The sequence below is a fragment of the Eretmochelys imbricata genome, chromosome 9, assembly GCF_965152235.1.
Source record: "Eretmochelys imbricata isolate rEreImb1 chromosome 9, rEreImb1.hap1, whole genome shotgun sequence".
Taxonomy (NCBI): domain Eukaryota; kingdom Metazoa; phylum Chordata; order Testudines; family Cheloniidae; genus Eretmochelys; species Eretmochelys imbricata.
The window spans coordinates 76,688,649-76,819,964 of record NC_135580.1 but is presented as its reverse complement, the minus strand read 5'-3'; the positions used below and the strand labels follow the sequence as shown (position 1 = coordinate 76,819,964).

The following is a 131,316-nucleotide window of genomic DNA, read 5'->3' as shown; positions in this document are numbered from 1 at the left end:
CATCAAGTGATCATCCCCTGTCGCCCATTCCCAGCTTCTGGCAAATATGCTAGAAAATAGGCAAAAGTATCATAAAATGCAACAGACAACAGTGATTAATGAAATTCTAAAAGAGGAATAGGGCAAAGGTTAAATATGGACCAGCCAAGGGCAATTAATAAGCATTCACTTGAAAAATTAGAAAATAGGCAAAAAGTGATTTTTTAAAAAATGTATTCCTATCAGCAAGGGCAGTTCAGAAAATTAAAACAAAAAAAAACAATCAAGGTAACATGACATGTCTGTCACCGCTCTGATCACTCTGTGTGTATGGTGTATCTCTACCCTTTGCCTTTTGGCTTTCTCTTTATAGGTCCAAATCTTGCAACTAGATGTGCGTGGGCTTGTGTGGATTCACTTACCTTAGGTACTGATCCACCAAATACTTATAGATATGCATAAGTTTTTGCACGAGGGTAGTCTTGTTGATTTCAGTGGAACCACTAACACATGCAAAGTTAAGCATATGTTTGCAGGATTGAGAATGTTTAGGACACTTAAACATTTTTGCTTTTGTGCATGATTCAGTAGGAACTATGGACCAAGTTTCACCATCATCTTGAGGGGCTTACCAACAGAGCCTCTCTGGAGGCATGGGGGATGAATGGGACCATGTGGACTTTGTCCTCCTGTCTCCACATTACTGTTGAAAGAATGAGGGAAGGGGAAAATCATTGTGTGGAGCTCAGAGGGGAAGTGATTTGGGGGGGGGTGGGGTTGCAACTTCTCGAAGTCACTGTCAAGAGGCAGTGCAATTTAGGGCAGGACCATCTGTGGAATAAGTGTGATCCATGATCAGTATGGGCTGTTGTGGAGCCATCCATTCAAGGTGGTGTGGTGATGGGCTGCCCCGGGACAATTTAGGGGCTTGTGGTCACTGTGGGGCAAACTCCATTAACCTCTCTATCTACGTTCCAGAACCCTGACACCAGCATTACTATGAAAGGATTCGCAAAAAGAAAAGGAGTCCTTGTGGCATCTTAGAGACTAACCAATTTATTTGAGCATGAGCTTTCGTGAGCTACAGCTCACTTCATCAGAAAGGATTGCAAGCTGGAAGAACATTGCGCAAACAAGCACAGAATTACTTATGTTTTTAAAATCACGTTGTTATTCTGCGGAAGCAGGGAGAGGCTTGTAGAAGATAGTAGGCAGAGCGGCTGCCTTCCTTTCAGGCTAAATGTGGGAACAATTAAATACTCTTTAGTTTAGAGATAGTTGAAACAATAGTTGCCACTGCCCAAAGCACAGGCTGCATTTAAAGCCATTCAGGAATCTGAACCATGTGGACAGAGGAGTTTCACTAGGGGCTGAATGTAAGTACAGGGCAGGGGATTGAATTGATTGCAGCTGTGTGTTTGTGTGTGTGTGTGAAAGAAGGCAGAAGCACCACAGGAGCATGCAGAGAAGTAGCAAAGAAGCCTCAGACAAAAGAGAAGCCCTCATAGCATGACCCTGACAAAAGCCTAGAGAGGGAGTTTTTAGGTGGAGTGCTGGCTGGAAAGAGGCTTGGAACTGTGAAACTATCTCCTGACATTTGATTTCTACTGTGGTCAGGGAAACAACAACATATGTGACATTATCATCAGTTTCTCCTAATGGCAACAACCCACTTAACCCCAATTTTAGTTAACCACAGAGGTCAAAAGGGGTAGCAATATTGCCCTACAAAACTATTTGGATTTGAGGCTCCAAACTTTTCCGAGTTGACAACATGGCCAGAAAACAAAGCCCACACCTAATATGCAGACAATAGAGAAGACTGCCACCCTCTTCTCTTGCTATGGAGTCAGGCTCTGTGAAGATGACGAATCCTAGCATGCAGGGTTCCATTATTAACTCTGTGGATTTAAGCGGACCAGGCAGCTCTCTATATTAAAGATGAGGGGTGCCATGCACGCCATTGTGGCGCTCTGTACAGCAGCCCCTTAGTTGTATTAGTTAATTTCTCATATATTAATTTAACAAGAAAGAAAGCAAGAACCACCATGGAAGAAATGAGCCAAAACTGTTTTATTTATCTTCTAATTTTCCATGAAAGTCACCTTTACCACTTACTTACATTATGTACCAGCTGTGGAAAATAATGTGAGTGGTACAAAAAGAGAGGCTGTATCCTGGAGACAGCATGAATATTGTATAATGTAGCTCTTGCTGTCTGTTCATTTATATACTAAAGCAAACAAGCATGTGAAATTTCAGCACAAGTTGAAGCCACAGTCTCCTGGGAAGCACAGATAATGATTCTGAACAGGAAGAAGGGTTGGGGACATATTTCCCCTAAATGGAGTGCATTTTTCCCCATAGATCAGCCCTTCTCAGCTTGCTTTTTTCTTTACTTTGAGGAAGACGTTTTCCTATTAACAACTGGCTGGATGTCTCATTTCTGTACTCTCTTAGGTACTTATTTGACCTCATTACTGTAGCATTTGAGCAACTCACAACATCCCTATAAGGTAGGGAAGTACTATTATCCCCATATCTGGGGAATAACTGGCTAGGCAGAAATAGTGCAGAAAAGGATCTGGGGGTTAGAGTGGATCACAAATGGATTATGAGACTACCATGTGATGCAGCTACGAAAAAGGCTAGTATCATTTTGGGCTATATTAACAGGCATATGGTATGATCCGTTCAGCATTGGCGAGGCCTCAGCTGAAATACTGTCTCCCGTTCTGGGCACCATACTTTAGGCAACATGTGGCCAAATTGGAGAGAGCCCGGGGAGAGCAACAAAAATGATAAAAGAGCGAGGAGGAACCTGTTAATAATCTTCACCTATGTTAAGGGCTGTTGTAAAGAGGACGGTGATCAATTGTTCTCCACAGCACTGAATGCAGAACAAACAGTAATCAGTTTAATCTGCAGTGAAGTAGATTTAGGTTAGATGTTAGGAAAAACTTTCTAACTGTAATGATAGTTAAGTACTGGAATAGGCTTCTGAGGGAGGTTGTTGAATCCCTGTGATGAGGTTTTTAAGAACAAGTTAGACAAACAGCTGTCTGGGAAAGTCTAGGTTTACTCTGCTGTATCTCAGCACAGGAGCTGGATTAATTGACCTCACAAGGTCCCTTCTTCCAGCCTTATGATTCTTACGGAGGGGACTGAGGCACAGAGAGACTAGTTAACTAGCCTGAGGTCACACAGGCCAGCCTGTGGCAGGCAAGGACTTGAACACAGCAGGTCTCCAATGTTCCAGGTGAGCACATTAACTACTGGATCACTTGTGACAGGTTTCAGAGTGGTAGCCATGTTAGTCTGTATCAGCAAAAACAACAAGGAGTACTTGTGGCACCTTAGAGAAAACACATTTATTTGGGCATAAGCTTTTGTGGGCTAAAACCCACTTCAGAGGCATGGAGTGGAAAACACAGTAGGAAGCTATATATAACAGTACATGAAAAGATGGGAGTTGTCTTACCAAGTGGGGGGGTCAGTTCTAATGAGACAATTTAATTAAAATGGGCTATTATCAACAGGACAGAAAATCACTTTTGTAGTGGTAATCAGGGTGGCTCATTTCAAACAGTTGACAAGAAGGTGTGAGTAACAGTAGGGGGAAATTAGCATGGGGAAATTAGTTTTTAGTTTTTGTAGTGACCCATCCACTTGTCTTCTCTTGTCTTCACTGTGTTACAGAAGTACATGATATGTCATTACTAATAATGGCAACAGCTGTAAATGTTGAAATTAAATGTTGAGGGGTGTTTTTTGTAACAGCTATACAGGAGAAAAATACAACTGTACTTAAGGCATTACATTTTTGTGTTCGTAATCTCATGAAGAGCATTAGCAGCAAAAGCCACATCATGATCTTATTGCTGTTACCCTCTTTTTCCCCTCCCACCCAGTGTTTGAAACCATCAACTCTCATTGATGTCAATGTAGCAACTCCCAATTATTTCAGTGGAAGTAGAATGAAGCCCATAGTTCCTGATCTTGCAAACCAATCTGCAGTTAGATCCCTGTGCCCTGGGCTCACATCATTTCATCCCCTGCACTAGATGAAAGGATACTGGCACTCACAGCCTTCCGATGTTCTGCCTTGATGACAGGTTTTTTGCTATGGAATGTATTCTTGACATTGAAAACCAAGTTAAAGCAAGGAACTGAACTTCAGAGAATGTGGATTAGCATGTACGTTGCTTGGAAGGTAGGTAGGAAGGAATTTAAGTTAACACCGAGAGTCAAAACACTCACATGTGGCCATCATTTTAATTTCACTGCAAAATTAATGTTCTCGTATGTGATAATGATGTGTGACATTTCAAAGCATGGAAACAACCACCTGATGAGCAACCACACAAGTGCAGCTCTATTAGCCATCTGGCTCTCATACTGCATCTGTTCTCTCCCATCACCTCCTTAACCCCATACAGACACTCCTCCACTGGAGCTCCAAGTAGAGAGAGCAGCTTTGGGTGCTCCATGCCCAGATTTCTGCATGGAAATCAGCATGGGAGATGGTACAACTGGGAGTTGTTGTTTTTAAGTTTGTCAATGAAAATGTCTATCAATATCTGTCCTTTGCATCAGTGGTGCAAGTAGAAATAATTTCTTGATGATACTGCACTCATGGGAGGGACACGAGGGAGGGGACGTGACCTCCCCACATGACCCTTCATGTGACTCCACCCCACCCTGCTCCCCCAGCCCGGGGCCCCCACACTCTCCCCATCCCCTCCGACACCTCTCTTTGTATATACAAACATCAACATGCTTAACTGCTTACTTTCCCCCACATATGTAGTATTCAGTCTGTTTATATGGAATATGGGAGTTGGATGAGGAGCCATTTCAGCATACGTATGATTTATTAAAAGACAAATTGTAAGTAGAACTGTATCCTAAACTGCTTTATCGCATTGTACCCAAACATTTCATTTCAATGGGGGATTTAACTTCCTTTATAAGGATAGACCCCTGAAACTCTTACCAGTCCACAAAAGTGGTCCATAGTTATGCAAATAGTTCCATTGTCTTCAATGGGATTGATCAAATGATTAAGGATTTGCAGGATTAGGTTCCAAATTTGGAAATTGTTCTGGGTGAAACTGACAATGCCTGAGCGGTCAGATCAGAAGGAGCTCATTCGAATAAAGGTGGGCAGATGTGCGATAAGTCCTAGCTCCATTGCTAAGATGAGGAACATATTTTCAGCAAAGTTCTTGGCATCAGTGTCCAGCATTATAATCTTTACTTATAGTTCTCTCACCCACAAAGCTGGAAAATGAGGCATTTATTTTCTATGTTTTGCTGCTCCAGTTCCAGTTAACAAAATGCATGTTAGACTAGTTTGGCTGCAAAGAAGAATTCTGTGTACACTGGGGACAACACCTGATTCCTGTCAGGCTGCAGAATTGGGCTGACATCAGAATCCAAACATCCTCTGCTCAGTGCAAGCAGGGGCATTCCTCTAATGATTTGGACTTGATGTGATGCAGTATGAATATCATGGATAATTCAGACAAATGGGGCGAAACAGAATCAAAAACACTTTTTAAACACCTTCTGTTCCACCCCAACGGCCCCCCCCCCCCCGGACTCTTGACCAACATAACAGCACAATACATATGCTAACAAACTTAAACAAAGCCTTTGTTTAAGTTTGTTAGCATGTGCATTGTGCTGTTAAAGCCATTTAAAGGATGAATGCCCTCCCTAGCCGCGTTCTTCTCCTTTAAGGAGCAGAGCACAGACCCAACTCCTCTCTGGGGGAGGCTAGCCCCAACTCTTTCCGGTACCCTGTACCCACTAAAAATCTCTTGGCGGTACTGCGTACTGGAGGGTACCACCCTACATGCACTCCTGCCTCTGCTTGTCCCATAGGGGCAAGGGCACTGCAGTCTAGTCTCATGTGGGGATCCACGAAGCTCCAGGGCCAGCCCTGTATCCAATACATGCCAGCATTAGTTCTGTATGAACAGAAAATGCAGCTGCTGAGATTCTTTGGGTTGCTGCATTATTTCACTGTAGTCCAAGAAATTTAAATTTCACGCATCTTAGTATATTACACAAAAACATCTTGCTAGGATGGGAGGAAAGACAACAAAGGCTATAGACAACAAAACAAAATTCAGCAAAGACAAATGTAAGGTGTTACACTTAGGGAAGAAGAAACAAATGCACAAATACATATTGGGGGATAACTGGCTGCTGAGAAGGGTCTAGGAATTGTGGTGGATCACAACCTCAACATGAGTCAGCAATGCGAAGGTGTTGCCAAAAAAGCAAATGCAATTTTAGGTTGCATTAACAGAGGCATAGCATGCAAGTCATGGAAGATGACAGTACCACTGTACACGTTGTTGATTAGGCCTCAGCTGGAGTACTGTGTCCAGTTTTGGTCACAAATATATAGAAAAGATGTGGAGAAACTGGAAAGGATGATCAAAAGGATGATCGTAAGGCAAACCATATGAACAAAGGCTGAAGGAACTGAGTATGTTTAGTTTGGAAAAGAGGAGTTTAAGGGGGGACATGATAGTGATCTTCAAGTACTTGAAAGACTGCCATAAAAAAGATGGAGAAAAGTTGTTCTCTCTTGCCACAAGCGGCAGGACAAGAGGCAATGGATTCAAACTACAACACAGCAGATTTAGATTAAATCTCAGGCAAAACTTCTTAACTGTAAGAACAATAAGACAATGGAACAGACTGATAAGGGAGGTCATGGAAATGCCTTCACTGGAGGCTTTCAAAAGGAGGCTGGATAGCCATCTGTCTTGGATGGTTTAGATCAGAGGTGGCCAGCTTGAGCCTGAGAAGGAGCCAGAATTTACCAATGTACATTGCCAAAGAGCCACAGTAATACGTCAGCAGCCCGCCATCTGCTCCCCCATCCCGCTCCCAGTGCCTCCTGCCCACTGGCAGCCCCACCAATCAGCACCTCTCCTCCCTCCCTGCACCTCCCCATCAGCTGTTTTGTGGCATGTAGGAAGCTGGGGGGTAGGGGGGGAGGAGCAAAGGCATGGCAGGCTCAGGAAGGGGTGGAGTGCGGGCAGGGCCTGGGGTTGAGCAGTGAGCACCCCCTGGCACATTGGAAAGTTGGCACCTGTAGCTCCAGCCCCGGAGTTGGTGCCTATACAAGGAGCCACATATTAACTTCAGAAGAGCTGCATGTGGCTCCGGAGTTGTATGTTAGACACAACAAATCCTGCATCTTGGTAGGGGGTTAGACTAGATGATCCTTGTTGTTCCTTCTGACCCTATGATTCTAAAGATTAATACCAGACACTGAACTAAAACCAGCATGTTTCTGGCAGGAAAGGGGGATCTATTCCACCAAAAACTGAGCAAAGTTTTTATACAGGCTCAGCCAATGGATTAAATCAAAAGCAGACAAAATCAGGACATCTGTCATGTTGCCATTCACTCCTGCCATACTGTATAAGAAGGAAATACATTGCTGACAGCTTATGAACAAGGACTGATAGCATGCATCTTGTACTGGTGAAAGGGGCTACATTAACAACCCTGAAAACTGAAGTCCTCTGTTTATCCACAGACAGTGGGAGGGCAATCCTGTTTTGGAAAAACCATTTTTAAGCATGCGCAATTAGTTCACTTTTCCATCAGCCTAGTTCCTCTCTGTGGAGACTAACAGGGACAGAGTTTGGGAATGTTTTTCACAATGGCCCACTGGGACAGAGACCACAAACTCCTTTTACATAAGCAACTAAGCATCCTTCAGATGATACCTTTTGATTCCTAAGGCTTGATGTGGATTCAGACTGACTGCCTAGACAGGAAGGGTGAAGAGTAGCCATTACCCACCCAGTCCTCCTGATAGTTCTATAAATGAATGTTTGGCTAACTTGGAGGTGCTGTAAGTTTTGGAAGAAGAGAGGAACATTCACAGTGCATAGCGCTGATCAGGTAGTGAACACTGTCAAGGCAGCACAACTCTACAGTCAAAAGATCACTTTTTGGAACATAAGTTGTTTCTTGTCCAATAATGACAGGTTTCAGAGTAACAGCCGTGTTAGTCTGTATTCGCAAAAAGAAAAGGAGTACTTGTGGCACCTTAGAGACTAACAATTTATTTGAGCATGAGCTTTCGTGAGCTACAGCTCACTTCATCGGATGCATACCGTGGAAACTGCTCTTAGCAGTGTTGATAATGATGCCTCCTGCAGGATTTAGGGTGGCTTATTTTTAGAACTCCTATTCACATGAGTGTTGTACATGCAGCCCAAGAAGTGAGGGCTTTGGGGACAGATTTTTAAAGGCATTTAGATGCCTAAAGGTGCAGAAAACCTAGTAGGATTTTCAGTAGTGCCCTGTCTAATGCCCTTTGATTTAAAAGGACATTTGGTGCCTAGACTCAGCTCCTCAAAACTATTTAGGCATCTAACTGTCGTTGAAAGCAGTGGAAGTGAGGTGCCTATCCTCATTTTTGAAAATCCCATGAGTTGCCTATATGCATCTTTAGGCACCTAAATGCCTTTAACAATCTGGCCCTTTATGCCTATTCCTGTTGAAGTCACACTGGAATGCTTCACTGTAAGCAAACCCACAGCTCTGGAGTTTAAGGAATTAGCTGTGCTGGACATGCACTTTTCACCCCAAATACTGAACTACTGTACAGTACATTTCAACAGCACACCTTGAATAGGCTTTATGATGAGAACAAATCAAAAACAGTATAACTGAAGAAAATGAACATAACAGACTTCTCTTCTGGGATCCCTGTTTCCCTGCTCTCCGATCTTGAATTTACAGGGAATATACAAGTTCCCTCAGATTACTCAGTGAAGCACCCTGTTTTCATATGGAGAGTACTATAGCTCTGATATTTAGCATAATGGCTCTCTTCTAGCTGTGAAGAATGAAACCGCTTTAAAAGTTTCCCTGAGTCAGCCACTAATGGCTTCCTTTATGTTTTGTACAGTACCAACACCCCCACCCCCCAATCATTTAGTAAATAATTACTGATCCTTTCTGAAGTTAAAAGTAAATCAAAGTGACACGGTCTCATTTTTTAAACTGATGTCCAAACAAACATGTTTCCACCTAACTTGATTATCTTATTAAGACACGTTCAGTCCAGACCTCTCACCCTGCAGCATATGTTATGGAGGAGATGTAGGGGAAAAGGCACTAAATAAACACAGCAGTCCTATGTACAGGCCAATGGAAAAATTACATAATTATCCTGAGTGTTCATTAAGTTTCCAGTATCAAAGAGCTTTTTAATCTCTCTGTTAGCTGTGACTACTTTCCACAAGTTAGGCTTCACTCTATTTTTCTCCCTAAGTATTTAATGATGTATCATTAACTGTATGTAGATGGAAGAGGAGGAAGCTAGATTATTATGAAAGTCTGTGTAATGTCCGTGCTCCACAGGAAGTGCACTAAAAGATCAAAGTACCTACCCCAAATGCTTTCTTCGGAAATTGTGACACGTCAGAAGTCTACACTTGGCTGGGGACATGCTAGTACAAAGAACATATTTAGCACAGATTCTGCGTCAAGTTGATGTTCCATGTTGCAAGTGAAGCGTACCTTCTCTCTGCCTAGAGCAAAGACAACCTGTAAATCCAACTGCTTTGGAAGATTCTTTAGAAAGGAGTGCTTCTTTGTCAAGAAAGGGTCTGAACTTTTGTAACTTGCAAATTCTTAAAATATGGCAAACTTTCGCAGAGGTAAACAGTGATTTTCTCAGTCCATGTCTCTCTGCCTGTTAAAATGGATTGTATCTATTTGCATCCACATTGGCTCCATCTTCATCTCTCAAGAAATACCCCTGGTGGACTTGTCAAGATACAAACGCTATTTTGAAGCAGTGTAAAGCAAACAGTAAAAATGTACATTTTCAATTTTTTTTTTTAATTCCCAAATGTTTGGTATAGTAAGCAATAGCCTCTCTCTTGCAACAGACCAGTGGCTATTTCCATATTTAGTTATATCCAACCAATATTTTGAAGATAATTATTTTGAGTTTTTGTTTCAAAATTGATCTTTAAAGGAGATGACACGCCTGATATCACTCTCATGATAGCAAATGATCTGCAGCTAACCCTACCATTTCTTTTGAGACCCGACATGGATTCCTTCTCAAATTACAGCTATTTCCAAAATGACACAGACTACTATGAAGAGCAGTCTTTTTCTTTATTTGACATTCATATCCTGGTGCCTGTGACTATAATTTCCAGCATCTTGTTTTTCTTGGGTATTGCTGGGAATTTGCTAACACTATTAATTTTCAAAAGATACAAGGAAATGAGGACTACAGTTAACATGTATTTATCCAGCATGGCGTTGTCAGACATTCTGATTTTCCTTGGTCTGCCTTCTGATTTGTACAGGATTTGGAAATACAAACCATACATATTTGGGGACTTTCTCTGCAAATTTTTATTTTACCTCAGTGAAACCTGCACATACTGTACCATCTTGCACATCACCACTGTGAGTATTGAGCGGTATTTTGCAATATGCTTTCCCTTGAAAGCCAAAACCACCATCACTAAATGCAGGGTGAAAAGGGTCATCCTTTCTTTATGGGCGTGGGCTCTCCTGACAGCCAGCCCAATTCTGTTCCTGTTTGGCGTGGAACACCGCAATGGAAGCCTGCCTGATGAAGCCAAGGAGTGCAATTACATAGAACACTCAGCCCGCACAGGGCTTTTAGAAACAATGACTTGGGTCTCAACCATGTATTTCTTCCTACCGGTGCTTTGCCTGACTCTGCTGTATGGACTCATCTGTGGAAAGCTTTGGCGAACCAGACACAAGCTGAGAGGACCTCAGGCCGCAAGCAGAGAAAAATACCACAAACAAACAGTCAAAATGCTAGGTAAGGATCTGGCTTGAGACCAGGCTAAACATCTGCATTTATATAACACTAGGCCAGACAGAAATTAAAGGTAGAAAGGGGGAGGTGAGACAAAAAGAAAGGAAAGGCCCTTACAGATTTAAGGTTAGTACATTGTACTTCATTTAGTCATGTTCCTGGGTTTTACTGAGATACGGGGCCCCAATTTGAAGTGTGTGCAGGTTGGTCGTAGGAACAGTTGAGCTCATCGTTTGCTCTGGACTGATGCAAACTCAGAATAGCAGCAGAAAGAAACGTAGGATGTGGCTGAGACTTTTATTATTTTTTTTAAGGCAAATCTGATCAACCTTGATTTGTGTGCGTCAAGAGGGGCCTGTGCTCAGCAGTCATGGTCTGACTGGTAGTTTTTCAAGCCAGCCACTCTCACGTCTCCCATGGAAAGTTTAATGTGTTTTAGCAATTAAACTTTGGGCCACAATCTAAGCAAAATCATGTGTCCAGGCCTAGTTAAACATTGGTTTTATTTCCACTTAAATCATGTTTAACATTTTAGTAGACTCATTACAGAACCCACTGGTCAGCATGTGGTGTGTTACCCTCTGTGGCTCAGGGACAGGGGCTAAGCATCTGAACCCACAGCAGCATTTGCTACTTTAGTTCCGGCTGTAGTGACTCATTCTTGAAGCTCTGAAGGTCTTTGGTTCAATCCCCAGTCACAACAAGCAGTTATCACGATTTGATAAAACAAAGGATTTATTTGGGTTAACATTTAATGCTTCACTGAGCCTGTTCATTCATCTCAGGTGAGCAAAATAGCCGCCGCTTGTTGCTGTCAGCAAAATTCAGTGGGTGCAGATACCAACTCTCTGTGCTCACAGTGGAGGCAAAAGCACTGATGGCCCTGGCCTCAGTCTGTTCACAGATCCTCTATCATCCCCCAGTAGCTGTGAATGGCCCCAAAATTGCCTCCTTTTCCAGAGCTCAAAGTGGAATCTTGCCTCTTTTCAGCTCCCCCACTTTCTGCAGGAAACACACAGGGAAATGCAGGACCATGGATCCATGCAGTAAAATGTACTAACTTCAGAGCTGTGCATTTTCCCCTTCCATCAACTGTTATTGTCCCCAACTTTTGTTTCCCATTATTATGGCTTCTAATAATTTGTCCTCTTTTTCAGTGTTTTCCTTCCCCGTCTTTCCCTCTCCCCACTTCTTCCTCTGCATCTTTTCTATTGTTCCATTCATCTCCCAGATTTCTTTCACTCCTCTTTTCCATCTCCTCACCATCCCCTTCTATTTGGGCCCACCCAGACACTTTGTTCCTCTTCTGATCCCACTCACTTCCCAACTGCCGACCCTGCCCCACTCCCCTGGTAAATATTTCACTGACAAGTGAGGCAGATTTCAGGATAACAATGTAACAGCAAGAAATAATGCTGAAGTACCGATGCTGCTGTAACCTAGCCTGGTTTTGTTCCTTTGTCACTGTACTACATATATTTAAAGGGTCTTTTACCTGAACACTGCAGCAGGCAAACAAATCCCCAATGCTTATATCTACCTGCCAACATGAAGCAAAAACGGCTGCACAAGTCAGGTGGTAGCATGTTACAGTACATGCCGTATTCAGCGTAGTTGTCTGAGGTCTCAGCCACAATATAGTTTAAAGAGACAGAACAAACAGTGCTTCAAAATTACTGTACTAAAATATATTCCCTTCCTTTTCAGCAGTAGTGGTCCTGGCCTTCGTGCTGTGCTGGCTACCATTCCACATCGGCCGAATCCTCTTTTCCCAGACCAAAACCATCCTGTATGACATCACTCAGTACTTCAATCTCATCGCCATGCTTCTCTTTTACCTTGGAGCATCTATAAACCCAATACTTTACAATGTCATGTCACAAAAATACAGAAAAGCAATGAGCAGAATCCTGAACTACAGTCAAGTCTGGCAATCCAGAAACTTGACAAGGAGTGAAAGGACTTCTCTTGAAGGTACAGAAGTCAGTTCTGTCATGTAAACAGTTCAGCACTGACTTAAATACAGTGTCCTGTACAGCTAGATTACAGCCGTCCACTGTGCTTGTGAACTGTGTGTTAATACCAAGCCATGACACATGGGCATGTTGTGAGTGAAGGGGGGATTTTAATCTCTCAGGATGGAAAAAGTTTGCTGCTTCCATCTGTGTGCACAAAATTCTCCCTTAACCATTGTCACTCCTTCTGCTTCAGGGTGATGTCACTAGTATTTCCTGCAACGTTTATGAAGTTTTAGCAGCGTCAGGATCAAGTCAAAACTATATGCAGAAGCCAGTAGTGACTCAACACTCTGAGTGCCAATGGCTTCAATCAATTGCCTTGCAATGTATCTCTGTGCACTTCCAACAAGCCACAAAGTAGTCATCTGCCAGTGGATTTGTCCCAAGCCCTACAAGATCACAGCTTTTGCTTATGGTTGATACAGAATCTATTCAATACCCTCATTCAAGTTCTTAGTATTTGTTTGATGTATGAAAACTAAATCAAAACAGACCAGTGGATTGAATGAAACTACCTTTGTTCTCTTCATTTTAATATATTTAATAACTGGGAAAAACTTAAAGGGAAAGAAAATATGAAGCTGTTGTGATTGTGAAAGGTGCATGTCCATTACAAAGGCTGACAAAGGGAAGCAAGAAAGTAAGCTACAGATTGGGGAAGGGGGGAGAGAGAGAAAGTTACTTGCTCAACTTCCACAAGAAGTTTGTGACAGATAGGGATGGAACCCAAGTCTCGCACCAGTTCCTTAACCTCAAGGCCATCCTCAAGTGGGGGCTAATGAAATTATACTGTTTGGACAGCCAAATTACTGCACTTGCATTAAAGGCAAAGGACTTTGATGGGTAGAGAGAGGATGGAGTCTATTTCAAGCATCGTTTTCCCTGGTGGAAATCAGGGTTATGTCAAAGCAATCAAGCAATCCTGCCTTTGTTGCTCTGTCACCATTTCACGAGAAGTTGTTTGTGTTGTTGTGACACAGAGCACAACAACCTACCAGGGAAAAACAGGCCGTGTCACTTCACACACCACGGGAATTGTGCTAGATCACATCGCTCAATGCCGCTTTCCTTTTCAAAATGTTGATTTCAATAAGACCATTTTCAATCACCACTGTCAGTCATACATGCTTCTTGTCATCTGAATAACTAGAAATGGCGTTATGAAGACTAGTACACAGTGGTTCCAAAGGATGGTCTCCATTGGCTTATAGCAAACAGAACAGCATCCCCGAGTTCACTCATTTCATTAATAGATTGTAAGGTTTATTTTTTGTCCTTCATGCATGTCCTGTAACCTTGCGTAGGAAAACGGGTGGAGGGCTAATTCTTTAAGGCTGTATTCTCCACTGGATGGAACACTGAAATCAAAGCAGTGGAAATTCCATTGCAATTGGGCCAAAAATAGTTTGAGGGAAAGGAAGTGAGGCAATCTGCTATAATCCAGTCTCCCTTCCTGGACATATCGTGGCTGGGCAGAGCCAGGGAACAGCTGATCTACACGATTTCAGTGAGTTTCCTTTAGATGATTCCCTGGAGTAAACGAACCGATTGGAATTAACTACTGGAGTCCCGCTCTTTCCACTGCACTGGAAGAAGGGAGGGGAACAAATGGCAGCACAATCCCTACTAGAGCAATAGAGGAGGGCATGGCGAGCAGCACAGAAGGACTGGTTGTTGCCTATGGAACTTGCAAAATCTGTGCTGTGGGAGAACTACATCCCCTCCACAAACCTCCTCCCACATGGAAATAGCACCTTTGGAAGCACACAAGTTTCATCTTGGAACTTCCTGAGCACCTTTCTCATCTGTAGGTTTAAGATGAGATAGCCTCACTAATGCTATAAAGCAACCTAATTCCGTGTTGCTGTTTCCTTCATCCTAAACTACATGGATGACAGGATTGTCCCAGAAGGAAGTTATTTTCTTCTTCACAAACACACAAATACATATAATCAAATTTGAAAATTTGTATTTTTATTGGCTGTATTAAATATATTATCTATTTCATAGTTACAATTTAGTAATACAATGCAGCTTTAACATAAGTTTGAAATATCTCAAAATTACAATGCAAGAAAAATGAAGATACCTAATCTGTTAATGCCACTAGGGTACATCAATCTGGAATGTATAACCGTCAATATAAAATCTACATTACACTATACTTTCCAGTATATTTCCTGGAAATATGAACATTTTGTGGCAATTCAGAAGCATTTTATTTTAATTTTCTAGGAAATCATGATTTCGGTTAATATTTATTCTGAAAGCCTACTTTATTATTTTAAAAATATATCAGAAATGCTATTGCCAAATAAATCACTAAATGATTTGCTCTGTTTGTCTAAGAGTTAAAGAAAAAATCCCTTGGCAAAAGAAATTTGCTGAAGGCAGTCTATTGTTTTCTAAAAGTAAAATATGAAAGGAAATGAAGGCATATTTGTAAACTTCGGCAAACTAAAGACACTAATATCTGTATAAAACTCTTTCCAACACTGAAGAGAGACTTCCATGATATAAATGATTAAGTTAAAGTTCTGCTACAAGTAGAACAATACATTCAGACATACATTTTCCAGGATTTTTTTAATCAAAATAAATAGAGTACAAAATGAAGAGTACATTTTTGAAAAGGTTAATTTCAGATTGCACCATAGACCTACTTTTAAGAATATTAACTGATACTATGTCATAATTTAGGATTTCCACATTTGAAATGCAACACAATGCCTCAAACTAACTTATTAACAGCCATAGGAGAAACATCCTTAAGATGTTTTATTCTTTGAAAGAATTAGCTTGTACCCAACAGTACTATCCCACATGCAAGTGCACTGCCCCGACATACATGAAATGTAGCTGTAGCATTTGCAAAGTATGTTAAATCTGTAACATTCTATGGCATGTTCTTTTAATGCCAAAATTATTAAGACGACCCATTCTGAAACAAATGTCTAAATTTGTGGCTTCCAGCTTGCAAAACAGTTGATGTAAAGAAAATAGCTGTCAGACTTCTCTTCAGATACCTAAAGAATATGTTTGACAAGGAACAGTCATATGTAGTGCATAGTAACCACCAAAAATATTCCTCAAAACAGTGTCAAGACATGCATGACAAGTTTTGGAAAAGTTTCATAGCAAACTGAAAATTCTCATCACCACCACAATGGAATGTGAACTGCCACCACTGTGATAGCAATTAATTTAAAACATTGTATAAATGTTGCCTAAAAATATTTCATATATAGTTTGATAATTCAGATAAGGATAGAAGAGCATCCAAAAGCAGTCTGAACTTTTTTATTTTTAGGTTAAGAATAGTACAAAAACATTTGCTCAGTTTGAGCCAATAGTGAAACATTTATCATAAATGCACTCTTTCTCCTTAAAGACAAAATCTGTGCCTTCTCTGAAAATGCTGAAAAAATTTAATCAGACGCACAGGAATTACTGTTCTCTCAGGCACTGAGAATGAAAATGTGGATTGGGCCAACAGTTGTTTACCAACTGCTGAAAGCATTTCATTCAGAAACATAAAGTACAAAAGAGGACCAATTTGCAATATTACATACAAATACATTCAGTCACTCTGTATGTACATTACATCCCTCTAGCATTTTTAATTACAATTCTCAAAATGCTGGCACCTCCTACTTTAACGCTTGAAATATTAATTCTTGAACCCCAAACATTAAAATAACTGTAAAGTAGTAATATCATATTTTGTTTTCCTTCTACAGTATATTAAATGTGGTTTGCTCTAGCAATGTTCTGCAGTACAGTACTGTTCTAAGCGCAAGCATTTTTGCTGCTGTATTTCATGTATACCAAACTATAACAATACTCGATTAAAAGTTGCTGATCCACTACCACTTGCTTAGTTGCACTTCAAAAGATTTTATATAATGCCTTTTCTCTAACTGGCGAAAGGGCCTATGCTTTGATAGTGAGAGACAGTGTGGTAAGGCAGTTTTTTGCTGTTTTATTAACAGCTAACCCTGATTACAGAGGACCCAGGAGTACCCCTTCTATGGCAGTTGTGTGTTCTTTATTTGGAAAGGTTCTGCCAACCCAGTCTCAATGTCAGTCAGCAGCAAAGATGGAAACGTGTGTATGTCTTATACAATCATTTCCAGCTAGGATGTTATTTAGAATTAACCAACATAAATACCCAGAATAACTGTCATAAAAAGCTGAACAATGACTAGGCTTTAAACAATCTACTTGATTACAAAGTACTGAATAACAAAAGCAAACAAAATAGCAACCATTGCAAATCCCACAAGAAGAAGAAAAGCAAACTGCTCATCACTTAATGTCTTCTTAATCTTTGCAAATTTAGCTGTCGAATCAGTACACTGGGGAACCAACTCTTGTTTTTGAGATGAGAATACTGTACTGGGACTATAAGGTCCATACAGTTCTTGTATTCCAGTAGAATCTTGATACTGGCGTCCAGCACAGACTCTGAACCGATATTCACAGTTTGTCTGAAAGTTTGTGAAACGGAATGAAGTCTCTGATCCTTTGTATACCTAAATAATAAAGAGAGCAAACAAATTGCTCATCTATTTCACTTTCCCAGTATCTAGCAATAGACACAATATTCAGTGCAACCAGAGCAGGCCTGCAAGGGTCTGGGAAGCCCTCCCCACGCATCCAATTTGAGGGCTTCAGAAATAAAAGAATCTCTGCTTTTATTTCTAAACTGTTTCCTAGCAAACAGTCTTTAAAATGTGAGAAAGAACTAGGAGTGAAAACTTGCCACCGATGTTCCCCTGAAGATGACAAATTATTTGCTGTCCCTGCAAGCCTGGCCTCTGAAAAAACTACCACCATAGGTTTGTGCCGACAGTGCGCTAGGACCATCCTAAACGAAGACAGCACCTGTCCCAGAGTTTACAATTTACAATGAAGTGCTGGGGATAGGTAGGGGGATAAAACATAGTTATCCCTCTCCCACATAAACATCAAATCCCCAACTGTTCTTCAACCTTGCCTCTACTATTTGACTCATTTCATGGTACAAGTGGGGTTTGGGAGGAGATTATGGCAGTGGCTTTACAAATCAGTGCTGACAGAGTGCTCCTACCTAAGGGATAGAGTACAAGAAAGCACAAAGTTGTTTGCAGAAAAAGTGGACAGACGGGTAAGGAGTGAGAGCCAGCCGGTTTATACTGGGATAAGGAGGGGGGCCAGATTTGTGAAGGGCCTGTTAAGATTGGCACGTATGCTAAAGAATCTCATTAACCTTACCCCAAATAATGATGAGGCTGCTCCTGTGCATGGTGGTACACTCAGGTCAATAGGAGGTTCTTTATATGCGAGATGGAGCAGAAACAATTCTAGCTTTTTGAAAATTACCCTGTTCAAAACCTATTTGAGGTTTTCAGTGACATAAGGCATTCAACATGTACAATGGTGTCACTACTATCATCATAAAGCTTTGTGCATGACAGTGATACATGAAGATATGCATAAAAATTGGAAAGATCCTTTTGAGGCCGAGCTGCCCCAGTTGTAATCGTTAAAACTGTTCACAACAGTTTAATAGTTTGAGGAAGTTTGTTTAAAAATAAAATGGCAACACAGACTTTTCCAGGTTAAAAATCCATACTGAGGGAGGGAGGATGATTTATAGAGCCTGGTTTTAGTAGTGGTCAAGAAAGAGTACACAAGAGGGTTGGGCAAGTCTAAAAACCAAGAGTCTTGAGTTTGTCATTTCAGAATTGGTACTTACGAACCACTATGTTCACAACTGTGTAAACAGAGCTCGCCATGTTCCACCCCCTCCCTCTGGGAAAAAAACCCGTATCATTTCTGTCTAACCTCCTAGGTTAATACACTGCTTTGATTCTGTGCCTCTTATGGTCTCAGTAAAAATTTACAAATTAGAGTAAGGCATTCAAATTTATTACTTTGAGTGCATTCAATTTGAAGAAAGCTGGGCAAAGGCAGTATGAATTAGAACAATTTAAAATCTAATCAGCCTAAGGCCATGTCTACACTACTTCTTATGTCGGCAAAACTTGGGTGTGGATTTTTTCGCACCCCGAGCGTCCTGAGTGACCTACATTTCGCTGGCACAAGTGGTAGTGTGCACAGCGCTATGTGAGTGGGAAGCTGCTACCGTCACTCACTGAGATGGGTTTATGAGGTCAGCATAGAGCAGCCACGTGAGCGATCTTACAGCAGCACAGCTGCACTGATGTCCTGCAAGCTCGCTAGCGTAGACATGGCTTTAGTAACGTTCAGAGACTTGATGTAAAAAAAAAAATTCCTTACAATAATTTTTTTTTAAAATAGCAAATGAAATTTTAAAGTTACCTGATCAACCTCTCTTCCACTGGCAAGTTGAAGAATGTAAACAATGGAATCTCCTTTCATTGACTGTAGAGGCTCCCATGTGATTTCACAGATGTTTTCTCTCACCTGATTTACTTTGGGTGCTGGGGAAGAAACAAAAAAAGAATCCACCCACGCGCTTTCAAATTTTTTGTTAGAAAAACTTTTTTCATGGTTAACCTGAAACCACTGTAATCCCTTTTTTACACGACTAAGGACATGGCTTTAGTAACCCAGCCACACCACTAATGAAGAAGTGATTCTCAATGGGGCTGTTAAACAGGCTCAGTACCACAAAACTGAATATCCGTCCTATCTTAAAGTGTCTTAGAAAGATTTAATATGGAAGCCCATTATGCTTTGTGTCAATTTTTCCACATACAACTTGCTTACAATTTGGTAGTGAATGTTTTGGTTTTTTTTTTTTAAACTGTTAGCCCCAAAACTGAGGCTGAGGTCAGGATTCTTTCCATTTTGCATATCTCAACAATGAAAGGTTTTGCAGGCCAAATTATGCTCTCAGACACTCTGCAACTCTCTTGCAAAACTTAAGGGGGATGCAAAGGTGCTTCTGAAAACATAATTTGGCTTGAACAATCTTTAATCATCAGTGATGTGCCAGATGAAACAAACGGCCTCTAGACCAGCATTTAAAAGTGTGACGTTACCTTGTGTTAGCAAAAATACTCCAACATACACATTTCAAAAGTCTAGTGTAGATCAGACAGTGTACTTTTCAGTGGTGTTAACATGTATTTGCTAATGCGTTAATAGGTGTGAAGTTATCCTAGGCATCATCTACATGGGAAAGTTGCACCTGTCTAACTTAGATCTTTTGTAAAACTGTTTTAAACTGCTGCAAACACCTGTGCAGACACACTTACTTTATTTTAAAATGGCTTCCTTTGGTTTACTTTCAACTGATTTTATATAATGTTTAACCTAAATCAAAATAAGCCTAATGTAAAATGAAATAATTGTCCACACAAGTTTGTGTCAGTTAAAAAAAAAAAAATCACATCTTTAGTCACATTGCAACTCTCACATTAATATGGACAAAGCTTTGGGAAGAGGGTGAGTTTGTAGAACTAGCACTTTAAAAAAACTTTACTGGCAAACTGATTGTATTAGTACCTTTGGGAATAGAGAACTATTCAATAACGTTCTTGCTTTTGAGTGATATCCAGTTAGGATGGACGCGAGTGCCTTGTAAACCTGAGTCATTGTAATTTACATACTTAGGAATTTCTAAGTAAGCAGCCTCTGAACCATTTAAACAAGTGGGTACCTAGTGTCTTTCAGGCAGAACTCAGGCAACTGCTTTACTTTCCAACTAAAAATGCATTCTCCTTTTCAAATGTACTCTTGATACCTCTTAAAAGTCACAAGAGTTAGTCAAAGCAATCTAGAGGCTATAGGTCCTCGTATCTTATGATTTGTTCATATTTTTTTCACTAGGAGTATGTCTACACATAAAATGTGACAGGGGTACAGCTGTAGCGCTTCAGTGTAGACACTCACTACTGCAAGAGGGGTTCTCATTGCTGGAATTAATCCACCTTCCCAAGAGATGGTAGCTAGGTTGACAGAAGCACTAGTACTGTCTACACCAGGGTTTAGGTTGGCATAGATAGTTTTCACACCCCTGAGTTTTCGCACCCCTGAGACAAACAGCTATGCCAATGTAAGTTTTCAGTGTAAACTAGCCCTAAATCAGATGACACTTACTTTTATGTGCAAAGTGGTTATAAGATTCTACTTTTCTAGAGTTTTGTTTATGTCAAATATTCTCTTCTCCTTTAGGTTATATTTCTGTAACCAGATCTGAGAAGGACTTCAAAATTGCTTGTTATGCTGAGATGGTGGATTCTCAAACTAATGCCCGTCTAGTCAGAGAATTATTTAGTAATTACCTTCAAGTAACTAGGGAGGAACAGTGTGTAGGTCCTTGTATCTCCCAGTTGGGAGTGATATATGTCATACAAATCTTCATAATTGTATTCTTTCCTATAAGATAGGTAATATTCTGACTGTCAGACTGAGCTGCTTTTATGTGGCCCTTTAAAGTTCTCATTTAGAGTGAAGAATATTTGATGTGTTTATTTTCTCTTCTCACTTGCCAACAGGCCACTCTAACCTATATCAGCTGGCAATGGTCCCCAGGAGACTATATACCAGGAGAGAATTGGAGGAGCACGTCCTCAATGCCAGGGCTGGGAGAATAGTGGTGCAGGAGCTGGCCACACTGGTTTTATACCTGCAGAATGCTTCGTCCCAGTAGGGGAATTCTTAGCTGGCCAGATACAGTCACAGTATCCAGCCCATCTGTACTGCCTGTGTTTGACAAAGAGGCTAGATAGAGGAAAGAATCTGTTTTTAATATCAAATATAAGAAGGACCCTATTGGGTGAGACAAAAGGTCCATATAGCCCAGTATCCTGTCTTCTGACAGAAGTGCTTCAGAGGGAACAAACAGAACAGGTATGCTACTGTTGATTTTTACACACTAGAACAACAACTCCTCTTAGAATGCTGTATGCTCACCTTTAAGAGATGCTGGTGGAGATTTGGTTGTAGTGAAATCATAAACTTCAGAAAACTCCCCTTCTCCAGCATCATTGTATGCCTGGATTTTAAAATAGTATGTAGTGGATTCACTGAGTCGCTGCACCTTGTACGTATGACAAGGTCCACTATAAACAGTAACAAATCTAAAAAAAAAAATATTTTTTTACAAATAAGTACACGTTAGAATTACACAAACTAATTTATGTTAATGTTTAACACTGAAAAGTGTGTGATGGGTGAAAGACTTTTGTAAAATTTTATTACAAAAATGGTAACTTTTACCTTAAGTTTGTTACACAAGTGTTAGACCAAAAACACCTCTTTTATTCCAATAAACAGTTATGTGTATTAGTGTCATTCACAACAACAACACTGAGTTGTCAGCACCAGGGAGTGCCAATACCTTTTCCCCCCACTCATTTTAGGGGATCTATCATTAAATCTAGATTTGCACTAGGCTGGAATGTTACACAGGAAGTTTGTTACACATGGTTAGTCATGCACTTTGTTTCCCAACCTCTCAAATTTTTAAGTTAGAGGAACTGAGAACTTCTGGGGGGTGGAGGGGGGTGGGGGGGAAGGTTCATACGCTTTTATAATAGGACAAAAAAGAATTGTTCACCCTATTTGTCGATTACACACACTAAACCTTTAATATTAGAGCAGATATTTTTTAAATACAGAAAACTGACAGTACACTTATAGGTTAATGCATTATGTTATTACAATGTAACAATTCATTACTTTCTTGAATGGGGTTCTCAAACTGGTAGAGGGACCCCTCAGGGGGTCACGAGGTTATTACGTGGGGCGGGGGGGGGTCGCGCACTGTTGGCCTCCACCCAAACTTTGCTTTGCCTCCAGGCTTTATAATGGTGTTAAATATATTTTTAAAGTGTTTTTAATTTGGGGGGGGGGGGGGGGAAATGATGTCACTATATAGAGGCTTGCTATATGAAAGGGGTTACCAGTACAAAAGTTTGAGAACCACTGTTCTTGAATAAAGATGTGACGCAAATGCTAAGTATTAATTTCTCACGTCATACAATGAATCAGATACACCCAAATTAGCTTTTCCACTGGAAAATGAAACTGAATATCCGATTCCACCATAAGAGTTCTAAGGAAACATACAAATGCAATTTATACAGCATGTGGGCTTAACACTGACAGTCTTGATTATCTTTCCATTTTTTGTCATCCAGTAAACTATATCCACTAACAGAACTGAGGAAATGAATAGTTTTATGATATACATCCTAATAAGATTACCTGATTTCATACCCATTAACTTGATAAGATCACAGTGGACTACAAAACAGGACATGAAGCTGTAAAACATTAGCAGGCTTCTGAATGTTCCAAATTGTAGAGTAATGATCTCACCTGCCAAACCTATCCTCCATCTGCAAGTTGAACTGTGTAGGATTGGTAATTAAAGCTCTACCAGGACCTTCACCCCATTTCAGTTTAAGACTCTGGTAGCTGAAGACCACACATTCAAGATGAGGCGGGTCAGGAGGTAGTGGTTTTGTTTTGGCTTTAATGGAATGATTGAAAGGACCAACTCCAAAGTTGTTTATGGCCTGTATTCTAATTCTTCAAGTGAGAGAGGAGGAAAAAAGGTTTGTTGTTAGTTTACAACTACTAGGTTAAATAATATACTAAAATACACTGTTTTACTGATTGTAAATTTCAATTACTGATGTACTAAAATAATCTTATACAAGCCCCTGATAATATTTTGCAATGAAGCAAAATGTCAATTGTCATCTGCAAAGAACCAAATACCACAAAAGTTATAAAGCTACAGTTAGAGATTTCAGAGTTGATTTTTGGGAAAAAAAAGTTTAAGAGTTAAGATCTCTTTCAAGTTGAGGTAATATTTGGAATACAAGTGAGACAAATACCACAAGGTTTTCGGTGGGATTTTGCATAAAATAATGCTGAATAATGCATAAAAATAACATTAAGTAGTGCAGAATGGAAGCACAGTTGCTGCTGTTCATGAAGGTAAAGCATGCAAGTTACAATATTTTTAAGAGTTCAGAGTTAAAGCAGGTTATGATGTAAGCTTAAAACAAAAAGAAGGAAATTTGCCTTAATTCACCCTATTTCAGTTCAGCTGGTAATTCTCCTTCCCTCTCTAGTAAAGCATCTAAAACTGTAAAACACAGGCACAACGTGATGACTAAGGACAGAATGATAGCTGTGACTATGATAGTCCCTCTCCTCCCCCATTTGAGTTTTACAGGTTAACCTACAGATGTGATATTTTAACCTTTATTAGCCTATTAATTTTTAAAATAGATTGAAGGGCAGTTACATATAGATGTGTATTTAACAAAACTAAAAAAAACCAGAATTTACATTTACAATGTACAAAGTATACAGAATTTAATTTTATCCCTTCATATAGAATCATAGAAGTGTATGGCTGGAAGAGACCCCAAGAGATTCTAAGTCCAGCCCCTGAGACCATCCCTGAGAGGTGTTTATCTAACCTCTTCTTAAAAGGTTTCAGAGTAACAGCCGTGTTAGTCTGTATTCGCAAAAAGAAAAGGAGTCCTTGTGGCACCTTAGAGACTAACCAATTTATTTGAGCATAAGCTTTCGTGAGCTACAGCTCACTTCATCGGATGCATATGGATGGTTAGTCTCTAAGGTGCCACAAGTACTCCTTTTCTTTCTGTTCTTAAAACGCTCCAATGACAAGAATTCCACAACCTCCTTTGGAAGCCTATTTCAGTACTTAACTATCCTTATAGTTAGAAAGTATTTCCAAATATTAAACCTAAATCTCCCTTGCTGCAGATTAAGACCATTACTTCTTGTGCTACCTTCAGTAGGACATGGAGAACAATTGATCACTGTCCTATTTATAATAGCCCTTAACATTTGAGGACTGTCATCAGGTCCGTCCCCCAGTGCTAAGTAGAACAGAACAATTACCTCCTGTGTCTTACATATGACACTCCTGTTAATGCATTCCAGGATATCAGCTTTTTTGCAATTGCATCACATTGTTGGCTCACACTCAGTTTGTGATCTGTTATAATCCCGATTCTTCTCAGCAGTGCTACTACCATAGCCACTTATTCCCTGTTTTGTAGGTGTGCATTTGATTTTTCCTTCCTAAGTGAAGCACTCTGCACCTGTGTTTACTGAATATCATCTTGCTGATTTCAGATCAGCTCTTCAATTTGTCAAGGTCATTTTGAATTCTAATCTTGTCCTTAAACCCCTCCTGCTTGGTGTCACCAGCAAATTTAAAAAGCATACTCTCCACTCCATTATTCAAGTCATTAATGAAAATATTGAAAGGTATCGGACATAGGAGCGACCCGTTGGGACCCAACTAGATACACCCTCCCACTTTGACAGCAAACCATTGATAACTACTCTGAGTACAGTCTTTCAATTAGTTGTGCACACACTTTATTGTAATTTCATCTAGGCCACATTTCCCTAATTTGCTTATGAGAATGTCACATGGAAGTGTCTCAAAAGCCTACTAAAAATCAAGATATATCACGTCTGCTGTCGTCTCCCCCCGGCCCATCTACTAGGTTAGTAATCCTGTCAAAGAAGGAAATTAGTTTGGTTTGGCATAATTTATTCTTGAGATGTTGCTTGTCTTCTTTGATTGTGAGCTCTTTGTGGCAGAGATTTACTGCTTATATGTGGATATTTCTTAGCATTCCGTGGAAGCTTCTAGTAAAAACACAGATATTTTGTGACTAATAAAGCCACAGTTATGAAAGATCAGTTCCAGAATTTGAAGTGTTGTTTGTTTTATTGTTAGGACAGAAGTCCATAATTATACAGGCAAAACAAAAAAGGAAACACCTTGGTTTTTAAGGTGTCCAACCTTTTCAGGCCAAGGTCCATGACCAGTGTTGTAGAAGCACCAACCATACTTCTTTCAGAGTAGCAGCCGTGTTAGTCTGTATTCGCAAAAAGAAAAGGAGGACTTGTGGCACCTTTATTTGAGCATAAGCTTTGGTGAGCTACAGCTCACTTCATCGGATGCATCCGATGAAGTGAGCTGTAGCTCACCAAAGCTTATGCTCAAATAAACTGGTTAGTCTCTAAGGTGCCACAAGTCCTCCTTTTCTTTTCACCATACTTCTGGCATTCTGGAAACACTACCAAGAATAGAAAAACTATATAGCCAATCAATGATATTTTGCACTATAATTGAAGTTGGACTTAAATATTTTAATATAGATTTTCAATGCATTCTACACCAAGAAGGAAAAACTAATTTATAAAAAAAATAAAACCAGCTAACTGAAACCACAAAGGGTTATTTAACACACTTCAAGCCTGAAAGGAAGAATTTGAACTAGTGGTAGACTTTGGTGGACTTCACTGCAACCTCTATCGAAAGCTATCTGATATCCTATGGACAGCTCAGCGAAGCCTCTGCAGCTTGTCTCCTGGCAACCAAAAAAGTAAACGAAGGATACACAAGGAATGGGACAAAAAAGATGACAATACTGCGATACCTTTGTGAAGTCGGTGGTATGCCTTCACCTAGAATGCCCTGTTCAGCTCTATTATTTGTATTGTAGCACTTAGGATCCCCAGTTCTACACACCTACCTCAAAAAGACAGTAGAAATAAAGCTCAGGGAAGGGTGACGAAAAGATTATGGGCATGGAAAGACTTTCATATTAAGAGAACTTGAACAGACTGGTACTGTTTAGAAATGACAGACTGGACGTGACAGATGAACACACAAATAATAGTATAGAGAAATCACTCAGTTGCTCCTGTTCACTATTTCAGAACAGAAGAGGCAACTGATTTAAAGCTGATTTGAAGGAAATCCAAATTAGCTTTTAAAATTCACTGTTACCAAATATCATGAATCCTAAAATGCTTAGTCAGATTCAAAAGAGGGTTTTTTGTTTTTAAAGATGTTTTAGGGCACAAATCAAAACACTACACTCATGGAGTTAGGAAGAAACTCCACCATCGGCAGGAAATTCCATAATTGTCCACCTTCCTCTGAAACATTTGCTACTGGCTGCTGTCAGAAGCCAAACAGGGCTAGATGGGGACTACTAGTTTGATCAAGGATCCATACTGTTTCTTTAATACCCAGAGTACAGTTTGCACTTGGTAGCATTCCAGATACCAGGAAATGTTAATGGCCAAATTAAATTAAAGTTCAATTAAAGCAATGTTACCATACTGCCCACTATCACAGCTCTGATATTTTTTAAAAGTTATTCAGCACTGTAAGGATTGGGAGGGGGTGGGGGGGAGGAAATCAGTAAACTGAAAAACAGACCACACTCAGTGTGAGAATTCAGCTCAGTCTTGCAACTGAATAAGACAAAATGGCTGGGTTGTAGCAGTAAGTAAGAATGTAGGCCAATCTCACTAGCTTCCAGTTCTCCAGGTGCAGGTAGTGGATCTTATGAGGAGGGGACTGCAATGGGCTGCCACTGCCTGCTTGAGGATTCCATGGCAACTGGGCACACAGGCCATCTTCACTGACTAGCTGATCATCACAGTGGCAATCAGACCAAAGATGGCTTTTTGCCCTCCCAGGAGCTTAAAGAGTTCTCAGGATCCATCTGACTGTAGCTGCAGCTGGTATGTAGGTAATAGAGATGAATGACAGAACAGCTGGATGCAGTGTTGCTGTAGCCATGTCAGTCCCAGGATATAAGAGAGACAAGGGAGGCCATATGTTTTATTGGACCAACTTCTGTTGGCGAGAGACAAGCTTTCAAGCTACACAGAGCTCTTCAGGTCTGTGAAATGTACTAGCTTAACGAGTAATTAGTCTGCAATTCATGACATGCTGGTGAGACCCATCGGTATATTCCTCACAAGTTCAAGATCCATCCCTGCAGACCGAAAGGGAAGACAGCACGCAGTACAAAAAATGTTGAAAGATGGCACCAAATGTGGATGGAAGCACAGGGATTGCTGGGATGCAAAGCGATGCATCTGCAGGACTCAGAATGCACTGCACTCCACACCCCCTTCCCACAAACCACAGCGCCAGAATGGGAAGAGGTGCTCTGTGAGATAGCTGCCCATAATGCACTGCTCCCAATGCTGCTGCAAATGTGGCCACGTCAGTGCGCTTGCAGCTGACAGGCAGCGCTTTCCCTGCTGCGGTCTCCGAGGGCTGGTTTAACTCTCAGCGCTCTACATCTGCAAGTGTAGCCATGCCCTAGGAGTGTCACAGCTAAACAGAAGGTGGAAAAGGCTTGTTTAGCATAAGTAGTTAACTTTGAATGGTCCCCTGCAATATGTGTTAAGTGGCCCGTTAATACCCCTCCAGTCACTGGGGAGCTGGAGGAAGGGCAGGAGAGAAGGGAGCTAGGAGGGGTTATTAATGGGTTATGGATTGTTATAAGACAAATCCAGGTTCTCTATTCAGTCCATGATTATTAGTGTCTATCAAAGTTATGAATTTAAGCTTCACTTCTGTATTTGCATGTTGGGTTCAACCCGCAATCATGTTCCATTTGTTCCTTCCCTGATTTTCTGTGAAGTTTTTTCTTTCTGCAATTGTATTGTCAACTTCTGAGGGCAGGGAGGTGTGAGCTGGTGGAGGAGGGTGGCATTAGTGTGACAAGACGGGAGTTAAGGGGACAAATATATGAAAATTAGACAGTTATTCAAATCTGGTGTTTGGAGATACTCCAACCGATTTCCAAATAATTAACCACAGGGCTCTGCTAGACACAGGAGGATGCTCCTCTTGGAGCAAAAGAGGAAATCACTTACACACTGGTTTCCTTAAAACCAGTGGACCTGGAGACCTCTTCAATTGTCCTGATTTAGTTTGTTGGGGTAGAGTCCCAGGATCCCCCATAACATTAGGGAAAGTAGCTAGGATGGATTCCATCACAGGAGGGAATAGGTTAAAAAGACTAACTTGTCAGGCTGCTGCATTTTGTGTTTACTAATAAAGTTGTAGACAAATAGAGAAAAATCCAGATATTTGCCTGTCTCTTTTCATTCTGCTGTGATCTCAGCAACATACCGATACAATGTATGCTGTATTTTAGGGTTCCCGGACTCAGTGTCTTCACTTTCTGTTTTTTTTTTTCTCTAAAGAAGTCAACCACTCTAAAGACAACCCATTACATAAATGCACACTCTGGCTTACAGCATGTTCACCTTAATGAAGTGGACTAGGAGACCAAAAAACCTGGAGGGAAAAAAACAGTCCTGAACATTGTATGTTAAAATAACTACAAGACTGGTTTCAGAATAAAATAAGGAATAATCACCTGTACAAAGTGTCAGGGTGCAGATTCTCCAGAATATGGCTTGTAACTCTACCAACAGTTACAAGTTGCTTTTCCCCATATTCTATATTATATCCAATGACATCTGACCCATGGCAACATGGTTCCTCCCACTGAATGGCAAGGCACGTTGACAAGGGACAAGGATTTTCCATCTGATCTTCTTCAAGCAGATGAAGTAGAGACACTGCTGCAGGCACCGACGCTGGTGTTGTTACCACACCAATATCTCCAAACAATCCAACTCCAGCTATATTCACAGCCTGAAAGAGAGATTCTATTGTGTTCAAGGAGGCCACATTTTTCTATCTTGTCTTTGAGAAACTGCTTTGATTTTGTGCTTCTTTAAAGAAATTTGCAAGAGGATGGCATTTTCCTAAACATAATGAAAACTTATCAGTCCAGAACTAAAGGCAAAATTCCACTTTAGTACATGCAGCTCACATGGAGGTTGAGAGAAATGAGAACAGCAGCAGAATGTCCTTAACCATTCTGTCTTTCATGATAACTCAGATTAATCTGTTCTGAAACACTTTTTGTTGTGTTCCTTAAAAATACAGTAAGCAATAGCTTGCAGATCTTGAGCACCTTCCAATAAGGACATCTGGCATACGGGTGTAACAGGCCTGGACATGTTCCCAAGATGGCTGGCCACAACCATCTGGGACTTTGAAGAGATGCAGAAGACATTAGTCTAGTGTTTAATCGAACACTATCCTATTCCTAGGTGTACACACTTTGGTTGGAGTGACAGAAGATGCTCTCCAAATCCTTTTCCTCGTCCAGTGCATCTGTACAAGTTGGACCAGAACTTTGTCCTTAGTTTCTAGATGAAGTACTTATTCAGATGCTAATTATCTTTAGGTTTTGATTTTTAAAGTGACATACAAAAGGAAGCCTCTCATACCTGTACTCTGCAATAATATGTGGTTGCAGGTGTAAGACCTTTCACTTCATAGCTCAGACAAGGGCCAGTGTATATGATACGCATTGATCCTTCCATTTGTCCCCAGTCCAGCCTATATTCACAAATTTCAGCACCATTGCATGCAGGACTCTGGGAAATTCAAGTCAGTGAAAGATTAGCTTTCAGATAGCTCATGATTTGTAATTATAAATATATATTTAAGATTATATCAACGGGGAATGGGTAGCGAAGAGTGTGGATTCAGTAAATTTATCAGTGAAATGAGTTGGCTGGTTTCTACCTACTCCTAAAAGGGTATATGTCCTCCTCAAACCACTACACAAATGACGCTCCTGGCTACAGGGAATACAAGTATTGAACAGGAGTAATTTGACAAAAAACTGCATTGAGAAGTTTGCACATATCTACCCTATAGCACACCTGATTTTGGTCAGTAGTGCTTTTTCACACAAGGCACTACTGTTGAAATTATGCTAGTAAACAATGGTGTCAGAACACTTTTATTAATAGTACAGTCCTAGCATGCAAAATGGAGGTTTTTCAGTTTGAAAACCGTTCCATAAGTAACACTCAGACCTTCCAGGTAGTCAACAGCATGGCTATAAGTACACCATTTGACTGAAACAGGAACATTCTTCACAAAGATTGCAATTCCCATCTGGTCCCATAATTTTCCAGTAACTAGTTGTAACAGTGGTGTGCACACTACTTAAGGAAAATGTGCTAACAGCAAATAGTCACCCACAACATGAGAAGGGCTTAAATATCACTCCATTTTCTCAATACAAGAACAAAATCTGTAGCTGAGAACATTTACAAAACAAAATTATTCAAAGCTGACTTCTGCCTGAGTACTGGTAAAATGGGGGAAGCATTTGAAATATTCCATCAATATACTCAATTCTTCTCTTTGTGAATTTACTTATGTGCTACATATGATGCATGAAATTCTAAAGCTTTAATAATAAAAATTTTAAAAACCTACCTCCCAAGTGACCACTACACAGGTGGCAGCCTTACAGGTTAACAAAGGTGTACTACACTGATCAGGAGGGCCTGCAGCTGTAGAAATCTCTGCTTTTTCAGAGAGAGGGCCAAACTAGAAGGAAATACAATTGCAAGAGTATAGCAATGACAGAAAAATAGGACAAATGCACATTTGCACAGGTTGGAGAAAATAAAAGATGCCATTTTATTTTGATAGTTACTAAGATTTTGCATCACAATACTTAACTTCATAACTCCTACTGGAGCTTTTTGGGCACCTGCTACACATAACTGGTTTTGTGCACACAGAACCTCCAAAAAGCTCCCACTCAGAGGATTCTGCACAGTGGTAAGCCTCTCAATTTTGTGTGTATGCATGGCTCCCCCAATCTTCCTTTCCTTGCAGTCACATCTTGCTTCCAAAAGCAAGTGGCATTGCTCTAAAGGGACTCTTCTGTGATGAACATTGCTCCAATCCCTTGTTCCAACCCAGTATAGCTTGGAGGTATCCTCTCTGCCCAACACTACCACTACCCTACCTATCACATACTGTAAATTTAAAGTGATCTGCAACATCTAGATGGGACATAACAGAAATGGGGTCACGGGGACAAAACTCCAACTGCAAAATCAGGGGAAACTTTTGGAAGGCATAAAGGACAGTTGGGCTCCTAACTATTCTTTGAGCCACTTATGATCTTGCACATAAATTTCACTGTCTTCTCTTTGCCAGAAGGGCTTTTGCAAACTGGTCCTTCAATGGGACTAATATGGAAAGCCACAGAGATGCTGCAAACACCACCACCAGGATGCTAATATATAGCTATCTTACTAGTGGTAGTACCTGTATAGTTACTTGCAAAACAAAAACTGATTATATAAAGAGATTGATTACCCCAGCTTTATTTCCTGCTCTTATCCAGAAGCAGTACATTCTCCCAGGAAGTAGACTGTTCACTGTGCATTCTGTCATCTGACCCTGATACACTTGTCTGTGTTCATCTTGTTCAGAGTTTGCCATTTCTACAACATATTCTATTACTTCTGAGCCCCCATCTGTGGAAGGGGGATCTATGAAATATAAAGTTGCATTAATACAAAACCCAACAGCTCTTATTTTAATAACAGTTTCAAGGTGGTCTGTATGAAACCATAAGTTAGACTAATTCTAAAAATACATTTGCAGATGTTTGGTTTCAGCATCTATCTGAGCTGCAACAATTCACAAGCCTCTAACCCTTTTAAAAAACAGCTGTCAGTTAGTAAAAGATTCATATCAATCTTTTTGATCGGGCATTTATACATATTATCTCTTACTTCTCCCCTTTACAGGGCTAAAAATAAAAAAGCAACAACTTATTTTTGCTTTCAATTGCCAGTTACAAACAGATAAAGGGTAAAGACTAACCATAGCATACTGTTCCTTAACTTCTGTGCTCGCTGCTCCTTAAAGTTCTGTTAGTAATATACCAACTGCCCCACAAGCTATACGAAGTATAACTGAAGAGCTGTGCATTACAGTTTTTCCTTTTGACTGAGTTTAATTATATAAGCTTTCAAGTTTTTGAATGAGTGTCCTGATATTTCAATTTTAGTTTTGTGGGATCATTTTTGTTTTTAGCCTTCTATTTTTATAATGTTCAAAACTTGGAAAATGTTTATCTACAGAAACACTGGTCCTTACCCCATTGTAGAGTTATTTCTCTGGGCTTAGCTTTGCTAATCAGGCATGGAGCATGGCAAGGTCCAGGAGGAACAGCTGATGTTTGTACAGTCAGAACATCAGAAGCCTAGCAAAAGTGTACATATATTATATTACAGTTACAGTTGTGAAACACTGCACAATGTTATTTTACTAAAGGAGAAATAAAACTACTTTCAAGGCCTAATGTGTTTATTCTTTTCAAGTGACTTCTTGGCTCACCAGGCTTTCACCTCCCTTACTGACACAGTAAACTCTCAGTTTGTATGAAGTACCAGGCTTGAGATGATCACACACATGTTCTCTCATGGAACCACTATACACTACTTCCCATTTAGTTCCTGCGGGAAAAGGAAAGAATATCAATTTGCAATCCATGGGGAAGGTTTTGTTACATTAAAACATTAAACTTTTCCCCATATTCATTAATTTAAGGCACACACATCACAGAACAAAAACTGAATCCTGAATTGGTTCAATTATGCATACAAACAGCATTTACTGTAATTAACTACTACTCCTATCTATAACAAAATGAACATTCTAATTGCTACAGTAATCACAATACATACTTACATGTGAATAGAAGTGAACAATAAATTGAATTAGGCCTTTTCAATGATTGCTTACCAATTAAAGTTTCTGAAATTTCTAGGAAGTACTTAGAAATGTCTGATCCTCCATTATCCTTTGGTGGATCTGAAAGACAGTTACATTTTAGTTACAATGAATTTCAAAAGTTTAGAAAAAACCATGAGGTTCATGTACCATCTTGTAATCAACTATTCAGAACAGTATTTTTCATTGTGGAATATACTCATATGGGAAGTTAAACTGGAATTGCAATAATACTGCAATAAAAGATGAAATATGAAAGTTTCATGTTCAGACAGAGCATAAAACATAAGGATTCTATCAGAATCCGTTTTTATGAAATATTATACACATTTTAAGACATCAGTAGGGTGGGTTGGGCTCCCAGTAAGAGTATGAGGAGAGAGAGGCCAGCTACTAAAGTTCTGCTACTCTTTTCTGAATGAAATAAATATTTTTGCTACTTATATATTATATGAAGACTAAGTTTTAATGTGTAAACTGCAACTTTTCTTGGAAGCCACACTCAAAGTTAAGAGTAGGGTAATCAAATAATCTCTCGGTTGGTAAATATATTCTGAAGGAATAGCTGGTCATTAGTGCATCTTGAAAAGAGATGGAATTGGGAGAAAGATTTGTATTTTTAAGGAGATTACATTTAGGCTAGAAGTTTCTCTGAAGAAAAGAACTGCATGGAGACAGACTATAGTCTATTTTTAGACCAGTTCTCTATGCTATTTTAAATTTGTTTTACTGATACCTTATAGCAGGGGTGGGCAAACTTTTTGGCCCAAGGGCCACATCTGTGTATGGAAATTGTATGGCGGGCCATGAATGCTAATGAAATTGGGGTTTGGGGTGGGGGGGGGGAGGTCTCTGCTGGAGGTGCAGGCTCTAGGGGGGGCCAGAGATGAGGAAGGCTCCAGCTGGGGGTGTGGGCTGTGGAGTGGAGCTGGGGATAAGGTGTTGGGGGTGCAGGAGGTTGCTCCAGGCTGGGGCAGGGAGTTGGGGTACGGTAGGAGGTCAGGGGTGCTGGCTCCGGGCAGCGCTTACCTCAAGCAGCTCCCAGAAGCAATGGCATGCCCCCCTCCCCCCGGCTCCTACGTGGAGGCACAGCCAGGCGGCTCTGCAGGCTGCCTGTCCATAGGCGCCACCCCTGCAGCTCCCATTGGTCAAGGTTCCCGGCCAATGGGAGCTGCAGGGTCAGCACTTGGGGTGGGGGCAGCGTGCAAAATCCCCTGGCTGACCCTACATGTAGGAGCCAGAGGGGGGATGTGCCGTTGCTTCTGGGAGCCGTGTGGAGCAGGACAAATCCCCGATCCCACTCCCCGGATGGAGCACTGGAGCGGGACAAGCCCTGGACCCCGCTCCCCAGCAGGAGCTCGAGAGCCGGATTAAAACGTCTGGAGGGCCAGATGTGGCCCCCAGGCCGTAGTTTGTCCACCCCTGCCTTATAGGCTCATTTCTCTTCCGAGGAGCAAGGGAAGACAAAACTAACACAAGCTGACTTACCCCATGTAACTTTCACATTGTGTGAATGGATCTTTCCCTTTACACTTGGTTTACTTGGTGGTCCAGGTTTATCAGGAATTGTGCTGTATTCTACTACCTCACTTGGGATACTTTTCCCTTCATTGTTACAGGCACAGAGCTGTTAAGAATGAATATAATATATTGATTGCTATGGACAATATCAGACTAATTTGCAAACAAAGATCAAAGAGAAAGGCAATTATTTTTAAAACATCTCTGACACCATAATAAAATAAAAATGTAATCCCACTGAAAAATTACTACTGCTAGGTTAGCCTGCTATTGTATATGGTTAGGAAACACCAAACAAGTGCTACGAGCAAATAGCTTCAGAAATACAATATTGGTCAATAAAAATAAAAGGAAATCAAATACGTAATTTAGCACATACCCTAAACTTATGAGAAGTACTCCTCCTTAGATTTTGTAAAGTGCATGAGAGTTCTTCTCCATTATATTTTGGCTGAAAACCATAACCCTGTAAAGCACAGAAATTAAGAACAGGCATACAGTCACTAACAACTCTCCTGGTAAAAAACAAGAGCAGCAATTGGTCCCCACAATTTCTCAAGCATTAAACCGTTTGAATTTCCCTGGGACACTTCTAACCAAGTCTATATGGTTCCATACTATATAAAGTGTCTCTAATAAGGTGAATTACTTCATAAACAGAAGAGGATGGCAACTTCAGCAATTATGCTTAATTATTTTTTTATCATTAGATAGTGTAGGCCTTTACATAGTTCAGCATTTCCACTTTATGAAAGGCTGTTTTATTAATTATACCGTGTTTATGAACTGTTAATTGTAGTGCAATGTTTCGTATTATTACACTTGGGATAATCTTAATGAGTTACATTTACACTTAAAATTACAGACTACTCATCAAAACATTAAGAAAACCCAACTTACAGAATCATCTTCTTCCATATCTAAAGTATAAGTCAGAGAGTCATCTGAAGACATGCCATTAGGTGGGCTCCATTTTAATGATAACCATGTTACTCCTGCTTCAGTTAACTCAGGGGGCAGTGGTGGTGAAGGGACGATTCCTGCTGTATAATATATCACTGTCTCACTAAACCCACTGAAAAGTTAAATTTAAAGGTTAGTAACATTATTAGCTTGGGCTGTTGAGAAATTAAAATGAGAAACCACCACCACATTTTACCTCATTCCGATGTCATTTTTAGCTGCTAGTCTGAGCAAGTATTTTGTAGAAGGAGAAAGTTTGGTTAGTTTGTATTGCTTTAGATTCCCATAGTAGCATTCTTTGAAGGCTCCACTCTTTCCCTTTAAACAAATAAAATAAAGACAGACTTAAGTAACTTTTACATAGGGACTATTTTTAAGGTTAAATTTAATCTCCTCCGCTCTCCACCTTCCTGTTACTCCACTAATTCAAAATTTTAATAAAAGCATTAAACCTAAATATTACATGTGGGCAGGTTGTGATCTGTTTATTTTTTATATTAGACCACTTTTCAAATCAGAAGGCCAGTGGCCTGACATTTTCAACGATGGATACCAGCCAAACATGGAAACAAATGACTTACAACTGAGGATACGTCACTAATGGGGAAAGGAGGGGAGACAGACTACAATATAGCAGAATTCCTGGAGTGGAAAGATGGTCATTAGAGCTAGAAAGACCAAGGCCTACTGGTAAGAGGGTTTGGAATGTAGAGGAAAATAACCTAAAGGATTACAGGAAGGGCTACTCAAAAATTTGAGACTTAGAACTGGTCTATGCTACACAGTTAGGTCGACATAAGTTGCCTTACACTGACCTAATTATGTCAGTGTCTACACTGCAGCCTTCCTCCTGTTGATGTAAGTGCCCTACTACACTGACATAATAACTCCACCTCCACCAGAGGCGTAAGGCTTATGTCAGTGTAGTTAGGGTGATGCAGTATGTCTGCGTTACTTACGCTGGCTGATGGCTGTCTTGTCAATTACACAGCAGGAACTGTTTCTAGCCTAGACATAACCTTAGTTAAGGTAGCAATAAGCATCCAAACTTCCTTGGATACCTACACAAACTAAGATGTTAATCCTTTGATGTTTTGTCCAATCATTACAGAACACATTTTTAGTAAGAACTTCTCAAAATTTTAAGTGACGTTTATGATTGCCTTTATGAAATGGACCCATAATGCTCTCTTCACTAATAATGGATATATTATGAACATTACTTAGGATGGCAAAAAAAATCAAATAAATCAAACAGTTTACAATTTAACACTGTATTCTCAGAGTAATTTAATGGAATCTCTGTTTGAAATAGCTGTAGCACTATAGACTGGCCCAAGTTTTGTTTGTTATTTTAAAGTTGGCTAGCCACAAAAAAATATATTGATTGGCACAATAAAAAAGCGTGTATCTACTTAAGCAATATACATATTCACTCATATCTGCAAAGCATTCATATTTGCAAGCAAACTTTTCCATCATAAAAATAAAGGGCTTACCTCATCCCATTCTAAGAGAAAATTAGTTATTTTGGAACCATTATCATTTGAAGACTGAAATAAAGAAACAAAAGAGAAGATCAAAGGTTTAAAAGTAGAGTTTCATTTTACACAGACACTTGGATGTTGAAAGGAAAGATTTTAATACCAAGGATAGGGTTTCCAACTGTGTTACTTAGACATAACTAAGTGAAGACGATGCAAACTAATTTTAACTATACAGTCCACACTATATCTCATCTTTTTCTCGCAATACACTTATATTTAAGCACCCTTTCAGTGATCATTTCAGACCTTATTGTGACAGTTTGGGAATGTATGTGAATTTATGAATTCCAGTTTGATTTATGAACTCTGTTTATATACTTTTGGATGTCTTTCACTATCTACTTGCATCATACCTTTTGTGTTATGGAGAGGGGTACTGGCATTTGGTTTCTGCCATTCAATGTGACAAATATTAATGCCCACATGAATTGATGAAATTTGCACTAGCAGGACAATGGAGCCTCCCTGGAAGGACTACTGCTCTGCTAATGACTCCTATCACACCACTACCTCCTCTGAGACATGAATGTAGCAACACTGGGGCACAAGGTCTCATGCTGGAACTCATGACCAAAACTGTGCTTATAAGCTGGAGGACTTTTGTGCATGCATAGAGAGACCAAAACCAGAAGACAAGACTGGGCAGAAGGAGGAATGGTGCAGAAGAATCCTGACTTCCCTGGAAAACACTAAGACCCAAAGGACTTTCAGAAGGGTGAGTAAACTGAGGCAGGGTGTTGCATGCAAAGGTATATGTTACTTTTCTATAGATCTCGTGTGTGTCGGTTTAGAAATTCTTTTGCAGAGTCTACGTTATTGTGTTACATCATGTACTTTCCAAAGAGAGTAACGGTAAACCAGAAAGTCCACAGCTTTGGTGGAACTCTGGATCACCCAACAGCTACTGGGGAAGCTCTGGAGAGCACAGGCCCTAATGCAATTGGTCTATAGGGTCCCCACCGCCAAAAGGAATATCTGACTTTGGGTCTACACTTGGAGAGTGGGCCTAGATGCCCAGAGCCAGAGAGACACTGCATCACTTCTGTCCAGCCCCAGGAAGCCAAGAGCATGAGGGACCAAAGGTTCTGTTTGGGTCTTGTGTAATGGCTTGGAGCATCTAGGAGAGGGAACTCATCTAGAGTTGTGACACTGATTTTCTGATTTTTACTTGCCTACTTTACACACATTACCACAATTGTGCTCACAAACTGGGCATTTGCTCATGTGATGACAGCATGTGTAACTGTAATAGAGTTATGCACTTACTTGTATGTATTTTTGAAAATCAGGTTGACAATGTATGTTTATTGAGCGTGAATCTACATTAATCGAGAGCCATATGTAATTGCAAAGACATTCTTCAGTCAAGTACATGAACAGGGATAGCCTTACAAAACTCAACAGCCTAACAAACACACAATGTATTATAACATTTCTGTATAGAATACATTGCATGGTCTATTCAAGAGTTAGCCTTGGAGGTGGAGGGGGGGAGAGCATGATGCATAAACCAGGCTAAAATAATAGAATTCGGCTTCAGAGATATCTTCGACATTCTGTGATATTTAATCTACCACACCGGGACCTAAGCATTAGAAGTGTTGATGCTCCCCTCTCTCACATGCAATCATTTCAGTATTTTTCCAAATATTCTAGGTCATACACGTCTTTTGTCAGTGCAAAAATACATGTATTTTATGCTGAAAAAAAGCATTCTACCAACTCACATATTAATGGGATACAAAGGATATTGAATAAGTAACAGAAGAAAACAGGATGACCTGGAGATGGAGAAGTGATATGATTTCAGCTATACTGTAGAGAAAATCTTCACTGAGGAACTTAAAATCCAACTTTAAAAAAGAGAAATAGTATGTTTTGCTTTTTCAAGATTTTAAATATCCCTGCCAAGTTATTTACCTTCCAATGTAAACTCAAGCTGTTTTTCGTTCTGTTGATTAGTTTAGGTGCAGTTGGAGGGTCTGGTTCACAGCTTTCTGTAGTAAAACTCACCAATTCGGAAACAGATTCTTTTATGGAACTGCTTGTTGCTGAAACTCTGAATGACAAAAGGCAATTAATGAAGTGTCCCAAGATCATCATCACATGAATATCCTAAAATTTAGAACATGGAGAATCACTTTAAGAAATGCACTTAATCAGAGGCAGAAGGTAGAGAAAGGAGAGTAGATGGCTTGTTGTATTAGAAGTGTAATACAGAGTCTTTCTTCCCTAAACCACTGGTTAAAGAATAGCTCACACTGTTAGCATTGTAATTGTCCAAGAGAGGGCTAATGAAGTGAGTTTATGATCTCATTCCAGTTCCTAGTGGACTGGTATTCATGTCTCAAAAATCACCACCACAAATGCCACTGTCGTTGGCAGTGTAAGGGAGATAAAGGCACGTTGGAAAAGCAACATGGAAATGCTCACAATGCAGTTTCTTTGGATTTAACCATTTTGTGGACAGAGGAACTCAGTCTTGAGGGCTGTCAATCTGGCACTGTTCATGAGCTCTACATTTATATTTTTAAATATGAAAAGCATTGAAGAATCAATTCTAACTGTTGATGTTCCTCTGAATCAAACAATTCAGCATCTCTGAGGCTTACAGTTAACAAGCTTCATCTTTAAAGCTAGAAGCAAAAGTCAATTTTAAACCTGCTATAGACCTTTGAGAAAAGTAAACAACTTCATGTTAAACCATTTTCAAATGAATTCCTTTTTTCAAGGAGCACATTTAACACGAGCCCAGTTGGCAGACTGTCAAGATGTCACCACTATGACAAAGTAAACGATGGAACGCATATCGGATTCATGATCAAAACTATATTAAAGAATGTTACCGGATGGATGAGACCGCAGAAGAGGATTACTTTATATTCAAATATGCTAGAAGGCCTTGAGACTCAAGGGTATAGAAAATGAATAAATTAAATGAAACTTTCAAATTATTCAGGTACAAGTCTTCCAGGTAAATTTGTATTATATATATCGCACAAACTACTAACTTAAATGGAGGTTAACTGCTACTACTTCTTTCGTATGGCTTGGGTAGGTAGCAACAACTACAAATTTATATCTAAGTTTGATAGCCAGCACATTGCCACAGCAGTGAGCTGGTGAATGTCCTTCTAGCTCCCAGCAAAAGATCAAAGGGAACATTCATTCATATATGTGCTTTACAGTTTGTGCCTGGTGACCACAGTTGCATACAGGTGTTTGCCTCATTTTCCATTTAGGGTTTGTCCATATCTTCCATGAGATGTCCTGATGCGATTCAATCTGCACCAGTCTTTCCGACAAATCAAAACCCAGTGGTTCCTCAACAGGATCAACGATGAGCTGTCTGTTTTGAGTGGTTAAAATGCTCCATGTGATTCTCCATTGAGGCTCAGGATCAAAGTTGGGTGTAAGGGTCTTGATACAGTTCCATAGAGGGTTGTGGGATTTTAATCTTGTCTTTGGCAGGTTCTGCAGGTCATGGTGCAGTGGGATCCCCGTATTTGCATTGACACGATTAAGAAAGCGAGATGTCTGAGCAGATAGTCTAATCTGTGGAGGCTGGATGTGTGATAGGACTGGGAGCCAGTCAACTGGAGTAGATTTGAGTGTCACCAACACTATGCGCATAGCATTACTGAATTGAGTGTCAAGGAGTTGTGGGTGACTGCCGACCTCCCAGTGAACGTAAGAACGATCATACTTCCTCAAACCGCCCTTTCCAGGACCAAAAAAGAACAGTTGGGCCAGTCCTCTGAGTATACCAACTTAATGTAGAAGGGATGTCCAGGGAAAAACTGGATTACCTCTCAAGAACCCTCAAAGACTATCACAGTGGTTTCTTGGAGGGCCACAATGTCACACATGAAAGAAGAAGATAAAGCTGCCAGACTTAAAATCATGGCTATACTAAAATCGCTGCTGTTAACCATCCAAAACATGGTGGGGGAGGGAGGTTAACTAACCAATATATTTAGAACTGCAAGTGAAATAATTCAAGAACACTGTCTTTCTGATTTTCAGATGAGCTACAAAACATTCCAAGATAACACTACTCTTGAACAAGACTAGAAATTAAGTAAATGCAGAACGAAGGTCCCAGACCTACTTGTCTTCCACCATGTATGCATGTTTCATATTGCTTAGATTGGAGGTGGCCCTCGTGATCTATGCAGCACATTAGACCTAAACTATGCAGCAAGACTGCACTGAATTATGCAGCACACTGAAAAACATTCTGCAAATTATAGGAGTGGCGTTTCTCTTGCAGTAGGATTTAAGAGTTGTCTTCTCCTGTATCCAACAAATATTGGAGTAGAGCCCTGCATGGGACTATTTTTAATCCCTCTCCTGTCCTGCTCCTGCTATTATGGGCCTCCCTTCTGCTGTTGGATGCCCCCAAACTCACTACTCCGGCCAGTCTCCTTTCTTGCATAATTAGGCACTGCAGGGGCAAGGATTTGTTTGCTCTGATGGGCCTTAAGAGCTCTGGATGGCAGCTGCTGATTCTTGCAAGCCTCTTCTTCTCTCCACAAATACTCCATTCTGCCACTGAGGGGTCTGCTCCCCCACTACTCCAACCAGCTTCAGTTTCCCCTCCTCTAGTACTATTAAGGTTCATAGGAGAGCAGTTTGGAAGCCTCCTCTCACCTTAACACAGATTAGCTCAGAGACTTCTTCTGCTCCCCCTAGACATGTGAAAAGATCCAGGAGGGCTGATGATTATTCTTTTCTTTGTTGCTGTCCTTAGTCTAGAAGAATCTCCCTCTTGCTGACTCCTGCTCTACCCTTTAGAGCAGTAGCATGGAACTTCAGGAAATCCACTTAACTCCTCCTTTTTTGCTGAGAGGAGACAGGCAGAGGGACAACGGTAGGCAAAAATGCTAACCAGCAAAGGCAGGATATTTATCAATTTAGGCATTACAAATAGGACAATATTAGTACACAAGCGGCAACAATAACAGTGCATGGACAGGTTTCAGAGCAACAGCCGTGTTAGTCTGTATTCGCAAAAAGAAAAGGAGTACTTGTGGCACCTTAGAGACTAACCAATTTATCTGAGCATAAGCTTTCGTGAGCTGAAGCTCACGAAAGCTTATGTTCAAATAAATTGGTTAGTCTCTAAGGTGCCACAAGTACTCCTTTTCTTAGTGCATGGACACAATCACATTTTACATAGAACCCTGGTAAATAGTTCATAATCCCATCCATCTCAAGAAGGAAGAAATCAAATAATAATTCTAATTTATAACGGTAATGGGTATTCCTACACAGTTAGTGAAATTTCCAGTACATACCTGATATGGTAATCTGTTGCTGGTCTGAGTTCAGGAAGAGTAATTGTTGTTTCTTCTCCTCTGTAGGAACAAAAGAGTGATAGCTCTCCCATGTACTTCAAAACACAGGCTTATTGCAAAATAAAACTATATAATGTACTTTTAGTGTCAAAGTGCCCAATATCCCCTTTATACATAAGGCCTATTGATATTACTTAAAATGATTTGCATGTGAAAAAAGGTCTTCAAGACAACATACACCTGATAAAAACATTGCTGATATATGTCATTGTATTTGAACATATGTATTGTGCTTAAATTAAGAAACCAGACTTACATATAGACAGATTTAAATTTTCCATTTTTACCGCTGTTGGATACTGCTACTTCAAATATAAATGTTGCTGGAGTGAGACTATGACTTTCTCCATTCTGTGAACTAACTGGGAGATTCCAGGACAGAACTGCTGATCTTGCTTGTATATCAGAAACCTTTTAAAACCACAAATAACGCAAATAGGTTTGCTTGCTATAATAAAGATATATTAGTCATTAACATGGTACTTGCTCATTTCTCACTGGAGGAATTCTTTACTTTTAGTTAGTAGAAGTGCTGAGTCTTTTTTAAGTTAGGACTTTACTGAGCTTTAATTTCAATTTTAACTATTAATCATTCTAGGGTGCTCATATCAAGGGCACTATATAAACAGACCAGGGGCATATTTAAATGGTCTTGAGGTGTGAAGTGAAGTTTCTATTTCATTTGCAGTGTTTGCATTAAGTACTTAAGCCAAAGTTTTCAGATTTGGAACCCTAAAAAAAACCAAACAAAAAAACACACCCAGGCAGCCAGATGTGTGTTTACGCACGGACAAATGGCTCAATTTTCTAGCTGAGTACCCACAGTTCCCACTGACTACAGCACCTCTGAAAATTTGGCCACTTGTTTAAATTTCTCAGTACAGATTTTTTTAAGGTGCTCAAATCTAAAAGATTTGGTCCAAATACTAAAAAGCCTTTTTTGCCATTTGGTTTTAGTTCTTCACAGCACTCTGAATTTCCTCCAAAATAAGGTTTGCACAGTTTTTTCTGGCACTAAACCCACAGGGAATCAGTAGCAACAGCAACGTTACCATAACATAATGAACGGTGGGAAAGCTGGAGCAAAACAATGCAGATTACACTCTGTATAATTAATGCACAGAAGAAGGAGTTACATGTACTAGACTGCAATTTTAATCTATAATCTATTTAAAATATCGCCATAAGATTCCAAGGTCCCAAACAGTCTGAAAATACTCAAATCTATGCTCCAATTTGATTTTAAATAAAACAGAAAATGATACACTACTTTTTGCAAGTACCTCTATATTCTTAAATACTTTGCACTCAACTGAGCTCAGTCCAAAACCCAGTGAAGTCAATGGACAGTCTGCATCAGACCCAGAGTGCCTTTCATCACAGGATCTCAAAGCATTTACAAAGATTAAATAATCTCAGAGGCAGGTATTATCCCCATTTTACAGACTGGGAAATTGAGGCATCCAGAGATTAAGTAAGTTGCTCCAGATGTCTCAGCAAGTGAATGGCAGAGCTGGGCATGGAAAACAGAGCTCCTGATGCTTGGCCTCAAGCTCCAACCACTAAAGCATGTACTCTCAATTTAAAACAATGAAAGCATTTCAAATAAAAGATCATTGAAGAAAATGCTTTAATACTGTTTTTAATATTTGTTATTTATCAAGAGAAAGTATACAATCAGAGGATTATACATAACATTTCAAAGACCATACTTACTACAGGTTTACCAATGCTTAAGTGGAGATTGTACAACTCTTTGGATTCTGTGTCAGACTCTGAAAAGCCAAACGTAAAAGTTCATTACAGTTAAAAAAAATAAAAATAAAAAACAACCCCAAATCAGCAGATAAGAAATGATTATCTAAATGCAACCACAAGATGGAGTTAGCTTCACTAAGAGATTAACAAAAGTATATATTATGTAAAGTTCATTTCCCATATTTGTTTTGGCTGTGTGACTTGCAGAATTGTCCAAAACTAACAGCTTTACACAAACCCCGTTTAGTACATCCTGCACAGTGTGAACAAAGGATACATTTCCCTAATCTGAGCATATCTTGGTTTACTTTGAACAAAAATCTTTATATAAAAATAAAAGATGTTAAAATTGACAATATGATTTTGTCTTGGCTGCAGTATGTGCTGGTGATATAGTTAATGCTGCATTTCCTTTGTAAACCAAAATTTCTCCATGGATATAAATTTGGAAGATGCGTTTGAGATTTTTAAATTACATAGTAAAAATACATAGAGCAGAACACATTTCCACCCAGAGTTGTTCTAGTCAGTCATATGCTTGTGAAAAATATTTCATTTAAAACATTGTATTTAATCGAAGCCTGTACATTCAAGAGTTCAGGCTGAAATTGCACCCTTAAAGGAAAACTGAAATGTTTTTAAAAGATAAAAATCTAACAACTTTTTGCAAGGCCAAATCTTTAACAAAACATATGTTTAGATATACCAGTAAAAGTTAGTTGCTCCTTTACTTATCTGCTAAGACGCAAATTCTGAGATCTGTTTTACTCCACTATTGAAGTCTAAGTTTGTCAACTACAGCAGAAAAACAAACCTCTGAGTATTGCAATTTGAAACCTAATAGATCAAGTCTTTCACTTCGCCTTTAAAAAACCTGGGTATTTTTACAACAAGCCTACACATGCACATACATCCACATCCTTTAATGAACTGGGATCAAATAATTTACATTTCATTCCTTCCTTCAAACCAGTGTGATACACCGAGATACAGTAGTATCTCAAGTGCTCAGGAAAGCTGGTTTTTCAGTTGCATAATTAATTTTTGAAAAATTATTGGCACTTAGTCCATCACTGTGCTCAAAGGAATATTTGAAAACATTTAAAGAGACTGAGTAATTTCATTTTAAAATGCTGTTTACTGCTCAGACTAAAACTTTTCAATTGAAATTTCATGAAGATTTATAATAACTGAGACTCACATGAAACATTAGAATGAGAGAGATTCCTGATGCTGTTATACACATTTATGGTACACCCCAACATGGAACACTGTTTTGAGATCTGGTAACACTATCTCAGGAAAGATATGGCAGTAATAGAAGAAAGTTCGGTGAAGGGAGATAAAATAGAGGCACTTCCATATAAAAAAACTGAAAAGAGTGAGACTGTTTAGTTTAGATGAGATGAGACAATATGGTAGAGGAATAAATCTATTGACTGGTATGCAAAAGATAAGTAAAACACTCACGTTTATCTTCTCTCATAATAAAAGAGCAAGGGGACATTCAATTAAATTGAAAGGCAACAAATGAGAAGAAGGAACACTTTACACAATGAACAATTAAGCTGTGAAACTCTGTCACAAGATGAAGGACAAGAGTTTAGCAGATTCCAAACGAGAATTAGAATTTATCCACTTTTACAGAAAACAATTTTAAAAGTTAGGGAAAAAGAAATCCCCATGTTTCAAGGCATTAACAAACCAGTAGCTGGAGGGTTTGAACAAACTTTTTCTATGGGTAAGTCATTCTGTAAATGAACTATGCAGTTCTGAGTACCTTTCTCTGAAGTGTCTAGTATTGGTAGTATGCCAGACTAGATGAGCCACTGGTCTGATCTGGTATGGCAGTTCTATGTTGCTATTCAAAGGAGCAAGATTAATAACTGAGAAACAATACAGCCTATCATGAAACTAGCCCACAAATTAGAAGCTTGAAAACAGTCAAATACCCTGCAGAAGCAAGCACCCCTAAATAGTAGTAACAGGAATTTTCCAAATACATGGCTAAGAGATGCACATTCTAAATCAGCAATCATGGCAAGCGATAAAGAGTGAATTTCTCACAACACACTTCAAAAATTATGTAAATCAAATGGTTAATTTTTTTCAAACCTATGTATAAACTCTGAAGGGATAGCTATAGCGAAAGTGATGAGAAAAACATTAGGAAAAAAGTTTGAACTTGACGAGTTTGTTTCTTTGATGTATAAAGCCTGAAAGGATTTTTGTTTTCAAGCAAAAAAATGATTTTCTTGGTTTATATTAGAAACTGAGATCTTGTCTGCTCTGGAAGACAATTAAGATGTATGGAAAACTAGCAAAAAATCACATCAGTCTCTCTCAAAGTTGAGCAACTGACAAAACAGATTTTTACTCAGAGGTGCATAAACTGTTTAATACCACTTGAATTTCAATGACTAACTGAAATTTTGGAGAAAGGATCTTTGTGCAAGATTCAACACCTTCCACTTCAATTAAGTAATTTGAGGTTATAATAAACATGCTTCCAGATTCTCCCAAGAGGTACTTCAGCGAAAAAACCAGGGAACACCAGACTTGACATTTCCAATCTCTCTAAGCTAAAAAAAAAATCAACTAAAACAATTGAAAACATTTCAGGCTTTCTCTATAAATCCCAAAAAAGGCAAAGAAATTTAAATCTTTTTATTTTATTTTTTAAGTAACTGCAAGAGACCTTACTCCTGGGGGAATTCTGCACCAAAAAATCAAAGATTCTGCATATTTTATTTGTCAAAACAACAATATAATCATGCCAGTTTCAATTATTTTGATAAATTTATTTCAAAATACCATCAGCAAGTACGTCTGTAATGATACAGACGCCAACAAAAAGATTCAGGAATTATTAATTTTTTTTGACAAACAGATTTCTTACTAGACATTTTGATACAGAACTCTGAGTAATAATTCATTTAAACTACAATACAGAAATGTATTTCTTGCACCCCTCAGAAGTGGAGGGGGATTGAGGGGTAACAGAGAAACTGAGGGAGAAGGAATAATTGTTGGGCAGGAGCCTGTGTAAGAACTAGGAGTTCTGTTGGGTGGGGGTGGGAAAAGTATGGAACAGGGTTTTTTGGAGGGGGGAGGAGGAGGAGGAGAAGGGGAAGGGAGGGAGGGATTGTTAGGAAGCCACCCCCATGCAGACCTTGGCTGACCTCTAGTCTCTCCCATTCAGTCAGGCACATCTGCCCCATCCCCGTGTGTCCCTGCACTCCTCCCCTACATCCCTGCTCAGCCACCTCTCCTCCCCCGTTCCCATGTGTCCCTGCACCTCACTTTTTCCCAGACTCTGCACTACCATTCAGCCACCCTCCTTCCCCCTGTTCCCATGTGTCCCTGCACCCCCATTCCCATTCAGCCACTGGTTCACCCCACTAGCTCTGTGCCCCTGCCCCATTATGTCCCTCTTACTAACCTCTCTGAACACCAGACTCCTTGACTTCCCAGCAGCCCTGTGTGCCCTACTCTGTCCTCTCATATCCCATGCCTCCTCACCTGGCCCTGCGAGCAGGGAACTGTGAGGAAGACAGCCCCTCCCAGGCCCTCTGTTTGGCACCACAGCAACCCCTGGTGGGTGAAAGGTGTAATTGCAGTGCCTTCCTGACAATGTATTTTCTTTGGGTAAAAAAAAAATTCTGCGGGGGACATGAATTCTGTGCATGTGCAGTGGCACAAAATTCCCCCCCAGCCCCCAGGAGTAAGACCTGTAAGATACTTTAGGTATTTCTATCAAAAAGCCTACATGACAAAAGTGACAAGCTATTACTTACCTCCCATCTCTGAATCTGCTGGTGGGCTTGCTCTTGTTTTTCCTATTTGTTTTTGCTTTATTACCCCACATGCTGCTTGCTGTCCCTTTCCATTTCCATATCCATTCTGAACATTTGTACTGGAAGAATTGTGAACTTTATGCGGTGAAGAAGGAGGGCTGTTAAGTTTATTATTAGTATGACCACTAGCTTGTCTCTCCTTAAGTCTTTTCTTCAGATGTTCTTGCATTTTGACAGTCCTTTCATCTCGCTGAATAAAATTTGTCCTTCCATGGGAACGAGATTCTAAAAGACAACATTTGTATGTTTTATTATTCAGTAGAATTTGCTTAGCTAGCAATTGAGAAACACTCCAGAAGTTAGAAAAGTAACTGCAACATAGCCAGGAGTTGAAAAACCTTGCCAATTCAAAGTAAGTGCAATGCTATCTGACTGAGTCTGTAGGACAGATCTGGTGCTGCTCATAGCTGTGACAAACCGCACTCAAGTGAAGACCAAAGTCTTGACAATTTTCACACCTTTACTCAGATGGGTGTGGGCACCAGTGGAACGGCTAAGAATTTCATGCTGCTGATTGGCAGGGGCTTCCTATAGGTCCAGGCAATACACTCAGAATTTTAGGATCAATGGTGTCTAAATAAGAGAGGTAGCGGTAAAAGTAGACAGCTCCAAGTTTATTTTTGTTTTATACTACAGAAGAACCTCAGAGTTATGAACACCTCAGGAATGGAGATAGTTTGTAACTCTGAAATGTTCGCAACTCTGAACAAAATGTTATGGTTGTTCTGTCAAAAGTTCATATCTGAACACTGACTTAATACAGCTTTGAAACTTTACTAGGCTGAAGAAAAATGCTGCTTTACCTTTATTTTTTTGGTAGTTTACGTTTAACACAATATGTACTGTATTTGCCTTTTGGGGGTCTCTGCTGCCGCCTAATTCTGTATTTCTGGTTCCAAATGAAGTGTGTGGTTGACTGGCAAGTTCGTAACTTTGGTGTTCATAACTCTGAGGTTCTACTGTATTGCTAATTTTGCTCGTATTTGTTTTAAATGTAGCCCTTGCCTTTAATTTATGCCCATTTCCTTTTTTTTGTTGTATTTAATCCATACCCAGTGAGTTAGTTCTGAACTGTAACTTTTACTATTTTTAAATCCTCTCATTAGCTCTTTTTAAAACTTTTCCTATTTTCTCTGTTTTTAGTCCTTCATATTCTCAATAGTTAAATCTTTCCTTTTTGCTAGTCTTCACCTAATATCCCCCACCTCCAAAACTATGCCTCTTGATTAGATCCTAAGAGACTTAGGATCCTTAATCATTTTGGAAAATCAGATTTAAGTGCTTTTTTAAAATTTTCCCTAAGCTTTTCTCCCCAAGAAGTTGCCACCATTACTATCATTGATCAAGCTCCCCACACAGTATGACATAGCCCCATCTTGCATAGCCCCATCTTGTTAAATATCCTCTTTTCTATTATTGCTCATAAAAGGAGAACTATGTAGGCCTGCTATGTTACAAAAGGTTACATCAGCAGGCTCTTTAACTGAGAGTGTTCACATACGTATAGCTTTCAATATGTATAGCTACTCCTGCCACCCTCAACCTGAAGGACCAGTTGTGTGTGCCAAGGTTTGTGTTTTTTTAAATTTAAGCCATACCTGACTTTGTTAGAAAAAACAAACCCTGAATAAAATCTCCCCATAAGATAAAAGCAGTTGAAAATTTCCTAAAACTTCCCAAAAAATTCACCTTTGGGTTGAGACCAAGTATGAAGAGTATCAACATCAGCAGAAACTTTTTCAGAAAGTTAGAAGCAATTTCTAAAATGGGATCATTATTGAATCTGCATTGCAAAGACTAAGATTTAAAGATATTAAATCTAAAATATAAGGTATTAGAAAAATTCTAAGGTAAGTAAAATTTCTACATTTCTACTATATCCACCCGAAAGACCGAATTAAAATAAATTTAGTTTACTCTATGAGCCTGCACATCTGTAACACCTTTCATTTGAGGATTTCTAAACACTTTAACGAATTTAGGCATACAACATCCCTCTAAGGCAAATATTTCCCCCACTTACAAATAGAGAAACTAAGATTTGAAGAGGCTATGGCCCGCACCCACAAAGCCTGAGTTAGGCACCTAGGTTCCCTATACTATGAAGGGGGAAGAGACAGGCACCTAAGAATGGGATCCACAAAAGCCAGCACGCTAGACAGAGTAACCTAAGCTAGTCATTCAGAAATTCTTACCAAGAGGGATGTTTCTTAAGTACTGCCCTCCCATGGAGTTCAGTACCCTTAGCCTAGGCTGCAGGGAGATGCCTACCTCTCCTTACAAACCACAGCCGGGAACCCTTGTCCTGGAGCCAGACTGCTTAGGCTCCTGCCTAACACAAAATGGCAAGGTGGGGAGGGCCCCGCTGCTTATAACCCAAGGGGTTAGGGTACTCACCTGGGATGTGGGAGACCCCAGTTCAATTATCCCTTCTGCCTGATGAGAAGGGATCTCCCACCTGTCAAGTCACTGCCCTAACCACTGGACTATAGAGTGATTCTCTTGCTGTATCTGGCCCAATTAATATTTGATTTTAATTAAATTGGAACGGCTTTAACATTAGAATATCCCATAATCTCTCAAAATATCGCCAGCCATTGTGTGTGGAGTTAGGTCAGAGCACCCCTACTGGATCAGTCTCCAGGCCTTACTTCTCTCTCCCTGGTTTAAGGATTGCTCTAGGACTTCGGTGTGAGACAGGCATCCAGATGCCTGCCTGAGGCACCAGTGTGCTTGCCCAGAGGCAAAAAGTTAGGTAACCAGGGAACTTCTACAGTGAAAATGTAAGTTCTGAGTTTGGGCACCTACAGGGCTAGGTGACAACTGAGTGAGGGTTTTGTACATTGCATTGGTGCCTAAATCCCTTTGTGGTTCTAGCTCTAAGTGACTTATCCAAGGTCACACAGTAAATCTGAGAGTGGCAAACAGAATGCAGGTTTCTTCACTTCTAGACCTGGTGCCTTAACCAGGAGACTATGCCCCTTTGTCAGTTAAAGCACAATATTAGCAAGTCTTACCTTGTTCTTGATAAACATGTGCTGGTGGAGGAGGCTGGTGAATGAACTGCGGTGGTATTTCTCCTGTCCCTGGAACTGGAGAGTACACTGGATGAGGTGGGTGGGGAAGCAAAGCAGGATGAGGATGCATGTAATGTGGCACATGTGGTGGAGGGGGATGCATGGAAGGATGGAATTCAGACGAATGTGGTAATACCACCACCTTACGAACTCCATTTTCTTCTACCATCTGTGATGCAATGAAAAATACAGAAAAAGTCAGTAAAAATAATTTTGTATAATCTACGTTCCTTAATGTTTAAGATTAGATTCCATCTTAAAATAATTGATATTCATAACCAGATACTGACCTGTATTGCTTTGGGAGAAAAATCCCCACTGTGATGGACCTCAATAAATTCAAACTCTTCTGCAAGAAATCCCAAATTTCTGAGCGTGCCCATTTAAAAAAAAACTGGCAGAAATGTAACTAACTCAGAAAATATCCATAACATATTCCTGTACATATTCCTTGTACCATATTACAAGTAAACTTGAACTGACCATAAATGCCACCCCTACCTCTTTCAACAAAAAGAACAGGAGTACTTGTGGCACCTTATAGAGACTAACAAATTTATCAGAGTATAAGCTTTCGTGGGCTACAGCCCACTTCATCAGATGCTTAGAATGGAACATATAGTAAGATACACACATACACACACAGAAGGTGGAAGTTGCCATACAAACTGTAAGAGGCTAATTAAGATGAACTATTATCAGTAGGAGAAAAAAAACAAACTTTTGTAGTGATAATCAAGATGGCCCATTTAGATAGTTGACAAGAAGGTGTGAGGATACTTAACATGGGGAAATAGATGTCAAAAGTGACATATGACCTGCCTTAGGTCTTGTATAGATTAGGGATAAAGAGATGTGACAGCACTTTAGCTAATATAAAACTAACTAATGGTGTAGACAATGCATCATATACTTTAACATATCCTAATCTGATTGAATTGAAATCTTGGCTCCCTTTAGGCTCTACTTTGATTGTCTTAGCACATGCTGAAATATATATACTACCTTGCCTATGCCAGACTTAAAATGTGCACGTGTTAGTTAACACACCTTTAAATGCTAATTTAGGAAAGAATTTAGGATGAAACAAAGGTTTTAGGTGAGCACATATATAAGCAGGAACATAAAGAAGAACTCAAAGAACTACATCAGACAATTAGGACCAACTGTGAAACAATAAGCAATGCCCTATCCTGCTGGATCTTCAGGCCATCTGCCAGAGGCAAGCATAGGCTAAAATTTGGGATTTATCCACAGGGAAAGATCCTAGCTGATAATGGATGCAGAACACCTATAGCCTTCTTGTGGTATCTGGAAGTAAATGAATCCAATATCTCTTAGGCTCCATGGAAATGTTATCCAAGGGACTAAACTTTTCAGTATCCACTCGTCTGGTTGGTCCAAAGGCCTCTGAAATTATTATTGTCACATGAATTGTGTTGGTAGTAAAGTTGTTTTCCCACCATCAAAAACAAGATATCACTGATTCTAGATTAAGACTGCATCTAGTCAGAAGTTAAAGAGATAATGAGGTGGATCTCCTGAAACCCCATTCAAGTCAAAGAACAAACAACTACCTTCCTTTTCCCTCTTCCCCACCCCCTCTCGAAGAGCTTCACTAGCTGCTGAGTGATATAACAGAAGAGACACTAGATGACAGAATATATGTTCTGATGAAAGAGGCAAAACAGGTACTTGAGAAGTAACCAGAATTCAGCAGAATAAGCAGAGGACTTAAATTGGTTTAAAATTAGATTTGTCTGTAACTGGATCCCCTCTGACTGCCACCTCCAATCAGTGTTACATCAAAAATGTAGGTTACAAAACATTGGTGCTATAAAATAATGATAGCATATTAATTATCAATGGACTCAAGGAGAAAAGCCCACACTAGACTTACACTGGCAAAGACAAAATTGAGACATTAACTGATTTGCTTCTTATATACAGTCCTCAAAGTAAATCATACAAAATTAACACTGCTTTTAAACCACCAATAATTTCCAACTAAACCACATTACTAAAAATATATAACACTCATATACTTGTAGACATTTGCACATTACATATTAACCTACAGAAATCAACGTACTAGTCTGTAAACCTCTCTCAAATTCTAAGCCCTGTACGAAATTAAATTAAGTTGCTCCTGTTAACACCTAATGCATGAGAAGGAATTAAACACATCAGCAATATTCCTGTATAAAAAGTTTTACAGTTCACAGTTAAAGCAGTTTCACAGAAGAGGACAGTACGTTTTATCCTGCTAGTTCTATCAAGATCCTCTACTAGAAGAGCTGGCTATTAGAAGTCATCACAGCATTTCATAGTTTGCAAAGCAGAAATTGTGGCTGTAGGTTTGTTACTTATACCAAAAATATTTTGAAAGGCTCCTCAATAAAAGATAAAGCAAACTGACCAAGTAAAAGTATTTTTTCAAGAGAACGAGAATGTGTCAACTCATGGATTATTACGACAAAAATCTGCTGTGATGTGACCTCTAAACCACTTGTAATTATACTGCCATTTGACTATTAGGATTTTTTGGAAAAAAATATATATTACCTTCTTCAATTTAAAGGAACATAATGAAAACACTTGTCATTTGTGTATTGAATGTTTGTTTTAAAATATGAGTGAATTTCTCTCTAAAAATAAGTTTTCTACATCAAATGAACAAAGTATATTCACTAAAGGTAGATAAATCTAAAAGTAATGGAAAAGTTTCATGGATCTATTGAACTTAATTAGGAAAACACTCAGTTTGACAAAGGAGATTAATGAATACAATAAGGGTTTCAGCTACAATTTTATAGTTTGGCATTGGTACAAGTCAAGGCCCATTATTCCATTCTACTAATGTAGAGACCAACATTACCACCATTTGTTTACTTTTGTACATCTTTCAGAACTGCAAGGTGAGTCCTCATCTTTTCTGGGCTCAGAAAAAGATTAGAAACCCCAAATTTTGTTTCAAAAACTTGGTTTCTACCATTATTTAGGCCTTCCACGGTGGTCACCCAAATCAGTTGAGCTGGACAGTATTTAAATACCATTTCCACAATATTCCCACTCCACTAGGGTCAAGGCATAAGTTCTCTATAGCCTAGGAGCTGTTTATCTCAGATATTACTTTTTGGTCCAAATATACTAATTTCATGAGACTAAACAAGGAGTTTTAGTTCTGAAAGATTTAGAATAATGAACATTCACCAGATTTTTTTTTTTTAAATCACCATCAGTAAAGTTTTGGGTCACAGCAAACAGAATCCCCTTTACATCTGATAATTTTTTCTTTACTATTGTTCCAAGATAACTATAATTGAAAACAAGTAATCTTTTTTTCCAGTTTATTCACGCTGTGTATTTGCCAGTGCTTTATGTAGTAATATGCACGGTTAGTCCCATGCACCAACATCACTTATGAAGTGATCTGGGGGAGCTAAAAATACATTTCCCCTCCAAGTCTTGCAAGAGGGTCTTCTGCTGTAAAAGCAAAAGCAAACAAACTAAAGAGGCATTAGGCAGGTGTGTGCACAGACACAATGGGAAGGGGGACCTGAGCATGCAGGTTGATGGGTTCTCAAGGCTTGCTCAGAAAAACTCTTTCATGCATCCCTGGGTAGCTGAAAAAAAGACGGTTACTCACCTTTGTAACTGTTGTTCTTCAAGATGTGTTGCTCATATCCATTCCAATTAGGTGTGCGTGCGCGCCGTGTGCACGGCCGTCTGAGGATTTTTACCCTAGCAACACCCCTTGGGTCAGCTGTGGAGCCCCCTAGAGTGGCACCTTCATGACACTAGATATATACCTCAGCTGACCCAGCGCCCCCTTAGTTCCTTTTTGCCGGCTACTCTGACAGAGGGGAAAGAGGGCAGGTTTGGAATGGATATAAGCAACACATCTCAAAGCACAATAGTTACAAAGGTGATTAACCATCTTTTCTTCGAGTGCTTGCTCATATCGATTCCAATTAGGTGACTCTCAAGCCTTACCTAGGCGGTGGGGTCGGAGTGAAGTACTGTGGATTGTAGGACCACTCTACCAAATGCCCCATAGTGTCTGGCTTGTCGGACTATGGTATAGTGAGAGGTAAAAGTTTGTACTGAAGACCAAGTAGCGGCTCTGCAGATCTCCTGGATTGGGACCCGGGCCAGGAAAGCCGCCGATGGGGATTGGGCCCTTGTAGAGTGAGCGGTGGGGTTGGAACACCGGCCAGATCATAGCAAGCACGGATACAGGAAGTAATCCAAAGAGGAGATCTGCTGGAATGAGACCAGGAGGCCCTTCATCCATTCCACCACCGCGACGAAGAGCTGGGTCATTTTCCTGAACAGCTTTGTATGCTCAATGTAGAAGGCCAGGGCCCTACGAACATCTAGGGAGTGTAGCCGTTGTTCCTGACGAGTAGTGTGCAGTTTTGGGTAAAAGCCAGGAGGAAAATGTCCTGGTTGATATGAAAGGTCGATACCACCTTGGGAAGAAAGGCCGGGTGAGGTCATAGCTGCACCTCGTCCTTATGGAAGATCGTATATGGTGGTTCCAAGGTAAGAGCTTTGAGCTTGGATACATGCCTTGCTGACGCGATAGCGACGAGGAAAGCCATTTTCCAAGAGAGGTATAGGAGGAAACAGGTGGCCAACGGCTCAAACGGGGCCCCGATAAGCCTGGAGAGGACCAGGTTCAGGTCCCACATGGGGACTGGCTGTCGTACCTGTGGGTACAGACAGTCCAGGCCCTTAAGGAACCTGCTGACCAGGGGGTTGGCACAGACAGATCAGCCATTCGCTCCTGGGTGGAAAGCCGAAACGGCCGCCAGGTGAATCCTGATGGATGATATCACCAGGCCCTGCTGTTTCAGGCTCAGGAGATCATCCAAAATGAGACGCACGGACGCCTGGGTGGGGAGGGCGTGCTGCGGTGAGTGCACCAGCATCAGAATTGCTTCCATTTAGCCATATATGTGGCCTGAGTAGAAGGTTTCCTGCTACCCAACAAAACCTGCTGTACCAAATGAGAACAGAGTAGCTCGGAGTGGCTCAGCCATGAAGCATCCATGCCGTGAGGTTGATGGATCGTAGGTCGGGGTGACAGAGGCTGCCATGATCCTGAGTGATTAGATCTGGAAAGAGAGGCAGCGGAACTGGGGCGTCCACCGAGATCTCCAACAGCGTGGTGTACCAATGCTATCTAGGCCACGCCGGGGCAACCAGAATCAGTCTTGATCTGTCCCTGTGCACCTTGAGCAGGACCCTGTGTACAAGGGGAAATGGCGGGAAGGTGTAAAACAACCTGCTCATCCACGAGAGTAGGAAGGCGTCTGAGAAAGTCTGGGGAGTGGCCCTGGAGGGAGCAAAATGCCGGGCATTTCTGGTTGCTACGCGAGGCAAACAGGTCGACCTGGGGAAACCCCCACTTTCGGAAGACTGACTGGATGACATCGGGACGGAGCGACCACTCATGGGATTGGAAGGACCTGCTGAGGTGGTCTGCCAACGTATTCTGGACCCCTGGGAAAACTATGCCACCAGCTGAATAGAGTGGGCTATGCAGAATTCCCACAGTCAAATGGCCTCTTCACAGGGGGGGAGGAACAAGCCCCCCCTGCTTGTTGATATAGAACATGGCCGTGGTGTTGTCTGTGAGGACTGCCACGCAACAACCACGCAACCGCTCCTGGAGGGCTTGGCACGCAAGATGCGCCACCATCAGCTCCCGAACGTTGATATGGAGAGAAAGATTGGATGGGGCCCATAGACCTTGCATCTGGATGTCCCCGAGGTGGGTGCCCCATCCAGGGGCTGATGCATCCGTGACAAGGGACAAGGAAGGCTGAGGGGTGTGGAAGGGGACTCCTCCATATACTGCCCTTGGGTCTAGCCACCACTGGAGGGAGGCCAGGACCCCCTCCGGAACAATGATCACCATATTCAGGCTGACTCGACCTGGGCGGTAGGTAGACTGATGCCATCCAGGCTTGAAGGGGGCGGAGCTGTAGTCTGGCATGTCTGGTCATGTATGTGCAGGAAGCCATGAGTCCTAGAAGACTCAAGCACATTCTTGCCGTCAAGGTTGAGAAGCTTTGAAGGCTCCTGATGAGGCCTGACAAGGCTTGGAAGTGAGCATCCGGAAGGAGGGATCGAGCCTGCATGGAATCTAGGACCGCCCCGATAAATTCTATCCTCTGGGTCGGCTCTAGCATTGACTTCACCACATCGAACAGGAGGCCTAACCGTTGAAATGTGTCTGTGACGAATTGAAGGTGAGCCTCCACCTGCTCTTTGGTGCGCCCTCGGATGAGCCAGTCATTGAGATACAGGTATACCTGTATCCGTTATCGATGAAGGAAGGCTGCCACTACCGCCATACATTTAGTGAACAGTCGGGGGGCCTTGGAGAGGCCGAAGGGAAGGACAGTGAACTGATAATGTTCACGGTTGACAACAAAATGGAAGAAGCGTCTGTGAGCTGGATGAATCGCGATGTGGAAATACGTGTCCTTCATGTTGGGGCGGCATACCAGTCTCCAGGGAAGATATAATGGTGCCCATGCAGACCTTCAACTTTACCATGAATTTGTTGGAGTCCGTACAAGTCCAGGATAGGCCGAAGCCTGCCCTTTGCCTTGGGGATTAGGTAGTAACAGGAGTAGAACCCCCACCCCTTAGCTCCCTTGGAAACTCCTCCATCGCCCCCATGGCAGGGAGCAACTGCACCTCCTGGATAAGGAGTTGCTCATGAGAGGGGTCCCTGAAGAGGGACGGGGAGGGAGGGTGGGGAGAACGAAAATTGGAGAGAGTATCTCCTTTCCATCGTGCAAAGAACCCAACGGTCCATGGTTATGAGGGACCAGGCACGGTGGAAATGGGATAAACGATTCAAGAATGGGGTAGGATTCTGAGTGAGGTTCGGTACACCATCCTCGGGCGTCCCTTCAGAAGTTTTGTTTGGGACCTGCCGAGGGCTTCGAAGGACCTTGGGCCTGGCTGGATTGGTGGTTGGAGGGTTTTCTCCTGCCACCGCGCCCGTCTCCTATAGAAGTCCTGCCTTGGCCGAGGAGGAGGGTAGGAGCGTTGAGGCTGCGGTTTAAATGGTTTCCGCAGGGTAGATGGTGTGTGCATCCCCAGTGAACGCATAATGGCCCTAAAGTCTTTGAAGCCCCAAGTGTCTTGTCTGAGAACAGGCCCCCTCCATCAAAGGGAAAATCCTGCAAAGTTTGCTGAAACTCTGGTGGAAAGACAGAAGCTTGCAGCCAAGAAATGTGCCTCATTGCTATCCCTGAAGAGAAGGTCTGAGCAGCAGAGTCCACGGTGTCCAATGTGGCCTGCAAAGTGGTTCGCACAACCATTTTGCCCTCCTCTACCAGAGCCCCAAACTCTTCTCTGGACTCTGGAGGAACCAGTTCCTTGAACTTTATCATGGAGTTCCAAGAGTTAAAATTGTATCGGCTCAGGAGAGCCTGCTGGTTTGCAATCCAGAGCTGTAGCCCCCCTGAGGAGTAGACTTTGCGCCCAAATGATGCTGGGGAGCGGTGTTTGGACCTAGATCGGTGCCGGGACCTGGACCGGCGCCTGGATCTGGACCTGGGTCTCAACGACGATGACCGGCGTCTACTCCTGGATGGCGACAGAAGCAGTGTCAAGACCAGTGCCAGAGTGGTGCCGCGAGTACGACTGCCGCCACGATGGAGAGCGGTGCCGGGACTGGGAATGGTGCTAAGGCTCAACCGACAGTGCCAGCGGGTGAATAAGAGTCAGCTTGCCCCTAGGTAGTGCCACGCGGACAGCTGGCAGTGCCTTGGTCTGTTGAGGGGATGCCGATACAGTCAAGGCAATCAGATCCCTTGCCGCCGCAAAGGTATCTGGTGTAGATGGCAACTGGACCTCAACCACGCTGTGAGTTGGGGAGTCCAGACACACCGGACTCAACAGCTCCATCCTCGGTGCCGGAGTCAACAGTGCCGAGGCCGTCACCTGTGTCCCCAGGCACTCTGCTGCGGGACGAAGTTCTGGATCCGGAAAGGGTGGTGACTGCTGAGGTGGGCCAGCCTTTTCTGGCTTCCAGTGCCACTTCTGACCAGGTGAGTGAGAGCAGTGCCAGACTGAAGATTTTGGTGTGGTGCCGCGGCGGTACCGTTCCTGTAGCTGAAGCTGGGGCGCTGCGTACCAAAGCGGTTGGCACTGGGTCTTGCTGCGCTGCTGGAGGCTGAGGACTTAAGAATCGCCTCCATAAGGAGTTGTCTCAAATGAAAGTCCGCTCCTCCTTAGTCCAGGAAAGCTGTTGCAAATCCTGCACTTCTCCGCCTGGTGAGATGCCTGAAGTGTCTGGGGGAAAGAGTTGTGGGGGTCACCCGTTGGCATGGGCTTGGAGCAGGATCTACAGCGCTTAAAGCCCGGAGCTTTGGGCATGAGCCCAATCAAGTACGGTGAGGAGGGGAAACCCCTTTTTCCTCCCCACTAATACAAACTACTATACTAGAACTAGAACTACAACTATTAATCTATAGCAATAACAAACTATGAACAAACTGTAGGGTGAACACTAGGGAGAGTGGAGAGTAGCAAAGCCAAGCTCCACAGTTCCAACGACCGTCATTGGTGGTAAGAAGAAACTGAGGGGGCACTGGGTTGGCTGGGGTATATATCCAGCGCCATGAAGTTGCCACTCCAAGGTACTCCACAGCCGACCCACCAGGTATTGCTAGGGTAAAAATTCTCTGATGGCCGAGCACTCAGCGCGCACACACCTAATTAGAATTGATATGAGCAAGCACTCGAAGAACCAAACCTCCTCCTTTTAAAAATGCCTTTGAAAAATATTTCCAGACATGCTATTCAAAGAAAATTTGATTTTTGAAATTAGTCAGTTTGAAAATAAAAATAAAAATAAAAAAATCATGTTCATTTGAATAGCTTTGGTGTTACTTCAAATATTGCAGGCAGTTCTGATCTCCACAGTTTAGGAAGAACACAGAAAAAGTGTAAGATAGAAGGCCTAAAAGAGGAAAAGAAGATAAAGCAAAAGGAGGAGTAAAGACTCCTGCTACTTTCTTACCAAGTACTCTTGCACAAATCACTAGCATTTTGTCTCAGCTTACACTTCAGCAAAAAGAATAAAATATTTAACTATTACACTGAAGTGTTAAGAGGATAAATGTTGATAAAGAGAAAGACTTTGAAATCCTTTGAGAGGTACTATAAAAGTGCAGAAGACATAACCTGAGGAAAGATCTAGGGAGTATTTACATTGGCCAGGAAAAGATGAAAAACAAACACAAGTATGAGAGGATGACATCACAGACTGATATAAAAGAAGAAAGTATGGGAGACAGAAGTCTCATTTATCTGCACTATGGTTAGCTCAAGTTTAAATACAGTGCTGCAAACAATGTGCTTCAGCTATATTCCAGAGGGATCCCCTCAAGGAAAAGCAGACCATGCTTATTAAGTCTTTTGACTCTGTCATCTAGTGCCTATTGTGATTGTTTACATCACCTGGACATCTATTACCACCGAGAACTAAGACTAAAGCAGACTCATGGCATGGGGACAAATAGGCCAACTAAAAGATAACCTCCTTCTAACAATGCTCAGATCCCATATCGCCATCATTCTACACGGTTGCAGATTTTGTCAGTCAGTCAAAAGGTACTACTGACCTGCTTACATCACATAGCTGAACTAGACAATTGTAGTACAATTGCTTTGATAATTCCTTTCCAGACCCAAAGAACTGATGGGAAACTACTTGCTCCCCAAAGCCCTCACTAGTGTAATCCCAGCGGGATCTATCTTGTCCTACATGAGAGCTCTTGGAGAGGTGATAAGCAACATGGATTTCATTGGCAACAATACATTGATGACATCCAGCTGTATATAGTTCCCTACACGTGCCAATATTGGACACCCCAATGCTTATAAGAGATAAGAATTTGGATGGCTCAAATGAAACCTGGGCAAGACCAAAATCATGTTGGCTGGGAGAGGCAAAAGTTGTGAAAACCAAGCTGGAACACTGACCTCCCCTCCCACCTAGTTTCTCCCACCCCACCCCCCAGTGAAATCAGTTATGTAACGCCTTGGGGTCCTATCAGGCTAATCATTAATCCTGGATGACAATGTAGCAATAGTGTAAAGAAATGCCACCTTCTCCACCTTTAACTTATGAGAGGAATAGATGAAGTCTCCTACAAGAATCTGGTCAGTGAACCACTCTTTCACAATTTCCTAGAAACAGAAAATTAATCTACTATATCTTGGTCTAAAGGTTTAATCAATGCAGACATACAATCGAAAGCATATGACTCTTCTACCTATACCCATTGCTAGCTCCCAAGTCCCTTGCACCAACAGTGTAAGATTTTGTTTCTGATTTTTCAAAGCCATCCACGTGGGTCATGGGTTGACCTAAGGCAGCTCTGGGATAATGCATTTAACAGGTAATGTCCTGAGTTTTGTTATCTAGTCTGGAGGTGATGCATAAATTAGGTCTCAGAGTTAGTGTTTTGCTTGAGGGAGTCTGGCAATGGAATGAGCTCCAAAAGGAGATTCAATTAATTTAAAACCAGACTACCAATTTTTGAACATGCTGCAAAATTCCTCTTTTTAATAAAACTTTTTCACATATCTGGAGAGCTTTAATACTTAAACATACAAACAAAAATCCACATACTCCAAATAGAACTTGCTAGAATCTGGCAAGGGCAAGAACAGATTTCTCTATGATTTAGATCAGGGGTGGGCAAACTATGGCCCGGGGGCCGCATCTGTCCCTCTATACGTTTTAAGCCAACCCTCGAGCTTCCGCCGGGGAGTGGGGTCGGGGGCTTGCCCTGCTCCATGCAGCTCCTGGAACCAGCGGCATGTCCCCCCTCTGGCTCCTACACTTAGGGGCAGCCAGGGGGCTCTGCATGCTGCCCCTGCAGCTCCCATTGGCTGGGAACTGCAGCCAATGGGAGCTGCAGGGGCGGTGCCTGTGGAGGGGGCAGCGCACAGAGCTGCCTGGCCGCGCCTCCATGTAGGAGCTGGATGTGGGACATACTGCTGCTTCTGGTAAGCGCTGCCCGGATCACGCATCCCTGACCTCCTCCCATGCCCCAACCCCAGCCCTGATCCCCCTCCTGCACTCGAACCCCTCGGTCTCAGCACAGAGCACCCTCCTGCACCCCCAATCCTTCATCCCCAGCCCCATCTCAGAGCTTTCACCCCCAGCTGGATTCCCTCACCCCCTCCCGCACCGCAACCCCCAATTTTGTAAGCATTCATGGCCAACCAATTTCCATACCCAGATGTGGCCCTTGGGCCAAAAAGTTCGCCCACCCCGATTTAGATTATGGACCTGAATTACCTGTGCTGGGATTAGATACTACAGTGAGAGGCGTCATAGGAAACTAAGATTTTTCACATGTCAACACAGATCCCAAACAGTCAGATTATAACTACTTTGGTAATGACTGATCTGGGAGTAAATCAAATCTGTGAGCTAAAGGGTGAAAGGCTCTGTATTCCACTACATATATCCATGATCATACAACTGGAATGTCTGGAAGCAACTATTGCTCTTACTGAATAATGGTAGCACTTGTGGAATATGACTATCAAACTCATCAATCAGACTGGTATTAAAAGAATTCTCTCCAACTTACATTAGGTTTTCCTACTGCCAATAAAAGACAAATATTGCTAAGGTTTTCAAAGCCATCAAAGGGAACTGGTCAGGCAATTCCCATTTGTACTGGAATTGGATACCCAAGTCAAAAGGCATTTTTGAAAATCTCAGCCTTTGTGCACAAATCAGACACCTGATATACTAGATCTGTCTTGTGAAGGAAACCATGATTTCTACAGCTATTAAACTGCTTTAGAAATTGTCTTTCATTTTTATTAGGGATGTGATGAGCAGTAACTTCTGATGCAAAAGCACAAAAAACTGTAAATTAATTCTTACCTGAGATACATAACCAGGAGGCACAAATATCGGAGGCACAGAACCATTTGGTGACACCATAGGAACATGTGCCGGACCTGAAAAGGAAAAAAAGTGTAAGATTTAAAAGTGTTAGCACTTTTTACCACAGTGTGTATTCCAAATTTTACACAATCAGAAATCTCCCCACCCCTCCCCACTTTTATTTGATGGCCTAAAGGTAAGCACTCATTCATTTAAAAAAACGTGGCTAAGTTACATAGGCTGCCCATCCATATTTATCCAACCATCTTTAGACAACTGAATTTAAAATGGGACTTAAAAGTTAGGAAAATGGTAAGCAAATCTTAGTGTGTACTTTTTCCATTTAAAAAACCCAAAAAATATTTTAACAGTGTTCATCAGCAGATATAAAGTCACCTCTGTTCACAGGAGTGATTCGCGTTCACTCAAAACAGCGCGTGGAATACAATTTTCATGTCTCACTAAAATGTTTGGAAACTTTTCTGTCATACTGCCCCATATAAATGCTCCACTTGGATGTATACTACTTGGGTTTATTAAAAACACACCTGTGGATAGGAAATAATCATAACCGCTTTATGCTCTCACATACTAGATATTACTTAAATATCTGTATAGGATAATGCTGGTTTTCTTATCTTTCTGATGAGTAGATTTAAAATATAAAGTAACATTACTTATTACTCTGGCTATCTGCACTTGTAAAAAACAGCAACCATTTTTGTTAAGAGAATACAACAATTATTTTCAGAAAGCTGATCTTGGAAGTATTGTGCTATATAATATAATCATATGAAGCACATTTTTAAACCAATGTTGAAATCTGCAGACTTGCCATTTGCTACTATGGAACAAGGTCTCTGTAACTACATGGATATTAGTATTCACTCCTGAATAGCAACAGACTACAAATACCACAGTGTTAGAACATAAAAATGGCCATACTGAGTCAGACCAAAGGTCCATCCAGCCCAGTATCCTGTCTACCGACAGTGGCCAATGCCAGGTGCCTCAGAGGGAGTGAACTTAACAGGCAATGATCTAGTGATCTCTCTCCTGCCATCCATCTCCACCCTCTGACAAACAGAGGCTATGGACGTAATTCCTTACCCAGAGATTGGACAGAGATTTTGCCATACAATACATATTAAAGTAATTTGGAGTAAGGTAGCTAAAACCCTCAATAAACTGAAGTGTTAAAATCCTGACACAATCATTACAAGTCAATAGTGTTATCTAATTAAGACAAGATTCAAATTGGCCTGCACTATATTTTATAAATAACCAGTGAAGTTTGTTAAGATGTAATACATCCAAGATATTTAACTCTCTTCAAGATTAACATTTATCTTCCAGTGGATTCCTATTCATGCTTACAGTACAGACTGAACAGACTCATTCACTGTATGACTGAAAACATGTAAACATACCTATGACTATGTAGTGGAAGTCTTATGGCAGTAGTTTTATGAAGAATCTTTTACTCTTTTTTTTTTTTTCTGTTTAACACATTTGATTGAACTCAGTGGAATTTTCTTTTACCTTGGATACACTGGATATGTCCATCTTCAGTTCTAATTGTGAAAGTTTCTCCTGGGTTTACCTGCACAAGTATAACCTGAAAACAAAAACACAGTAATTTCAATAAACTTCATTTAAAATATTTTAGAGATTTAAAAAAAAAAAATTCCTTTCCAGTCTCGTCTTACAAAATTTCTTATAGATGCAAATAGGGCAAGTTTAGAAATACTAATAATGTGGATTGAATTCCCATCAGTCTCAATAAATTATATCGTTATCCTTTATTCTGAAACATTCAAACTTGTTCCGATAATACCTACCAGTCATTTCCTCCCTAGTTACAGATGAAACGTAAGATATACTTTACTTTTCTTTGTCAACTTTGTTTTCCATGCCATTTCCCTTTTTTACTTAAATACCACTACCACATGATCTAAGAAATAAATACTTTATGCAAAGTCAATACATTTTGCTTTACAGTCTTCTCTATGACACCGCCTCAACAATCTCAGAATTAGATTGACAAGATCGGGCATCTAGAGAGAGTATTTATAAAAGATGTTCTACCCAAGAGGATATTTTACTCAAGAGTTTCCACACTGAAAATAGGTTAAAATATAGTTTGACAATGAGTTCTCCAAAGACCAATTAATTTTTCTTCATAAAATTATTTCTGAACTTGGTCATTAATATTTTCCATGCCTTCTCTTTTTGAGGACAAGCAGCCTATAATTTTCCTAGACACATTCAACCTACTTAAAATTTTCCTTTATAATCAAATAGATATAATGTATTGACTGTTGTATCTGACTGTCTGAAATAGATAAAGCCTCTGGTTATAGTCTGTGTCAGTCTTATTTCTGAGGACAAAACCCTTGTGCATTATATTTTATATTGAAAATGTTTAAATCCATTATTTGTACCACTGTACAGCTATACAATTAAGCATTAAAAATTGCCTTAAGCTTTAAGTTAATTCTCAGTTTGTTTTTACAAGTGTGTGTTTTGCTCTATGGCTTGTAATAGCTTCTCTTTGGAGGAGCTGCAGCAGAAGGGATGAGGACAGCAAGTTACACCTCAAACAGTGGCAACATTACAATTGTTTATTACAACCTTTTGATCAGCTGTGCAGGGACAGGAACTGTTGGCAAGTTAACACTACCACAGCTGTAAAATAAATACAGGCCCTCCAATTCACACAAAAAGGCTTCTATGTTATTCCCAAATCAAAACTCTGGAAGCTGTATATACTAATTTCCTTGCTTTTGACACAAGCTTATTTAATCAATATTAAGTAAAGTCTTAAAGGAAAAGAAACACATTTAACCAGGGATTAACAAACAAGATTTTAGTCAGTTCAAAATGAATATGCGCCAGATTTTTGCCTACCTGTGCTGCGAAGTGTCAAGATCATAGTTGTTCCAATTAACAGCCCAATGGAATACACATAAAATGTTAAGTGCCTGGCTTGTTTGCATGCAGAGGCTACTCAATTTAAAACCTGAGGGAGCTCACTGAGGATTACTTGTCCTGTTTTCTACTTTGTGTTTACCTTTTACACCCTACTGTACAGGTTAACAATGTTAGAACTATTAGGAAAGGGATAGAAAATGAGACAGAAAATATCATAATGCCACCATATAAATCCTTAGTATGCCTACAGCTTGAATACTGTGTCCGGTTCTGGTTGCCTCATCTCAAGAAGGATACAGCAGACCTGGAAAAGGTTCAGAGAAGGGCAGTAAAGATGATCAAGGTTATGGAAAGGCTTCCATATGAGGAGAGTTAGGGCTGTTCAGTTTAGAAAAGAGGTAACTAAAGGGGGGGAAAACTGATCGATGTCTATAAAATCATGAATGATGTGGATAAAGTGACTAGAAAATTATATATCTTTCCCACAACACAAAAATCACAGGTCACCAGATGAAGTTAATAGGCAGAAGGTTTAATACAAACAAGAGGAAGCAGCTTTTCATACAATGCACAATTAACCTGTGGAATGCTCTTCCGTGTGGGATGTTAGGATGGCCAAAAGTATAATTGGATTAAAAAAAAACTAGCTACGTTCATGGAGGATTGGTCCATCTTAAGTCCATGAATATTAGCCAAATGATCATAGATGCAACCCCATATCTCCGACTGCCAGAAGCAGATCAATCCAACTGCCCTGTTCTGTACACTCCTCCTGAAGCTCTGGTAGATCCACTGTCAGACAGCATAAGGGGACTGATGGACAGTTGGTCTGACCCAATATTGTAGTTATATTATGTAATACAAAAAAACCTCACTACACTAAAAAACTAAGTATTTACTTTGTACATTGGTGGTTTTTCTATGGACATTTAATCTTTACCTCCTTTAAAGAATGAAGGAAAGTAAAAAGGCTTCAGGGATTATTTACTGCTGATGTTAGTCAAGAATTAAAAAAACACACCACACAGATTTAACTAATTTTTACTTTGAACAATGAGCTATAATTTGCCTTAAAATAAATGGCATCACATCCAACTAATCTTACATTCCTGATACCCTGCCAATTCATCCAGGAACCAGGATGGCTGGGGGACAATTTAAACCATGTATTATAGTGAAGTTTTGCCTGTGGTTCACCCTACATCTCAAACTACATTTTCAGTTGGTTATAGGAGCCGAGTATACATAGTATAACCACAGGAGAATGCTAGTTTTACAATGGCTAAAACCACAGGGATCCTAAACACTGTCTATATTAAATGGTTCAAATAGTTAAACCCTCAATGTCTGCCATGAGGCATATTAGGAAGGCAGAAAAGCCACAGCAGAACGCATTAGAGCGCTCTCCCAGCTGCGCACCTCTCACACTGCAGTAACCCACCTTGAACCTCTCATTACTTCAAAGGCACACATGGATTTACAGACTCTTGCTGTGCAACGTAAATAAGCTTATTAGCATTTGATTTTTTAAAGGCTTTTGGATAATATCAATGTTTATTTTTAAACTTTTATTTTTATCCATTTAAATTTCCAGTTTACACAAAATTATGGGTTTTAAGCATTTTTTTTTTCTATTTTATTGACGCACATTTCCACAGTTATGGGAAACTGTGAGGGAGCAAGCAATAGGGGAGACTGAAAATAATTTAAAATTCAAAAAGTTAAAGCTTTATAACCATTTGTAGCCATTAAAAAAAAAAGTCTACATCACAAGTCAATATGCTTAAATCAAACTCTCATAAGTTCAAGCAGATTTCTTACTTTGTCTAATTGTAAATTTAGATAATCATCTATACAAGTATTTTTTCATTGGTTTGAGAGTGTATGAAAATCAACATTTACCAATTAAAACCTAATCCTTCCAAGCCTAAACATAAGGTAAGCAGATGCTGGTGTAGGTTGTCTCGAGGTATTTGACTGGCCCATCCAGTGATGTGATCTACTTCTCTGGTTGAGTGTTTTTATTTGGTGATGGTGGATTTGAGTGTATTATGGTCTATATCCCAGACTCTCTTCTTGGGGCACACTATGTGGCTGTAGAGATCAGATTTCTTGGTGTGGTGAGTGGATCTATGAAGGTAGGTATGGTGATCGGTGGGTTTCTCATATAGAGTTGTCTGTAGGGTTCCATTGTTGAAGCTGATCGTGGTGTCCAGGAAGATGTTGCTAGTGTAGGAGTGTTCCAGAGAGAGTTTAATGGATGGATGGTGGTTGCTGAAGCTGTGGTGGAAATCTATGAGGGAGCTGAAGTCGTCTGTCCAGCGGATGAAAACATCATCAACATATCCCAGCTACAGCATTGATTTTATGATCCATTACAGAAAGTAATTTGGAGATTTAATTTTTAATTATAACAAGTATTGTTTTGATTAGCTGAATATTAATGTTTGAAACAATTTCAGCTATGGCCTGTTCAGATGTAAGGGGGGGGGTGGAGAATCATTCCTACACTATGGCTAGTCTCATATGCACAACAGTTTGGCTGCTGAAGTGTAGTTCAAACCTTCTGGCAGATGACGACAACTGAGTTAGATATGGGCCTGGGCTGTAAAGTTTGCCTCTAAATCTAAAGAGGAGGTGGTGTTCTTTTGAAGAGATTGTCCTATAAATTAAGTGAACTGTAGGCTCATAGGTCACAGTTGAAACTGAAATCAATAACTCAAACAGTAACTTTATAACCACCTCTCCACAACACTGTATGCTAAAATTCGAGGAAGTATACAGAAAGGTATCACTGCACTTATAGAATTAGCTACAGAAAATTCTTCATTCTCAAAAGTCGTCCAGACACATAGGACTTTGGAAATACCTATTTGCCTTCTGTTAACGATCATTCTGCCAAATGCTGCAACAGCCCAACACTTTGCCACATGTTATTTTAATGTATGTAAGTAAAATGGCATATTGTCTTCAAAATTTTCAGAAGTGAAATCACCCCTGCTGCTCAAAGTGAAAGTACATTGCAAAATTAGTTGTTTAAGTGAATTTAGAAATTTACCACTGTTAAAAGAATTCTCCCCAATGAGTGACTTTCTCCAACTCTACACTCTCTAGATGGATGTCGTCTGCCCTCTTAAGCCTTCGATGCAGAGGGAATGAATACCAGGATTCTAAAACCCCAAGTCCTTATAACACAAATCTGTGACGCACTAAGTAGTTTAATCTGCTCTCATTTGCATCAATTATTATGGGAAAAGGAAGAAGATAATGTCCAGAGAACAACATGTTAAAATATAAGCTTAAGGTTCTTTGCAGGAATCAGCACTCAGTTTTCCCATTCACTCTTCTAAGCAAGTGGCTGCCAGGAACACCTTCAGAATAAGTTTTTGATATCCTACACAGAGAGAGGATTATGACAGTATTCAGGATTAAACTAAACTGGTTTCTATATACCAAGTGGTTTCTGGAAGCTGGGAGAATCCATGCAGCAGCTCCCACAAGGACACACTTCTCTGTAGGGTCCAATCACTACAGACCAGACTTTTAATAACTAGCATTCTGCCTCTTGCCTAGCCCAGTTTAAGACACACCAGATGTCAGTTGCTGCTGGAATAGTTAAACACTAGTCTTGCGACATTAGGAGGAAAATATTTTCCTCCTAAATACAGTACAGATGCTAAATAACTCATTGCTAAAGCAACTCTGGGAATCCATTCTTTACGTTTGCCCACATAATGGCTATGATGTAAAACATGCCAGATCTTAGTAAATCACACAGTCAGCACGTTCTCCGAAATGGACAGATGGAATGAAACTTCCTTTAGTTTCAGATACCATGGGTTCCTCAACCAATGAGAAGCAGAGATGAAGTTCCCCAATGATCTGATTATCTTTTTTATAACTCTGTAGATCAAGTTAAAATTCCAGCTGGATGAAGCTCTTGAACCTACCAGAGTTCTTCATTTTCCTGATGGCTCGCTGCTGCATGAAGACTTGGCTGAGGAAAATGGTTGCCACAAGTTAGGGAAGAATGACAGCTACTACAGCTTTTATAGCAGTAGGGTTTCTCTGCAGCACCCCGCCCTACCTTTGTTTTTGCCTCAGGGATCGCTACATAATTTAAGACATGATGCTGGGCTGCTTTAAATCCAATAACGATGGCATCTCTGTTTTAGGATTCCTGTAGGAAATCGCTCTGCAAGCTGTGCCTTTGGCTTCTCTTCTCCATTTACACCCTTTTTGGGTGATCTCATCCACGGAGAGCTTCAACTACCAACTCTGTGTTGACAACTCACATATCTCTCTTCCCTCTATCCAATCCTATCTCTCTGCTTCCTTCTGAAAAGCTTGCTGTCAACTTGAACCTGACATGGCGCAAACGGAACAAGTTATTCTTCCTCCAAAACATTTCCCACTCTCTCCTATTCACTATTGCTGAAACAACCACCATCCTACAAGTCACATAAGGCCAGAGCTTGGTAATTATCTTTCACTCCTCTATTCTTCACAGTCAGGCTGTGTTCAAATCGTGTCATTCGTTTCTTCCTTTCAGCACCTCCAAGATCCCACTCTTCCCTGCTCACACACAAAACCATCTCATCTCAGTCCTCAGCATCTCTCACTTTAATTACTGGAACCTCCCTTTCTTGGTGGTCTTCCTGAAACCCAATTGGTCACTAACTTTCAATTTACTATTTTCCTGGTGTAACATGATGCATCAGCTATTTGAATATTCTCTCAGCTGATAGTGTCTAAAAAGAGGGATTTCACCTTGCTAAAATGCTAGGGTAGGCTAGCTCATATGCTTTTTAGCTTTTGTTTATTGTGTGATATAAACTCTTAAAATTTCCCCAAATCCACACCCGCTATTTAAATTCTGCTGGTAAAAGTATAACATATTCCTTTGCTTGTTCCTTCTCTGAACACTTTCTAGTTTATCAATATCTTTAAAATAATGAGATGCCCGGAACCTAATATAGCATTTTCCAGTGTGGTCACGCTAAAAGTGTACAGAGACTATAATCTCTAGGTCACATAACACTTCCTCTTTATATTTAGTACAATGCAGTAACCTTTAGAATGCCAAATCCAATTGCAAACTCACTTCTAGTTTAGTGTTCCCTAGACGTACTAGCTTACACTTTATCAAGCTGAATATCATCTGGTTTTGCTTACAGTTCTAATCTCAGTAAGCACTCGTGTTATTCTTATGTCCTCATTCATATTCTGATCTCCTTCCAAATTAGCATAAACAATTTTCATTAGTGTGCTATGAACTCCTTTTTGTAGATCATTAACGAAGATATTAAATATCACCAACCTAACCGGTCCTTGCTATAGCTTACTACACCTCCTTCCAACATTATTATTTCTTTATGGTACTGCAACCAATTTCTAATCCAGACTGGTATTTATATTTAAGACAGTTTGTTATAATCAAAGATTTTGTGAATTATCAAATGCTTTATTAAATTCAAATACACGCTTTTCTTCCATTGATTTTGTAATTCTATAACAAAGCAATCAAGTTTGTCTAGTGAGAAATATTCTCTCTAAGCTTTACTGCTTATTAAGAACATAAGAATGGCCATACTGGGTGAGACCAAAGGTTCATCAAGCCCATATCCTGCCCTCTGACAGTGGCCAATGGCAGATGTCCAAAGGGGAATGAACAGACAGGTTACCATCAAGCGATCCATGCCCTGTCACCCATTCCCAGCTTCTGGCAACCAGAGGCTAGGGACACCATTCCTGCCCAACCTAATAGTCACTGATGGACCTATCCTCCATGAATCTATCTAGCTCCCTTTTGAACCCCGTTATAGTACTGGCCTGCACAACACCCTCTGGCAAGGAATTCCAGAGGCTGACAGTAAGTTGTGTGAAAAAATACTTCCTTGTGTTTGTTTTAAACCTGCTACCTATTAATGTCATTTGGTGGCCCCTTGTTCTTGTATTAAGGAAGTGTTATACTCATTCTCATATTTACTTTCTCTATACCACTCATGATTTTATAGATCTCTATCATATCCCCCCTTAATCACCTCTTTTCCAAGCTGAACAGTCCCAGTCTTATTAATCGCTCCTCATACGGAAGCCATTCTATACCCCAATCATTTTTGTTGTCCTTTTATGAACCTTTTCCAATTCCAATATATCTTTTTTGAGATGTGGCAACCACATCTGCACACAGTATTCATGGCGTGAGCGTACCATGGATTTAGAGAGGGGCAATATGATATTTTCTGTCTTATTATCTATCCCTTTCTTGATGATTCCCAACATTCTGTTCACTTTTTTGACTGCTGCTGCACATTGAGTGGATTTCAGAGAACTATCCACAAAGACTCCAAGATCTCTTTCCTGAGTGGTAACAGCTAATTTAGACCCCATCATTGTATATGTATAGTTAGGATTATGTTTTCCAATGTGCATTATTTTGCATTTATCAACATTAAATTTTATCTGCCATTTTGTTGCCCAGTCACCCAGTTCTGTGAGATCCTTTTGTAGCTCTTCGCAGTCTGCCTGAGACTTAACTATCTTGAGTAGTTTTGTATCATCTCCAAATTTTGCCACCGCGCTGTTTACCCCTTTTTCCAGATTGTTTATGAATATGTTAAATAGGACTGGGCCCCGTACAGATCCCTGGGGGGCACCACTATTTACCTCTCTCCATCGTGAAAACTGACCATTTATTCCTACCCTTTGTTTCCTATCTTTTAACCAGTTACCAATCCATGAGAGAACCTTCCTTCTTATCCCATGACTGCTTATTTTGCTTAAGAGCCTTTGGTGAGGGACCTTATCAAAGGCTTTTTGAAAATCTAAATACACTATATCCACTGGATCTCCTTTGTCTACATGCTTGTTGACCACCCTCAAAGAATTCTAGTAGTTTGGTGAGGCATGATTTCCCTTTACAAAAACCATGCTGACGATTTCCCAACAAATTATGTTCATCTATGGGTCTGACAATTTTGTTCTTTTCGATAATTTCAACCAATTTGCCCGGTACTGAAGTGAGACGTATTGGCCTGTAGTTGCCAGGGTCACCTCTGGAGCCCTTTTTAAAAATTGGCGTCACATGAGCTATCCTCCAGACATTTGGTACAGAAGCTGATTTAAATGATAGTTTACAGATGACAGAAGTCCTGCAATTTCACATTTGAGTTCCTTCACAACTCTTGGGTGAATACCATCAGGTCCTGGAAAATTATTGTATAGTTTATCAATTTGTTCCAAAACCTCCTCAAATGACACCTCAATTTGGGGACAGTTCCTCAGATCTGTCGCTCAAAAAGAATGGCTCAGGTATCTCCCTCACATCCTCAACAGTGAAGACTGATGCAAAGAATTCATTTAGTTTCTCTGCAATGGCCTTATCTTTGACTGCTCCTTTAGCATCTCGATCGTCCAGTGGCCCCACTGGTTGTTTAGCAGGCTTCCTGCTTCTGATGTATTTTAAAAAAAATTTGCTATTACTTTTGGAGTCTTTTGCTAGCTGTTCTTCAAATTCTTTTTTGGTCTTTCTAATTATATTTTTATACTTCATTTGCCAGAGTTTTATGCTCTTTTCTATTTTCCTCATTAGGATTTATCTTCCACTTTTTAAAGGATGCCTTTTTGCCTCTCACTGCTTCTTTTACTTTGTTGTTTAACCACGGTGGCTCTTTTTTTGGTTCTCTTACTATGTTTTTTAAATTGGGGTATACATTTAAGTTGAGCCTCTGTTATGGTGTCTTTAAAAAGTTTCATGCAGCTTTCAGGCATTTTACTTTTGGTGCTGTACCTTTTAATTTCTGTTTCACTAACCTCATTTTTGTGTAGCTACCCTTTCTGAAATTAAATGCTAACAATTCTTATTTTCATGATTCCATAACCTTCTATATGCTTAGTGATTTTTTTCCATTCTCCATATTTGCGTCTGAAGTTAGACTGAAGACAGCAACAGAAAAACTCTGATTTTGAATATCAGTACTACTCTGACTTTCCTTCCATTTCCTGTTAGTGTCCCAATTTTCAAGGAGTTTTCAAACAAGAATTGTCAGTAGTACAAGCACAATTTCTCTACTTGCTCTATAAAACACATAGCCCAATTATGGACAGTGTTGAAATATGCATCACTCCAATTAGCTTGTTAGGTGATTAATGTCATAGTAGGCAAAGTCTGAACTGACTGTTATGCATTCTAGTTTTACAGGTGTACTTGCCTGTTGTATGCTGTCCCCATTAACCATATGAGGTAGAAGTGGCACTTCATTCATTATAGGTGTGGCTTCTAATGGTGGTGGCTGGTCGGCCATCATGGCTAAAATGACCATTCGTTGACAGTGTTGCACATCAACCACCTGCTGAAATGAAAACACGGAATCAAGATTAGGGTGCTATTTTTATTTTAATAACTTTCTTACTAGCCTCACTTTTATAGAAGTTTGCCCTTCACATGAGGTGTCTATCAAAACTTTGAAAAGAAAAATATAGCAGCTTTAGCAGCATAGATTCTCTTCTTCAGAAGAAAGATTTTATATGAATTGGTTCCTTTACTGACACCACTCTCATCAACTCACTGACATTTTAAAGTCCCAAGAACAAAATATCAGACTTCCTTACTCCACAAAAAAGCAATTATCCCAAAGAGGTTAAAATCATTTCAATTTGAGACAAAAAAAGTTACTACAAGAGCCACTTTCAAAATCACTGCAACTTAAAAAAAAAAAAAGAAAGCACAAATTATTGTTAATTCCAAGGATATTTAGTAGTTTTTAATCTGAAGCAATATTTATTGGGTGTATCTGTAGGCCCACTACATTAGACACACTAAAAGCCCAAAACATTTTCTTGCATGTGATGCTAAGGAACAGACTTGTGCCATACAGAACCTTACTTCTGCAAGTAAGTTCCTGAAATTCACTGTATGCATCTTTAAACTGAAAGAGCACTATCACATAGAAATCAGAAGTAAATACAGGAACTCCTCACTTAAAGTCGTCCCAGTTAACGTTGTTTCATTGCTGATCAATTAGGGAACATGTTCGTTTAAAGTTGTGCAATGCTCCCTTCTAATGTCGTTTGGCAATCACCTGCTTTGTCCACTGCTTGTAGGTAGAGCAGCCCATTGCAGCTAGCTGGTGGGTGGTTGGAACCAGGGTGGACCAGCAGCCCCCTAGCAGCTCCCCCCCATCAGTTCCCTGCTCCCCTAAGTTCCCTGTGCAGCAGCTGCCCTACAGATTATCAATTGCCAGCAGTTCAGCTGTCCCACTGCCATGTGCTGCTTCCCGAGACTCCTGCTTGCTGTGTGTGTTGGGAGGGGGGGAAAAAGGAGCGGGGGCTAATGTCAGGGTGTCCCCCTCCCCCCCACTTACCTCATCTTCCATAGAGCAGGGACACACGAAAGGAGGGAGGGAGCTTGCGCTGGCAGCAGCTGCAGTTCATCTTGCTAATCTAATTAACAAGGCAGTGTACTTAAAGGGGAAATGTGCATCTCTCTCTCTCTCACACACCCCCCCCCCACACACACATAGTGTGTGTGTGTGTCTGTCTGCCCTCCCTCCTTTCCTGCTGCCTTGTAGAGTGTGAGAGTTAATCCTTGATGGCTCAGCCAATTGCTAGTTCATCATTTAGCAGTAAGGCATTCCCTGGGAAATATCCCACCCTCTGATTCCTCCACCTCAACCAAACTTCACAATCATCGTCATTGTGTACCAGTATTAAATTGTTTGTTTAAAACTTAGTGTGTGAGTGCGTGTATGTATTAGTCTTTTGTTTGGTGAAAAAAATTTCCCTGGAACCTAACCCCCTCACTTACATCAAAAAGTTAGTATCAAAATTAACAGCAAGAAAGACTACTGACTGGACTGGGGTAGCCACATTGGAGAAGGGAAGAGGAGTGCTGTACAGTTCTGGGGTCTCTACTGTATATTTATGAAGTCTAATGTGCTGCATAGGATAACAGGATACAGGAAATGCTGTATTACAGTTAGCTGATATTTCTTTCTCCCTCTCCATCTTCTACAATTTAGACAGATTACTACAATGCGACCTTGAGTATTTCAGTTTATTAAATTATTAAATCAGTGTATAATAGTAAATTCTCTTTTAGTCTGCTGCATCGTGCTCCATATTGGGGAAAAATGATTCCTGTGATTATTTCAGAACTTAATGCATTTACACCACGGTAGCAATGGTGGGAGCACTAAAGTAGAGTGACTGATGTAGTTTTTGTCACCGTGCCATCTAACCCTGTTCAGAGCTGCTCTACAGTGAAGGTGCGAGAAATCCCTGAAATCCTTGGTGTAGACAGGGTCAAAGAGACCCTCAACATCTAACTGAAAACTTCCCTCACTCAGAGGAAGTTCTCACGATAATTGACATAGTAGTAGTTTTAGTTCAAAGCTACTGTAACTTCTCAGCATATCATGAAATATCAAACACTACCAAATACAAATAAATAATGTCACTGGACATCAAACACCTTTTAGCTGTGCTTTTAGCAAGGGCATTTTAAGAGAACAAATGGGACTGCACAGGTGTGAGGGCAGAAATTGTCCCACGAAGTTTATTTTAAGCATGCCTACATTAGTAAGTTACTTGCTTCCTGAATAATCATTCACTCAATGATATTTTAGATCTGCTGCAAACAAAAATGTATTGATATCTGATTGCATATAATTATTCCACTTAAAATAACTGTATTTTAATGTTGCCATTAGCAATCCTTAAAGTAAGAAAGTCACATGGCTTACACTGTACAAATCCTGTTTTTAGTGGTTTAAAGATACGTCATTAAAATTATTCACAGCATGAATTTAGCATACATGAGTCATCCAAAATTTTGCAAGACTGTCTTTGATCTAAGAATAAGTCATCTCAGAAGATGGAAATAAATACCTAACAGCTAAGAAAAAACCCTTAATCAAACAGCATTCAAATAATTAATAAAAATATCAAATTGCAAAAATATGTATACAAATTATCCTAACACCTGCAACTTCAAATAAATATTTAAAGTTTCTATCCCAGTCTCAAACTTCTAAACATAAAATAATGTATCTAGGGGAATACTGCAACCTCAAGGAAATTTCAGATATAAATATTACTATGTTGTGGCAGCCCTAATTCAGAATGCTCTTATGTTTGAAGGTGTACTTCTATTGACAATTTTTAAATGCTATATTATTGCAGCATGAAAGTAATCAGCATAGTAAAATACAAGTTTTCAGCCTTTACTCCCTCATGTCCTGTGGTGTCCCAAATCAATTTTTCTGATTATATACTGTATATACAAAAAGAAAAGGAGTACTTGTGGCACCTTAGAGACTAACCAATTTATTTGAGCATGAGCTTTCGTGAGCTACAGCTTACTTCATCGGATGCATACCGTGGAAACTGCAGAAGACATTATATACACACAGAGACCATGAAACAATACCTCCTCCCACCCCACTGTCCTGCTGGTAATAGCTTATCTAAAGTGATCATCAAGTTGGGCCATTTCCAGCACAAATCCAGGTTCTCTCACCCCCCCAACCCCCATACACACACAAACTCACTCTCCTGCTGGTAACAGCTCATCCAAAGTGACCACTCTCCAAGTTTAAATCCAAGTTTAACCAGAACATCGGGGGGGGGGGGGGGGGCGCGGTAGGAAAAAACAAGGGGAAATAGGCTACTTTGCATAATGACTTAGCCACTCCCAGTCTCTATTTAAGCCTAAATTAATAGTATCCAATTTGCAAATGAATTCCAATTCAGCAGTTTCTCGCTAGAGTCTGGATTTGAAGTTTTTTTGTTGTAAGATAGCGACCTTCATGTCTGTGATTGCGTGACCAGAGAGATTGAAGTGTTCTCCGACTGGTTTATGAATGTTATAATTCTTGACATCTGATTTGTGTCCATTTATTCTTTTATGTAGAGACTGTCCAGTTTGACCAATGTAAATGGCAGAGGGGCATTGCTGGCACATGATGGCATATATCACATTGGTGGATGTGCAGGTGAACGAGCCTCTGATAGTGTGGCTGATGTTATTAGGCCCTTCGATGGTGTCCCCTGAATAGATATGTGGGCATAGTTGGCAACGGGCTTTGTTGCAAGGATAGGTTCCTGGGTTAGTGGTTCTGTTGTGTGGTATGTGGTTGTTGGTGAGTATGTGCTTCAGGTTGCGGGGCTGTCTGTAGGCAAGGACTGGCCTGTCTCCCAAGATTTGTGGGAGTGTTGGGTCATCCTTCAGGATAGGTTGTAGATCCTTAATAATGCATCGGAGGGGTTTTAGTTAGGGGCTGAAGGTGACAGCTAGTGGCGTTCTGTTATTTTCTTTGTTAGGCCTGTCCTGTAGTAGGTGACTTCTGGGAACTTGTGTATATAATGTCTTCTGCAGTTTCCACGGTATGCATCCGATGAAGTGAGCTGTAGCTCATGAAAGCTCATGCTCAAATAAATTGGTTAGTCTGTAAGGTGCCACAAGTACTCCTTTTCTTTTTGCGAATACAGACTAACACGGCTGTTACTCTGAATACTGTATATAGTAAGAATTCACAGCCCTATTACTTCTATTACAGTGGAGTCTAGAGGCACCAGTTATAATCAAAGACCCTATGTACTAAGTGTTGCAACTTTATATTTCTTACATTAACAGTTTGGAACAAAGCTTACGCTAGGGAAGGAACACATCAGAATAGGAAAAGAAATATATTTAGATAAGTTAGATGTATGCCAGTGGGCAGGGCCTGCTGAAATTCCTCACAGGGTAATTAAGGAACCAGTGAAAGCAATCTTGGAACTGTTAGCAATTATCTTCAAGAACTTATGGCGATAGTTAAGGTCCCAGAGGACTGCAGAAGGGCAGCAATAGTAGTGCTGATCCATGTGTCTAGATTTGACAGATTGGTGGTGAAACTTCCTCTTAAGGGCAGGCATGCGGCGAGCAGAGGGTAGCCCTGGAATTCTTCAAGGTATGGAGGGACTCATCCATCTTTTATTGAAGAGGTGCGATTAATTGAAGAGGAGGTCCTCCATATTATTCTGGACCTCCCTAGGGAACCCTGATGCATAGAGCCATGACTCCTTGTGCATGACTAATCTGATGCTAAACAGGAAAACTGTTAAAATTATTTACAAACTAGATGATTCTTATTTAGTAAAATGAAGCCAAAGCTGCGGACACTAAAGATTCCGATCCAGACCATGTAGTGATGAGAAGGAACTGGAGAGAGAGTATCAGTCCTACTCTTATCCCCTTGGTCAGAGCATGATGTGAGCCAGGGTGCATGCACAGACCAATGGACAATGCTTTCAAGTTCAGTGGTTCTAGGCGCATGATGCGCACCAACAGGGACCATCACTCAAAGAAGAAACTTTACTTTCCAAAACTTCAACCCCATTTGTCATTGGTGGGATATGCTATTTTAACAAAATTTATTAAATAAGTCTAGCTTAGTCTGTTGGCCAATACTGCAATGAAATAGAGCAATAATTTAACTTGGATATTAAGCTAATAGTTTATTAAGTTTTGGTTCAGTAAAAATTAGTTTTTGTAAAGCTTGGGATAGCTATTTGCACTGAATAAATCCACATGCCACTCTTTTACTATTAGTAAAAGATGAACTAATACACAAATTCCAAAATTATGATTTAGGTCAACCTGAAGCAGGAAACTAACTCCATCTGAAAGCATCATGGATTGCGCTATTTTGTAGTTTTCTGAGTTGCAAAAGCATTGTGACAGTCTGTATCCCTAAATTCATCCTTTTTACAACAAAATAACTGATTTTGTACAAAGTATGCCTTGTGAGGGATCATTTGAAAAACTCGATGTGCTGATCATTATTGTTCTGATAAAACAGGTGTGGCAACACTGCACATAAAAGTTAAGATATTATTGAGACATATTCCAAGTTTAGAAAAGCAGGCACAAACCAGCCCTCAAAGACAAAAGGCAAACTGACACCACAGCCAGGACTCAACATAATCAAATGGACTATCACCTGGTTAAGCAGCCATTCTTTGACAGAAGAAGGGTGTAAATGAGAAATTTACATTTTGGCAATGGAACAGCTGGAGGTTCCCATGCAAACAGACTGTGTCCTGAACCTCAGCTGGAGATGATTTTCAAAGAGGAAAATAATTATAAAAGGTGAGAACAGAGGACACAAATCATCTCTCCCTTTATGTCTACTCACAGCAACCACAACACCTGAGGTACATAGGAAACAGGTTGGGGAGAGATCCTGGCTGGAAGATTCAGCCAGTAAAACAGCTAGAATGTGTGGTAAGATAGACTTTCACTTAGAAATCACATAGCTTGTTAAGTTAGGTATTAGTTTGCGTTTTACCTTTTTATTTCTTTGTAACCAATTCTGACTTTAATGCCGCATTACTTGTAATCACTTAATCTATCTTCCTGTAGTTAAACAAACTTGTTTTATCTTAACCAGTGCGTGTTTGGATTGAAGTTGGCTGGGAAATTCCATTTGAGATAACAAGGGTTGTGCAGATCATTTTCTCTTAATGGATTTTTTAGGAGCTTGTATTGTCCAGGAGGGTAATGGGCAGCACAAGAAGCACATTTCTGGGGAGAAGTCTGGGACTGGGAATTTGCTACTGTAGCTCTGTAATATAATTCAGGAGTGGCTGGCTAGAGCACTCAAGATACCACCGCTGGGAGTAATTCACATGCTAGAGGCTGTGTGAGAGCAGACCAGGAGTGGTTGCTCTCATAGCAAAGCAGTGTAAAAGGCACCTCATTTTGGAAAATTGAGGAGACAGTTGTTCAACAGTCCAGATTGTACCCTAGGGAATGTCACAAGCATATTCTGAGAATTAATCCATGGGCAGTAGCTACATTTTCGGGGACTTTGTCACCGTACAGTGTAGGTTTTCAAGTCAGCATGCAATTCTTGCCAGATTCATTTCTCCACAGAGGTTTCCAAATAATGTACTAATTGGAGGATCTGTTTCCAAACCTCTGTTTAGTTGGAGTATGATTTAAAAGTCTGGTATAAGATGCACTCTACTATTTTTTAAAATAAGAAACAAAGCTTCTATATTCTTTTGATACTCATAAGAAATTCAGAGTTTTGATTTAGTCTGCCAATCTGCAGTGCTTCCCACAAACAAGCCATCAACAGTACTGTTTTGGTAACAGAATCTTAAAGTCAGTAGAACATCAAAATGCATCATTCATCCCTAAAAGTAGTTATTCAAGTTATTTTCAGTACATATTCTTTTTAAACTTTAGTAGCTGAAGTTAACTGCATACAAAATTTGGCAACTGTGCTTGAAAAGTGAAAAATAGTAAAATGCAATTAAATTAATTAAATATTCTAACTTTTGTATCTAAGTATCTTTGGTTCTAGTAGACTTTATTATGGAAGATACAACAACTGAAGAAACTTGGTTATGTTTGCATTCAACAATACTTTAACAGGCATCAGCAAGCCTCACATTTTTGTTTCAACTTTGTGTACTAGTTCATTTAACTCCATGGATTAAGTGCACTATAATACGTACGTGTTTTGATCACACGTTTACTTCTGTATTATGCTGCTTTGTTCTAATATAGTTTTCAGTCCCTTTGAACACTGGCATTTGAGACTGCCAGCCAAATTAACACTTAGGAAGATTCTCCTACAGCCTCCCAAGAGCTGAATTCTAGAATACTGGATTACTGTTTACACAGAATTGAAGCAGCTATGCTTAGATACCCTATGTGTTGTATGCACAATATATAAAGATCCATAAACTTTTATCTCACACTACTAGAAGATCACGTAAAAAGAAAGTAGGTAAAAAATGTTTCATATTTAAACTTTCCCTCAGAAGTACACTTGAGCAATTCAATATTCTGATGGTATAATTCAGGTAATCATATTTAAAAAGAAAAGTTACAAAAGAAAGCAACATTTTCCATAGAAGACTTTGTAATAGAGACTGCCTCAGAAAAACAGAGAGAAGTCTATATGACTAGCTTCCCACAAAACAAATACTGTATACAACATTAAGAACGAGGAGTACTTGTGGCACCTTAGAGACTAACAAATTTATTTGGGCATAAGCTTTCGTGGGTTAAAACCCACTTCATTGGATGCATGTAGCATTGTGACTGACCTCATTTCCAGATATAGGAAAAACGCAGAGACGTGACAGCTGAAACACCAGCCTTCCCTTCTCTCTTGCTCCCTGTAACACGCTGCTACAATTATTATGGATTCCCATTGACTTTGGCTCACTATTACCAAGTGCTTCAATGAACACAAGGAGTCCGAAAGTGTGTGTGTGGGGTGGGGCTATATAAATAGGAAAATGTAGCAACCAAACAGATAACAAGAAATGGTTAGCAGTGAAGTGACACTAGATCAGCGGTTCTCAAACTGGGTCAGGACTCCCTTTTAATGGTGTTGCCAGGACTAGCATTTAGACAAGTTGGGCCTTGGGGCCAAAGCCCAAGCCCCACTGCCCAGGTCTGAAGCCTAAGCCCAACGGCTTCAGCCCTGGGTGGTGAGGCTCAGGTTACAGGCCTCCCACCAGGGCTAAAGCTCTAGGGCTTCAGCTTTGTGTCCCGTCCCGTCCCCCCAGCCCGGCAGCAGGGCTCAGACTTTGGTCCCCCGTCCTGGGGTCATGTAGTAATTTTCATTGCCAGAAGGGTGTTGCAGTGCAATGAAGTTTGAGAACCCCTGCACTAGATATTATTTCCTGAACTATGAAATTCTTTACTTAAGAACATTTTGTTAAAAAAAATTAAAAAGGTTTTTAAAATATATTTTACTTCAATCAAAAAGTAAAATGTATATGCAATATTAATATACAGGAAATGGTAAATATCAGACTTTTACTTAACAGATGGCATCTAAGCTTAATAGGCAGTGTTTAAGATTAAGGGGGAAAAAAAATCAAACAATCTTTTGCCAAGTAAGTTGTTAAAACTATATCCATTGGGATTGTATAATGGAAATGCCATCAAAACAAGAAGCTAAGATATGAAGTCATTATTAGTTTTACTTGACAAGACATTACACCTTATTTTATGCAAAAACTTGCATTTGTTTTCAACATATAAAAAATTCACAACTGGTATAAAACACTAACAGCATGGCAACAATTTACAACAATTAACAAGTTTATAGTGAAATAAATCTCCTAAGAAAAGCAATGTGGACATTATAAAGTCATAGGCAGACTTGTAAAAGCAGAGAAAATCCAGTCATTTATATTCACAGCTTAATGGTCTAAAGAAAGTAAGCACAGCGAGTTTTGCATGAAAAGAAGTGACAACTAATAAAACAAATTGGGAAAAACACTCCACAGAAAAGCAGCAGTGCTTTTTTTGACAGCTGTTTTATCAGGGCTGGTACTGTATTCTGAGTCAGATTTTTCCTGATAGAAACAATTTTACTAATTTTTATGAACATTCATGCTACTTTTGAGTAATCTACTTTTATCTTAACACCTGAAGTAAGAATTCAGCATGTACAAGGCTCTTAATTAGTAGCAGTATCTACTTTAATGTAATTGGAGGGGGAAGGAAGAGAAAGCAAATTAGCATGTTCCAAGGAAAAAAGGTTGTTTATACTCAATGTCTGTATGGATTTTTTTCCTACAGTCTTGTATAAATCAACAAAATATAATTGCCTTTTGTTGGACTCAGATGCTATATCAGTATTTATTACTGGATTTAATACATTTTAGACCCAGTGACTAGGACTCACATCAAAATATTTTCCCAGTACCCAAAAGTCTCCCCAGAAGGGCATCACATGTCTTTGAGAAAACCATGGAACTGTGTTCCAGTGGGTCTCAGCAGACTTAACGTTACTGGCAATAAGTAATACAATTCCACACACATATACATAGTCTCATGTGATCTATTGTGATTTTTATTTTGTAAAGAAACAACAGTGCTGGCTCAGGACCTCACTAATAAAAGGCCACCCTCAAATCTTTCATGTTGGCTCTGTCTAGTAGGTGTCAAACTTTTCAAGCACTTCAAATGATATTTAAAATGAGATGCCAGATAATTCAGACCCAACATTTAGGATCTGCAAAAGATTTTTCACAAACACTAAAAACAAATTTCTGAAACAGTAAAGAGACTTCCTGTTAAAGCATAAGTCTCAAGACATGAGCATGATTAACCAAATCAGATTTAACTGTCCAAATAAAGCAATGAGCTGAAGCTAAACAGAACGCATAAACAGTGAAAAATTAATTACAGTACCACATAGATTGCTAGAGTGATCTGTATACATCTTAGATTTATTATAGTTAATGTTTTGTTTTTATCCCTAATTTTGAATTTCCTGTCTTTGAAAAAAAAGAAAAAAAGAGCAATTTAAAGGTACTTCAAATGTGCCAACCAAGAAATACTCATTTGAGTTCACCCACCAACAATAACTGTCCTTTCATTGCCACTTGTCTTCCACTTCCCTGCAGAACAACCCCACTAAGTGCAACGTTAATTCTTTCATGTTGAGCATATGAATTCATAGATTAAAGCTAGATGAGGCCATTATGATCATCTAGTTTGATCTCTTGAGTAACAAAGGCCTTAGAATTTCATCCAGCAATTCTTTCACCAAGCCCTTAACTTCAGGTGGAACAAGAACCTAGCTTTTACACAGACATCAGATCTTGATTTAAATAATGATAATATGGTATTTCTCTCTTTGTTTGAGTAAAGTTATGGTGAGAAGGAAAGAAAGAAAATCTGTCACTTTTACATCCAGATAGCTGTGAGAAAGTTTAAACTCCAGTCTGTATTTGTAATGTGGCGACTCTAACCTATTGGGAGGCTAAATGAAGTATCTAGCTCCTTGAGTAGTGGGGGACATGGACTGGGTCTTGCATGGATCATGTGTGGATGGGAATAAGCAGGATGCGGTCTGTGGGCTGCAACAGGGGTGAGGAAAATAACGTCTGCAGTCCTTAATTAAAAGCAGGGAAACCACAATTTTCATGTAGATATGTAGAGTTTATCTTCGGTAGCTGGAATCTGGCTGAAAAAAATCAAAAGGCCAAATTTGCTAAGGGGTCAGAGATACCTGGTATTGGTACCTCAAATACTTCCAGATTTTCTAGATATTTCTGATTTTTTGGTGTACAATATTTTATATTTCTGATTTTCCAACGTGTTTCCTCTGTTCCCAATAATTATCATGTATATTAGAACGAATTTAAAGATGGTTAGAGCTTTTTATTTTTTGGAAAAAAGCTTCTTATAAACTTTGATGTGTGAAAATTTTATGTAGATGAAATTGCTACATTTGAGGCAGACAAAGAGCTGGGGTTTCCTGACTCGCTTTGGGACTCTACAGGACACCTTGCCAATTCCTACTGAGGCGTCCTGACTTCTGAACACCTTAAATCTAGTATTACCTGCCAGTAGAGTTTATGACCTCTGGAGTTTACAGGTTCAAACACCCCACACCTGCCCAAGCCATGGCACAACTCCAAAGAAAAAAAAAAAAAAAAAAAAGGCAAAAATCAGTCTTCAGTGAGAACAAAAGAAGAAATTCGGAGTTACTACAGAGCTGGCTATTTTGAGATAGGAAACATTTCACAAACTGCAATACATTCCCAGTTTTTCAATCATCAGTCAGATCTCAGACACCCTGTTGTATCACTCCAATCTTAAAATATTTCTCCTGTGCCACAGGACCACACATGAGAAGTTTTAGGCAGACTGGTTTATTTATGGCAAAATTAGAGAGGGTGTTAAAAATCAAGCTTTTAACAGAAGCTTAGTTACAATTTTAGTTCTGAAGAGACCACCACCTCTCCATAACACTAATTTGTTCAATGCTCTTATGTTTTTACTACATCTTTGGAAATAATCCAGAATGATACTCAAGTGAATTTTTCTACACCCTGTCTTGTATAAAGTTTGGCTTCTAGCCAAAAAGCCACCACAAGTTGAATTGACAGACACAGAAAATATTCTTTAGGGCTTACCCAACAAGTAGGTGCAGTCAAACATTTTCTGTACTTACAACTGGGAAAAATACTGTATAATTTAGGCCTGTGTTCTCAGGCTGGGAGACCTCAGTGTAAGGAAAAAAGGATAAAGTTAACTCCAGAGACAGAATAGAAGATTCTTTACAAAAGAGACTACACAGCTTTATTATATTAAGTACATTCTCACAAGAACCCTGTTTAACTTGTTCTCATCCTCCTTTAATACCCAAATAAGTAGCAGAATGCCACAGTGATTTATGTTAGTGCTACCTGTAAGATGCTCCTGTGCAGAATTTCTTTCCATATGACGGTACCAGAAACTATATGAAACACATGCTGGCCATAGTTTGAGAGTTTTACTGCTGCTGCAGTCATATAGGAAGCGCTACTGCTCAGAAGCATATCCAAGATAGCAATTATGAACATTCTTTTGTTGGAGGCTTTTAAACAAATGGCAGAATACCTGGAGATGCAGAAAACCACAACAGCACAGAGAAACTTTTGTTATTGCTTTTTAACGGTTCTTCCAAAAACAGTTTCCCCAGGTAATATACAGAAAGAAGGATTGTGTAACAAATCCTTTCACAGGCCACGTTCCAGACTTTGTACCAGCATAAAAGTTGTGTTGGCACCTTTCTGGAAAGAACTATGTTTAAAAGCTGTTCTTGTTAACTTGATTTCCCTATAGTGTAGACAGGACCAGAGAAACAATATCAGCAATGGCTTTGGTACTAGGAAGACTCCCTTGCATTTATAATATGTCCTGGACATTTTTTGAGAGCTCCAATCCAAGGAAATTCATTTGCAATCATATAGATTCAAAGGGTAATCCTTTTACTGAAGCAATTTATAAACCTCTGCAGGGACTGAGTAAATAAGAGCTAGATAATATTGCTTTTGACCAGTAGATCTCAAAGTGATTTACAATGGAAGTACCACCACTAGATGGGGAAACTGAGGCACAGATGCAAGATGATGCTGAAAGCTTATTAGATTTTTTTTAGTTAGATTTAGGTGGTCAGTTGACTGACCATACCTTTGCCACATCAAGGATCACCCCTGTATATTTTAACTAAACGATTATTTACTTAGTATCAGGCTCATATATACAACTTATATAATACAAACATCTATTATATTGCCATTTGGGCATGCACCTAACTTCCTAACTGGAAGCAGCGGCCAGTACATCCCTCGGCCTGCGTTGCTTCCGGCAACTCCCATTGGCCTGGAGCAGCGAATCGCGGCCACTGGGAGCCACGATCGGCCAAACCTGTGGACGCAGCAGGTAAACAAACCGGCCCAGCCCACGGCTCAGGGGCTTTCCCCACACAAGCGACGGAACAAGTTTGGGAACCACTGCATTAGGCTATGGAGCATTCTGATGTGACTTCTCTGAGGTCACTCTCTTCTGTTTAATAAAGTGGAACAACTTCAATAATGGAATACTTAAGTATTATTTGGGCCAGAAAAAGAGTTAGAATGACTATAGTTTAGTGGTTAGAGAACTTATCTGAGAGATGGCAGATCCCTGTTCAAATCCCTTCTCCCTCTCAGGAGGAGAAGAAACTTGAACTAGGAGTCTCCCACATCCTAGGTGGGAACCTTATCCACTAGGCTAAACATTATATGGGATCTCCTCCTCTGTCCCCCGCCTCCACCTGTTTTGTATGACTTTGTCTGAGGGGTCCCATCTGCTAGGCATGCTCAGAGGCTGCCTACCAGATCAGGCCCCTGCACAAGACTTGGGCAGCCAAATGCCTGTCTTTCCCAGTTTATGAATCGCTCTTGGGTTTAGGCAGGAGATAGGTGTCCAGGTGCCTATAGTGAGACCGCAGCCAGAGGTGAAAGTAAGCCGGTACGCCCCAGTACGGCGTACCGCCAAGAGCCGGGGTGCCGTACCGGGGTGGATCAGCTTCCCCAGGTGCAATTTAAAGGGTCTGCAGCTCCCAGCAGCAGCTCCCTGGGCCTTTTAAATCATCCTCAGAGCCCTGCCGCTGCTTCCCCAGGGCTCCGGCAGGCTCCGGGGACAATTTAAAGGGCCCGGGGTGGTAGTGGCGGCTGGAGCCTTGGGGAAATGGCGGCGGGGCTCTGGGGATGATTTAAAGGGCCCAGGGCTCGGCCGCCGGTACTGCCCAGGGCCCTTTAAACCGCTGCCAGAGCCCCCGGCTGCCGCTGTTACCCCAGGGAGGGGGAAGGAGGCACTTGCCGGTACAGGGTGGGCCGGGGCTGGCTCTGACCTCCCCCAGCCCCGCCCCTTCCACTTGAGGCCCCGCCCCTTCTGGGGCCCAAAGCCAGCCCCAGCCCAGCCCTGTACCAGTAAGTCCCTAGACTTACTTTCACCCCTGACTGCAGCATGGATGCCCAGAGGAAAAAAATTAGGCACCAAGAGACTTTAGAGGGAGTTTTGTGGATCATAGTGGTATCTGAAAATGGGATTTAGGTGCTTAAGTACCTTTGTGGAGCCCATCCTTAGAGCACAATACTATGAAGGAGCCAAGTGGCTTCTGAAATGCGCTATTCCCACTTAGGTCAACAGGAATTAAGGATACTCTACTCCTTGCAGAATTGGGCTCTTAGAGTGTTTAATTCTCCAACTACAAGGAGCAATGGGATTAAGATGTTTTCCACCTACAGGTGTTTTTTGTTGGTTTGTGTGCGTGTTTAAACAGATGAGTGCACAACAGTCTGTTTCTTTCCACTTGCTGGGAATACACAGTGTTTGGCATCAGCTAACTTGTTCAGTTAATGCTGTCCTGAAGGTATAAAGCATGAATTCTTTAAACACTTAGTAAATTAAACTTATTTAACACAATTAAAGGTAATTTCTTATGTGAAAATAGGCTAATTATATCTCAAAGCATTGCTCTGGATGTTTAGGGCCTGAAGGAATCCATTTTATTTGTATGTTAACACTGTACTTTGAAATCCTACATATATATCTCATATCTAAATCTGAAAAAATGGCCTTAAGAATTGCAGGAAAAACAGACAAAACCATCCAAAGATAAACAAATGAATGACTTGGGCTAGAAAACTACAGATTTACGTTGCAAAGGCAAAGCCATTGCTAGAGACAGAAAGTGAGAATGAAGAACCCAGAAAATAGGGAACAAAGACTGAAAATGTCTGTAAAAGACTTCCACAACAGCTGAAACAATAAATACAGCATTGGCTGAGAACACTTAGAAAACTGTTAGGCTGAATGCTTTGCACCTAAAATTAAAGCAACTCTAGACAGACAAGACAAGACTGTAAGCTCTTTGGGGTAAGGACAGTCTTTTTGTCATGTGTTTCTACAGTGCCTAGCACAAGAGGATCCCAGTCCATGACTCCTACCCCAATACAAACAGCAGCAGTAACACGTCAGACCCTATTCAGTCACCAAAAAAGCAGCAGGTTTTTAACCTCTTCCAGAGGCTACAGGTTTCTGCAGCAAAAGCAAAATGTTTGGATGAATGCTGATCCCTTATGAGATCTCAATAGGAGCTGCATGTGCTCAGAATTTCTGAAGTCCAGGTTACTTACATAGGTAACTAACTTTAAGCACCCATGTTTGAAAAATTTGACCTTAATGGGAAAAACAGTGAATCAGTAATTTGTTTCATTAGAAATACAGGTAAAACTGAATCCTTTCTAAGGTAATTTGCATTCAGAAGAACCAAGTGCTGCTCACTCAGCGAGCTACCAGCTCTTTCTTTAGTACCTGGGGAAGAGGTAGCCTTTTGTCTGAAACTAAACAACCCAATATATTGCTTATTAAGCCTGGAAACAGTCTCAAGGTAATGAGTACGTCTAGTCAGACTAACCCATTGTACAGAAAAGACATGGAAGTGCTTCTGAAGGTTTCTCCTGCACTAATGAGTGATTAACTTGAAGACCCAAGTGGCAAGGTACCAAATTCACATCCACGAAGTGGCTGGTTTAAGTCTACTTTACCTTATGGAGGATATTAATTTGGGTTGAGTATTTGAGGATTAAAAAGTTATAGGACAAGAAACTTTTGAAAATGCTTTCAGATGAAACTGTCAAATATGTAAACTCAATAAAAAGTGAACAAAGAGAAGCAGCAGTCTAATAGGGAACAATGAAACATACAGATCATTAAAAAAATATCATATCCCAGGAAAGGTTCTCTATTAAGAAACTGGTGAGACCAGTCACTTCTTTTCCAACCCAACAAAACAGCAGTAAATACAGGGCTTCACAGCTTTAATACAATCAGGAGTTTGTTTTCAGGCCTCCATCTGCACTAAAAAAGCAAAAGTTGTTTTCCGCTAGCTCTGAGTCAGTCTGCTTATGGGAATCAGAAATGTGCTTGGTCTACAATGTCAATTTATGATTCAGATACAAACTTTTCCATGTAAGAACTCATTTACAAAGCATGATTTGCTTTAGTTTCATGCTTCAAAATAAAAAAAATTACAGGCCTTGGTACAAATTAAGAGAAATCTTAGTGTTTACTGCCTTGCTACATCAAAACAAGGAAAAAACAAAAACACACCTTTATACTAAACCTCCAAAGGATATTTAAACTATCATGTCCCAGTTTGATTGCCCAGCAAGTCAGTCTAAGGCTAGCTCTTTATACCAGTGGTTCCCAAATTTGTTCCGCTGCTTGTGCGGAGAAAGCCCCTGGCGGGCCGGGCCTGTTTGTTTACCTGCCACGTCCGCAGGTTTGGCCAATCACGGCTTCCAGTGGCCGCGGTTCACTGCTCCAGGCCAATGGGAGCTGCTGGAAGCGGCAGCCAGTACATCCCTCGGCCCGCACCACTTCCAGCAGCTCCCATTGTCCTGGAGCAGCGAACCACAGCCACTGGGAGCCGCGATCGGCCGAACCCGCGGACACAGCAGGTGAACAAACTGGCCTGGCCCGCCAGGGGCTTTCCCTGCACAAGCGATGGAACAAGTTTGGGAACCACTTGTCTACACACACAATAACTAAAAGGTATGATGTTAAAATGACTTAAACTGGTTCAGCTTTGTTTGTGGATGCTCTCACATCATGTAGTCATAACTTTAGTTAAATCAGTGCAACTTTGTGTGAAGGGAAGCCCTAAATCTAACAGTACATAGGACAGATTTATGAAGTGTGAAAGCTTTCCCAATTTTGATTGAATATGTCCTTCTTGAAACCTCTATTCTTTATCCGCTTCTCCTAAAATCACCAGAAAGGGAAAATGTTCTTGACAATGACTAAGATTAAGATTTTGTCAGTTATTTTTAGTAAAAGTCACAGACAGGTCATGGGCAATAAACAAAAATTCACAGAAGCCTGCAACCTGCTTGTGGACTCTTACTAAAAGATAACGGGGAGGGAGGGAGGGAGAAGCCTGAACCCTGTGGGGGGTGGTGTGGTGGGGGGACTTAGAGCCAGAGTCCTGCTGAGGGTGGGGTAGGGGAGGCTGACACAATGGATGACAGCTCCAGGGCCCCTGCCGCCCACATTGGCTGAGAGCCCCGGGGCTAGTAGCTCAGAGCTCTTGGGCTCCCACTGGCTGACAGCTCCAGTCCCAGCTGAACATGTCATGGAGGTCTCAAAGTCACGGAATCCATGACTTCTGTGACCTTCATGACAAAATCTTATCCTTAACAATGACTGATTTTTGTTTGTTTTTCTTTCCACTTTGGTAAAGATTGAGTGCTAGGAATTGAGAGTGTTGCGCAGAAAAATTGGGGTTGCTGCGGTTCAAACCTAATGTTTAATAGGTTAGTTATATAAAATCTTAAATCTTGTATTTTAAGATACCTATGCCTCAGATAGCAAAAGTATTACTATTTGTTGTTGTACCCACACCAGAAAGTTCATTTTCATAGATGTTCCATGTTTTAACAACTTCCATGACTGGAGAAACCTTTTAGATAACAATATCAGTGTACAACTATTTAAGACTATCAATGGGAAGAAAGGAAATAATTAGTAACATAAATAAATAGATTTGAACATACACTTTTGTACTTTTTTTTATCCACTCTACTTAATATTTAGAATCTCTGGGTAGTAAAACAAATAAAAAACCACAATCTTTATAGCTTAAGTCTTTGTAAATATTAAATGCTACCTGATTCCTGGTCAGTCCTTCAGTAATCCTAATTAGAGCAACACATTTACAGTACAGATTAAGCAAGTAGCTGACTTCGCTTAAACCTCCACAAGGCAGAGCCAAATAAACCAACCCCTTTTATAGAGCTATCAGTGTTGAAGATATTTGCTGTAGGGCATTAAATAGCAGTAGATATGTATAATCATTGTGTTACTTTATTTATAACAGTCAGCTTAACATCTGGTTTAACAAATGTCTTTCACCTGACAAAGTAATAAAACTACCTAGTCCAAGGACAGTATACCAAGGCATAGCTACCAAAGAGTTCTTAGCATACAAAAATCTCTTTTGTGGGTATTTCAAGATGGCTCTCTCCCTATACAAACACCTATTCATTTTATGGGAGAAGTTAACTATTCTCCATAACAGAAGTACCCCTTCCCAGATGTTTGTTTTTTATTTATCTTCCAGTTTTCCTGCAACCTACCACTCTCTGCCTCCATGAGCCAACTTGTGTTCTCTCTCCAGTTCCATCTACAGCTTTGGAAGGTAATGAAACAAATTATACTGATTGCTCATTTGAATCTTCCCAGAGTAGCAGCCCTTTACAAAGATCAAAATGGCATGTCAAAGTATGACATGTGGCTTTGATGTGTAGCCATTCTACAAGTATCAAAAAGAAAAGGAGTACTTGTGGCACCTTAGAGACTAACCAATTTATTTGAGCATAAGCTTTCGTGAGCTACAGCTCACTTCATCGGATGCTGCAGCTCACGAAAGCTTATGCTCAAATAAATTGGCTAGTCTCTAAGGTGCCACAAGTACTCCTTTTCTTTTTGCGAATACTGACTAACACGGCTGTTACTCTGAAACTTACAAGTATCAAGAAATACTACTCACTCAGCAAAAACACAAACATGTATCAAGAATTTAAAATGAAACAAGAAGACTACCATAATTTGACTATCACAATAGCAACTTTGTTTGCTGGTATTTCACTTTAACAAACAGCATGTAGTAGCTGTGATACTTTACTGAAAGATGCAAGTTCATTGCATGCAAGAAAAAAAGTGTGTGTCTGGAGCTGGGGAGAGGAGGGAAATCATACAATTGTACTAGCCAAGAGAATAAAATGCATCACTGTATGCTGTTTGCAGCCAACACTATATATCAAATAGAAGTGCTTGAAAACATATCAAAGGGTACAGTGTTTACAAGTGGTGATACATAAGGGCATATAGGTCTATGGCTTTTTGGTGGATGTTAATTTGTATAGCACTTTTACCAGTTTCTTTTTCTCCCAACATTATCCATTTCTGTGCTTATAATTATTAGAACAGTTAATTAGATTCAGACCCCACAGCAAACATTAGATGACAGATGATTCAAGACATACTCCTTTCAACTTTCCAGGAAGAGTTAAGAAATTACACATGTATAACTATACATCAGAAAGCTCTTTTGCATTTCACAAAAACATTTTATGCTGCAGTCACTTATTTTCCACCCATTAAAAAAAAAATTACTCTAGCTCACTGGTTCCCAAACTGTGGCCCATGCAGCTTATCCTCATCTCAAACTAAAATTAAAAGAGACAGAAAAATCTCTAAATACTTTTCCAATACTATAGATTTTTCATGAAACAATTATTGTAATTTCTTCAGGGATCTTATGGAGTTATAAATAAGAGAGAAAGCAATCTATGAGAATCTTTAGCTTTTCATTGTTTGGACTGTTTTAATAAAGAAACCCTGCTGTAGGTAGAAAAACTGGACATAAAACAGAATTCAGTTTACGCAGATTCATCTTTATTTTTAAACCTGATAGGAACCTTCAATCTCAAAGCTATTTAGAAATATATATATATATTTTTTTAAATCTGAAATGTCATCTAGTTAGTTATTTGATCAATATATTATTACTGATTAGGACTAAATATTTCCTTGTTGTGTGTCAGCACATATTCTGCTTTAGGCAGGTAAATAGATTTTGCTGTATATTAACTTGTTTTCTGTATCCAAATGCCACCTATGCAAGTCTCCAGTAAGATAACACCAGGTAGCAAAGAAAGTGTGTGAACCTATTGCCAACATAAACAAGGTACGTCCACACTGCTCCTAATTAAACTGTTGATATCTATTCTGTCAGTCACAATGCTGATTGAAAAAAGTCTATTAAAACAGTTTCTAAACTTATTAACTATTGAATCAATGTTTACGTAGAAACATTTAATGCCCTTTTCTTTCATCTTCTCCATTTATCAGCGTTTAGTTTTTTTCTGTATACTTGCTGGATCATAACTCATCTAAGTTTCTTCCAAATAAGAAATATTCAAGTCCCAAATTTAAAAACTGACACTCATTTACATTCTTTCACTTTAAAATGCTACTAAACAACTTGAAAAAGAAAACTGTCAACTCCATATGATCAGGAAGACTAAGATTCACAGAACAGGGCATAAGACTAGGAGGGTTCTATTTCTGATTACCATTAATTCACCGTTGACTTGGTCTTGTGCCTATTGATTTTAACAGTGCAAGCTCAACTGGGCAACTCACAACTATAACGTACTTCAGGTTTTCCTTACGTAAAATTAAGATGAAAGTAGCCCTCTTTTCTCTGAAGACTTCCCGACATCAAAAAAGGACATGAAACGTTGCACACATTTAGTAGAACAGGTGAAAGGTATCACAGAGCACCCAATGATCAACTCCATTAAGACCAGCAAATAAATTCCAAGGCCAGCCAAATTGTGTATGATGTTCATTACCCAGGCACTCTTAAGTTTACTCTTGGGGGAATTCTGCACCACTGCACAAGTGCAGAATGAATGTCCCCCTCAGATTTTACTCTTTCCCTGCAGAATAATTGATTTAAACACCCATTCTGGGCAGCAGTCCTGAGCAGGCACGTCAAGAGCAGCCGAGGGAGACATAAATCACCTCCTCGGGGGGGCGGGGCTGGACATGTGTGCAAAACATTGTCCCTCTTGAGTTGCACTTGGAGCTGTGGAATGGCAGGACATGTCCCACCTGGTGGTTCCTACCCTGCACCAGGCTCCAGCTGCTAGTCCTGGCTGGCTGGCTGGCTGGCTGGCTGGGGGGGGGGGGGGGGGGGCGCGCGGCTTCCTCTTCCCCAGGGTGGATCAAACCCACCCCCTGGAACCTCCCTTGGCTGCAGAAAGCACCGCATACACACACATCCCACTCTGCCACGCTCACTCCCCAGCCACGGGAGGAGGGAATCACTGTGTGGGGAGCTGTTCCTGCATCTGCCCAATTTCCATACATCCAGACCTTCCCCTCCCCAACAACTCCCACCCCCCTACATCTGGACCTTTACCCTTGCAGTCAAACCCCCCACCTCACCAAGCCCCAACCAGCTGCACCCAGACTGTACTGTGATGGGCTGGAGCTCAGGCTCTAGGGCCCTGCAGAGTGGGAAGGTCCCAAAGCTCCGTCTCTAGTCCAAGTCCAGATGTCCGCACAGCAATGACACAACCCCGCATCTTGAGCCCCGAGTCGGCTAGCACAGGCCGGACACATTATTTTATTTCCTGTGTAGACACACCCTTAAAGTTTTTTGTGCTTGATATAATGGAAATATGAATATTGCCATGTGCTCTGTGGAGCCATACAGATGTACTAATACGCCTAGTAAGGAATCTATTTGTCATACCACATTTCATGAATCTTTTTTGTTATCTGTATTTGTTACATGTACACTTGCTGACAGGTATTTTTAAATAAATTATCAAAATAACACGATATAATCATGCCATTTTCAGTTATTTTGACATAAAATATGCAGAATTTTAAAATATTGTGCACAGAATTTTTAATTTTTTGGCACAGACTTCCCTCGGGAGTATAAGTTATATTTGGTGTTACAGAATGACTATCTACAACCTTGTGTATTTTTATATACACACCCCCCCCCCCCACATACATGTAATAGCATAGTGTCCATGTTAAGAGCTCAATTATGAAGCTAATAGAGTTTCAGTATTATGTAAGTACTAAAAAATAACTTCCAAGTAATTAAGATGTTCTAGTGCATAATGTATTCTTTGGAAATTAAGGCCCCAGTCATTAAAGATGCTGTCCGATTATTAAACTGGAAAAGATTAAAAATCAATTGATAAAGTTAAGCAGATTTCTTCAAATTTGAATTACCTTGAAAATATTTTACCTGAGAGGGAATGTAAAGAAAAATCAACCATTTCTCTACTTGTGTGGCCTAGAAAATGTATTCTTTGTGCTAGCTTAATAGCTACAAACTAAAATATAACTACAAAAATTGCTCTACTAAAAGCTTTCCAGTAGAAGGTACTACATTCATTGAAGCTTTTAAAAGCAGACATGTTACATTCAAGATAGGGGAAGAGTATTCAACAAATGTTAATGGATACAGTTGTTAAGAAAAATAGAACAAAAATTAAGTATTATACCAAAGTTGACAGTGCCCTTTCAGAAGTATCTAATAAAGTCTAACCAAGTCATTTTAAATTTAAAACTATCTAACTCAGGTTAGTCTACAAAACAAGAAACTGCTTCTTACTTGGAATAAAATAAAGTGATGGATCTGGCACCAAGTTCCAACCTTCAAAGAGTGTGTATGTTAAAAGATTAAAACTTTCTTGCCTTTATGTATATGATGAGGGCCAAAGCACTTCAAGGTCTTTGCAAATGCTGGATTACTAATATGATCTTCTAAAGAAAGTCAATTTTAGTCAGATATACTGATTAAGATCCAGATCTAAATATTGAAAAAAATGAATTCTCAGAAAACTGAGGCAGTTTCCATATCAATCAAGAGAGACAGAACAATAGTAGATTTACATTAAGACTGGAAATAGACTTAGGGCTCTGAGCCAGTGGTCTGTCTATGCTGGTCGATACACAGAAAGGATTGTGTTAGCACCACTGAAAGAATAAATTATCGCTGCTTTTACAATAAGCTCTTCAAGAATGTAATAAAGAGTTCAGTGTGTGCTCCTCACTCAGGAATCCAAAACTTTTCAGTTAAGATCTGGCTTGCAGTAAAGATAACAGCTGAAAACTAACCATCTTGACCTGGGCAAACTTAATCAGAATTTGCCTTATATTGCACACTAGAAAGCAGGTGAAAGGAAAAATCTGAAGTTATTTTGCTGGTATTAACAGGACTTGGAATTTTGCATCAATTACATTTTCTAGTAGCAATAATTTGATTCAGAGACCTGGTATTCGTATTCATAATCATTTGAAATTTAGCGGTAAGTTGACTTGTAATTAAAATAAAGATGCCCTTCTGAAGTCTCTAAGACTACATCACAACCTTATTAATATGAGGACACACACCTCCTTTCAGAGGCATATTTTTAAGTCTCCCTTAATTATGTGGAATTAAGTATTTATGGCACAGAAAAGTATCCCCAGAACTTTTCATTCCAAATGTATTTTTTGTAGCTGACTTTAAGTTTTCAAAGTTCCTGAATCACAGGGTCACTAAATAATGGTTGTATTAGAGTTAGAGTTCCAGTTTTCTGAACTTAAAACAAATGCATATTTTTGTTTAGATACAATACTTTATCCAGAAGAATTCCAAAATATTTTTCAAGCAATGTGTATACAGACAATCATATACTATAGGAACACACAATACAACTGAAATGCAGTGACCGTACAAAATTGGTGGGAGTTTGCCAATTGTGGGGGGGGGACGGGGAAGAGCATTGCCAAGGCCAACAGGACAAACTATCTTATGAAAAGTGTACTGGAATTTTTACTGTCTACACAGTGCAGACAGGATTTGGGTTTTAAAGGTCTCATCAAAACTTTTCCAAAAAATAAATAAAAAAGAGTCGTATTAATATTGACAGACCCACACACAGTCAACAGAATACAAAATGTTACCCCCTCCAAAAAAACAACAAAAACCCAAACCACTTTAAAATGTCCTACCAAAATATTCTGCTTGACTTTGTTGCAAAGTTGGTTTCAACTTAACCTCAAGAAGGACATAGTGCATGATCAAGGACTGCGGCAGGAAACACATTTGTGTAGACAGAGTTATCTTTATTCTCTCTAAAAAAGTGTACACATTGAGTTACTATTCCAAGTAATTCCAACAGTCAATTCTTTGAAAATATTGTTAGGTATAATTGCTGGGCATGACAAGAAATAAGCTATTTTAATATTACTTTAAAGATGAAAACTACTTTGAAATACGCATAATATCTACAGATATACTAAAAGTTATAATTATTCAGATTCATTGCCAAGGTGCAGCCTAACTGCAGCCCAGGCCAAGATTTTGGAAAAGAAAATCTTGTTGCAACAATCCTGAACCTACGAGTGATCTACTTGTAATAGCTTGTTCCAAGAAACTTTAAGATGGTCTATACAAGGGATCCTTTCACCGAATCTTGTAATTAAAAGTTACAGGTTAAAATACAAGGGAAAATGTTCACTACACTTTCCCCTACCCTACTGAAAGGACGAAACTGGTGGGAGACCTTCCAACTCTGCATTATGAAATATCAGACTAATTTAACCCAATTTAATGACAAGAGATCACAATGCAATGATCGCACAGACTGCAAGACTTGGGACACAGTGAGGCAAAGTCTTGGAAGGGAAGAGAGCATACCAGCTAGCTATTTTTCCAACAGGCACAAAAATTCATACATTATAATTTTAGGTCTTAAGAAATACAACCATTTTTCCTGTTATTCATATTTATCCCTTTTCCAACATGCCCTTTCTGCCTTTTGCTTGAGGCATTTGGAAGGCAGGGATAGGGAATTTTTTTTTTTTTTTCTGATAAAGACACTGGACAGCATATAAACTACTACTATTTTGTCAATTTTAGTACATAAATCCAAAGATATTTTATTGGTTTAAAATACAGAAAGGATGGTCCAATGATTAGGGCACTACTCTGGAACTCAGGAAACCTAGATTCAATTCCATGCTCTACCACAGACATAATGCATGATCTTGGGCCAATATCTGTGTGCTTCATGCCCCCCACATCTGTAAAATAGGGATAAAGGCACTTCCCTACCTCACAGAGTGTTGCATGGACAAATACATTAAAAGATTGTGAGGCACTCTGATATTGCAGACTTATATAAATACCTAAGATATACACGACCTTGTAGTTCTACTGCAAATTTCATTATTTTCTGTGTCAATGTTAATATTTAGGCTTTGGGCAAAGCTTGCAATGATTTCTGATAAGCAAAATCTAAATGCCATAGAAAGAAAAGGATTTTAAAACACAAAGAAACTGGCTGGAAATTGAAAAATTCTAGTTCTTTTAAAAAATACAACATACACTGACTTCACATAATGTTTCCATCATTCAGAGATAGGAGTCTCAACAGCAAGCTTAAAAACAAAAGATGAACCTATCTTTAGTTTTAAAATCATCCAGGAATAAGAAGTCAGCTACCAGAGAAAGAATAGTTATAAACAGGAAATAAATTCTGAGCTTGAGCTAAATACACCTGCCAGCTATGTAACACTCAGGATTAGTTGAAAAGATTATAGCTATAGTCACTTCATAAAGTGCCTGCTGCAAAAGGTTAGGAAGGAAAGTTTGCATACTGTGGGACAGGGGTCCCTGAAGGCCCCCAATCCCAAGCACCAGCACTACACACTAAAGTAACAGCAGTGGCCTTTTGTTAAACGCCAATAATAGGATCACACTGGAAAGTAGCCACAGTAGGATACCCACCTTCACGGCTGCCCCTAGCTGGAGGGGTACAGGGCAGGGGTAAAACACGGTGGCTACTAGCCATAGATCAGATGGCAGGACCGACCTGCCCACCTCCCACCCAGAGGAGAGAGGTTGAGGGAGGTGTTCAGTCTCTATTTGCTGATCACTCCAGTCAAAGGGAACAAGTAGAAGGCGACGTGGCATTTGCAGGCAGCAACGCCGGCTGCCGGAGGGGGGGTGGGGGGGTGTGGAAGAGATGAGGAAAGAGAGGGACTCCAGACCCTGACCCCCTCCCCGCACATAAATAAACGGAAAGTAGCAGGGGAGAAATATGGGGGACTCCCTGAAGATAGCTCAAAGGGGAGGCAACAGGAAGGCTGGCTATGTTCCAGCTGGCTCCGTATGGGACACGTTGGGGAGGAGATGGTGGCGGGCTCGTGGGAGTAAACCCCCTTCTCAAAACGGGGGACCTCACTATAGTCTCAGTCCAGCACCCCATCTGCCTGTCCCACGGAAAAGGGGGAGGAGACAGATATCCGCAACAGGAGAGAAATGTCAGTAACCGCTCCCCCGTGTGCGCTCCCTACCAGCCTGCCCCCCACCTCCCACGGTCCACACCCTACCCCCCTCTCCCGGGGCCCTCTGCACCCTTCTGTCCCGCACGATTCGCTCCCTGCCCCCCATCCCTCTTCTGCCCTCCCCGCACCCTTCTGCCCCCATTTCCCCACGGAGCGCTCCCTGCCCCCACCTCCCGCGTTGCGCCCCCTGCACCCCACGAGCTTCCCAGTAAGCGCCCCACCCCCCTCGCCAGCAGGCCCCATGGCGCCCTCCCCCCGGGCTCCTGGCACCGCACGCACCGCACCGCACCGCCCCGGCCGGGAGCGCCCGCTCTGCCCCAGCCGCCCGACTTCCGCAGTGCCCGGCAGGGAGTCCCTCCGGCAGACAGGCGGGCTGGGGGTAACGCCACTCACCGAGCGGGGCGCGACGCGAGCGTAACCGCTGCCCAACCTCAGCGCTGCCAAGCGCCCCAGACGCCGCCAGACGGCTCCGCCATGATGGAATGCGGGCACTGCGCATGCCCAGCGGGTACAGGCGGCTCCAGGCGTGATAACAAGAAGAAGGGGCGGCCGGGCGCGACAACCAATATAATGATACCAGCATTCCAGTTTTAGCCGTTCAATCCGGCAAAACTGACTCGGGAGGAGGACATTCCAAATGAGAACAACTTCTGGTACCCTTTCTGGGACCCCTTAGTTCAAATAACATTATAATTAAAAAAAACCCTGAGATTATAATGGGAAGGTAGATGAAAGTATAATCAGAGACTGTGATTATACATAATTATAAAATCAGAGACATATTATTACAAAACTAAAAGCAACACTAAAATAAGATTACTGAAGGATAGAGGAAGATGTAGGTCTATAATAAGACCCAGTTGACATATTGTTGTTTATTATTTGTATAGCTACCACAGTGCAGTAGGCATAGGGTTGCCAACTTTCTACTCATACAAAATTGAACACCCTTGCCCTGCCCTCTGTCCCACCCCTCCTCTGAGGCCCTGCCCCCGCTCACTATATCCCTCTTTCCTCTGTCGCTCACTCTCCCCACTCTTGCTCACTCACTCATTTTCACCTGGATGGCTCAAGGAGTGGGAGTGTAGGAGTGGGTGAGGGCTCTGGCTGGGGGTGTGGGCTCTGGCTGGGGCCAGGGATGAGTGGTTTGGGTGCAGGAGGGGACTCCAGACTGGGGGGTAGAACTGAGGGGTTCGGAGTATAGGAGGGGGTCTGGGCTGGGGGTGCAGCGTCCAGGGTGGGGACCAGAAAAGAGGGGTTCAGGGTGTGGGGGGGGCTCCAGGCTGGGGTAGGGGGTTGGGGCCCAGGAAGGGGTCAGGGGTACAGACTCTGGGTGGCGCTTACCTCAAGCAGCTCTTGGAAGCAGCAGCATGTCCCCCCTCTGGCTCCTACGCGGAGGCACTGTCAAGTGGCTCTGCACGCTGCCCCATCTGCAGGCGCCGCCTCTGCAGCTCCCATTGGCCAGGGTTCCCAGCCAATGGGAGCTGTGGTGGAAGCGCTTGGGGCACGGGCAGCGTGCGGAGCCCCCTGGCTGCTCCTATGCGTAGGAGCCGGAGGTGAGACATGCCCTCTGCTTCCTGGGAGCTGCACCACGCGGAGGCTAGCAGGGAGCCTGCCAGCCCTACTGTGCAGCGGCATCAATCGGATAGTCAATGGCCCAGTCAGCAGTGCTGAGCAGAGCTGCCAGGATTCATGCCTGCTTGAAAACCAGACACCTAGTCACCCTGAGTAGGCACTTTATAGACAAATGAAGGCAGGGTGCCAGCCCCGAAGAATTTACAAAGGAAGCACCAGAGACTATTTTGCAAACTGCTCTGCAAGTGTGGGCCACTATGCCCATGTGGAGCCCAATATTTGGTTAAAATTGGCCCCCCATGCGAGTCTTTCCATGTGGAGTTGTTAGGACATAGTGGTCTAAAGCCCAGTTCTGCAAATACTCAGGTGGGAGGCTGGCCTTAAAGACTATGAATCCATGAGTAGTCCTGTTGAACTCTACTATACATGTGCTTAGGTAGGTGTAGTGTAGCAGCAGCAGATGAATAAGACTGCAGTTCCTAAGAAGGCAGGGGAGCTCGAGTACAGAATCTGTCTAATACAATGGGGAGAAAGTGAAGAGTATGAAAATTGGAGCTGGCCTCGACAACATGTAATTTAACCACCTATCTTTGACAACTTGTTCACCTGAGGAAAGAAAACTCTTTTTGTCACTTACCTGGCAGGCCAATTTACAGTTCTCGTCATTCTTTACTACTCTTGTGTGATGTGTGGCTTTTTATTAGGACTAGTTAACGCTGTAAGAAAAAAAGAGCTAGGACTCTCTGATATTGCATTTCATACTTTGCTGGGAGGTACTTTCACTGAGGGCTAGTCTACACTAGAATTGCTACAGTGGCGCAGCTGTACTGCTGCAGCTGCCCTACTGCAGACACTCAATGCCAACAGGAGAGAGCTCTCCCGTCGGCATAATACATCCACTTCTGTGGGGGGCAGTAGCTATGTCAGCAGGAGACATTCTCCTGCTGACATAGTTCTGTCCACATTGGCACTTAGGTTGATGTAACTTATGACGCTCTGGGCGGGTGGGGATGGGGGTGGCTTTTTCACACCTCTGAACGACATACTTTACACCGACATAAGTGCTAGTGTGTATAAGCCCTGAGAGACATAATTCCAGAAGGTAGAGGTGGTTAGATAGTCAAATTCCCAACTCGCCTGATGTTCTGCCAGACAGCACTCCCTAAATTCAGATGGATGTAAAATATATACATAATCTGGCACTTATTATAGACTCTAACCACTGACCGACAGAGAACATATCAGTTCTTTTCTGCCTGTCACAGCTGATCAAGATGATGAACAGCAATGGGATTCAGTATATTTTATCTTCTCCACCACTTACGTGGATATGTGGGTTACATTAGCACATAAAAAAGTCAAAAGAGTTTAACATTGTAAAGCTCTCTAACAGGAATAAGTAGTCGTAATATTATTACCTAAAAGGGCTCATTAGTATTACATTCATTTTACAATTGGGTAAACTGAGGCAAAGGGAAGTGCTATGACTTGTCCAAGTCACACAGTAAGATAGTGAGGAAGTTATTAATAGAACCCAGGTATTCTGACTTCCAGACCCATGTTCTAATCATACTCACACCCATCCTCATTCAGTTGGAGCTCTGATGAAGACCACCAGCGATTTGTCCACAGTCTTGTCATGTCAGGAAAAGCCATACAGCAAGTTCTCTTCTGAAAGAGTCATTGTTGGAAGGAAATTATTCAGCATCTCATTTACTTCACAGACGTTGCAGCAATGATTTTTGCTCTCTCCTACTTACTTCCACTTGACAACTCACACTTCCAAATCATAGACACATTCAAGGTACATTCTGTGCAGCAGTGATTAGAGGCTTATGCAAAAAATAAAAATATGTAGGTGAAGTTCTAGCTGCTATTCCATTGTACATGAGACAAGATTCTATGCAAATCTGCACACATATCCGGATTTTTTCCCCTGTAACTTGAGTATCCATAGATAGTTGTGAAGTCTATTATGTATAAGCAGCACTTGACAAGTGAATTAATGTGTTTTCCACTATATTAAGCGTAGATCAACGATTGCTGTTTTAATGAATGAGGAAAATTGTTCCTGTGCATTAGGAACCCCTGTACAGAGGGACTCTCACTACTGTCTGAAATGATGAGCTTGATATACTAAGCTATCAACACTAAAATAAGCTACCCTAGCTAGATGCCTTTCAAACAGCCAGTCAGGGTGAAGGAAGATCAGGGTTGGTCTTATTGATTGCTGAATCAGTAAGTAACTAATTAATTATTTCAACATGCGGAGTCCACCAGAAAAAACAGCATTACAAGTAATTCTAGTCATATTGGTCCTTTGAATAATAATTAATAACTTTCCACTAAAAACTGCATTAAAAATGGTTAATGTTGTGACAGAAAGCGATGAAAGAATGGATACAATCTCCTGTAAATTTATGAGTGATGGGGCACATTTGGAAAGTTGTTAAAGTGTTACCCTTTTCTCTGTATGTGTTTGCATGTGCATAAGTAGGTACTGAAAGACTTCAGTAGAAGTTTGGGGTGAATTTGTGACTTCCCTTTAATTTATTTATGCTATTTTTTATTCCTAAACACAATTGAGAAACTGCAGCTGCTGCAGAATGAAGCTGCCTGCATGTTTAAAGGGTGATTCTTGCAAGGAACACATTACTCAAGGAACACTTTATGATCTTTTTTCAGAGTAGCAGCCGTGTTAGTCTGTATCCGCAAAAAGAAAAGGAGTACTTGTGTACTTGTGGCAATCTTTGTCGGCCTTCCTATTAATTTTGAGTTGTAATTGAAGGTGCTGGTTCCTTAGAACTTGGTTACCTACAGAACTACTTATCTCCCTGTGGGGTAGAGCTGGATGGCCTTGTCCTCAGTCTAGTGGATGTCCTGGCCTCTGATGGATGCCAAGAAACCCATGGGATTTGGTACCTGGACCCATAGCACATTCTACATGGGGATGAAATGGGGAAAATTTTGACTTTTGATAGAGCGATGCTGGAGAAATCCCATACAGCGCTCTCTTCCCACTTACACCTTGTCCATGGGTTTGACTCTCTCTCTCTCTCTCTCTCTCTCTCTCTAAATTAATGGCCTGATCCTGAGAGGTGCTGAGTACTGGCTGTTCCTGTTTTTGTCAGCTGGAGTAGCTGTGTTCAGCACCTCTCACTATCATACCATTTAAAAGGTACTTACATTTATATCTATATTAAAATAGATTAAAATATCAATTAAAAGGATTTGGAGGGAAAGTAACTACTATTGAATGTTGAATCATATCTTATGTAGAACTTATTTATTTCACTGGCAATTCTAATATCCAGAAGAGAAGCCACAAATCTATACCAAATTTAAGTCCTTCATATACTTCAGAAAGATAGTGAGAGAGTCCAGTACAGCATCCAGTGAAAACAGCCTTGCTTTCATGATGTGTTTGTTGACTAGGAACAAAAGACTGGTTAATCATATCACCTTTGAGAGAATTCCTGGAATCTTCAGCACTCAGTCTCAGGAATCTTATTCCTTCACAGCCTCTAACTCAGCTACAGTGAAGCATATCTGCTACCCTACGGATTTTATTTTCTTAAGTGAAAGATATCCCCTTAATTTTTAGGAGACTCTCTGAAAAAGGTACATCAAGATATTTTAAAATTTGAGATTGTTAATGAGAAAAATGTATTGTATAAAATAAATTTTGCAATTTCAAGCACAAACCTACAGTACTTTATTTTGAATGCATAGTAAGTATTTCCCCAAGATCCAATTTTTTAGTTATTACCTGCTTGACATGAAAAGGGATGGCTAGCGGTGTTGTGTCTTATTCCTCATCATGAGCATAAAAGTTATGATCTGCAGAGTACAAAAGTTCTCTAGAGGTGAATACTTGACATTCTTTGCACTGAAAGCTGCATGGTCTCGGAGCTCTGCCATGATTAGGAAAAGGAATTGGATCCTCTTGTAGATAATAAGCCTATCCTTTAGCAGGGGGGTGTAAATTCCTTTTTCCTTTTTGTTGTTGTTGGGTTAAATTATTTTTTGTCTTAATTTACCTCCTTAAATGCATTTTATGTGGGTTATAGCATAGCAAGGTGTTCTCTGGTAATTCAACTCTAGCAAACAACATCACTCACAGAAAAGCTTACAAAATCACTGCCATTTGCTTGTGAGCCTTACGATAAAGGCCTAAAAACCTGCCAACATTCCACAAGCTCGAGAATTCCTCTAGAATTCAAATTGCTTCAAGTATGAGAGCTAACAGAGCTATTCCTATGCTGCAGAAATCAAATGATTGCATATTTGCTGCCTAGCATCTTATATGCAAACTTTTATGGGGTAATGGCAAGGGAGAAAAAGACAAGTTTTCAGCAGAGTTTGGAAATGATACCGAGAGCCAGTGAGGCTGAGTCATACAGGAAGTCTGTTCCAGATGGCAAGAGCTGCACAGAAGCAAGGTTTGGCACCAACAGTGGCATGTCTGCATTGAGGGACAGAGAGGAGGCTGGAGCTAGATATAAGGTAGATTGGACAAGAATCATAAGATAGGATGGAAAAGTATATGGCAGGTTTTGAAAACAAGGAAGGAGAACTGGATTTTGAAATTAATGGGGAGCCAGTGGAATTGTGTGAGTATAGGACTGATGATCAGGTTTCTTTGAACATGAAAAGGCAGGAAACACCAGTCTATGCCTGCTGGAATCTGAAGAGCTGGAATTTAGCGAAATTATAGCCTAAGACACTGCTTTTTAGTCAAGGTGAGAGGAGATGAAGATATGCATAAGAATCTGAGGGTTACTGACTTGCTGTACTTGAGCATCAAAGACATAGATTACAGGAACAGGAGTGACACCCATCTCTTTTATCTGGGTTGAGCACCACCACTCCAATTTAAAAACCAATAGTTCTCTCACTTCTCCATCCACAAGCCATGTAACCCTTCCTGGTGCCAGTACTTGGCTCTTATCTCCTTCATAGTTTTGCTGATACTGTACCCTGATGCCTAGTGTAATTGGAATTCTTCCATGGCATGTTTCTAAAGCTTCCAAGGCACCATGGGAGTATTCAGATGCACAGAGCATTTTCTGATACTTCAGAATGAAGGCAGAACCACAGGGGGCACTAAAACGGGTATATTGGATCCAGAAGTGGATCTGTGGATGGGAGGATAAGTTGAAAGGAGCAGAATTAAGATCAGAACAATGATGGGGGAGGAGAGACATAACTCAGAAAAGATAAAGGAGAAAAAGAAGAAAACAATAAACAGTGGGAATGGGGAAACACAGCTTGGGAGGAAAAGGAAGAAAAAGCAAGAGGAGGGCTGGGCCTGTAAAAGGAGGAGGATGGGGGTGGGTGGGAAGTGTGGGTGTTATTTACAGATAGTCAAAAATGGAAAACAGGTTTTGGAGAAAAAAAGTGTCCCCTTTCTTCATCAGCAAATTTTGAAATTTGAAAATATCTTACAAGCTGTAGTATTAATATTTAATGAAAGATTAAAGGTGTGTTAAAAAAAACCCAATCAGAACAGAAAGAAGAGCAGGGGAAAAAGGAGTGAGAATAAAATAAAGAAATGGACAAGAAAATGGGAAAAAAGAAAGTGGAATAAGATTTGCGTTGAGTAAATCATTAATCATGTTGCTTTCTGCATTTCTTAGCATTTTCTTGGAAACCAGGGCACAACTCTATATTTCTGGGAAAGAGAAGGGGGAACAGAAAGGCATAGCTAGATATTGTGCTGATGGGACTTGATTAAAAACCGCTATTTACATTCATTCTTGGGCATAACTAACTGGGTTTGGAAGGTACACATTTCCAAAAAATCACTTGTCATGCTGACTGGTATCTTCTTTGAATTTCAAGCCTTAGGAACTGGGCACATGGCACTAACATTTTTCAACACTTGCATAGCTTCACAGTAATGCCAATATTTTAACAAGGATCGCTAACAAAATTTCCCCCTCTCTTGAGTCTGTGATAGAACTTGTGTATCAGGGCTGTGTGTAGTGCACACCTACACAAAAATACTCATTCATAAACCATCCATAAGAAAGGCAGGAGGCAACAGCCCTGGCAAATGTGCTTATATTAATCCACACTATGGATGCTTGGATTCTTAAAATAAACTGAGTGTATACATTGGGTCAGATCATCAGCAGGTATCAATCAGCATTGTTCCATTGAGATCAATGGAGTTAACACGTTTACACGAGCTGAGGCTCTAGCTTAGTGATACAAAAAACACTGCTCATCGTGTGTAAGTTGAAAGGAGCACGAGAGGCTAAAGACCTGCACGAACGCCTAGGAGTTTGCTTCACAGCTACATTATTTTGAAACATGCCTACCATTGAGTGCACTCTGATCTATTCCAAAGACAAACAATTTTCTGTTCACATATTAATGGACCCCAGAGGTAAGTCATCTCCACATTATTTAACAATAATTAGGGAGAAAGAGGTGATTGCATCAGAGGCCTGGCAATCATTCCAATTCTTGTCAATGTGGGGCAGGGACTTGGCCAGTGTGTCACTGTCCAGTAATATAATCTTTAATGAAATGGTTATACGTAAGTACAGTGATCTGTCTGAGTTCAGGAACTGATGTATAACATTTGCTACCCTTCCTGGCGCTATGAGCCATGCTCTTGGTTACATCAGAGTGATGTTACATCCTGATACAGCTGGCAATTACTTTTACTGATAAGGGAAAAGGAGAAGAATCCTAAGGAGAAGTAATGTAGGCTGTTGTCATCAATATGGGTAGAAGGGTGCAAATGGGGTCAGAAGCATGGCAGTGAGTGTGGGGTGAGGAAGCAGAGGCGAAGCTGCCTGACTGCCCCTCTCTAGTAGTGCACAGAAGCCCAACTGCAGCACGTTCCCCTGTAAACCAACCATTCAGAGTAGATATCTGCCTGGAAATGAATGTGTCTAGGAGCAAGGCTAACTCATACTTCCTGCTGTTCCCTAGCACAGGGCGGAATGCCAGGGGCAGTATGTTTCTTCAGGAACTCATGGTCCGAGGTCGAGTGGACTACACAGAGTAATACAGAGGTGCATCCCCTCCAAAGGGTTAGAGCTTCCTTTCACTGAAGATCCCCAGAGACCTTGAGGGCTGCAGGCACAGTTCCAGAGCTCCCAAAGCCCTCTCTTTGATGGAACATTTGCAGAAACTCCACAAGGTTCAGCTTGTATGGTTTCCTGGTCCCGCTCTCACTCTTTGGAGGGTTTTCCCCATGAGTGTCCTATGTGAAGTCCTAAGACAGGACTCTATGTGACGTTCTCTTAGTTTCCATTTTTGTATAAAGCTACTTATAGAAGGTAAACAGTACATTATTCAATAAAGCTTTCAAGGCAAAATTATAAGAATGTAAGAACTGCCATGCTGGGTTACACCAATCTAGCCCATATCCTGTCTTTGACAGTAGCCAGAACCAAAGTTTCAGAGGAAGTGTATAGAACAGGGCAGTTGGAGTGATACACCCCATCTTTCACTCCCAGTTTCTGTCAGTCAGAGGTTTAGGGCTGCCCTAAGCATGGGGTTCTGACCCTGACCATGTTATCAGTTTCGCCATCACAACATCCCATGGCAATGGGTTCCACAGGTTGTATCTTGTGTGGAAAAAGTACTTCCTTTTGTTTGTATCATACCCACTGCCTATTAATTTCATTGGGTGCCCCTGGTTTTTGTGGAAGGGTATACAACACTTCTCTATTCACTTTTTCCACACCATTCCTGATTTTATAGATCGCTATCATATCCCCCTTAGTCATCCCTTTTCTAAATTGAAGCATGGGGTTCTGACCCTGACCATGAGCTGTAGCTCACGAAAGCTTATGCTCAAATAAATTTGTTAGTCTCTAAGGTGCCACCACTACTCCTTTTCTTTTTCCAGATCATTAATGAATATGTTGAACTGCACAGGTTCCAGTACAGATCCTTGGGGGACCCTGTAGTTTACCTTTCTCCATTGTGAAAACTGATAATTTATTCCTACCCTTTGTTTCCTATCTTTTAACCAGTTACTGATCCATAAGAGGTCTTTCCCTGTTATCCCATGACTACTTAGTTTCCTTAAGAGTCTTTGGTGAGGGACCTTTTCAAAAGCTTTCTGAAAATCCAGGCACACTGCATCCACCAGATCACCCTTATTCACATGCTTGCTGACTCTCTCAAAGAATTCTAATAGACTTGTGAGGAATGGACTTGGAATTCTGTTGTTTACTATGGTTTCTACCAATTTGCCTGATATTGAAGTTAGGCTCACTGGCCTGTAATTGCCAGGATTGCCTCTGGAGTGCCTTTTATAAAGCAGTGTAACATTAACTACCTTTCAAACATCTGGTACAGAGGCTGGTTTCAGCAAAAAGTTACATACTATAGTTAGTAGTGCTGCAATTTCACATTTGAATTCCTTCAGAACTCTTGGGTGAATACCATCTGGTCCTTGTGACTTAGTACTGTTCAGTTTATTCATTTGTTCTAAAACCTCTAGCTGCACTCAAGCTAGCCACCATGTGAATGACACATTCAGATATTTATGACTATTCTAAATGGAAAAGAACAAAGTTCAACATTTGAACATGGCATACAGCATCTGCTTTATTGTTCTTTAACTAGTTTATTATATGGACTAGACTTTGAATCTATATGCTGCAAATAGTTTTAAAATATAAATACACCCCCAATGTTATTTATTTTGGAACTTCAAGCTTAAATGAGTCCCCCTGAAAAGCTGTAGTTTTTCAGTCAGGCTCTGTCCAAGAAATCCATTTGGTGAATTAAGCCTTGGCTCTTTGCAGCAGCTCTGTCCTTGCCCCAAAGAAGCATGAGAAGCAAAAGCTAAATCTTGTCACTCTTTATAACAGACATTTGAAACTACAAAAGTTGGAACTGTCAAAGCTTCTACCTCACCTATGGCAATATGCCTTTTAATAATGATGGACAACTCTGCTGAGCATGCTTAAGGCAGAGTGACTCCTCTGAAGTTTCAGACACAGATCTGCCAATCAGTCACAGAAAACGAATTAAACCACAACAGCTTTTAAAATGAAGGAAGAAAGGTAGATTGAAGCCCTTCAACACAACTGAAAGGATCCCTATGGGATCAAGGTACAGTGTTTGTTTGTTTTTGAATATTTGCAAGTGTTTGGCAAGCAGGAGCTATTAATCTAAATGACCAGCTGCAGATACTTAGCAGCCAATCTGACTTCTGACCAAAATAAATCCTTATAAATTAAAACACTACCTTTGTTTTGTTTTTATCTGAAAAGGCCTACCAGAATCCAGAGGACAGTGCTGTTGGTGAGAGAACTCATAATAACCAATTCTTCTGTCTTTGCAGATCCTTGAATGTGTACATACTTAAATAGAGAAATGCTACAAACTGATCAGCCTTTTGGCCAAATATATGGCGCACTCCAGAGTAATGCTGGTTGGGAATTTTTCAATTAAATGTTTTTTTTCATTGGAAAATGCTTATTCGTTGAAACCAAAACTTTTTGCAGGAAAGGTGTGGTCTTGATGAATTTCTCAACTTAAACAAAAAAGAACAGGAGGACTTGTGGTACTTTAGAGACTAACAAATTTATTTGAGCATAAGCTTTCGCGAGCTACAGCTCACTTCATCAACTTAAACATTTAACAAGTTTTGAAGCTCTCAGAATGAAAATAATCCTGTTTCTGGTACTTTTTGTTTTGAAATGTAAGCTAATTATAGGCGGGCCGGGGGGGGGGGAGAGGGGAGAGTAAAAACGATCAGCACTAAAATGAACCATTTTCAAATTAATGAAATGAAAAATGTTGATTGACCCAAACAGAATTTTTTTTCAGACTATCGGTTGTGAAAACTTTCGACATTTCCAATTTTTGTCCCGATTGAGGCAGCAAGAGTTCTTGAAATCTCGACATTTTTGGCAGGACAGGCAAACCACTTCCCAAGGTGTCAGCCAGCAACTGCCCCACATAAGAGTCAGATACAGCTTAGTTCCAACACAGCCAGTGTTTATTGGTAATTTTACGACAAAGAAAAACAAAACAAACAGACTGGCTACAGCAAATCCTGTAGAAAGCATGGCTAACTTTGCACTGCACTTTTTTGTGCAGAGTAAAACCATACCTCACAGACCTCTTTCCAGCTAGCTGTAGCATGCTAGTGTCAGAATCACACTCTTTTTCCTGGTGTAAATCAAGAATAACTCCATTAAAGTCAATGGAATTACTTTGATGTTACTTGGGTGAAAATAAGCTCAGAATCAGGCCCAGAATGCTCGGGGCAGAGTTACCACTGGCATAAATAGGTGCAATATACTGAAATCAATATATTCTCATTTGCTTATTCCAGCAGTGAATTTAGGTCAGTGGGCCAAATTCACAAGTGATGTGTAAATTACACATTGGTCCGTAGTTCTGAGTCTTAGGGAATCTAAGTGGGTGTAATGTAGATGCAGAGGAGCTGGAACTTAGTGATATAGGAGGAAAAGCAAGTAAGAGGGAGGGTAAGAAGGTGAAAATTAAAGCAGGCGCCTTGCAACTCTTACTTACACCCTCTTCTGCCTGAAGTTGCATGAACATGGATTCCCTGGCACCCACTTACTGATGTGAAACTAACATTTATATCATCCCTAATTTGATCCTCTGCATGTAGCCTCCCATCTTAAAATATAAAGCCCATCGCCAACAGTGGAGAGGGCTGCTTTTTGACAGTAACATCAAAACTTCTCTTTCGGATGCTGGTTTTTGCTAAGCACAGGGACATGAAGTAATATTTTCCAAGTATTCATTTCACCCATCTCCACCAACACCCCATTTCCTTGTTCCTGATGCCTGACTTTTATTGACAAATGGCCCATTTCCAGTGAGCTCTTTCAGATACAGATTCCTTCCCAAAGATGTGATAGTCTACAAGGCTTGCATACATGTTTGCATGTCACTGCCCTCTGGCCCATCCTTGTACTGGGAGCTGTGAGGAAGTATTATAGGGCTGGCTATGTTGGTTTTATACCATCTGGGGAAGCTCCTTATACAAGGAATTTCCAGGAAGCTGATTAAGCCACCTTCTTTCTGCTTATTCCACCAGAGTGGCATGGGGCAGGAGGAATGTAACTCAGAATTGGCATCTTTGTCCCTGGATTTAAAGCAGAATCAGGACCTTTGACCTGCTCTGGAATCAAAGCAGAGACTTGAACAAGGAAGACAACAGGCCTGATTCACCACTGCCTTGCTCCTTGCATAGAAATAAATGAATTTACAAAGTGGGAATCAAATACTACTGAACTGGACTAGTAGTGTTTTACACTTTTTATTCACTTTGTACAGCTGTAAATGACTACACAAATTGAAAGGTAGTGAAAAATCAGACCCTCTGTATCTCCAATCTGGATAATGAGAATTTTGAAAGTGCAGATTGGTTCTAATCAAAATAAAAGGAGCCCAGTGGCAGGCAAGGGTTGAAGCTGGTTCGCTGTTACACGTACTTTATGTGAAGCTCAATTGCAGCACCCTTGTGGAGAGCTGGAGTAAAGTACAGCAGCTGATTCTGAAATGGGGGAAGGAGAAAGGAGAAATTTATTCAAATTTATAATCTCAATAGAGCTACTTGGAAAAAAAACCCACCATTTGAAATTTGACAAGAAAACGGTCAATTTTTGTAATGAAAATTTTTGTGGAAAAATGGGTCCCTTTTTTTCCAACCAGCTCTAAATCTCCAATCTAGGTGAACTGCCAGTGAAATTGCATCAGTGATACATTGCTAAAAGAAAGGTGACGCTCTTCCCTTTTTTTTTCCTATTCTTTTATTTCCTGTTTTGTGTATTTGTGCAGTTTTTCTATATTGTCAGGTGACTCAGGTTTCCCCTATTGTTCTGGCCACTTCCTGTTCTGAATCATCCCGCATTTAAAATTTAGGGAGAAAACTGCTTCCCCGGTGTCATTTCAAACCCCTCAAGCTGCCATATTAACTTAATTACCTACCCAACAAGAGGAGAAGGGAAATTTTTTGATTTACACCCCATCAACAACCCCATACCTCAGAAACCTAGAAAGATGGGATATGTTAGTGAAATACCATCAGCCTAAAAACTGTGTCAGATCTGACATTTTTTAATATTAGTTTTTCACTGTTGTGCTCTATTTCCTCTCTCTTTCTTCTCCTTTGCCTCTCTCTGGTTCTCTATTTTAATGCTTTTCCAGGGGAATATTCCTTTCATGTTTGGTATTTTCTTTGCTGTCCCCAAACAACTTCCCCTTTCCAGTGGTCTCTCCCATGATAATCTCATTCTGCACCATTGCCTCCATCCCTTTTTCATGCTTTCCATTGATCTAATCCTGGAGGCCAGTACTCTGTTTGGGTTCAAACTGGATTCTGCTTTCAGCCTGAAGTGTCCTAAAAAAGTCTGGATCTTCTTGATCATTGCCCTGCACCTTGTGTAGTTATTTGCATTAATACAAAGTGGGTGCAAAGTGGGTTAAAGAAATCATAGAATATCAGGGTTGGAAGGGACCTCAGGAGGTCATCTAGTCCAACCCCCTGCTCAAAGCAGGACCAATCCCCAATTAAATCATCCCAGCCAGGGCTTTGTCAAGCCTGACCTTAAAAACTTCTAAGGAAGGAGATTCTACCACCTCCCTAGGTAACGCATTCCAGTGTTTCACCACCCTCCTAGTGAAAAAGTTTTTCCTAATAACCAACCTAAACCTCCCCCACTGCAACTTGAGACCATTACTCTTGTCCTGTCCTCTTCTACCACTGAGAATAGTCTAGAACCATCCTCTCTGGAACCACCTCTCAGGTAGTTGAAAGCAGCTATCAAATCCCACCTCATTCTTCTCTTCTGCAGACTAAACAATCCCAGTTCCCTCAGTCTCTCCTCATAAGTCATGTGTTCCAGACCCCTAATCATTTTTGTTGCCCTTAATGGACTCTCTCCAATTTATCCACATCCTTCTTGTAGTGTGGGGCCCAAAACTGGACACAGTACTCCAGATGAGGCCTCACCAATGTCGAATAGAGGGGAACGATCACGTCCCTCGATCTGCTCGCTATGCCCCTACTTATACATCCCAAAATGCCATTGGCCTTCTTGGCAACAAGGGCACACTGCTGACTCATATCCAGCTTCTTGTCCACTGTCACCCCTAGGTCCTTTTCCGCAGAACTGCTGCCTAGCCATTCGGTCCCTAGTCTGTAGCTATGCATTGGGTTCATCCGTCCTAAGTGCAGGACCCTGCACTTATCCTTATTGAACCTCATCAGATTTCTTTTGGCCCAATCCTCCAATTTGTCTAGGTCCCGCTGTATTCTTTCCCTACCCTCCAGCGTATCATCCGCAAATTTGCTGAGAGTGCAATCCACACCATCCTCCAGATCATTTATGAAGATATTGAACAAAACCGGCCCCAGGACCGACCCCTGGGGCACTCCACTTGACACCGGCTGCCAACTAGACATGGAGCCATTGATCACTACCCGTTGAGCCTGACAATCTAGCCAACTTTCTACCCACCTTATAGTGCATTCATCCAGCCCATATTTCTTTAACTTGCTGACAAGAATACTGTGGGAGACCGTGTCAAAAGCTTTGCTAAAGTCAAGAAACAACACATCCACTGCTTTCCCTTCATCCACAGAACCAGTAATCTCATCATAGAAGGCGATTAGATTAGTCAGGCATGACCTTCCCTTGGTGAATCCATGCTGACTGTTCCTGATCACTTTCCTCTCATGTAAGTGCTTCAGGATTGATTCTTTGAGGACCTGCTCCATGATTTTTCCAGGGACTGAGGTGAGGCTGACTGGCCTGTAGTACCCAGGATCCTCCTTCTTCCCTTTTTTAAAGATTGGCACTACATTAGCCTTTTTCCAGTCATCTGGGACTTCCCACCTTCGCCACGAGTTTTCAAAGATAATGGCCAATGGCTCTGCAATCACAGCTGCCAATTCCTTTAGCACTCTTGGATGCAACTCATCCGGCCCCATAGACTTGTGCACGTCCAGCTTTTCTAAATGATCCCTAACCACCTCTTTCTCCACAGAGGGCTGGCCATCTACTCCCCATGTTGTGATGCCCAGCGCAGCAGTCTGGATGCTGACCTTGTTAGTGAAGACAGAGGCAAAAAAAGCATTGAGTACATTAGCTTTTTCCACATCCTCTGTCAGCAGGGTAGCATTTTACATCCACTTTGCACTACTGTAAATTGCTACACAAAGTGCAGGGCCAAGGTAACGCAAGCCCCCTGATGCAGTTAAAAAGCACAACACAGCATAAAGAATCTGGGAGCACTTCAGGCTAAAAGGTATATCAGTGAATAATACAAAGAAGGAAACTCATAGTCGGAGGAGGGATGTCTGGGATCTCCTTCACTGCAGTGGTATGGGGGAAAATGTACGAGAGTGCTGCGGTGGTTTGGCCCAGTTATATTCTGTGTACCCCTTATAACCAGCCCACTCATTTGTTTAGTCCTCACTATCTCCAGGATTCAGAGTAGCAGCCCTCTTAGTCTGTACCAGCAAAAAGAATGAGGAATACTTGTGGCACCTTAGAGACTAACATTTATTTGGGCATAAGCTTTTGTGGGCTAAAACCCACTTCATCAGATTCATGCAGTGGAAAATACAGTAGGAAGATTGTGTGTGTGTATACACACCCACACCACGAAAAAATGGGGGTTGCCATACCAACTCTAACAAGACTAATCAATTAAGGTGGGCTATTATCAGTAGGAGAAAAAAAAAACACTTTTGTAGCAATAATCAGGATGGCCCATTTCAAACGGTTGACAAGAAGATGTGAGTAACAGTAGGGGAAAAATAAGCATGGGGAAATAGTATGAGAATCATGAATCTGGTTTACCATGCTCGAACGCAGCTGAAAAGGTCCAAACAGTGATATTTTGCATGAGGAATCTGTAGTCTCCCTCCACTGTCTGGCTGATAGAGTTGATTGCTGTGTGAGAGACCCTGTTATTAACATGAATAAGGACCCTTTTGTGTATGGGAAAGAAAGGCGGGGGTGGAGAGAGGGGGAAGAAATCTGGCCTTCCCTATCTTTGTTTGCTATAAAAACATTTGAGCTACCTTCCTATGAGTGTCTCTTGTGAGCACATTGTAAGTGCTGCTGCTGGAAATGACGTTTTTGATACACACTATATAAAGTTTCTCTAGAAAACACACAATTGTTTACTTTTCTTACTTTCACGTGAATTTAGTGCTCATGAAAGAGGTTGAAGTGACTGTCCTGGAGACTGAGGGCCAGAACCTCAGCTGGTGTAAACTGATGTAATTCCATTTAAGTCAAGGGAGTCACACCAGTTTGCACCAGCTGAGGCTCTGGCATAGTAAAAGTAAAGCAAAGCGTGACAAGCACAAGTGAAAGCTTTCCCCACAATGCCCTTCCACTGTGCCTCAACCCTGACCAGAGGGATCCCCTGAAGGGCTGAGGAGGTACTCATTTTCCATAGCCATGCAATCTTGGTAAGACTGCCAAAATGGTACCAGTTTGGAAAGTGGGATTGATAGGAAGGATGTTTCAGAAGTTTTGGAGACTAGCTTAGAACTTGGGAGACCCAGGGTCAATTTCCTGCTCTACCACAGACTTCAGTGTGACTTAGGATAAGTCACTTAGGCCCAGATTTTTAAAGGTAGTTAGGCATGGCTGAGCTCAGCTTTGCAACTCCTTAGTACCTAAATTCCTTCTGAAACTGCAATTTAGTCTCCTAAATTAGTTAGGCATTGCAACGTTTATTGCATTTAGCCTCTGTGCCTCAGTTTCCCATCTGTAAAATGGACGAATAGTTTTCATGCCTCACACAGTGCTGTGAGGACAAGTACGTTGAAGGTTGTGTGGCACTCAGATACTACAGGAATGGGGAATACATAAGGCAGCTAGGTAGTTTGTAACATGGACACCACTTACAATGAGAACTGGTTTGAAACCCCAGATATTGGGACCCCAGAACTACAGTGATGGGCATGTTTTAAACAAATGCACACTGCTGCATAGATGTCAGATGGTGACAAATTTTGGTCAGGACCAATAAGGGCCAAATTTAAATGGACAACCTAGTGATTAATAGCTTGACTGCATATCCAGTTCCCAACCCCTGAGCTATCCATTCCTGCACATTGCTTAAATGCAGATGGACAAATCAAGGATTCATTTCATAAAAAGAGTGGGGAAGAGAAACAAAGCAGATAGGTTTCAGAGTAGCAGCCGTGTTAGTCTGTATTCACAAAAAGAAAAGGAGTACTTGTGGCACCTTAGAGACTAACCAATTTATCTGAGCATAAGCTTTCGTGAGCTACAGCTCACTTCATCGGATAGGCAGGGTAAGTCTACACTGCAATTAAAAACCTGCAGCTGGCCCATACTAGCTGCTTGGGCTCGTGGGGCTCAGGCTAAGGGGCTGTTTAATTGCCATGTTATTCAGACTCTGGCTGCAGCCTGAGTTCTGGGACCCTCCCACCTTGCAAGGTACTAGAGCCCAGGCTCCAGCCCAAGCCCAAACACCTACAGTGCAATTAGCCCCTCAGCCTGAGACCTGCAAGTCTGAGTCAGCTGTCACAGGCTAGCCACGGGTTTTTATTTGCAGTGTAGACATACCCTCAGTAGCCCTACTTCATGGCCCAACTTGCGCCATAACAATGTTTGAAAAGAGAAGGGAGATAGCTACCTTTCCCTACTGATGTTTTCTAAAGAAGAGAAAGCTTCAAAACAATGTTGCCAACTCTCATGATTGTGTCATGAGTCTTCTTATAATTGTTTTCCTTGAAGCTCCAGCTCCTGGAGTTGAGTGATATGTAAGGATTTCAGCCTTCATTCTTAGAGAAAAGGTAAGTTTCTAGACCTTGTGGCTGTGGAGAAAGCTTCAAACTGTGACCCCAGTGCACCCTAAAGGCTCAAAAAGCAGAAGGCAAATAAAAAGACACCAAATTTATTTTTACATACGCACGATTTTTGGTGAGCCTGATTCAGGAGTTTTGAACTTTTGGGGTTGGCAATACTGAATTAAAAACGGTTTCAGAGACAGAAGATGGCTGGTACATTCTGTGGGACCATTAGGATTCCTGTCCTTTGCAGCTGTGAAATTTGAACAACGTTTTTTAATGGTGGGCCTAATCCTGCAAATATTTACACACGAGTGGGTTCAATGGGATTATTCACAAGCATAAAGTTACTCATGTCAAGTCTGTAGGACTGGTTCCTCAGTGAAGGCCTAATCCTACTCAACTGAAGCCAGTGACAAAAATGCTAAAAAGCATTCTGCTAAAAAAACCCCACAAAACAAAACTAAACAAGCAAACCCACAAAATGTGTATTGCAAATGATATACAGAATTTTGTTTAATGAAACTAATACGGTATTCCCTTCAACTATTCTATTTGTTGTTACTTGGGTTACTCCACCAGAATTTTACTTGTCTTTGTGACATCTCACAGCAGTGTCACTCATAAGGCTAAGATGATATGACATCTAGCCAAGAATAGGATAGGTGGGCAAGGGTAAAAATGTGAAGGTCTGGCCTTTTTTCACAATGTCATTCAACAGGGTCTGTTAATCCCTGGCTTTATTATAAGGTTACAGTGGAGTTATTTTTAAAGCCTCGTTCGGATAGAGAAAGTGCCCATAATTCCTAAATAGGAGGACCTGTTATGAAATGAACACTGACCTTTTGTGTATTTGGAGAGGAGGAAAAATAAAACATATCTTGCCAACATTGGCTTCTATTGTTCAGATACAATGTAGCTGCCTTCTCCCTATGGTCCTTGGATAAATAGCTCTGTATTTATATATAGAATTTTGTAGCAAAACAACTAACACACCATGATTATTTAACTATAGAACTCTTCACCCAGAAGGACCCTAAACGGTGTGTGTTTACATTAACTAGGATATTAAAAAGCAACACTACACCACACTATTTAAAGAGGAAAAAAGAAAGAAAAAAATCCACAAAATTACAGATGGAACATGCAAAATCAGAGGCCAGTAGCATACCAAGTGTACTGCAACTCAGAGGCAAACACTGTAGGTGCTTCTGCAACTATGCCTTGTAGGCACTAGCCTTGGTGGGTCCCAATAACCACTCAGTGTACGTCTACACTGCAATAAAAGGCTTGTGGCATGCCCGCGGTTGGCTCAGGTCAACGGATTTGGGCAAGAGGGGCTTGAGCTGTGGGAGCTAAAAATTGCAGTGTAAACATTTATGCTAGGGCTGGAGCTTGGGCTCTGAAACCCTGCGAGGGAAGCGGGTCTCAGAGTCCGAGCCTGAATGTCTCCATTGCTATTTTCAGCCCGCAAGCCTAAGTCAACTGACCCAGGCTCTGAGACTCAGTGCCACAATTTTTCTATTGTAGTGTTGTCAGGGTTCCTTCCCCACTCTGAACTCTGGGGTACAGATATGGGGACCCGCCTGCAAGACCCCATAAGCTTATTTTTACCAGCTTAGGTTAAAAACTTTCCCAAGGCACAAATTCCACCTTATCCTTGAACAGTATGCTGCCACCACCAAGTGATTTAGACAAAGAATCAGGGAAAGGACCACTTGGAGTCCTATTCCCTCAAAATATTCCCCCAAGCCTGATACCCCTTTTCCTGGGGAAGGCTTTATAATAATATCCTCACCAATTGGTACAGGTGAACACAGACCCATCCTTGGATCTTAAGAACAATGAAAAATCAATCAGGTTCTTAAAAGAAGAATTTATTTAAAAAAATGAATCACCTCTGTAAAATCAGGATGGAAGACAACTTTTCAGGGTAACAAACAAACAAAAACCTCAAAACACAGAGGATTTCCCCTCCAGGCAAAACTTTAAAGTTACAGAAACAGGGATAAGCCTTCCTCTTAGCACAGGGACAATTCACAAGTTTGAGAAGCACTGCATTTTAAGCCGGTCCGCCACTTGTTCAGGGAAAGCCCCTGGCGGGCTGGACCGGTTTACCTACCTGCCACGTCAGCAGGTTTGGCCGATTGTGGCTCCCACTGGCCACGGTTCGCCAACTCCCAGCGAACCGTGGCCAGTGGGAGCCACGGTTTGCTGGGAGTTGGCGAACCGCGGCCAGTGGGAGCCACAATCGGCCAAACCTGCTGACGTGGCAGGTAAACAAACCAGTCCAGCCCGCCAGGGGCTTTCCCTGGCCAAGCGGTGGACCAGCTTTGAGAACCACTGCTCTAATGCATTTCCTTGCTATTACTTACTATTTCTGTAATATTAGATGTATCATTTCAGTGGGAGCTGGATTACTTGCTTGACCTCTCCTTTTGTCTCTGGGGAGCACACACACAGAGCGCCAAACAAAAGCCTTTCCCCCATCCCCCCCAGATTTGAAAGTATCTTCTTTCCCCATTGGTCCTTCTGGTCAGGTGCCAACCAGGTTATCTGAGCTTCTTAACCCTTTACATGTAAGGAGGGATTTTATGCTACCTGTTGCTGTATATTTATGAGAAGTGTAGACATACTTTCAGACACATGGGTAAGTGAAAGGGTGTTTTACTAGGGCTATCAGGAAAGGGAAAGGTTGTAGACACTGTAGGCACAGAAGCTTAAACGGTTACAGTTCAAAGTGAGCAATAGTGGTAAATGTTGAGGCAGTCCAATCAAGAGGCAGTCCTAGTGCCTGGGGTTCCCTCTCCAGTCCAGTCTCTATTCAAGCAATGAGGAGCCTACAAGTTTCCAAGCCAGACCCACTGCGGTCCTACGCACTTGCTTCCTGCCCGGCCACTGTTGCTTCCCCGTAAATCCCACACAGAGCATGGCACCCAGCTGTGATGTCCAACAGTCACAGCCTGCTCCACAGGCAGCTTCAGTTATGGCTCCTAGGGCTTTTCTCCTGCTCCCCGTTTGCCTTCCCAGCTACTACCTGGTTCAGGACCTTTCCCTGGCCAGGGAAAAGAGAAGTGCAGTGGAGAGGAGACAGATGGGAATTGCAGTGCCCTGCTTTGCAGAGCCACCATAGAACCGATGAGAAAGGCTCAAAAGCCAGGAAATTCCAAAAAGTAAGTGTGATGGGGTGGGAGGTCTCCATCCAGTGCAGGGTGAATTCACCCTGTCCCTCAAGCTGCCATTTACTGCAAGGCCTTATTGGAAAAACCTGGGAGGTGTTCTAAAGGCCCCCTCCCCCCAGCCTAGTGGGAGGGACCACTGGACTCAGGTGCCAACTGAATACTTGGGGCAACTAATGAGAAAACAGGGGTCAGAGTGACAGTCACAGGTTCAAAACAAGGATACTGGATGGTGACACCAAGCAGGACCCCAGACAACAGCCCACTGCTCCTCAAAGGTACCACAAGGCAGTGAAACTTAAGGACTAAAGTTGATAGGGTTACCCTGGTTCACCAGGCAGCAAGGCTTGGGGCCAAAGTCAATAGAGTTACCCTGATTTGCAGGGCAGTGGGCTGCCACCTGGGAGATGGGTGGCAGCTTGGGTAGGGGGACCCCACTGAGTCCCAGCCCAGGTTCCTGGCAGCAGCAAGCAAGGTCACCACTGAGTCAGCAGGGATCCAGCTGCAACACACTGACCATACTTGGAACTATGGCTAGTCCCTCCCCAGCCTACTTCCTACTTTAACTCCTGCATCTGTGATCTTGGTGGCTTTAGGGTTCCCAGGTTCCTCTGCCTGGGCTGTTTCCAGTGGCTCCAAAGTCCCTGGTGCGTCCGCATGTATTTGGATCTCTGCTGGGGTCTCAGCTCCTCTGGCTTCTGCTGTTGGGGGCTGCTGTGGCTCTGAAGCCTGCTATGGCGCCTACAATGGTCATCCTTCCTCTCTGGTAGTCAGCCCAGACTGCCATAAGCTGCTCACTCTTATACTGGTACTGGAGTTGGGGCATGCTCAGTAGGGATGTGGGGGCGGGGCTTCCTCAGCCTGCAAGGAGGAGTTAACCCATTCCTGTCCAGTGTGGCGTGAGTTCACCTAGTCATAGTAAGATTCATATTGACAGAGCCACGCTGCATAGCCCCGGTATGTTTTATGATCTCGATTAAGGAATTAATAGTGTGTAAAAGTTTAAATGTAACTATTGAACCAGAGATAGAAAATATTACATATGTTCTATACAATTGCACTAATTCTGTAACTGAAACTTTAACTGTAGGGTTTTCCTGACTTGGACACTTGATTGGTTCTCATACTCCCCTTTCCATTCACATTAGTTAAATTTCCCTATATTTACTAGTAAGGGAATGCTTTAAGACATCAAGAGACACATGAACACAAATCACACATATCATTGTATATGGAATTCATGAAACAAAGCTGGAATATTTGTTCCATTCTGGTCTCCTTGATATAAAGTATTACAGAGAAGGGGTTTCAGCTTTTACTGCTAATAATACCTTACACTTCTTTATACCTTGCATCACAGAATCTCAAAGCACTTTACAAATATAACTGATTAAGCCATTGTTTTAGGAAGGAAAAACATGAAAAAGGATCTCTTTACGCACCAACTAAATGCAGCTTCCTCTGGAGTGGAATACGACTAACATCTCTCTAATAGCGTACGATACAGCAACTCTACACAACAGTTTAAGGTGAATATAGTATCCAGTTGAAACAGTCGTGGGTGAGAGGAATTCAGATAGGTGGAATAGGTCTGATTCTATAGCCACTCTGTGTATAGACCTCCCAGTGCAACAACTGCAGGATCAGACCTATTAATCAGAATTTGCCCATGACACCGGGGTCAACATCTCTACTTTTACAGAAGTTTGATATAATCTTGAATGACCACAAGGAGTCAGGGCTATGGTTCTACATCTCACCCAAAAGGACAGCATTCCCTGTCACTTTGCTGGAGTTTGCTTCTTGATAGATTCAAGACGGAAATGTGCCACTGACTGAATTATCAACACCACTTCCTGTAGCACTAAAGATTTTCTTAATTGTGCATCCTATCTGACCTGGCCCAGCCCTGCTTAATGTGGGAAAGCTGACAGTACAGAGCCTGCAGATTCAGACCAAAAAGTCCAGTGATGAACTCTGGGATCAGGAATACCCACATCGACCTGTCCCTGCACCAGAAAGGAAACAAGCGGAATGTAGCATTTTGTTTGGCCTTTTTAACTGCAGTGGACTCCAGAACAGTGACCTGCTCTTTCTTTTATTATTTAAAGCTATAGCAAATTGTGATAAAAAAGTACTGTCCCAGGCAAAAAATCTGTTTGCCCCTCCTTGCCATGATGGTTGGTAATAAAGAAAACAAATGTTTTTTTTAATCTACTGGCCAAAATTATTATTCACAGTGGGTGAAATTTTGTGATCTTGAAATTAATATTAAAAAAGAATACAATATAGTATATATGGGGGAAAGAAACTGAGAATGAAAAACAGGCTCCCTGAGGGACATAAGATAAAAGTATCCTAAACCCCAGAAAATGCAGAACTGTGTAAACAGAAATGGTTTCAGTTCATATTGGCTTTGGCCTCCATTTTTCATTGGTTCCAGTTTATGTGTAGATTCACCCCCTCGAGCCTTGTTCTCCCACAGCAGGATATGAGTAACCTCCTTTGAAATCAGTGGGTGTTACTCACGTCCTGAGGCAGAAGAATGAGTTCCATTAAAGTCTCAGGTTCCTTCTAACTCAACATTGTGCAGGTGAAACTCAGAGCAAAACAGGTATGTTTTGTTAATATTTGTGCATTGATTGTGGGCTTATTGGTTGCTCGGGAAGCAGAACTACTGGGCACCTAGGAAATCCTCAGTCTGGGGCTGCATTAGGTCAGAGAGGCTGGATACACAATACTGGATTCTACTCTCATGTACACCATATTTACTCTATTAACTCGACCAGTATGTAAACATGGGAGGAGAATGAGGCCCAGAGTTTTATACTCTACATTTGTCCTGGTATTCAGAGCTGGGGTTAGCAGGTCACTAATATTACTAAGCGTCAATTTTTAGGCTGTAGGTATTGACTGTATTTTCCTTTGCTATGTGGGAAGGAGTGAGCTGGAGGTGGGAGTTGTGCTGGGGTGCAGTGCTTGCCCATGTGGCTCCAACTATAAAACAAGACAGATAAAAATCTCAAGTGTGGTTCTGCATTGATGCTAGAAGCCAATACAACAAGTGAAGTCAGTGTGATAGGGACGTGAGGCTGGTCCGGTGGCCTGGGGATGAGATTTATACAGGGGCTGTGTGGAATCAGCGCCACACCACACGTACGTCCCCCGATGAAGAGTAGTTCTATCTCCAGAGGAGAACAGACCACCTTTAAAGTCCGCTGTGCCTCTGGTACATCTACTGGAGGAGATAAAGGCCATAGATGTATGTGAAAGAAGGCTCTGGCTGAGACTAGGTGGAGGCTCAAGGCCCATCAGAAGGAACTTTAGGTGCAGTATTCTTTTGAAAAGTGACCGCAAAGGGTCCTGTGGGATTTTCCAACCTATGCTTTTCCTGAGTAGTATGTATTCAGGCATCCAGTGGGACTCCTGGCATGAGTACTGCTAAATGGGAATAAGGTTAGAGAATTTGGGCCTGCACTCATTTAGGAAACGTAGGCCACATCTACACTCTGGGCGATATAGATGTAAGCAGTGTCAGGATGAGCTCCACCCTGACATCTGATGGTGAGGTGTGGCAAGTTGTGGAAAAGAATTTCAGGGGCCGATGTCATTTGCATAGTCACACCCACCCCGCCTAGAATGAGACCACAGCTGCCCAAATGGTCACTTTGGCTGCTGTGGGATCCCCAGTGTCTCTGTTATTGGGGCAGGAAGAATAAATTGTTATTACCCTGATTATGGGAACTGTGCTTGGAACTGTACGTGGCCTTTTGTTATGATGGAGGGATTCACCATCAACTAAGTAGCACTCGCTAGGCAAGGGTCATGGGTTCCAAAACTGTGTGAGTAGAGAGAGGTTGGGGACAAGTATTAATACTTGGTAGCATGGGCCCCTTGGTGAGGGCCTTACATGCTAATTGCACTTCCTCCTCTCTCCACTGTGGAATATCAGAGCTAATTTTGATTTCATTAGAAGTCTAGTTATAGGCTGCTGAGCTCACTTTGGGCTGACAGTGCACCAGCACTGGGGCTCCCCTACTACAAGCTGAATTCACCTAAGAGCTGAAATCACTGAGTGTTGTGTTAAGTAGTGGGGGAGCCTGAAGATATATTGTGGAGCAGTTTGCGGCACGGCTGGTGAAGCAGTTTGACGCGGAGCAGTGTGTGGATGGCAGGAGCTGCTTGTGGGTCGTGGAGCTGAGCGAAGGAGTTCGTGGGGCAGCTGGCGGAGCGGAGCGCAGCTGAGCGAGGGAGTTCGTGGGGCGGCTGGCGGAGCGCAGCGGAGCGAAGGAGTTCGTGGGGCGGCTGGCGGAGCGGAGTGCAGCGGAACGAAGGAGTTTGTGGGGCGGCTGGCGGAGCGGAGCGCCACTATGGAGCTATGGGGCGGTCAGCTTCAGATCATGTAAGGTGCCTCTTACCCCCGTCCCATTTCCACCCAGGTTGGGAGGTAAAGCTCCGCAGATAAACTTTCGAACTCTGGGGCTGCCCTGACCAGGGACAGAGACTTTTGGGGCATTGGACTTTTGGGACTTTGGGTGATTTGGGGTTGCTGGACTCAAGAACCAAAGGGAAAAGGGCATGCCCCAATTTGCCTGGGGTGGGTTTTTTTTTGCTCATGGGTTGTGTTATGAATCCTGTTGGTGGTGTTTCCCCAACATAATGCCACATTGTTTCTCTCTGTTATTAAAAGGCTTTTGCTACACTCAGGCTATGTGCTTGCGAGAGGGGAAGTATTGCCTCTTGGAGGCGCCCAGCGGGGGTGGTATATATTTGTCCCAGGTCACTGGGTGGGGGCTCGAGCCGGTTTGCATTGTGTTATTGGAATGGATCCCCTAGATATTGAACCCGGCCCTTGTTGCTGCCAACTCTGACGGGCAGAAGGGTTACATAGAGATATAACGACAGAGCCATATAAATACTGCTGTAACCCCATAGTGCAGATGCAGCCTATGGCAACGGAATGGGTTTTTCTCTCTCTATAGGAACTCAACCTCTGTGAGCACCATTAGCTAGGTTTGCAGAAGCATTCGTCCATCAGCCTAGCTGCATCTATACCAGGGGTTAGGTCTGAATAGTTATAGCACTCAGGCATGTGGATTATTCACACCCCTGAGTACTGTAGCTACGCCAATCTAAGTTTTATGAGTAGACCAGACCTTAATTGTTCAGAAAGAGGAAAGAAACAAGGTCAGAAATCTCTGGAAAAGAATAGACTCCACAGGCCTATTTGAGCTTGTGCAAAATACAAAAGCCTGGGAGGTATGAATTAAGTTAGGAAGGGTCAGGACCTAGGAAAGGAATTCAGGTGGAATCTCTTTAGAAAGAAAATAGTTAATGCATGCAATAGACCATCAAAGGCAGTCATAGAAGCAATTGAGTAAATGGGTTTTTTTTGGTTTGTTTTTAGTGATTCAGACAGTGTTGCATTTGGAAGGCAGTATGTTGAGAGACACAATGGCCACCTCAGCTGGGGAAAGAGACGAAGGGAGCCAAGATTTGCTACCTGCTCTTTTTGCATCTTGATAACCTTCTGTGGTTCCAGTCCGTGCTACTTCAGATGACGTGCCAGACTTCCAATAGACAATGTATAATGGCATTTGAAACATCACTGTAGGAGCTGGAATTTTGTTAGACATTTTGCATTTATATAAAAAAAATCCCCATGTATCTGTATGATTTAGAAATTTTTCCAGGAAGTTGCTAAGTGCCAGATCCTCAGCTGGTATATACTGGTGCCACCCTACTGAAGTCAGCGGAGCTTTGACAATTTACATTAGCTGAGAATCGGGCTTAAATTCTATCCTGACTTACACTACAAGCAATTTCTTTGATGTCAATGGATTTTCAGCATGTAACTGGAAGCAAAACCTTGTCTTTTATTATTATTTGACAATGTATTATTACCTGACACAGTGTATTCAGCACTGAAGATTACTCATGAGTAAGGGCCTGATTTTCACTGCCTAGCACTTAGTGCAGAGAAAGCATGAAATACCACCATTCTGACCTGGTAGTTTCACACTTACTTTGCTCAGTGTGAGCAACTATGGCCTTGTCTACACTACACAATTAAGTTGACTTATGTTAGGTTGACCTACAGCCACTGCAGTAATTACTGTGTTTTTTTCATGTCCATGCTACCCTCCTTCTGCCGATGGTGCACATTCTCACTAGGAGTCCTTAAATCAACTTAAGTGGGACAGTATGGGGAGCTGACAGCCTGGGCTTTCAGTCTTGCGTGGAGCTCACAGCTGTGAGTCCCGCTGCCAGGCACTGGCGTCCTGGACTGTGAGTCCCACTGCCAGAAGCTGACAGCCTGGGATGTTAGGTGTGAGCCCTGCTGCCGGGCGCTGACAGCCTGGGCTGCCTTACGTTGCATGGACCTAACTCTGTAGTGTAGACCTGGCCTATGCAAAGATACAAGGCAGTGGAGAATCAGACAATGCAAACATGTTTTGCAATATCTGTTCCTAAAAGATAAATCCTAATATTAGCAATTTATAGTGCAAACAGCATAGACTTAATACAGTATTTTCTCATTTGATAAACAATATACAATCTCCCTCTGTTGTACATATAGCATCTGCAGAGAAACAGTCTATAGATGCAGCTGTAGGTCCATAAGCCATTTCAAAGCTTCCTCAGTGACACTGTGGATATCATCCGATTCACCTTCGAATCCGTATGTGGGGCACCGTGTTATGATGTTTTGGATGTTCTCACCGCAGTTGCATGATGGGAATCTTTGATTTTCCAGATGTGTATCAAGTAGCTGCATCTTCCATGGGTTGTTTGCATGCTGCTCAGTGTGGTCAAAAGTCTGCTTGGCAAGTTGAAACCTAGAGGTTGCTAACTCAGTGATAATGTGCTTGTTTGGAACTATAGATGAGGCCCAGACACCTTGCCATTCCCTGACCAGATCTAGAGACATGAGGTGGCCACGTGTGTTTTTGCAATTTCAGGCATTTTTGGGGTATGGCATCCATAACCTGCCAGATGGGAAGTTCTGGGTAGTCTTCGATGCGTTTAAATTCTTGTGCTGTGGCTATATCTCAATGGATAGCTGAAGGTTCAAAGTTTGCTAATACAGAAAGCCAGCGGTTGATTTTAAAGTTAGGAACATAAGAGCAGCCATATTGGGTCAGACAAAAGGTCCATTTAGCCCAGTATCCTGTCTTCTGACAGTGGCCAATGTTAGGTGCTTCAGGGGAATGAACAGAACAGGTAACCGTCAAGTGATCCATCCCCTGTTGCCCATTCCCAGCTTCTGGCAAACAAAGGCTGCTAGAGGCACCATCCTGGCTAATAACCATTGATGGACTTACCCTCCATGAATTTATCTAGTTCTTTTTTGAACCCTGTTATATTCTTGGCCTTCACAACATCCTCTGTCAAGGAGCTCCACAGGTTGACTGTGCGTGGTGTGAAGAAATACTTCCTTTTGCTTGTTTTAAAATTGCTGCATATTAATTTCATTGGGTGACCCCTAATTCTTGTGTTATGAGGAGTAAATAACACTTATTTACTTTCTCCACACCAGTCATGATTCTATAGACCTCTATCATATCCCCACTTAGTCGTCTCTTTTCCAAGCTGAAAAGTCCCACTCTTATTAATCACTCCTCATACGGAAGTCATTCTATACCCCAATCATTTTTGTTGCCCTTTTCTGAACCTTTTCCAATTCCAATATATCTTTTTGAGATGGGGCGACCACATCTGCAAGCAGTGTTCAAGATGTGGGCATACCATGGATTCATAGAGAGGCAATATGACATTTTCTGTCTTATTATCTATCCCTTTCTTAATGATTCCCAACATTCTGTTCGCTTTTTTGACTGCCGCTGCACGTTGAGTGGAAAAGTGCCCATGATAATTCGCATAGCTGATTTAGCCGCCGATCCGCAAGTTGGGTATGGGAGCTTCCTGTTCATACAGGTGCACAGTACTCTGCAACTGAGTACACTGGGGCCAAGACTGATGTTTGTAGCACTAGGGAAGTTGATCCCCAGCTTGTTCCAGATGACATGTGAATAATGCTGATGCGAGTCTTCACTTTAGAGGCTACTTTCCTGAGGTGGTCATGAAAGGTCAGTGTGCGGACAAGAATGACAAAGATGGCAGCTGAGACTAAACCAAGGCAAATCAGTAGTCTATACTTTCCACCTTGACAATAGAGCTGCACAAAACATTCTGCTGAATTTTGTGATGAAACTGGGCATTATGTGACCCCCAAGTCAACAATATACCGTATGTTCATATTAGCCTGTTTGGATATATTAAAACCAGCTCCTTGGAGAGATGTCACTGAAGGGTTAAGGCAGTTTCTTATTTAACTAGGTCCTGATCCTGCAATGAACTCTGCGTGGGCAGCCCTCAGTGTCTGTGTGAAGCCCCCTTGTGTCTGTGTGAAGCTCCTGGCAGGATCAGGCTGTTAACACAGATCTTCATATGCTGACAAACAGAAATTTCAAAATTAAGGCTTGTGCTGAGTAGAGCTCTATAAAGCAGCGGTGGGCAAACTATGGCTTGGGGGGCTGCATCTGGCCCTCCAGACGTTTTAATCTGGCCCTCGAACGTCCACCAGCGACTTGCTCCAGGGTCCGGGGCTTTCCCTGCTTGAGTCAGGGAGTGAGGTCGAGGCTTGCCCTGCTCCGTGCAGCTCCCAGAAACAGCAGCATGTTCCCCCACTCCTGCTCCTACGCATAGGGGCAGCCAGGGGGCTCCACATGCTGCCCCCACCTCAAGCGCAACCCCCGCAGTTCCCATTGGCTGGGAACCATGGCCAATGGAAGCTGCAGGGGTGGCGCCTGCAGACGGGGCAGTGTGCAGAGCCACCTGGCTGTACCTCCACTAAGGCACTAAGGGGACATGTCGCTGCTTCTGGGAGTTGTTTGACATAACCCCCCCCCCAAGCCTGCACCCCGGACCCCCTCCTGTGCCCCAACCTTCTGCACCACCCCTGAACCCCCTCCCACCCTCCAAACCCCTCGGTCACAGCCCAGAGTACCCTCCTGCACCCCCAATCCCTCATCCTTAGTCCCACTCCAGAGCCCGCACCCCAGCTGGAGCCCTCACGCCCCTGCACCCCAACCTCCTACCCCAGCCCAGAGCCCCGGCAGGGCTGGATTAACTTTTTGTGGGCCCGGCCCCAAACATATTTGTGGGCCCCCACTGGGGAAATAGGGCATGTGAGGGGGGGTGGTCTGCAGAGTGAGGGGCC

General features: G+C 41.3%; 1 protein-coding gene and 1 pseudogene across 2 annotated transcripts; one reads left to right on the top strand and one right to left on the bottom strand.

The window, feature by feature from the left end:
• Window positions 1-10,086: 10,086 nt before the first annotated feature.
• Window positions 10,087-12,840, top strand: LOC144269764 (growth hormone secretagogue receptor type 1 pseudogene; annotated as a pseudogene).
• Window positions 12,841-14,810: 1,970 nt separating this feature from the next.
• Window positions 14,811-101,029, bottom strand: LOC144270504 (fibronectin type-III domain-containing protein 3A-like). 2 transcript variants are annotated; one of them, XM_077827000.1, is made up of 26 exons: window positions 100,932-101,029; window positions 74,473-74,613; window positions 64,868-64,943; window positions 63,323-63,399; window positions 51,316-51,544; window positions 48,239-48,523; window positions 44,400-44,458; window positions 42,940-43,094; window positions 42,624-42,683; window positions 39,244-39,382; window positions 37,276-37,329; window positions 35,973-36,094; window positions 35,714-35,888; window positions 35,193-35,279; window positions 34,781-34,919; window positions 33,305-33,373; window positions 32,897-33,015; window positions 32,657-32,762; window positions 31,868-32,043; window positions 30,971-31,084; window positions 29,965-30,114; window positions 29,040-29,320; window positions 23,158-23,370; window positions 21,748-21,914; window positions 19,186-19,307; window positions 14,811-17,393 (listed from the first exon to the last, which is right to left on the bottom strand). In XM_077827000.1, the coding sequence occupies exons 2-26, from the start codon at window positions 74,581-74,583 to the stop codon at window positions 17,079-17,081; spliced, it is 3,600 nt and encodes a 1,199-aa protein (XP_077683126.1). In that variant the 5' UTR covers window positions 74,584-74,613; window positions 100,932-101,029; the 3' UTR covers window positions 14,811-17,078. The 2 variants fall into 2 exon arrangements, with proteins under 2 accessions (XP_077683126.1, XP_077683127.1); XM_077827001.1 differs by having other exon boundaries at window positions 74,473-74,610; window positions 100,932-100,995.
• Window positions 101,030-131,316: the final 30,287 nt, after the last annotated feature.

Coding starts and splice junctions, on each gene's coding strand:
- LOC144270504 (XM_077827000.1), bottom strand. CDS start 74,583: ATGGTCATTTTAGCCATGATGGCCGACCAGCCACCACCATTAGAAGCC. Junction 64,944..74,472: donor ATGGGGACAGCATACAACAG/GCAAGTACACCT, acceptor TTTTGTTTTCAG/GTTATACTTGTGCAGGTAAA. Junction 30,115..30,970: donor GTGTAGTGGTCACTTGGGAG/GTAGGTTTTTAA, acceptor TGAATTTCCCAG/AGTCCTGCATGCAATGGTGC.